This window comes from Notechis scutatus, chromosome 15 (genome assembly GCF_049901735.1).
Source record: "Notechis scutatus isolate UNSWTSFEM ecotype Mainland chromosome 15, rNotScu1.2, whole genome shotgun sequence".
NCBI classification, from domain to species: domain Eukaryota; kingdom Metazoa; phylum Chordata; class Lepidosauria; order Squamata; family Elapidae; genus Notechis; species Notechis scutatus.
In genome coordinates, this window is record NC_142023.1 from 9148592 (window position 1) to 9286448 (window position 137857).

The window sequence follows — 137857 nt, forward strand, 5'->3', positions numbered from 1 at the left end:
CTAAGGAGTTCTACTCCCCCTCCCCAACGGAAAAGAAATCTCTTCCAAATGCAAAACCACAAGCAGAGGAGTTTCATTTTCACAGCAGCACCAAGCAGCTTTAGTACAGAACAGTTGAGCTAAGCCAGGCTCCTTGCTCACACAGCAAATAGTTTCAGTTTCCAAACAGCCCTCCACTCTCACGCACTGACAGGACACTAGCCAGAGGAATACCGATGGACGCTGGTAGGCAGAGGCAGAATTTCCCCCCTTATTTTCCTCCCCAAAAACCAGCCCGGCCATGTAGTGAAGCACAGCTATGGAGCTAGTTGGGTAATGAAACATCTGCAGGAAAACCACCGGGCTCAAAAGAGCACCAACCCTGAGCTGCAAATACCCTTGTTTATTGGAACCCATTTATTCCCTAGAGCCTTGCTGGGTCCAGGTTGAGACTACAAATATTTGCAACATTTCTGATTTTTTTATTTTTATTTTTTAAATGGTGGGAGAGTTAAATACGAGGGGTAACTAATGCAGCTGGAGATCCAAGCCACGGGCACCCCCACATCAGACCGCGAGTCTTGCCGCTTTCCCCAGCTTAACTTCCTTCTTCTAGCGCGCTGACGATACAGTCGTCGTAGATCTCCCCTTTCATGTTCATGCCCCCAAATACCAAGCAGAGGTGGTGGGTGTCTCCGCCGGACGTTTCCCAAGGAATCACGCACATTGAGTGGTCCAGCCGTCCAGAAGGGACCGGAGCGTTGAACTCCAACTGCGTCCAATGCCTTTTCTCTGCGGCGGTTTCGTGTTTCCAGGAAGAAAACAAAATGGGTTATTTTATTTTAGAAATAAGGCAGCGAGGAATATCTTAATATTCCTATTTTCCCCACAACAACGTTTTGAGGTGGTCTGGCTTAGAGAGAGAGGAGGAGGGAGGGAGGGAGAGAGAGATTCGTTTAACCGGGGTAAGGAAGGTCCCAAAACGAGGCAAGACGTCCTTCACAATTTTGCGCAGCGCTGGTGCTCAATTGGGGTTGCAATGAACTGTACCCCACTATGACAATTGGATGTAGGAGATCATTAACCACTTTCCTCCCTCCTGGTCTTAATGTCTTAACATTTTATCACTGAAATTGGCCCTTCAGCTGCCAAATCCATCAATAAAACAGATCTCTGAAGGCTTAAAAAAAATGCCACTAAAAGATCGAAGCCATTCACCCCCAGGGACTCCCCAAAAACACGTATACAACACACCCCAAAGAATGTCATCCCTGCTTATTTTCTAGAGCAGTGTCCCAAAAGTGCTTTTTTAATTTCTTTTTTCCCCCAAGGGGCAACAGGACTTTCTGCTTTTTCTTTGAAGATGTTTTTCTTCTCGGACGAGAAGCTTCTCTGTCTCTTCAACCAGAGCCGAAGAAGCTTCCCGGAGGAGGAGCGAAAGGTCTTCAAAGGAAAAGCAGCAACGGTGACCTGATGGATGACCAAGAAATCTCCATGAACCATTCTCCACTCCCAGAAGGGCCAACAATATCACAGGGGCCTTCGAAGAAACGTCACGGTTTAAATCTTGGAGCTACGTCTTGGGGTTCGGTGGCCACCAAGGGGTCCCTGGTGGAGAAAAGACTGAGAATCGCTGCTCTAGGGAAGACTTGGAGAGGTGAACGTCGTCCTGGAAAAGCCATCCCGCCTAAGACGAGAATTCCAATAATCGCCAAGAATACCTAGGTGGTATCTGTACATGGTGCTGAGTTCCCCCGTGGGGTCCATTCCTCCGAAGACGTAAATGTGACTTTGGAAAGCAACGGCTGAGTGGGCTGCTCGGCCTCCAGGAATCGACCCCGAGGCGGCCAACTTCTCCCATTTGAGGTCCTCTGTGGAGACAACAGGATAAAACCCCTCGGGGCTTGTTCTCTGGGTGCAAAGTGCCACTAAATCATGGCTTGCTTTGGTCTAGATGACCTCCCCCTTAAAAGGGGGGCATTTCAGGGTTAGGAATAGCCATCTTCTCCACAGGAGGAGGAGGAGGAGGATCTCACCACAAAGCTGGGTGTTTCTGGTTTTTCTCTTCTGACCGACACTAAATCCCACAGATCAGTCTGAGCCAGGGAGAACCAGAAAGATCTTGGCGAAAGGAGGATTTGAAATCAAAGCTATCTACCCTTGGATCATCCATGGCTGATCACCCAAAATGGAGCTCAACTCTCTTTGGCCTCAGACGGAATAACAAAGAGTTGGAAAGGGACCTTGGAGGTCTTCTAGTCCAACCCCCCCCCCCCCCGCTCAAACTGGAGACGTTATATTATTCCAAACAAATGGAAGTGATGGGAGCACCCACAAGCCATTTCAACTGGTGAATTGTTTTCATGGTCAAGAAATTTCTCCTTAATTCTAGGTTGGTTCTCTTAGTTCTAAGTTAGATCTCTCTTAGAGATGCCCAAGTTCTTCCATTGTTCTCCCCTCAACTCCTTTAAAAGATTTTTTTTTTAAATTAAAAACAACAGGAGAGTTTCAGACAGCAAAATGAAATAGTGGGAAAGGACAGCCCCAAAGTTTCATTTGGAAGAATTTGTGGGATAGGTCCTTATAGCAGCCATTTTGGTGTCGGTGATTACAAAATGCTGGAGGTAGCTTGGAAAGATCAGATCTGCTTTTTTTGAGAGAGAGAGGAAAGGAGAGGAGAGGAGAGGAGAGGAGAGGAGAAGAGACTCACACACAACTTCGTTGCTAATTTTAACACCACAGGGTATACGTACTTATGTCAATGGAGAACAGGTCATCGTAAAACGTGTCCCCTGCCAAGCCGCCATGTACAAACAGTTGATTCTCAACGGCTACCACCACGTGACCATGCCGAGGAGCAGGAGGCTGACCATGCACCTCTGGCTGCAACCACGTCAACGTGGCTGGAAAGGGAAACAAAATTAAGCTTGCTTCTCCTCAAACTAGCAGTAGCACTCAGCCCTTGGGCTTATATACTGCTTCACAGGGCTTTTACAGCCCTCTCTAAGCAGTTTAGAGTCAGCCTCTTGCCCCCAACAATTTTGGGTCCCCATGTTACCCACCTCGGAAGGATAGAAGGCTGAGTCAACCTTGAGCCAGGTGGGATTTGAACTTGCCAAATTGCAAGCAGCTGGCAGTCGGCAGAAGGAGCCTGCAGTACTGCCCTCTAACCACTGCGTGGCTCTTGTTAGAACGAAGATGTTTTTCTAACGTGCCCATTTTCCGGAGAAGCAAAGGATGGTTTAGTAGGATGGGTGAAACAACCCCAGCCCAAAATAACAAATGTTGCATGGAAGGCTGGGATTTGCAGTTCACCTACTTCTTTCAGGCCTTGCAACTGTGTGCAACTTAAAGCCTTAAGTTTGTTCATTTACCTGAGTCAAATACGTGAAGTTGCTGGTCTTGGACAGGATCGACCCCTTTATCTCCTCCTCCAAACACATATAACCGATCCCCAATGGCTGCCGTGGAGGTGTGGAACGTGCGGGGGCTGGGTGGGTTGCCCATCACCTCGGGTTTCTCCCACAACTCGGATTCTAGGAAGAGAAAGCCATGAGTAGACACCGACAATGAGTCTTACGGAATTCTGTACAGAGGCCAGAATCAGGTTCGTCCCAATTGAGTTGGGGAAGAAATCTTGAAACGCTGGGAATCCGGTGCTCACCGTGGCTAAGAATTCAGAGGAGAGGATATCCCCAAATAATTAAGAGTGCCCCGTTTTGAGAAAAGCTGGCTTTGGCACTAGAAGATGATTCCAATTGGACTGTGTAAGTTTATGTAGCAGGGCGGTTCCTGAACACTACCCTAAACTCACCCCCCAAGCAAGTTATGACAATTATGTAGTGTTTAGTTTTATTTACCTCTATCCATGAATTTGGTTTGTGAATGGCTATTTTGACGTTATTCAACTGTATTATTGAACTGGCCAAGTTGGGGCATTAAAGGACATTTATTTACCTTTTGGATTTTGTGACGTTTGTGTTACACTCTGGGCCATCACAGGTTGGTAAGGCAGGGGCCAGCGGTCAGCCCCCGATTTGGCTCAGCTAAGAGCAACGGACCGAGCAGAGGGAATACTTACCAAGATCCAACACTTGTACACAGTTCCTGTTGCCAGTTTCGCTAGCCCCTCCGTACACCCAGACGGTGTTGGGACGGCTGGTGGGGACAAACGCAGCGTGTTCGTACCGTGGCAAGAGATTCACCCAGCCTGGCATCGTCCAGCAATTAGCATCTACAGCAGAAGGACAGAAGCTCTGAATTTGTTAAGATTTCCCATTGGGAAACTCTTCACGTGTGAGAAATCTTCAAGCCTTCAAACGCCATACCAGTGTCTTTCTTTACGCACAGCTTGATCTACGCTCTGGGTATTTTAACTGGTTTAAAAGCAACCAGCCTGCCTTCCATGGAGGACCTGTATCCTGCACGAACCAGAAAGAGGGCCAAGAAAGTATCTACAGACCCCTCACACCTTGGACATAAACTGTTTTAATTTCTTCCCCTTAGGATGCCGCTATAGGGCACTGCATGCCAAAACAACCAGATATATAGTTCTTTGCTCCCCCATGGCATCACTCTGCTGAATACTTAATTCCCACTGCGCTGTCTTATTTCTCATCTTCACTCATCTTTCCTATTATCTTCTTCTATTGGTTTCTTATGGTTTATCACTTGTTGTTTGTAACTTAGGATTAATGATGGTAACTATGATTTATGACCTATGACTTGCTCTTTACTGTAAACTTATGCACCGGAGACCAATTCCTTCTTGGGTGTCCGACCACCATTGGCCAATAAAGAAATTTTACTTTATTCTATGCTATGCTATGCCTTGCATCCATAAGGACTAGAAACATGGTCATTTTTAATGCACACATATATTTTATTACAGTATGGAAACGAGACACACACACACACACACACACCCAAAGGAAATTCAATTCAGCAATGCCCATTTCCCACGCTTTCTCCCTCCTAGCCTAACTTACCAAGATCAATAAAATAGGAGTCAGCGAAACTTCCACTCGGATTTGCTCCGGCGACAATAACCACTTTCCCATTTTTGCTGCCTGGCTCCAGAGGAGGCAGATATAAGGAGTTTTGGCCCACGCGAGCACAGGGGCTCTTCCCACATAAGGCAAGGGAATACCTGGCAGGCACAGGGAGAGAGAAAAGCAGAGGAAACATTCATCCAGCTGCTGATAGAATATGTGTAACTCGCGGTTCAACTCTGATGATCTCTGAGCTGGGTGGTTTCCTTGCAGACGTTTCATGACCCAACCAGGTAACATTGTCAGGGCTAGAAGAGAGTGAGGTTTGCAGAGAGGAGGAGGAGGAGGACGAAGAGGATTGTGGTGCTCTCTGAGCTTGGCGGTTTTCTTGAAGATGTTTCATGACCCAAGTAGGTAACATTGTCAGTGCTACGGAGTATGTGGTGTTGCTCTCTGTTTAGTTTCACTCTGCAACCAGCATCTAGTATCCAGATAAGTAGGGATTCAGACAAACTATCAAGGGGAAAACAATACCCTACTGAAGGATCCACCAAGGAGAAAACCACACTCCACCAAGACTGAAAAGAAAAGCTACCGTATATAAACAGGGAGCAAACACTCATTAGCACAGATGAGGTTAGCACGTTGGGACATGAAAGGTCTGCAAGAAAACCGCCAAGCTCAGAGGACCCCACAGTCCTCTTCTTCACTCCACAAACCCCCCACTCCCTCCATTACTGATGATGTTATCTAGTTGGGTCATGAAAGGTCTGCAAGAAAACCGCCAAGTCTCAGGGAGCATTAAGGGCCCCATTTATGCAGGTGATTTCCCCCTGCCCCAAATACAGACAACACCAGGCCCATGAAGTTGTCCAGCGGGGTACATTTTCTAGGGGGTAATATCCCCCCTTCTTTCCCAAGCCAGTGCTATTGATTATTAGGAATTCTGCAAAAGGGGAAGGAGGCCCCTGGAATTTTGCACACACCCTGGATATCTTCACGTGGCGAAGACGACCTGCCTAAAACTGAACCCGGAAGGGGGCACCAAGGAGAAAGGGAGGCGACGCCTATCTCAGGGTGCTCCGCTCTCTTTCCATTTTTTTGGGCAAGGCTCTTTTGCAAAAGTCCGGCTCTTCTGCGCGTGCAGACGTGCCAAGCCTCCCTTGCCCTTGCTGTGTACATGCATGCAAGGTTGCAAACGGGGGAGGTGGGGGGGGCTTTTGCGATCTCCCCTCCTTCCCTCCCCGCTACACCCTCGCCCGACCCCTGCCTTCAGCATCCCTAGCCCCCTTTTGGCGCTGATCCTAGCAAGCGCATGCACACGTGCATGGAGACATGTACCAGGTGGCCGCCTGCGGTTTCTGCCGGGGCTTCAGCTTCGGCAGCGCCTTCTCCATTGAGGCAAACACGGGGGAAGCCGGGGGAGGTGGGAGGAAAGAGGCGTGGGTTTTGCATACAGACCCCACCCCCTCCCCGGGCCGTTGCTAGGCGATTGGCACCTCCCCCAACCATAGGAGGGGCTTGTTTGCATTTATTTGTTTTATCGTTTCTTTATTGCAATTTATTGGGCGCCCACGAGCGGGCCAAGGTGCAAATCTCCCTTTTGCGTTTGCACAAAATATTAAAATAATAATAATAATTGTGGGTTGAAAACTGTGGCTTGTTTCAAAGTCTTCTGCCTCCGTTGCACCTTCTTCCCCATTCCAAGGCTTTGCAACGCTTGCTTGGACACCAATGCCCCTAATCCCCGGCCAAGCGCCCGCCCGCTGGACATTGCAACAGCCTCTCTTAAAGAAACCGCCAGCAAAAGCGTGGACTCCAAATCCCAGCGTGCCTCGGGGCAGGGCGGCCGTTTCGACGCCATAATGGACTCCCGAGGGGCGGGGGAAGAGGGGGGAGAGAGAGAGAGAGAGAGAGAGTTTGGGAGAGAAGCCGGAAGCAGGCCACCGGAAGCGGTTCTGAGGCGGACCCGAAAGAAGCACGTATCCGATTTTTTTCAAAAAACCGGAAGTTGCCTTTCTTACTTCCGGTGTGACCGGGACCGGAGAGAAGAAGGTGGGGAAAAAAAGCGGCGTCCTTCTCACCGGCTGAACCCTCCGCGAGCCGGTTTTGCGTCGCCTGACGGTGCCCGGCCCGGGTTTCCTTCCCACCCCCGCCTCTCCGACCATAGGCCCCAAACCCGGAAGTGCAGCGGCTCGCAGCTTCCGGTCCGGTCCTCTCTCGCTGTTCTCTCTTCTTTCCGCCTCCTCCTTCCCCTCCCCCTTCCCTCCTCCCCCCTCCCCCGGAGCGCCTCTCCCAAAATGGCGCCGCTGGACCTGGATAAGTACGTCGAGATAGCGAGGCTCTGCAAGTACCTGCCCGAGAACGACCTCAAGGTGAGGGGGGGTGGGGGGCTCGGGAGGGGGGGCTTCCCTGGGGGGCCCTCTAGGAAAGGGATCCTGGGAAGAGGGCAAAGCAAGGGGTCCCCCTATAGACCAATAGCCCCTATTCTTCCTCTCCCCCCCCGCCCCAATTGGGCTCCCTCGAGTCCCACCTTGACAGGATGCCTGGGAGCCTCCTTCCTTTTACTTTATTTTCCTCCTCCCTCTCCTTCCGGGTTCAGCCTCCCCCCCCACTCCCTTTGCCTGGGGTTTCCTCGTGGCCCCCTTTCCAGGTTGAATCTGAACCTGCCCGATTGAGTTTTGGGTGGGGGTGATGGGAAGGATCAGCCTTTGGAAGAAGGGGGTGGATTCAATTCAAACCTCTATTGCCACACACAACACGCGTACAGTGAGATAGGCTGAGCCTCCCTTTGTGCAACCCCCACCCCAAAAACACAATCTAATCAACCTTTATTGTCAGAGTGCAACACGTACAGTGAATGTACAACTCACAGTGAAGACAACAACAACAACAAAAACCCCTAACTCAATGAATCCTGCTTACAAATGCACAATCCTATTGCACCACGTGAACTTTTTGCACGTCGCCCATATTGAGATGCCAATGAAGGAGGGTATTTGTAGCTCGGGGTTGAAAGGAGGGGTGCTGAGGGACTCTCTTGACCCAACTAAGTGATAGCATCAGTGCTAAAAGGGAGATGGTGGATTTGTGGGGAAGAGGAGAAGGATTGCGTGGGGTCCTGGGTGCTCTCTGAGCTTTGGGGCTTTTCTTGTAGACGTTTCATGACCCAACTAGGTAACATCATCAGTGCTAAAGGGCAGTGGGGTTTGCATAGAGGAGGAGGAGAAGGAGGAGGGCTGTGGGATCCTTGGTGCTGTCTGGCAGGCGTTTCGGCACCCAAACTAGGTAACAAGGGCTAGATTAAGTGCTGATGTTGTGACGTAGTTTGGGGTCGGCAAGAAAACCACAAAAGTTCAGAGAGTACCGAGGACCCTTCAAATAATGGAATGGACACCCATGAAAGAAGTGATGGATGCCTTTCTTGGGCTTTGACGGCCATTCAGAAATGAAATAAATAATATATTTTGGGACCATAAGGGGGGATTTGATTGTCATGTCAGCAACCTAGGTGAACCATGCTCTGACCTGTTCTGTCTTTCCAGCGGTTGTGCGACTATGTCTGTGACCTGCTCCTAGAAGAATCGAACGTGCAGCCGGTGTCTACCCCTGTTACCGTCTGCGGTGACATTCATGGACAGGTGGAATAATTTCCTACGGACCCTGCCTTTGACACTGCTGTAAAGAGTGTGAAACCATTAGCTTAGGGGAAACAGGAATGACTGCTGGGTGCAGAAGTCAGACTTGCGGGGAAGAAAGAGCAGGCTTTGAGTAGGAGAAGGGGAATGGCCTCTCTGAGTTGCCGTAGTGACGAAAGAAATATCATTTTTCCTGACACAGCGTTGCAAATGTAAAGCAGAAATGTTCATATTAAGTAATTTTTGGAAGGTTGTCAAGGCCCGTAGCTCAAATGGGGTGCTAGAAGAGTACATCAGACCAGTGAGACTTCTAGCTCATTCTAGAGAATTTCTTCCCAGAATTCAATCTGTTTTCTTCTTCCATCTAATTCTACTTTTTCCCCCTAATGATCATTCTGTCCTCTTTTAACATATATCTAATTAGCAGTCGGGTTCATTTTTTCCTTAAGATTTTCATAGTTTTTGATTTTACGCAAACCTCAACTCGTATCTCACTTTTGCTTAGCAGCGGTGCCATCTTGGGTACCTAAACAATGCCAGCATTAGTGAAAAAGAGATAATTGTAGCGTTTCCCTTGGATCAACAGCTATCAGATTTGCCCTAAGATCTGTTTTTTAAGCTTTTTATCAGTCCTTGCTGTTGTAATGTCTTACAATCTGTCAACTGCATGCACGTTATTATTTTGGTCAGGTTTTTGGGACCATCTTTAGTATTTGTAAAAGGCCACAATTCCATCCAAGTTCAAAATAATTTCAATGGATACTTGTTTGTTTTTGCTTTTCAGTTTTATGATCTATGTGAATTATTCAGAACTGGAGGTCAGGTTCCTGACACAAACTACATATTTATGGTATGAACAATATATTTTGTGATATGTCAGGAGAAGATAGCTGTTGTGGTTTTGTGTTCTGCTCTGAGAATAGCATTCCTGTTCTTTTGCTGAGGGCATATAGTTTGAAAAAGGGAGTGCTAGCTAATAGTAAAGGCAGGTTAAAAAAATAACACACTTTGGGCTGCCAGGGTGATTATCTAGGCACTTATTTCCCCCCACTCCCTTTTTCTGGCAGCCAAAAAGACCAAAGGAGTCTCTTTTTAGTTGACATAGAGAACTACAGCACAATGTTTTCTGCCTGTTTAGTGTAATAAAAACCCTGCTAATGTTGATTACCCATTCATAAAATTGCAGTCTGAGCACAATGTTGCCAATTAAATAGATGGTAAAGCATTGTTTTGACTTCCAGGGTGATTTTGTAGACCGAGGCTATTACAGTCTAGAGACATTTACTTATCTTCTTGCCCTGAAAGCAAAGTGGCCGGATCGAATCACACTCTTACGTGGGAATCACGAAAGCAGACAGATAACCCAAGTCTACGGATTTTATGGTGAGTTCCTTGAAGCTGACACAGCTCCTTGCAGCTCCTTGCAATTTCGGGTGGCTTTTTAAAAAGGGCTATAGAAACATTTGTCACTGACAGCTAAAAGCAAGCATAAATCTCATAGGTTGTGGGATTCAACCTGGTACTCAGGGATGGGGAAACCGTAGGTCTCATGGTTAAGGCACTAGGCTAGAAACCAGGAGACGGTGAGTTCTAGTCCCGTTTTAGCCACATTACCCAGCTGGGTGGACCAATCACCAGAAAATGGTGAATTTTAGCCCCATCTTAGGCATGAAAGCCAACTGGGTGACTTTGGGCCAGTCTCCCTCTCTCAGCCCAGTCTACCTCACAGCGTGGTGGTTGTGGGGGAAAAAAATAGGAGGTGGAAGGAATATTTACATACATTTACCATCTTGAGCTGTTTATTTTAAAATAAAGGTAGGATATAAATGAAAATAAATACTAGAACATGGCATCCTTTATTTTCTCTCCTCCCAAACAGATGAATGCCAAACAAAATACGGCAATGCCAATGCCTGGAGATACTGCACTAAAGTCTTCGACATGCTCACGGTAGCAGCGGTAAGTGTCTCCCCCCTTGGCCCCCCCCCCAAAAAAAATAGGATTTATGTGTTCTCTCCTCTTAACCCCAGGTAGCTTTTGACTTTTCGAGGGCGAATAAAACCCCTGTTCTGTTTCCCTCAAGTTGATAGATGAACAGATCCTCTGCGTGCACGGAGGCCTTTCTCCCGACATCAAAACACTGGACCAGATCCGAACCATCGAGCGGAACCAAGAGATCCCTCACAAAGGGGCTTTCTGTGATCTCGTCTGGTCCGACCCAGAGGACGTGGACACCTGGGCCATCAGTCCTCGGGGCGCCGGGTGGCTTTTTGGTGCTAAAGTGACCAATGAGGTAAAACTCCGGACAAAATTCGCCCCGGCGTTATTTTGCCCGGTTTCTCGTTTTCCGAGCCTTGCAGTAGCTGGTCTGATTTCTATTCAGAATATTATCTGAGCTAGGAAGCAAAGAACTTAATTCACCTTTATTAAAAGAATAGCAGTTGAACAGTTGAACAGCGCTTGCTGTTCAGGTTTCTAAAAAATATGCAGACTTTTGCCGTATCCCGTCTCTGCTTTTATTTTTGACCTAACCCTCATATAAACTTAACTGGACGGTCACAGTGTCCCGTCCCCTTTGGACAAGCCAACTCGATGGGGATGCTGGATTCACACTTATGACCATTGTTCACACTTAAAACTGTCGTAACCTCGTGATCACATGACCCTAATCGGGCTCTATTTATTCAACTAAACTGCTGTGATTCACTTAACAACCGTGGGCATCCAAAGGTGGTTAAAATGGGGCCAAAACTCACCCAACCAATGTTTCGCTTAGCGACGGAAATTTTGGGCTCGATGGTGGCCGCAAATCAAGGGACTGCCTGTGTATAAAAACCCCCAGCCTGAGTTTGTGCTGTCAATTGTCTCCTCCTTCTCTTTATCGACAGTTTGTCCACATCAACAACTTGAAACTGATCTGCCGGGCCCACCAGCTGGTCCACGAAGGGTATAAATTTATGTTTGACGAGAAGCTGGTGACGGTCTGGTCCGCTCCAAACTACTGCTACCGCTGTGGGAATATCGCCTCAATCATGGTCTTTAAGGACGTGAACACGAGAGAACCAAAGCTCTTCCGGGCCGTGCCAGATTCCGAACGCATCATCCCTCCGAGAACCACCACGCCGTATTTCCTCTGAAGTAACCTCCTCCGGCCCTCCCTCCTCTCTTTGTGACGTACATCCTATGGAGCACTTTGCTGCTGAAATGCTTTTTTTTTATTATTATTTTTAAATTATCTAAAAAAAAATTGTATATGGTCTGTAGCGTTGCGTTTCTTAAATCTGCCTTTTCCCGTGCGCCTCCTCCCTTTTCTAGGACTTAAAACGATTGCTTTTGAAATGTCCCACAAGCACTTGACACACAGACACACATTATTTAGTGCTTTTGATTTCCTGTTTTTGTTTTAGGGGAAACTTTCCCTTCGATATATAAAAAAAAAATCAAATAAAAACAGAGCAAGACGTCAGAACTAGCCTGATTCTCCTTTATTTCGTTCAGGAGTTGGCTTGGGATTTTTTTTTCTTCTTTTTTGTTTTGGATAAGGTTTTTCAGAAATTTCAGCAGCAAAGTTGAATTAATATGCCTGTTGGAACTTACTTAGTCCAATTTCAGGGCATATCCTTAGGCTGTAAAAGGTGGGCTGGCCTTGTTTATATTTTAAATCCTACATACGTGATTTACAAAACTGCCCCTTATCTATATATATATTTCCTTTCAGCTTTGTGTTTTTTTTTTAGGAAGTGAAACAGGAAACCCATTACAGGTATTTGAATTTGTACATTAAAATAACTGTTCTGATTTTTCTCAGATACCTTGTATTTTTTAATAAAAGTGATAATCTTGAACCCCTGCCTCTAGGTGAAACTTGAAAATAAAACCGTATGTTGTTGTGAATGAGTGCCTTCATGTGCCCACCTTGACTAAAACACACTGTTGGCTTTTTCAGGGGATATTTTGTAAATACATTTGGGCTTTTAGAAGTGCTGATCTAAGGAAGATTTTTGGACCAGGGATATTTTGCCCTCAACAATTATTTTGGGAGATATTTTAAGATCTCATATGGAAAATGTGTTTGTTAAAATTGTTAAACCAGTCCAGCACACAGCATGAGTAAAGACATTTGGTGTTTTATCTCTTCAGCACCTTGAAATGTTTATACAATTTTTATTTTATTTCAAACTCCTAGTTGTAGCAATGTAGAAATTGTTAACAAACATTATTTATATGTATTTATAATCCTTTTATATACCCAGTATATATTACTATCTTGTGGAAGAAATATTACCTTAGGCAGTTTTACTACCCACCTTTCAAAATTCAGGATTAGCTGCAAGATTCTGAAATAACCTTGAAATGCAGCAGTTTTTCTCCCCTGTATATAAATCAGGGCCACAATATTCCAAGATAAATATTTTAAAAAAAACTTTTGCCCAAAATAAGGCCTTTAAAGGCAGTTATTTAAAACACCTTTCAGTGGATAAATTCTATACAAAAAATTACACTGGTCTCAGCAACCTGGTTTGCTTTTGAGAAGTTTCTCCCCCAAAGTTTTTTATTTTAATCAGACCTCATTTATTCTACTCACAAAAGTTAAGTCACCCCAGATTCTTGGCTTTATTTTCCTGCATCACCCCCCTCAGCATCTTCCAGAAGGAAATTCTTGGGTTCTCAGGAACATGAAGACTAGAAAACTAGTTTCAGCTTTGTTTTGCCTTTAAAAAGGCTTAGCAGGCAGACCTCAGTGACTTCTTGCAGTGATGCTGCTTCAGCTCCTTTCTTTAATATCTTGTTTTCCTCAGAAATTTCTTCTATCTTCCCTCTTTTATCTTCTGCCTTCTTTCTACAGCATCTTCTGCTTCTATGTTCAGCCTTCTATCTTCCTTTTGTTTCTTCTACCTTCTATCCTCTTGTGCCTTCTACCCACAATATCTTCCTCTTCCCACTGCTGGTCTGACTGCCCCTCTGCTCACAGCCTCCTTTTATACCCTTTTTGCCCCAAACCCGCTCTCTGCTGATTGGTGGCCCCAACCTGGCCCTCCCTATTTTTATTGGCCCTTAGCCGGGTCATCCCATTGGCCCCTCAACCTGCGCACCAGCCAATGTCCTGCTCTTTCTCAGGCCTCTTCCCATTGGCTGAAAATGAGAGGTGTTTGAACCCCACATTTTGCCCTTAAGCTGAGCCAAATTGGTGCCTTAATTGACATTGGGCTCTAATCCCATTTTTAAACAGAAAGCCAGCTGGGTGACTTTGAGCCTATCCCTCCCTCCCTCCTTCTCTCTGCCTGATCCACCTCACAGGGTTGTTGTGAGGAACATACAAAATGGAAGGAGTGTTAGATCTGTTCACCGCCTGGAGTTGTTTATAAAAATAATAAAAGGATAAAAGGATAAGGATGATGGTGTTGGGTCGGGTTGGTGTACTCTATGCTCCCAGGTAGATCCCAGGATCAACTGATCTCAGGATCAATGGGGGGAGTGTGTCTGTCTGTCCATCTATCTATCCACTCAACTTTCAAAGATAAAGATGGATGAACATAGAGATGGATGACTGCATGGACATGATAGAGATAGATAGGAAGGTAGGTGATAGAATAGAAAGATAGGATAGAAATGATAAGATATGATAGACAGGTATAAGACCAACAGAGATATAGTTAAAATAGATGGATAAAATGGAGACTAGATTAGATGATGGATGGATGGATGAATGGATAGATAAGATAGTATTATCTATCTATCTATCTATCTATCTATCTATCTATCTATCATCTATCTATCTATGGGGCGTGCATAGGTGCACCAACTTGCCTACCATCCCTGTCCTATTGTTTCTTTTATTTTTCTTATATGTATACATGTATTCATAACTATCTTTATACTTATACCTATTATCTTGTAAGCAATTGACAAATCAAAATAAATAAATAAAAATTAAAATATGAATAGATATAGAGATATATACTTAGAGATGGATGGATAGATATAGATTAGGGAGAGAGATATGGATATAGATAGATGGATAGAGAGAGTTAGATTAGATAGAGATGGATAGATAGATGGATGGATACATATAGATTAGAGAGAGAGAGAAAGAGAGAGAGATGGATATAGATAGATGGATAGATAAGGAGGTTGGGAGGGAGGGAGAGATGATAGAGAGGAGAGATGATAGAGAGGAGAGAGAGAGAGAAAAGCAACGGGAAAGAACGAACAGAAGCGAAACCGAATCCCATAAAGAAGTGGGGGGGGAGCAGGAAGGAAGAAAGAAGGGTCACGTGACCTTCCACCCCTCCGAGGCGCCGCTAGAACTCCTCCCCAGCGGGACACGCCCCAGGCGAAGCCCCTCCCCCTGGCCGAACGTCCGTCCCGGGCCACGCCCCCGCCGAGGCCCCCCCTCCTCCGGGCGGGCGGGGTTTCCGCTTCCGCGGCGGTTCGGCGTGCGAGCGGAGCTGTTTGGCGCCCGCCCGGCGCGGCCATGGCGCGGAGCTCCCACTCGTCGCGCTTCCGCCGCCTGGACATCGACCAGTTCGACGAGAACCGCTTCGTGGAGGAGCCCGACGCCGCCGAGGCCGGGAGCGGAGCCGGCGCGGCCGAGGGCAACGGAGGGCCCGGCCCGGAGGTGGAGGCGGCGCTGCGGCAATATCCTTTCCGGGGGGGCTCCTCTCGGTTGGGGGAGGAGGAGGAGGAGGCCTTGCCGGGACTCCAAGACCCATACGCCGCCCCCGATCTCTCCTCCCTTCCTTCCCTGCCTGGAAGGAGGTTTCCCCCCCTTTCATCGCCATCCCGGGATCAACTGGGCCAGGCTCTCTCCCTGCCCGCCTGCCCATCGGCTGTCTGTATTGATCTATCCATCCTGCCTTTCCATCTATCCATTTCTATCTATTTCCCTTCCAGCTCTCCATCCCGTCTCATCCCGCCAGCCTGTCTCAATTTATCTATCTCTATCATCTATCTAGTATCCATTTATCTAATTTATCCACTCAATGTATTTATCTCCCCATCTATCCATGCACCCATCATCCATCCATCCATGCTATCTTATGTGTCAATATACCTTTCTACCCATCTATCCATTCATTGTCCGTCATCATGTCTCTCCACCCATCCGTCCCAATCTATCTACTCTCTCTCAGTATCTATCATCTATCATCTATCTATCTATCTATCTATCTATCTATCTATCTATCTATATCTATCTCCAACATCTATTTATCTATCTCTGTCATTTATCTAATCTATCCATCTCTGTCTATATTTATCATCTGTATCACATCCATCCATCCATTTGTCTGTGTCTATATCTATCATCTTTCCATCCATTTTATGTATCTGTTGTCAGTCTTATATCCATCTATATATCTGTCTAGTAACGTTTATTTATCAACATCTTTCTATGTGTTCGGTCTGTATCTATCCATACTGTCATCTGTCTTATCTCTAATATTTATCTCTGTCTATCCATATACCCCTATCTAGGTATAAAACTATCCTATCTATCCATCCCCCTCTCTCCATTCTATCCACCCACTACATCTGCCAGTAATTTCTGTATCTCCATCCTTGAATCCATGTCTTCTGTCTCTATTCTAGCTATCCACCTACCATATATGTCTATGTGTTTTATCCATCATATATACCTATCTCACCCATCTTCCTGTCTCGTCTCTCTTATCCATCCATTTCTCGTATCTCCCCCACCCCAACCTGAGTTGATATGCGGTTCCACCGGGCAAGTGACTAGACATTCATGTTGAGCAAGATTGCTGCTTGTTCAGGGTTTTGCCAAGTTTTCTTTTTTAATCTGGGTGGGTCGCCTGGAGGTGATTTGTGTGTGTGTGCTTCCTGCTTGGAAATAGAGGAACCCCCACGGGGAATAATTTTTTTACAAACTCCCTGGCTAACCTCATCCTCACATTTCCCCTGCAGTAAACGTCCTGCCCCTTAAGCTGTTTTGGCCGCTGGTGGTGCCCGCAGCCTCGTTTCAGATCTCTTGGCAGTTTTTTATGGCACTTCTGGCAACAGTCGTGTCTATTTCTATCCGGGCTTGATCGCTGCTTCGGGGTTTGCTTTTGGCATTTATACGCCCACCGGTTCATTCCTAGCCTGCCAGGGTCTTGCGTTAGAACTCCCTTTCTGGCTTGTCTGTCTGGATTCGCTTCTCTTTCTCTGCATTTGCAGGGTATCTAAAAGGTAGGTAGGTAGGTAGATAAGAGAGAGAGATAGGTAGGTAGAAGACAGAGAAAACAGATTGAGATAGGTAGGTAGAGAGAAGAGAGAGGTAGGTAGGTAGAGATATGCTGCAAATGCAGAGAAAGAGAAGCAAATTGTGTGTGTGTATGTCTTTATATGCCTTTTTCTTTTCCCGGGGCTGCAGGTTGAGGCCTGTCCTTGAGTGAGATGTGAATTTCACAGCCACACACGCCTCCCTCCCTCCCTCCCCACCCTGGCTTGAGCATCTAACGGGAATTGCTTGTTGTTTAAGGCAACAGAAGGAGGAGGCAGTCGTAAAAGACATGTTGAGACAATGCTGGGCGCTGTGTGGGCATTTGTTCCCTGTGGTTGCCAGGTGGCAGCATCTGTGCAGCCTTGCGACTTTGATCTGCCAATTTGTTTCCTTTTTTGTAACTTCCGGAGAGCTGCTGAGACACCTTCAAAAAAGAGAAGAAAGAAAGAAAGAGAGAGCGAGAGAGAGAGAGAGGAAGGAAGGAAGAAAGAAAGACAGAAAGAGAAAGAAAGAAAGACTCTTTGAAATGAAGGTGTGCAGCTTAGCCTGTGACCGAAAAACCTGGCAAGCCCCGCAGAAGTGAAATAATGTTACAGGAAGGGTGGGTGGAATTTTTTTTAAAAAAAACCCCACCCCGGGGCGTTCTCAGTGCACCAGGAATGACAAAGGCCTGTCCGGGCCGTGATGCCATGCAGTTATCGTCATGTGCAGAATCTGCTTGGGCAGGAAGGGACCAGTCTGGCTGGCTCTCAAGACACAGGAATGTGTGTGTGTGTGCGTGCTTGTTTCCGCCAGCCGGGATCCATGAATGTCGCTCGGCCTGTTCCTGCTTAAGCCACGACAGAGTTGTAGGAAGGTGGGGCTACCAGAGCAGTCTCGAGGCTGGCAGGGCGCACCTTCTGCTGATTCTGCCCTTTTTTTCAGCAACGCAGGAGGGGGGAAATGGACATTTACCCAGAGCGGAATTTAGAAAAATATCACGGTGTAGGGGAGGAAAAAAAAACTCCAAACCAACCAGGTTCTTTAGGCTGCGTTTGCGTCCACTCCTTGGCCAAGTTTAACCTTGGCTGGCTTTGCCGCGGCTTCGCTCGTGCGATTGGTTTATTAGGATTGTTGTGCCACCCAGCATACGGGGGGTCCATTTCGTTACCGAAGCTACATTATCCAGACCCGTCGCAAATCTTTTCCCCTCGCTGCTCTCCTAGGAGGCGAGAGAGACGATGTTGAAAACACATTTATTTATTATTTTGAGATCCAGTGTTTACTAAAACATAATAAGGACGACTTGGTTCTCCTAGGCGAAGATTTCTCTTCAATGTTGTAGCCTAGTTGTGTTGTACCTAGCCCACTGCCAGCCTCATTGGAAAGAACACTCCTTCCATCGCTGGCCTTGTTAGGGATTGTTAATATAGATTGTTTTTGGGAGGGGAGGGGGGAGTTTTATGACTGCACAACACAGCCACAAATTCCTTAGTTTCATTTATCCCACGGGAGATTTGCTTCGGGCTTTCCATGCAGCTTTACGAAACTCACCTGTGAACACCAAGAACCCAGTTGCAAAGGTAAAAGAGAGATTTGTTTTTTTTTAAAAAATTTATTTTTTCCTCGTGTCTCGACGTAATTACCTGGCCTCAAATCCCATCCCCTAGTTCAGGGGTCCCCAAACTTGGCAACTTTCAAGGGTTGTGAAACTTCAACTCCCAGAATTCCTCAGCCAGCTATGCGTTGGAGTTGGAAGTCCACAAGTCTTTAAAGTTGCCAAGTTTGGAGACCTCTGCCCTCGTTGGTGAGAATTCTGGAGGGCAGGAAAGTCGGCAAAGATAGATAAAGAGAAATAGATAAGGAGATTAGAGATGATGGAGGGAGGGAGGGATAAGATAAATGGATGGATAGAGATCATAGATGGATAGATAAGATGGATAGATGGATTGAATGGATGGAGATGATGGATGGATGGGTGAATAAGATGGATGGGTAGATGGATAGATAAGATAGTTTTCACGTGAACCCAGCCACTTGGAGGTTACTTAGGGGATTGGAGACAGCCATGCCTGAGCTCATTCTTCAAAGGAATGGCATGCCTTAGGTGTACAGGTGCTTGTTTAGTGGCCATTCGAAGTTACAACGGCGTTGGGGCTGATGACTGTTTTTCGCACTTGCGACCGTTCGTCTCTTAAGAGAGCGGATTCAGAGAATCCTTCTGGAGTTGGGACGACGCTGGTGGCTTCACCCGGCTTCCGTTGCCTTTCCCCCTCAGGAGCAGGCCCAGGAAGTGGTGCTGAAAGTCCTCACGTCCTTCAAAAGCAGCGAGATCGAGCAGGCGGTCAACTCCTTAGACAGCAGCGGCATCGACTTGCTCATGAAGTATATTTACAAAGGGTTCGAAAAGCCGACGGAGAACAGCAGCGCTATACTCCTCCAGTGGCATGAAAAGGTACGCGGGGTTCCCACCTTGGAAGCTAAATTCCTCGTTCAGGGCCTTCAACCAGGGCTGAAGAAGCTTCTTGACAGTGAGAGGGACGATATATATCATTTCGTGAAATTAAGCCCATATCGCTGCCTCAACCTTGTCTCAGCACGACGTCCTATGAAAAGGTAGCTGTGCAGAAAGTCTAAAAGTACTTTTAGACTTTTGCTATTAAAAAAAAAAAAAGCCTCTTCTGACCCAGCTCCTCAAACACAACAAACCCTCTGAAGTTACCTCAAAGATTCCTTTATTAGGCGTTTCTCTCTCACGGCAGGCTAACAAGTCCGTCCGGCAGGGAGATGAATAGTTCTCTACCACACCTGCCTTTGATCCCCAGAGCTAAGGTGGAGCTTCGCTAACAGTGGTGGCTCTTCCGTCCCAAGGACCGGCCCATAGATTTCCGCTGCTCTCCTCTCCTCTGCCTTCTGTGTCAAGCACTGGACCCAGTTGTTCCTCCTCTTCCTTATCAGCCACCTCCAGACCTGGGGGGGGGGGCTGTTTGACTCTCCATCTGAGGGCTGACGGACAGCCCAGGCTCCGCCCCTCTCTCTTATTCCCTCTTCCCCCTCGGAGCTCTCCTGTCGCCCTAATGCTGACCCCTGACTCCCACACTCCTCCTGATTCGGCTGCTGGAGGGCCTGGCCAAAAACTTCCGCCTCGGTGGATGAACAATGGGTTTCGTTTGGTGAGTCCAGCTGACGTGCCGCAGCTGCTAATTTCCCTTTTCTCTTCTCAGGCATTAGCGATAGGCGGACTTGGCTCCATCGTCCGGGTCCTCACCGCACGGAAAACGGTTTAAAAAGTCCCTCGACCCGAGACACCAAGAACATTTTTGGGGGGAGCCGGGAAAAGAACCCCCCCCCCTCCCCCCACGTTTTGGCTACTTCTCCGGGACCGGCAGCCTCCCACCCGAAACACAGTTGGGAGAAGGAAGGAAGGAAGGAAAGCTGGTGCCTTCGTTTGCTGGAATCAAGAGCCGGGAAGAGGGGGAGGCAGCCTGCAATTTTGTGCGGCAGTGAAAGGGGGAAACGGGGGTGTGAGTTGCGTTGGCAACCAGATGCCCGTTCCCTGAAGGGCAGCGTTGCTGATGCTGCTGGGGCCCAGTGAATGTTGCGTGTGTGGGTGTGAAACTTTTAATTTAAAGAGTAACACATGTCTGCAGTGGGCGGGGGGGATGGGGAGGGGGTGGTGGCTGCGGTGTGAGAGGCGGAGAGGTTTGGGGGCGTTATGGGAAGGCAGGTGTTCTCACCGCGAGGGGGCTTTGGGGGGTGGGTTTTTGTACATAATTAAAAAAATGGCCGGGCTCAGCGCGGACGTCGGTTTCATGTAAAGTGCCTGCTGCTCTGTAATTAAAAATAAAAGTTCTTGGAGAGTTACTTTAAACCAGCTCTGGCTGATTGCTTTGTCTTCCAGAGAGAGAGAGACCTAACGGTTCCTTAAACGGAATCAGATTAACAGAATCGAAAGGGACCTTGTAGGTCATCTAGTCCAACCCAATATAGAATACCAGAGGCGAAAGGGATCTTGTAGGTCATCTAGTCCAACCCCCCCACCCACCCAAGCAGGAGACCCTGGGATTCCAATTTTTTTTTTTACGACTGGTTCTGTGGGCTGGGTGGGTGTGGCAGGGGATGGATAGGCGATCACCGAACCAGTTGTTACACCCACCCCTCCATCCCACCAAAGGAAGAATTTAAAAAAAACAAAACGGTCAAGAATCACACCTCCAGGGTTAATAATCCAAAAAAAAGAAAACCTGTATTGCACCACGAATGAGGTCTCACTTAAGCCATCGCGCATCCATCGTTAAAAGAGTCCATCCATTATGTACACAGAATTGAGTGGCCTCCCCAGAGAAGCCACCTAAGGGCTTTTCCTATAGACACCCAACCCCCGGGGTCAGTTTAGGGTCTCTCTGTACAAGGAAGGAAAAGTGCATTCGTTTGCTACAACCCGTTGCCGCCTTGCTCGGCCCGCTTCACCGCTCAAAAGGAAGGCGGGTGAAGGCGGCCAGCTTTTCTTTTAGAGGGTTTACCTGAAGACCCCTGGCCTCAAAGGGAATCTCTGGCCAGCCGTTTCCAAAAGCCGGTGGGAAAAAAAAAAGAGAGACTAGCTACATAGCAATGCGCAGGAAAACAGTGGTGCGGGACTGCCAAAATGTCCTTTTTCCCCCCCCAAAGAAAGGCCCACTGCAACCTTATCAGCCGGTCTCTAAATAGTTAAAAACACTGCAGTTTTATTTGCTCAAAAGTAGGGTGGTTTTAAGTGGGTTGGGGGGGAAAACACGGCTGCTTTTAAGTTCGAACCGGCTTTGGGCGCTCCAGGGTATGAATGGACCCATTGGAAAAAAGAAAATTAAAAAAAATAAAGCAGCCACACGGGTTTTATGAATGTCCACGCTTCTTTACGGCTAAGGAAGAGCGTGGCTGCAATTAGCCTGGCTCTGCCACTCATCGCTGGGATGGCTGTCGAGGGGGGAGTTGGGTGGTTTTTCGGCTGCCACGCCCATCCAATTTCCGTTTCCTTCCCCACCTGGCCACTGATACATCCGTTTATTAGTTTAAAAAAAGCTAGAGCGCCACAAAGGCCTGCTTAAAAACCGTTTTTCTTTGAAGAAGAGAGAGAGAGAGAGAAAAAAATAAAATAAAACTTTAGAACTCCTTCCCTCCTCCAAACCCTTGGCAGCCTCAACTGTTAGTAACCTTTTCCCGGAGTGTGTAGTGTTGATAAGTTGAGCGTGGTGGGCAGAATTGCTTCTCCATCCTCCCTAAGGACTGCAATGCCTCCAGAAAGAAAATGGGAAAGACTTTCTCTATCCCTGCTGTACGTCGCTGGAGAGGTTGGTGGCTTGCAAAAACCCCAAAAGGCACCTTTAAGATCCTGCCTGTAGTAAAACTCGTCCCACAAAAGCAATGTGGGGGAGAGAGGCCCTCCTTTCACAGGTCAGCTTTGTGTAAACTTCTTCCTCTACCTCCCCAAGTTCGTGGCGTGACGTCACCGCCATCAAAAAAAACCACCGTAGTCGGGTGCATCTTTTCATAGGGGAAAGAACAACCACCAATACCACCACCCCCCTCCCACCAAACCCAACAAATCGGGAGCCAGAACCGTCTTCAGGACCACATCATCTTTGGGTTGGAGACGGAAGGCCGGACGCTGCCCCTGGGAAGCGGCTTGGAACCGAACCAGGACATCTGAAAGACGGAAAGGTCAATAATTGGGAGGAGTGGTCACGATTCTCGGGAAACGTCCAGGGGTGGGATTTACAGGTTTGCACCTATTTGCTAGCTTCAGTTGTTAACATCCTAAGCAGTTCGGAGAACCGGTTGTTAGAAGAAATTACAGGGCTAATCCTGTAAGGAAGGCAGGAAGGAAACATTCTGGTGTTGCTGACAGAAACTGCCTCTCCGTTAACCCTTATTAACATTCTTGGCAGGACTAGACTTCCTGTCTCAGGAACTTCTCTGGAGTTTTTTCCCCCTCCTTTGCTGGTACTTTGCTTGTGTGGAGGGACCATTCAAAGTTACAATGGCACTGAAAAAAAGTGACTTATGACCCTTTTTCACACAACTGTTGCAGCATCCCCACAGTCACAAGAGGCCAGGCGAGGAGATGCGTCCCTCTATGTGAGTGATGTTGAGTTGGCCACGCCCAGCCAGTCACATGCCCACCAAGCCACGCCCACCAACTAAGCCACGCCCACAGAACCAGTTGTTTAAAAAATTTGAATCCCACCCCCGGAAACGCCCCTCCTACCTGCTTAAGGGGTGGCGAAGAGGAGAATCCCCCCACCCTTTGTTGGCTTTGGAGCTATCTTTGGGCCGTTCCTATTAGGCACGACGGTTCAGGATCAGATCTCAGTTCAGATTTATCGGTGGCCCCCTCACCTTGTACTCCAAGGTTTCCTTGACCATGTTTTCTTCCTCTGGGGAGAAGTTGAGCAACACGGACAAAGCCTTGATCAGATGAAGTGCCTGGAACACCACCAGAGAGACCACCAGGTTACCAAAAGCGGATCGTTTTTTTTTAGACAAGGTAAATTGGATCGCTGAAGGACAGCGAGGGACAGCTGACCAGAAACCAAAGCTCTTAGCCTTAAAAAAATAAATAAATCAATTTCTCTTCTGAATTCCCAGCAGTGGCTTGCGGGTCATTTTTCATGGACCTAAATTATAAATGTGCCAAAATTTAAAAGTGCAATGTCCTTCACTCTAAACCTTTACTGCAAATGTTCCAGCTTTGAGACGTGGCCGTACAATTTATAAACAGAGGTTCCTTTGTCAAGGTAAATAGCCCATTTTCTTCTCAGTATTGGTCTTTTCTCACTTTCCTTTTATAAGACCCTGCAAAAGGTAGAAATCCTTACCCTGAAGAGGATCCCCCTGCACAAAAGCCATGAAGATAAAACTAAGGTTCTCTCTCTCTCTCTCTCTTTCTCTCTCTCTCTCTCTCTCTCTCTCTCTACCTACCTACCTACCTACCTACCTACCTATCTTTTTCCCCCTTTTACCTCTGATTCCCGGCAGGACATAAATTTTAGCACCACGTGCTTCAAATACTCGAAGTTGATCTCTCGGGAATCGCTCAGATCCGAGTTGTTTGTTACCGTCAAACCCGCCGTGGGCACTTCAGGGAGTTCCCCATCAGGTCTAATTTTCTGAAAGGAGAAAAAAACGTAAGTGCTGGACTGAAGAGCAAGAGGGAGCCGTGCAGTTGTGCAGAGTGCAAAGGCTCTAAGTCGAGTATCTGTACTGCGGTCTTATGTCACTTATGTGGGGCTCCAGGACCGGATAATAAAATAACAGCCCAAACCCCCCCCCACAAGGATCAGACCAAAAGAAGGGCTGCATCGAATTATAGTCATCAACGTGTCTGCTTTAAAGTCATCTCTATCTCTTTAAAATCATAGAGAGGAACCCCTGTGGAATCCCTGCCCAACTGTGATTGACAGGCCGGTGGATCAGAATGGAGAGCATCTTCTCAAGGTGTCCGTGGAGATTCCCAGTCATCCATCAAGTCATGGTTCTCCCAAAGGTGATCTTTTCAAGAGGCAACTGGACTTACTGGTCCATTTTTTTCCTGAAAAAAGCACCTTTGGGGCATCTTCTCAATCCAAACGGGCTAATGGGGAACATCACGGCCTGTCAGATGAGCAATTTGATTGCTTGGACCTTTGGAATCACAACCTGGAGCAAACTCTTGAGATGGTGCTGGAGCAACAACAAGGGCTAAGCATACAGCAACCAACCTTGTTTGGGTGGCCCCTGTCTTCTGTGTGTCCCCACCAAAAAGCAAAGAGAACTGACAGGTATTCCTTCAGGCCACGGTGCGTGGCTGTTGAACAGAAGCACATGTGTGGAGTGTTGAAGCATGGAAGCCAGGCTTAGTGAGGATAGCAACAGCCCTTGGACTTATATACCGCTTCGCAGTGCTTTCCGGCCCTCTCTAAGCGGTTGACAGAGTCAGCCTCTTGCCCCCCAACAATCTGGGTCCTCGTTTGACCCACCTCGGAAGGAGGGAAGGATGAGTCAACCTGGAGCCTGGTGGGATTCAAACTGCCAAATTGCAGTCAGTCAGCAGAAGCAGCCTGCCGTACTTCCCTCCAACCACTGCGCCGCCGCGGATAAATTTTATCTGGAAAGGTTGATACTCACGAGCTCTTTCTGCAATGTTTTTTTCAGCTCTGCCATTCTCTGCTGCAGCTGCTTTATCATCTAGCAGGAGGGAGGAAAGCAAAGAGATCCTGAGTCCCCCAAACTTCCAATGATAACCTTCCCCCCCCCAAAAAAAATAGAAGTCACTGAGCACTCCTGAGCACCTCGAGAGAGGAGGGGGGAAAAAAGACCGAGCAAAATTCACAGTCCAAGCTGCTATTTTTACCTTTGGGAAGGAAAGGGTCAATTTCCCTCCAGTTTTCTATTATTATTTTTTTAAAGTTGGCCCTCAACTTACAAGAGTTTGTTTAGCGACCATTCAAAATTACAACGGCACTGAAAATCGGGCCTTGTGACCATTTTTCATATGACAACCGTTGTGGCACGTGATCAAAATTCAGATGCATTCCGTTTTTAATCTTGCAAAGATTGTAACTAAGCTACTGGAATTTCTGCCCTGAAAATCCCTAATTGGAGAACATGATTGAGGACCCTCAGCTATGAACGTGTTTTGTTGGAGAATATAAATTATGACACACCCAGAAGGGGGGAAACCAGGGTCATAGGTGATAGTGAACTACGTGTCTCAGAATCGGCTTCATGCAGGCCATGCCGGCATGTTTGCTCCGATTAAATCCTTTGAAGTTTTTGAGCTCGAAGCTCATGATTTAATTAGGGCAACCGCCTGGAATCCTGACAGCCCACCTGAATTAACCTTGGGATAAGAACAACTCCTGAGAAAAAGATCAGCGGAGAAGACAACGGACCGGGATAAATAAATAAAAAAGAGGTACCCAAAACCAACCCAGTCTTCACCTTGTTTTTTTCCACTATCTGCTGTTCCAGGTCTTGGTTCTCCTTCTGGAGTTGGACTGCATCTGAGGAAAGCAGTTCTCCGTTGGCTTCCGGCTCTCCATCTTCCGAAAGGTGTAGCTGGTCTTCCAAAGCCATAGAGGCTAATTCTAACACCGCAGCCTGTACAGCAAGAAGGAATTCAGTTATCCTGGATATATATATATTTTGTGTGTAAAGCAACGTAGGAGCTCCTCTAACCCACCAGGGTAAGGTTCAGCGGACCGTCTGCATTTGAAAGGTAAGGGTTGCTCTTTTCAAGGCAGGCCAATCCACCATTTTGGATGGAGGGCACCATTGATTTGGAAGAGTCCATTGTGAGAAACGGAAATATAGCCTTATTGGACTACCAGAGTCCATAGGACTCAGAAGGATAGCAGGCCCCCCACCCAAAAAAAAGGCTACACGAACCAAAGTTTAAGACAGAAAGATTTCAACGTGTATCAGAACTATTTGTGATCCTGCTAAGCGGCTGCTGCGAAATGTGATTTTGCAAAAGTACGTGGTTTTGAAAGCCGCGAGAAATCAGGAACTCAAAGCAGCCGATGGAGAGAGGTTTGAGATGTACGCGGGGTATATGTGGAGACGGTCTGTCAGTAAGGAAGGACAAGGAAGTAAGTTGTGAAATGTGTGCAGAAAACTATGAAAAGAATGTCTTGGGATGAGTTCAGGGCCGCTGGCCAGAGCTACTCCTTGCTGGACTCAGCTCTGTCGGTGGACCTCATGGCAATGGGTCATTGATAGAAGTTATGAGGTCCATGTTCCAAGTTGCTCATGAAATAAACCTCTGAATCTTAACGTAAGAATTGGTTTTTTGCATTGCTCTCTCCTGTTTCTTTTATTGGGATATTTTTTATGACCCCATCTATGTTAGACACGCTTCTCTCAACAGGAAGGTAGAAATTTGACACCTCCTACTCCCAATTTACAATGCAGTCCTTTTGGCTGTTCCAAGAAGATGCCACACCTCAGAGGTCACAAATAAACACCCCCAGTAACCACGGATGGTTCTCAGAGAGGTTAAGACAAGGGCAGCTTCCAACAAACTTAGCACAACCTTTGGGAAGTCCACGGGAAGGACTTCTTCTTTTTTAAATTCACTCACTTGCTTCTCCCTGGCTAGCAGGCATTCTTGCTGTTCCTGGAGCTGCGCCTGGAGAGCCCACAGCTGCTTCTGCAAGGCGGCCTCCTTCTCGGCCGCCTGGCCCTGGCACGTCTCGAGGCTGGATTGCAGCTGATGCGTCTGCAGCAAAAGCAGGTCATGACCTGGAGAAAAAGAGACAGAGGTGAACACTGGAGTTGTGTGGAAAGAAGGCGAGGGTCTCTGCTCCGGGTGTTGAATTTTGAGGCGGGATGGACAGGTTGCGGCCACCCTGTGCTTTCCCTCCCAAACGTCGTTGGAATCCTCCCTTTTCTGAAAGGTTTCCGTGCGGAAAAACATGGGGTGTGGTAAGTGGAACACTCTTTTGTTTGGACATGTTAAGGATAACGGTTAAATGGTTACCTTAATAAGAAGTGGTTTTTGGTGCAAATTTGCCATTAAGGAACACTACAAATTGCTGGTGTTTTAAAGTTATTTGTTAAAGGGAAAAAAAACAAGTAAGTTGTAGGTTTTTTTTTTGGCAAAAAGGGAAGGGGTGCCGCGTTTTCTTTGTTAAGAAAGACAAAAAGGAAAAAGGGTTCTTAAACCTGTCTGCTTCGGCCCCAAGGTGGGGCCGTGGAAGTGAGAAGGCAGACACATCCAATGAGAGATTTTGAGAGAAGCCCCAAAAAATAAAAATAAATGCTGGCAAATAGTCTCACCTTGCCTTAACGATTTTGCCTCTTCCTCCCATTTCAGGAAATTCTCTGTTTTGGCTGCAATCTGTTGCTCCTTTTCCTGTAACAACGAGGTCAGATCTGCCAGCTGACCAGAAGAAAGAGAGAGAAAAAAAATGTGTCACTTGTTGTCAGAACGGGATGCCACTCTAAGCGTTGTCGCTATGATGTCTGGTTAAAACCCACCCTTCAGTTTCCTTAGAAGCCTGGTCTTGTCTCATCACTTGCACCTTCTTCCTTGTTCAAATTTCATACACCCTTTCAGGTGTTTACCAGGGTCAAACCTTCGCCTGAGGCTAACGAAGGCTGCATTTTTAGTTCTGCCCCCCCACCCAACCTGGCCGTGGTGCAGGAGGCCAACTAGGCCACACCCAACCAGCAACCGGGCAGAAAACCCCTTGCTAAAATTTTTGAAGCTGCCTCGAGCCACCGGCTGTGCGTTGCAAAGTCGGTTAGCCGAAAGGTTCCACCTCCTGCCTGCCAAAGGCCACCGATCTGGGCTGCATGGCTCATACCTCCAAGCCACGATGCGCTGCCTACCTGTTGCTGCAGCGCCTTGCCCTGTTTCTGGGCCTCCTCCAAGGCTTCGGTGCTGCTGCTTAGTTGTGCCTGCCAAGCGAGGAAGAATTCTGGGGTCAGAAGGCAGATCGTTCCCAGTTAGGTGCAAGCAGGAGGGGGATGAGATCCCCTCCCCCCCCCCCCAGAAATGAACCCCGACTCCAAACCAGGGGAGACGTTTCCCTCGTGCCACGGGTCAGAACGGTAGTCCTCGACTTACAACAGTTCCCCTTAAGAACCAGGTTACTAACTTGACAACTACAGGGATTCAGTGGTTAGCCCCCGGGGCAAGAAAGGTCGCGAAATGGGCCAAAATTCACTCAACGACTTAGCTCACTTAGCGACAGAAATGTTGGGCTCAATGGTGGTCACGAGTCGAGAACTACCTGCATTGGGGGTTGGGCCACCAGCAATTTTTCTTCCCCCAACTCAAATTAAGTAGATATCTAGAAAGACATAGGTGGGTGGATTGATAAGTGAAAAGAAACAGAAAGACACAGAGAGAGAGAGAGAAAGAGAGAGAGGAGAGGGAAAGAAAAGGAGAAAGGGAGAGAGAAAAAGAAAAGGAGAGGGAGGAGAGAGAGAGAGAGAGAGAAAGAGAGAGAGAGAGAAAGAAAGGAGATAGAAAGGAGAGAGAGAGAAAGAAAAGGAGAGGGAGGGAGAGAGAGAGAGAGAGAGAGAAAGAAAAGGAGATAGAAAGGAGAGAGAGAGAGAAAGAAAAGGAGAGAGAAAGAGAGAGAGAGAGAAAGAAAGGAGAGAGAAAGAGAAAGAGAGAGAGTGACAGAGAAAAAGAGGGGGGAGAGAGAGGGGGGAGAGAGAGGGAGAAAGAGAGAGAGAAGGGGAGAGACAAAGAAAAAGGGGGGAGAGAGAGAAAGAGAGGGAGAGACAGGTGGGGAGAGAAAGAGAGACGGGGGAAGAGAGGCAAGGGGAAGAAAAGGTGGGATAAATGGCCGAGTGAATGGAGCTGGTATTCTCATCCAGTGACAGAGGTGGACAATGAAAGTAGCCCCTGAAGGGCTTGGGGGTCAATGACCCCCAAAGGGCACAATCCCTGCTGGCACGCTGGACGGAGGCCCCCCCAACCAGGACTAAAAATCTTGGCTCCCACCTTGACTCTTTCCAGTTCAGCCTCTCGGCGTCTTAAGGAACCTTCCAAATCTCCGCTCCTGCCCTTCAGTTTGGCGTTTTCTTTCTCCAGCCGGTCCTGCGAAGGGAGAGGAAGGCAAACGCCAACGCCTGGAGAACGGGACGGGGAACCCTCCTTATCGCCCCCAAGCTCACCAAGAGCTAAAAAGCACGAGGTGCCAGTGCCAGGGGTGGGATTCAAGGTGTTTTTTTTTTAAAAAAAACTACCGGTTCTGTGGGCCTGGCTTGGTGGGCGTGACAGGGGAAGGAAATACTGCAAAAAAAAAAAACCTTTCCCTCTCCACCCCACTAGCCTGCTTTCCAGCTCCGTTCTCCTGGGCAGGGCAACCCAAGGAGACCCAGCCGATCATCTGGGGCTCAACGGGTGGCAGAGAAGAGTTGGGGTTGGCGGGGCCGGTCAGAAGTGGTTCTTTTGCTGGCTCTCTGAACCACTCCAAGTTTCCGCTCCTGGTTGTCCAGGACCGGTCAGAACCGGCTGAATACCCACCTCTACTCCAGACCACCACAGTCATGAGGGGAGGTTGGGGGTCACAGAGAGCTCTGAAAGGGAAATCAGCCAAATAGAGCAAGGAGAAAGGCGCACTACTCACGGACTTCTGCCGGGCAGACTCCCTTTCCAAAGTCCGGGCAGCTTCGAGGTCACAAGCCTCCTTTTCCAGCTGCTTCACTTGGTCCATCCACTGAGACTGCATGGAAGAGAGGCCTTCCTGGGACCGGACCCGCTCCGACTCCAGATCCACTTGCTAATGGGAGGGGAGGAAGAGGAGGCAGAAAGGTGTTAAATGGGGGAAGAGGAAGGGGAAAGGGGAGGGAAAAGAAGAGAGAAAGGAGGGAGGAAAGAAGGAAAGGAAAGATGAAAAGGAGAGGGGAGGAGAGGAGAGGAGGAAGGGAGAGGAAAGAAGAGGAGAGGAAAGGAGAGAAGAAAGAAGGAAAGGAAAGTTGAGAAAGGGAAGGGGAGGAGGAAGGGGAGGAAAAGAAGAGAGAAAGGAGGGAGGAAAAAGAAAAGGAAAAGAAAGAATAGAGGAAAGAAGGAAAGGGTAGGGAAGGGAAGGGAAGGGAAGGGAAGGAGGAAGGGAAGGAGAAAGAAAGAACGAGAAGAGAAGAGAGAGAGAGAGAGAGAGAAAGAAAGAAAGAAAGAAAGAAAGAAAGAAAGAAAGAAAGAAAGAAAGAAAGAAAGAAAGAAAGAAAAAGAAAGAAAGAAAGAAAGAAAGAAAGAAAGAAAGAAAGAAAGAAAGAAAGAAAGAAAGAAAGAAAGAAAGAAAGAAAGAAAGAAAGAAAGAAAGAAAGAAAGAAAGAAAGAAAGAAAGAAAGAAAGAAAGAAAGAAAGAAAGAAAGAGGTAATTCTAACACTCCAGGGCATAACTGCTTAGAAGAAGAATCTGAAACTAAGCTTCATGGAAGACTTGAAACAAAACGGGATTCCTGAGGATTATTCAACTCCCGGCTGAGGCAAACGGTCCCCACCTTCGGAAACGGAGCCTCCCCGGCGCTTACCAGCTTCTGGATCTGCAACTCTTTCTCCCTGAGCCCGTCTTGGCTCCGGGTCAGGGCCTCCTGGGCGAGCCGAAGGGCTTGTTCCAAATCCTGCAGCTGCAAAGGAAGGAGAGGCTGTTCTCTCCCTTGGGGGCTCCTGCCGCCCTTCGCTTCCTCCCTCCTGCCCTGCAAAGGGTCCCCGGGAAGCCATCGGTTTACCTGCTGCGACCTGCTCGCCTGGAGGCTCCGGTGGGATTCTTCCTCCTCCCTCCGGCCGGCTTCTTCCGTGGCCAACCTGCACTTCAGCTGGTCAATCTGGAGAGAGTAACACACACCTCTTGCAGGGGGAGCCTTCCCCCCAGGAAGAGGGAAGGGACGACCCCACACGCAACCTGGGACGGTGGCCTTGCTTCAGGGAATAGGGGCAATGCAAGCAGTTGGCACTCAAGGCAGATTTAAAAGGTATCTCTCCCACCTTTACCAAGCCAAGAATCCCCCAAAAAAAAAATATATATATAAGCCATGGAATCTGTTCCTTTTCGGCCCAATGAGACTCTGATCGGCCCAACGAGATCGATTCTGCATGGTTCTACCTGAGTTTCGAGGAGATTTAGGGTCTCCTTGTGACCAGTTTGGGCTGCCAGGAGCTCTTGTCGAGTGTCTTCCAGGCTCTGCTCTAGAGCACTTTTCTAGAAGGGGAAGAAAGGAAGGGAGGAAGGGAGGGAGGAAGGGAGGGGGGAGGGAGGAAGGAAGGAAAGGAAGGAAAGGAAAGGAAAGGAAAGGAAAGAAGGAAAGGAAAGGAAAGGAAAGGAAAGGAAAGGAAAGGAAAGGAAAGGAAAGGAAAGGAAAGGAAAGGAAAGGAGGAAGGAAGGAAGGAGGGAAGGAAGGAAGGAAGGAAGGAAGGAAGGAAGGAAGGAAGGAAGGAAGGAAGGAAGGAGATGGGAGATGGGAAGAGGGAGGGAGGGAAGGAAAGGAAAGAAGGAGATGGGAAGAGGGAGGGAGGGAGGGAAGGAAGGAAGGAAGGAAGGAAGGGAAGGAAGGAGATGGGAGATGGGAAGAGGGAGGGAGGGAAGAAAGGAAAGGAAATGAAAGAAGATGGGAAGAGGGAGGGAGGGAGGGAGGGAAGGAAGATATATTACCCCCTCAGAAACTGATGGTGAGCCAACCAACAACACAAACCAATTAACATTAAAGAACACCCATAACCAATTAGAGATTGTGCAGATTAAATCAGGAGCACTTTATGCCTTTTCCGTCTTGTTCATTCTATCCAAATAACGACAAGATCAGCAAGTTCACCCTTATCAGAGGCACTGGGTTTCAACTGCTATAATTTGGCAAAGGAATGAGAGAGATCCCGACCTCTGGAAAGCCACGTGTCGAAGGGAACTGGCCTAACCAAATGAAATTTGCCCAAAGGGGATGAGTGGAACATTCAAACCAAGTTTGCCCATTTCTGAGACCCGTTACAAGTTCAAGCAAATGGAACTTCCTGCTCAATCCTTAAAAAAAAAAAAAAACCACCACTATCTTCTGTATTTCAGAGCGGATGGAGCCCAGAACAGATTCCCAACAGGAAAACAGATTAGCCAACGTGTCCCTCTGCCAAATTTGTGGGGGACTCTTCAACTGTGTCCACTTGAGGTCTCCGCCTCAAGGTGGACTTGAGTTCACTTCTCTTGAGGTCCAAGCCTTGAGTTTCTGCCTAACCTGGATCTCACACACCAGTGGGACGTAAACCCTGTGAAGTCTGAAGACCCATAAGACTCTCTCAGGCGGTGGCCCGTCTCAGCTGACCCCTCTTCCCGCCATCCAAACCCATCTCCACTCACCTCCCTGAACAGCTCCTGGAAATGTTCATCCCCCGAGAGGCTGCCTTCCAATCGCTTCTCCAAGACGGCCACCTTCTCCTGCAGTTGGTCCACCAGCTGCGTCTTCTCCTCCACTTGGACAGCCATCTGTTGGAGGACACACAGAGGAGGTGCTTGGCGAGCCCGTTGGCTAGAGAGGCTGTTGGGCAAAGTCTGCCTTGGGAGGAGGGGGAAATTCCGCCTTCTCCGGCCTGAAAGACGTTTTGGTGGTCACATCAGACCTTCTTCCTTAAATTGAAATAGGAGCCAGCCGTGTGCAGCAGCTGCCAAAAAAGCCAACACACTTCTAGGCTGCGTAAACAAAGGGACGGAATCAAGACCAAGGGAAGTGTTAATACCACTTGGTAAGGCCACACGTGGAAGACGGCATCCACTTTTAGTCGCCAGGATGTAAAAAAGATGTTGAGGCTCTAGAAAGAGCGCAGAGAAGAGTAACAAAGATGATTAGGGGACTGGAGGATGAAACAGTTGCCGGAACTGGGTATGTCTAGTCTGATGAAAAAAAGAACTAGGGGAGACATGATAGTACTGTTCCAGTATCTCAGGGGCTGCCCCAAAGAAGAGGGAGTCAAGCTATTCTCCAAAGCACCTGAAGGCAGGACAAGAAGCAACGGGTGGAAACTAACCAAGGAGTAGAAGCAACTCTCTTAGAACAATCACCCGGTCAAAATTCAGATACTTGGCAACTGATTTGTGCAATAAACACAAATCCATGGGGCGAGCCAGGTTCACTTAATGACTTAAAGAAACAGCAGGGGTTTGCTTAATGGCTGTGGTTGTGCCGTAACGCGGGCAAAGCTCCCTTTAACAACGATGCTCGCCTAGCGACATCAACGTGAGGCTTGCTTGTATCTGCTTTTTCTTTGTTTGTTTGTCCGGTTCGTGGCCTGGCCGTTCCTCGGAGCCCAAAGCTAAGCAGGGGAATCCAAAGGAAGGGAAATCCTTACGTCAAAAACTCCACCTGCCCGCCGCCACGTTTTAAGGCCACGAGCCGGAGAGGCTCTACCTTTTGCCTTTGCTCTTGAAATTCCACCTTCAGGGATTGGTGTTCTTCCTGCAGCACCTCCAGGTTCTTCTCCGCACTAGAGGCAGCCAGCTGAGCCTAGGAGATTCGAGGGGGAAAAAAGGTCCTGAAATCTTCTCCAGGACATCTGGCATGCCAAGGTGGGGTATTCAGCCGGTTCGGACCGGTTCTGGAGACCCGGTAGTGGAAATTTAGAGCGGTTTGGAGAAACGGCCAATCCCACCTCTGACTGGGCCCGCCAACCCCATCTCTTCTTCTCTGCCTCATAAAATTTGTACGTTTATATTGAAAATAATAATAAAAAAAACTTATTTGGGGGAAGAAAAGAAAAAAGAAAAAAAGAGTGAAGAAGCAGGACGCTGGATTTCACACAGCTGACCTTCTGCAGATCTACCGACACGCACTGGACGTAGGATTGCAGCTCTTGGCTCCGTTCTTCCAGGCTGCTGATCTTGTTTTCGGCGCTCTCTCTGGCATCTTTGAGCTCATCCCTGCGATGGGAAGGCAGGAAGAGAAACTTTTGAGCTACAGGTCGAATTCAGAAGCTCGAGTCCAGCTCTGCTTCTGCTCCCCACCCCATCCAGCTCACCCCATCTCCTCCTACCTTTCCGTTGTAAGGTCTCCCCGCTGTTGTTGCAACTCCTGGACCTCTCTGGCCAAGCGTGAGGACGAGTCCTGAGCGGCTTGCAGCTCGTCTCGTGTTTGTAGCAGCTCCTGGGTGGAAGATCTCAGCTCTCCCTCCATCTGGGCCAAGGACTCCTCCTTTTTCAGAAGCTGGGTGTTTAACAAGGAACTCTTTTATTGTTTAAAAAAATAATAGTTTATTCTAAGAAAGGTTTTGGGGTTGTTGTTTTTTTTAGAATAGAATTCTTTTATTGGCCAAGTGTGATTGGACACACAAGGAATTTGTCTTCGCTGCGTAAGTTCTCAGTGCACATAAAAGATATACATGATAAACCGTGATCACCGTCGTCATAAATCCATTCATCGCATTAAAGTTAAAAGACAAACTCCAATTTAAAACAAAAACAAAAAGAAAACAATTAAAAAGGGTCTTAGGAGAAAGAATAACACCCATACACATGGTCCCAAAGGTGCTTTTTTCCCCCCTTTCTTTCTTCCCCAGAGGCAACTGGACTTTCTGGTTTTTTCTTTGAAGACATTTTGCTCCTCATCCAAGGAGCTTCCTCGGCTCAGAGCTAATTCTTGGATGCCGATTATGATGATGTATGTAAATGACATTTAGAAGGAACTCTTTCAAATGTGAGATGCTTAACACAGGGGGGGTTAGCCCAGCAAACACTGCCAACTTGGATAAATTGTGGCAGGGAAAATGATAAAAGATATTGCAGGTTGACACAGACTTCAGATAACCGAGTTTGGGTCATGAAACGTCTGTAAGGAAACAACTCAACTCAGGGAGCACCAAGGATCCCACAGTCCTCCTCCTCCTCCTCCTCCTCCTCCCCAAATCCCATTCTCTTCTAGAGCTGATGATGTTACCTAGTTGGGTCATGAAACGTCTGCAAGGCAGCAACCAAGCTCAGGGAGCGCCCAGGACTCCTAAAATCATGTTGAGCTAGAATTTTTTTCCCAAATAGTTCACCCCGAGTCTTTTGAAAAATGCTCAAGCTGGCCATTGGTCAATGTCCAAAGGAGACTGTTGACATGGCGATTACAGAGTGGGTTGTGTTGTTTCCCCCCCCCACACCTGTAAACATCTAGAGATGGGATATTTCACAGTCAAGACCGAGCGTGTCCAATCCGTGGCCCTGGGCAGCTAGTAACGCAGCCCCACAAGATGGTAAAACCACAAAGTGTGTTACAAAGTGTGTCAAACGGAGCCTTCACGGTGACTTGCATTCAAAACAGGATGGAATGAAAGGGTTTGCCCACCGATTTGGGGGAAGAAAGGAAGGCACGATTCAAAGTAGAAAAAAACAAAACAATAATATTAAAGAGTGAGCGTGGCGCATTGGGGGCCAGAAGCCAGAGCTCCATCAAACCGCATCCCGGAAGAAAACGTGGAAACTCAGCCCAAGGTGCCCCCAACCTGAAGGAAATCCTCTCACCATGTGCTTGATTTTGGCCAGCTCCTGTTGTTGGAAGCCTTCCAGCTCATCCATCTCATCCCTCTTCTGGAACAGATTCAAACTCTGCTCTCTCATTTCTTGCAACTGGGATGAAAGGAGCCTCCTCTCCTGTTTTAGCAGCCAAGGCACAACAAGGATTTTTTGGGGGGTGGGAGAGAAAATAAAGAAAAATAAGGAAGGAAAGTCTCGCGTTCAGGGCCAAACCTAAGGAAGTTTGAAAAGAGAGGTAAGGAGGGGCAACTCCTGCAGATGTTTAGGATCTGGAAATCCAGTCTTAGGAGATGCAACATTTCTAAAGGGCCCACAAAGATTTGGGGATAGTCCCAAGGCTGGATCACTTGGAAACAGTGCTCTGTGGGCTTTCACATCCACCCTAAAATCATTGTTTCCTTCCTGCAGCACCTCTTAGAGACCCAAATGTCCGTAATCTGAGCCCCCACGCCCCTCTCCTTCCTCCCCGGTGTGGATGAGTCTCCCAAGGCCTGGATTCTGGAGGTTCCCATGTTTGCCCATCCTTGGGTTTCAAAGCCAGCTCCTCACCTTTTCCAGATGGGATAGTTTTTCCCGCCACTCCTGAGAAAAAAGAAAGGGACAACTCAACATCAGCATGGCTACTCGGAGCGCCAGCACGAAAGAGGCACTCAAAGACCGGAAGAACTCAATGAAAGAAAAAGCAAGAAATGGGGTAGAGACCAGCAAGGCCCACAGGAAAGAACCTCAATGCTCTGACATCATGAGAGAGAGAGAAAGAAAAAGATGCTTATGTTACATCACAGAGAGGACCTCCCTTCCTTAAAGGCACAGTCATTATTTATATTAGAGGTGGAGACCCTTTGACAGCTGTATACAACATAATTTCATTTTCATGTATGTCGATTAGCGTGCAATCAAAGTGACAGGGAAGTCATTCTAACTTCTACTGTTTCCCCGAAAATACGACCTACCCTGAAAGTTAAGCCCTACTTTTTTTACATGTACGCCCAATATAAGCCCTACTCCCAAAATAGGCCCTAATTAAGATCCCGCCCACTCCAGAGTAGAAGGGTAAAAACTAAGCTAGGGTGGGGAGTGTGGGGGTGGTGGAGCTGCCCTACTACTTACCTTTGGACAGGTGTAGCCAGGGCCTCTCACACCCCGACACCTGCCTTGCCGGCCCATTTCTTCTGCAGCTGGCCAGGCTTTCCTGAAGGCCTCTGGAGCTGAGAACAAAACTCTGGATTGATCCAGGGCTCCGTTATCGGCTGCAGAGGCCTTCAGGAAAGCCTTGCTGGCTGCAGAGGAAGAAGCTCCTGGAGGCCTCGGAGAACAAAAAGGAGGCCAGGGGGGCGATGCATGCAGGTGAGGTTGGTTAGTGGGTGAACATCCCCCGAGAATAAGACCTGGTGCCTTTTTTGTTGGCAAAAAAATATATAAGACAGAGTCTTATTTTCGGGGAAACACAGTAGAGGTGGAGACCCTTTGAGAGCTGTATACAACGTAACTTCATTTTAAAGTATGCTGATTGGTGTACAATCGAAGTGACAATGAAGTCATTCTCAGTCTTGAGTTCTGTGCATATTTCACATTTCTTAATCGCCCATCGTCCTCACAGAGAGAGGCTCTTTCAGAGGAGGGGAAGCATTCCCACAAGGAATTCTTAAAAGGACGGGAAAGGGGAGGTTTTTCTCCCCTGCACAACAACAGAAATGTTGGGCTCCATTGTGGTTGCGCTGAGTCAAGAACTACCTGCGTGAAGCTACTTCCAAGTGCACATGGAATAATAGCTGCAGCAAAGAGAGGTGAAGCAGAGGGCAGAGCTCCCTACTTTTGGGCTGGATACGCGACAAAGTCCAAGGGACGTGATGTGCAAGCATTTCCTTTGGCCACCCCTGGAAATGGAGGTGGAGGAGAGAGGGAAACGGCCAGGGAAAACAGACCTCAGCCAGGATATGGGGGGCAAAGTTGGAGATAACAAAGGGACTCTTATTATTTGACTGTGTTGCCTTTGTGCCACTCCCCGAGTCATCACACATGGTTAGATCGCTTTGTAAAGTTATTTTTTCCCTGGGGAAAAAAACGGAATCCAGGAGAAATCCGTCTCTCTCCCCCGAATGGTTTTGCACCACCTTCAAGGCAGAATTTCTGCTGACATTTCACAGACAAAAACTACCTGGTCTTTCTTCTCCGATGCCAGGTGCATCTCTTCCGTCATCTTGCCTAGGCTGGCCTGGTGTGTTTCGTTCTGCTCTTGGAGTTTCTTCACAAAGGCTGGGTGGGCGACAACAGAAGGCATGAACTGTCGTGTAAACCGGGTCCGCGACGGGTCACAAGCCAGCGTACACGGAGTCTTTGACTTACGACCGCAACTGAACCCGAAACCCTTGGTTGCTAAGTGAGACAGGTGTTAAGTGAGTTTCGTTTTACAACCTTTTTTTACCCGGGGCTGTTAAACAACTCTGGCTTCCCCGTGGACAAAGGGATTCGTGGGAACCCCGGCACACTGCAGCAGTCATAAATATGAATCAGTGGCCAAGGGTCTGAATCGTGATCACGTGGCCGTGGGGATGCTGCAACGGGCGTGTGAAAACTGGTCATAAGTCGTCGCTTTTTTCAGTGCCATTGTAACTTTGAAGGGTCACAAAATGAATGATAAGTCAAAGACTACCTGTAGTTTATGAAACTGAAATAAGGCAGCAGGCCAGCAAATAAGCAGCCTCCATATTATCCTAAGAACAATTGCTGCCCCGTGCTAGATTATAATTTTAACATTGTTCTTCTGAGGTTTCTAATGCTTTTATCAAATGGGAAATAACAGGCAACGTACAATCTTGATGTGTCTCTAACGCGTTTTCAAGCTTCTCCTTGATCTTCTGCAGGTTTCGGACCTGTTCAGCGTAATCTTAGTGGAAGGACGAGGTGGCACCAACCAGTTACGGACAGACAAAAGGGAAAAAGAAGACGGGAATTCGATATTTTAAAATACAAATGGAAAGGAAGAATGCTTTTTATCGTCTTGGAATCATAGCCTCCTCCAATGCCAATAGCAAGGGTATCACCATCTTTACAAATACGAAGGCAGACGAGACAGAACGGAACGTAAAATAAAATTGCCAATAAAAGGAATATTTTACCCACGGTGCAAGGGAAGGGGCAGGTTTTTTTTTTGAAAGCCTCTATTCCCCACCAATGTCAAGCCCGAGTGTCAGATCCGGAATTACCACGGACTTTGCCAATTTGATGCTTTCCTAAATAAAAGAAACTGTTTTGGGAGATGGACTTTGCTCTTTTCTTTTTAAATGGATTTCATCATCACCTGACATTATTCTGGATCGATATAGCTTCTGGCCCATTGGGGTAAATTGCAAATAGCCCTTTTGGATACTTCAACGGGAGGAATCTCCCAGAGATCCCCCACCATTCCATCGTGCAATAGGAAAGCCGCAGCTACGTCGGCCAAAAGTGTGGATTTTGAAACAAGAGCTCAAGTAGAAGAGTAAACGAGGTTGCTGGAGTAGAACTGAGGCCACGGAAACTCATGGAAGGACTATGGGCCGTTCACACCCTTTGGCTAGCCTCGTGAGGCTGCTACAGGGAGCAAAGTGGAGGTAGGAGGCCTACTGAAGCAGTATTGAGCTTTGGAAGGAAGCTCTGGCATATATGCAGGGGTGGGATTCAGCCAGTACAGACCGGTTCAGATGAACCAGTAATTCGCAAAGCGCGTCCATATATCAAGACTATTGGACCTTTGAGATCAGAGAAATGGAGGAGAGCATCTATGTTTTTTTAAAACTAGTCCTAGCCCTCTTCGCACGACAAAAAAACATACCGGATAGCTTAACTTCTAGTTTCCGTATTTGTTCATTTCTTCGGTACAGTTGGGATGACAGGTCTTCTCTGGAACTGCTTCCATCAGATGGCTTGGTAGGAAGACGACAAAACAGAGACACGTTCAGGTTAATTTCGGGAATGAGCCAACCCAGGACAATGTGATAAACAGGTTTGGATCCTATCTCCCTTTCCTTTATTTCTTTTTATCTCAGCTTTACTATTTTTATCAATAACCTAAAACGATTTGAAATGATTCCCCCCACAAAAAAACAACCCTGTGAGGTGCGTTGGGTTGAGAGTGAATCATCCATCCGGCTTTCGTGCCTAAGATGGAACTAGAACTCATAATCTCCTGGTGATTGGCCCAAAGTCACTCAGCCAAATTTGATGTCTAAGGTGGGACTAGAACTCACTGTCTCCTGGTGATTGGTCCTAAGTCAGGACTAGAACTCACCATCCCCTTGTTATAATAGATTTGAAAGGACAATGAAACCAACTCCTCATGGACTAATCCAGAAGTAAATAAAAAGGAACGCGCTGACTCATTTCATGTTTTTTATAAACTTCCTCAACAGATTGGTTGAATCCTTTGCCAATGTTAAACATTAGTCACGCTAAGTAATATGAGCTATTTTCCAAGTGTCTTTAAAAAAAAAAAAAATTATCTGGGCTTTACCCAAACAAGACGTTGTCTTTTTTTAAAAATAAGTGATTTTGGGTCACTGAAAAGGTGTGTTTTTGAACGCCGTCTCTGACACTTACAAAATCGTCCCCCGACTCTGCTCCTGCTGACGTGACGGATTCTTTGCTGACCGATCTGGGCATCCTGGCCAGCCCTCCAGGCCGTGGGGCAGTTGCAGCCTCATCGGCGATCTTCTTTTTCAGTTTGGCAAACATCTTCTTCCAGCTAGGATGCCCGCCCGGCGTTCAGAAACCCAAAGCGCTTCCCTCCCCCCCTCAACTCAAATGGCCCCCAGTAAGGAATGGCAGAGATCTTCCATTCAGTCAGTTCTGTTCCCTCAAGGGGCTCATGATCCAATTGTGCTGGGACATTAAAAACAAACAGAAGACATTTTTGGAAACTGGACAAAACACATGCGTAGATCAAGGTATTTACAGAAATCAGTTTAAGGCTCTATGTACAGAATAATCAACATCTGTTTGACTGTAGTCCTTATCCTAACAGAATTTTATGGACTGCAAGCAGTTTAACCAATGAGGACGCAGGCTGGATCCAATTCTTTGCTGTTCCTTTGATCATCTATTTGGTCCTAATCAAGTATTTCAATCAGCTAGGTGGGGAAAAATATTAAGAAGGATCTCATATTAAATGAACATAATACACATTCAGCAAGGATAGCTTAAAATGAATTCGTCTATTAATTTAGGGCAAGGAAATATTCCATAATTGCCTTTATTAGTTTTACAAATAATTCGTGGCAGCGAACATATCCAACGCATCTTCCTCCTACAATAGCAACCCTGTTAGGTGAGTTGGGCTAAAAGGGAAGGATTGCCCCAAAGTCACCCAGCTGGCTTTCACAGCTTGGATTCATAATCTCCCTCTTTCTAGCCTGGAGCCTTAAACCACTAGACCAAACTAGCTCCAATCAAAACTTGTCAACTGAATCAAAGTTATACGTTCCTTGTCCATTTCCAGTTGGTTGCTTCTTTCTGTACAGTTAACACCAAAAAGAAAGGATGTTCCTTCACGACCCGAAGAAAAAAAATCCAGTTTTACAACAACAAAACAAGGTTTGTTAAAATGAAAGGAGCGACTGAGACCAAAAAATAAAAATAAAAATCACAAAAGGCATTAGAATATATGGAAGATATTACTGTATGGCTCCTTCTCAACACCTTTGGTTTTGCTGGTTGGAGATATCAGAGGGATTCTGCTATTGAGGTGCACCAGGGTTTAAATAGCAAAAATAAACCTACCAATGCAGGATATATCAGTTTAAGGAGAGCCTTTTCACCAAGCATATATAGACAATAAACTTCTCGTGAGCTCAGGATACCTACCTACCTACCTGACACCAATATAAACCACTATGAATAATTCACTGTGTTCCTGGCAACTCTGCAAAAGCTGTCTGACACTAAATACTGCTGCACTGAAACACTGAGCTCTTATCAGAGACCAGAGAAATTTCGACCAAAGAGTCCTTTTGCCATACTATGCTAAATATTACTATATCAAGACATTTAGTGGCGTTTGTAAGGTACAGAAACCAAACACTGAACACTTGGGAAAGAATAACCATCAGGAATGAAGCATCCCTTGGAGATTACAGTTCCACATTTGGCACTCTTATCTCATTCTGAAAGCAGCAGAACTAATGGCAGTGAGAAGCTTCATTTCCAAGGCCTAAAAATGCACTCCTCAGTTATAATGGCAGTGCTGAAGGAAAGCAGGAACGGTAAAGCAAGATGACAATCGGGAAGAGGAGGAGTTCAAATGGGCTCCTGATGGACTTAAGGTTAAGAAGGTTGTGTGGGGTGGTAGCTTATTTTCCAGAAGACTTTACAACCTCATCACCCGATTCTTCGAGTATGCAAGTTTGGGAAATGGTTATATCTGAACTTAGCTTTGGAATGCCAGGAGGACTCTATGACTCCAAAAGGAAAAAAAAAGAAACAGCCTGGTCCAGAAAGCAGAGAACTTGAGTAAGGTGCTCAAAAACCAAATTGGGTGTGAACTTTTGCACCAGTACTATTCCTTAGCTTACCTGACCTCAACAGGTTATTGCATTGGTGGGAGGGAAGTTAAGTTAAGGAGAGGGAGACAACTAAATACAAATACAATTAAAACACTGCTTGAAGTTCATGTATTGATATGGCCCTCCCAAATTAATGAAACCTACAGTGAAAGAGGATGGGGTGGGGGGAAAGTGGAATAACCAGGGCACAATAACCCTTTGCGTTTTCTTCCGGTGTCCAGAATATGTCCAGAATGTGCTCCTTTGCTCTCCTTTCAGCACATATTTTTGCTGTACCAGTCAACATCAAGAAAAGTCACAACAGCAAGAGAAATAAGCTAACTTTTAAGCCAACATAGCACCACCTATTTCTCTCTCTCCCCTCCCCTCTCTCTATATGCACTCACATGCACACATATTTATGCATGTGTATCTCACACACAATTTAACTCTCTTCTCTCAATAGATGACAAATAGATATAGATAGATGAATGATATAGGTAGATGATAGACATAGACAGACATATAGCCTACAGTAACTCACAAACACATAGCAATCCTCATATACGTGTGTATACACATATACATGCCTGTGTGTGTGTATGTGTATATATATATATATATATGTATGTGTATGTGTGCGTATGTATGTGGCTGCCAAGCCTGCTGCCAAGCCTGACACACACGATTAAGAACCCAATGCACGAGCCTGAGGATGGCAGATGAGATTCTGCCGAGGTGTCGCTATAACTTTAAAACCACAACTATTAGTACGTGGGAAAATACCCGAAGAAACCTAAATACCATACATACATGCATACATATATACATGCACACACAGAAACTCTTATATTTATATAAACACACACACAAAACATATAAACAGCTATACATATTATATGTATATATGTGTGTGTGTGTGTGTGTTGTGTATATATATATATAAATAAACCTATGTGTGTATATGTGGTTTCTTTGTTACCGTATTTACCCTAAAATGAGGGGGGGCAAAAAAGGAGAGGTGCGCCCTAACAGAGAAACCTGACTACCGTAATCCCTGGACAATCCGCGCACAGGCTTACCGAACACTCCCCCCCCCCCTTTCAAAAGGGAGAAAGCCAAGCTGGCTTAACCTTTAGTTTTTAACCGGCGACCGGATAGCCCGAAGCGGCCTACCGGGCCTCAGTCCCCCGAAAGGAAAACAAAAAACAAAAAAGAAAGGGAAAATAGGTCACGAACGACGCCGAAGGAAGGGACTCACCAGCTGATGGTGACAGAAGGGACAACTCGACCAAGAGCGGAAGCGGAAACGCCGTCTGGGTCTGATTAACCGCCGGCGGAAGTGACGCAGAGGGAAGGAGGAAAAAAAAACAAAACGGGAGCGCTGGTTCCAAGGGGGAGTGGCCCGGGAGGCCGCGCCCCCTCGCGTGATAGGGAGGCGGAACGGTCAAGGGGGAGGCGGGGGCGTGACGTCACCCTCTCGCCATCCAAGGAGGCCGGGGCGCCCGCAGCGCATAGAACGCGCTGAGGGCGGGCGCCAGGTTGCAGAAGGTCTGGCTTTAAGCATCCTTTCCCAGGTCTTGGGACCATGGTTTGCAGGGAATGTCAGGGCTGAATCGTGGACACTCATCTGCAAGCCACGATGGGTGGTGGAGTCATGCTTCCCACTCAGCCACGCCACCCCCCCCACAAAAAAACCTTACCATTTAAGGCATCGGATCTTTAGCAACATTTCAGAATTGGCATTTATGCATCTTAAAAGGCGACTGGCGAGGGGGATTCTGGGAATTGGACTTCATGCATCTTAAAGCACGCTGGGGGTTTCTGGGAGTTGGGAGTCCAAACATCTAAAGAAATCAGTGGACCCTTGGGGCACCTTAAAAGTGTTGCCAGCTTAGAGTACAGTAGAATATTGGAATGGAATGGAGTAGAATGGAATGGAATAGAATAGAAATGGAATGGAATGGAATAGAATATTGGAATGGAATAGAATATTGGAATATAATAGAACAGGAATAGGAAGAATGGAATATTGGAATGGAATGGAATGGAGTGGAATGGGAGCTTCATCACTTGTGTGTCCAATCATACTTGGCCATTCATTCATTCATTCTCTCTCTCTCTCATCTATCTATCTATCTATCTATCTATCTATCTATCTATCTATCTATCTATCTATCTATCATCATCTGGAAGTTTTCAAGAAGAGAACGGACTGACATCTGTCAGAAATGGTGTAGGGTCTCCTGCTTGGGCAGTGGGTTGCACTAGATGACCTACAAGGGACACACAAGAATTTAGAAGAGTTCATTTTAGTGACCATTCGAAGTTACGACGGCACTGAAAAAACAGTGACCGTTTTTCACCCTTATGACTATTGTAGCATTCCCGGGGCTGCATGATTTACATTTGATGACGGGCTCCTATTTATGACAGTTTAAGAGCACCCTGGGGGGAGGGGGTGTGTGTCATGCAATCATCTTTTGACAGAACCAGATTCACTTAAAACCGTGTTAACTAATTTAAACTGCTGCAGCGATCTGGTTCACGAACGAGACAAGAAAAAGTCGCCAAAGTCACTCAACCAATTTCTCACTTAGCGACATACATTTCGGGCTCCGTTGTGGCCATATTATATTGTGGGTTGGCTAATCTGAGTTGCGAGGATCTCACCCACTTCCCCCCCCTGCCAGGAGCCACTGAAAGACCAAGACAGCCTAGGAGAAAGAGGGCTTAGGAGGGGGGGGTTCCCCTCCCCCCCCCATGGACCCTATTTGACCGGTTACCCCAAGAAGGGAAGGACAAGAAGCAACGGGTGGAAACTGATGAAGGAGAGAAACAACCGAGAACTAAGGAGGAATTCCCTGGCAGTAGAACAAGTTGCTCCAGCACTGGAAGTTTTTAAGAAGAGATTGGACAGCCATTTGTCTGAAATGTATTATACCTAAGCAAGGGGCTGGACTAGAAGACCTCCACGGTCCCTTCCAATTCTGTTGATCTATTCTATTCTAAACACGTGTTGGACTGATTCGTAAAAATAACAAAGGTGGAATATAATAACTGAGAAAAAGAGGGGGGAAAGGTTTTCTCTCATCAGTAGCACTGCTCTAAAGATCGCAGGGCAACCGTGAAGTCGACTGAAATGATTTGAACTCAAACGTGCGGATCCTCCAATTTGAAGAGGCTGAAAGACACAGCATTAAGCAAATATGTTTATTGTATATTGGTTATACATTTAATCCGAGTGGGGCTCGATACAAAAACCCATTTATACACAACCAACGAATGTATTCACATTCTAAGTGAACGTAACCGACATGGGGGAAAAAATCTTCAATACACCAAGAGCAAAACCCCAGATATGTCGTATTTCTTCTCGGGCGACATCGAAGCAGATATGTGGGTTGGTTGCTGACAAGTGTTTCTTGTTCCCTTGGACACCTGGGTCAGGTCTCTATAGAGGATCACCTTGTTAGGTTGAAAAATTCAGTCATGCTGGTACTGTCTTCCCGTAAGTCGTCAAATTGAAAGAAGTCGACAGAAGTAGGAATGGGGCAACTCGCTCCAGCCAACTCGCCATGGCCAAGTCAACTCAACATGGCTAACTCGCCACGGGCCAATTCAACACTTATGTGAAGTAAATTTAATTTCTTTTTAAAATTTTGGTCATTCACATTTCATTTTCGTTCCTTCTTTTGCATCCTTTCTTTAAATGATTCTTTCCTCTTCATTTAAGTGACAACTCTTGTCTTGTAGCAAGTCGGCCATGGGGAATTGTCCTAGATCCTACAGAAGTTGCCCCATATCATGCTCAAAAAAAAAAAAAAAGAGAGAGAGTTGAACTCTTTAGGAACCAAAAAAATAAAAAATAAAAGACACCTCCACAAACCACAGTGTGAATGATCAACGATCGGCCATCCGGTGGGGAGAGAAAATTAGAAAGAAAAAAGAAATAAAAGGAAAGATGGATGAACCGCTATATGGCTTACATAATTCTGATGTGTTAAAGAGACAGACGCGTGTACAAGGGTTTTACAGGAAACAGATTTCCACATCAACTAGACTTTATGGTGCAGGTGCCATTAATTCCTGGCAGGTCGAGGAGGGGTGTGCGGGGAGCCATTTACAAGGATTTAAACCAAAATACCCCCGTCCTTCCCGCCTGAAAAATTCTCAGCATTGAAGGGAAGAGGAAAAATAATAAGAAGAGTGTCAGATCAGGAATGTCGTAGAAATCTCAAGTCATTGCATGGATAGGTTGGCACCAATACGTAGACAGGTATCAGAGGTGGCATGGTGTACAGGAGCGATGTATGTACAGCGTCACGACATGCACTACAGAATAGCAGCACCGCGAACAAATTTAGGCCAAATGTAAAACGGTTGTGCTTCCATCCCTTTAGAGGAGATGCTAAGAGAAAAACAGTTGTGTATGTGCCCTACCACTTGCGTCACTCTTCAAAAACAAGTCGGTTACAGACTAGCGTTGCCTAGATAATTTTTTTAAAAAAACAAACCACTCAGAAGGCAAAAGGTTTTTATCACGACTTCCAAATACGGGGTTGCATTTTTAGGAACAAAACCCAGACATGTTGTTTTTTTAAAAAGTCTTTCTTTTTTTTTTAAAGGGGAAGAAAAAAACCCCCAAAGAAACCAAACCCAAGAAAAAACGTTGCTAATATAAGCACGAGGCAATAGAGTGCCTTAGCCAGATTCAAATTGAGAAATGCATGCTAGCGTTTTAGTTCCTGCAAGTTGGTTGGAATTATAGTGCAAATCCTATCCTACTGGAACAAAAATTAGTGTCTGAAAAAGATAGCCTTCCTATACTCATCTTTCTCTCTCTCTCGAAGCTTTTAGCACTGCATTGGGTCCATATTAAGTCATCCACAAACTGAAGGATGAAATCCAGAAAGTCCCTTACTAAGATTTCAATTAATCTGTTCTAAATCTGACTCAACTCATCGTATTACTCAGCAAACATTGACCAGTGGAAACAACAGGTTGTGGTAGTTGTGTTTTTTTTTAATGTGTGCAGCAGGGTTCAGTGCTCAATTCCTGTAAAGTTTTGGATGCATTCTTCAAACGTTCCCACGCAAGCAAAGGACTTAAAGACGATCGCGACAGCTGAGACCATACCACATTTTTTTAAAAAAAAATACAATGAAGTCCAAACATGGGCCAATCAAGAGAATTATAGAAACAAACTAAATTACACATATCCATGCAAAAGTGTTTTTTAAAAAGCCCAAGATCTTGAATTGACCCCCAATAAAAGTCAAGCTGAAAATGACATGTCAAAAATCGGAAGGGAAGGAGGAAGGAAGGAGAAAAGATGGATAGAAAACATTTTAGAGGAATGAATGGAAAGAAGGGAAGAAAGAAGGGAAGAAGTAAAGATAAAAGACGGATAGAAAAATATAAGGAAGGAAGGAAGGAAGGAAGGAAGGAAGGAAGGAAGGAAGGAAGGAAGGAAGGAACTATAACACATCATGTTAAATTTGACTAGAAAGATACCTCCTTCAAAGTAGTAAGTTAGTCCTGGCTTTGTTGTTGTTTTTATTCTCCCTTTATACCTGCACATGTCTATTTAGCTGCCTTGACAGGACAAAGAAAGAAAAGCTGGCTTGTTGTGCTTAAGCTCTAGTAGATGTGTACATTCTATTTAAACAAGGCTTTGGTCCCATCTTGGTTAGGATGTCTATCTTTGTTTTCAAGCTATTTCCTATCTTCATTGAAAGGCCTGGTGAAAGACAGACAGCATGGAGTTGAGATCTGGAGACTGACACCAGAGAAAACACAAATTTCAGCAGTTAAAGCAATTCAGGTGTCAGTGCAATCACCTTCGCAAGAATGCAGTAGCGGGAAAGAGACTTCTCCAAACGCGACCTCTTCCTTCACACAAACCCTACGAGAACAGGATAAGCAGACCCTGATCTGATTCCCAAAACATTTCTTCCTAACAAATCCTTCATAATCTCTCGGAGGAGGAGGAGGAGGAGGAGATGGTTCCAAGTAAAACTGAAAAGAACATAAACTGCTCGAATGCCGTCTAATCAGAATACCCATCTTTCAAGCTCTTTCCTTCTTATTTAGCTTTTTTTCGGTGTCAAACTTGGTTAGTTTTTATAACAAGGGTCTTCAAACTTGCAAGTTTAAGGCTTGTGGACTTCAACTCCCCGAATTCCTGAGCTAACATGACTAGAGGAGGAATTCTGGGAGTTGGAAGTCCACAAGTCTTAAACTTGCAAGTTTGAAGGCCCCTGTTTTATGAGGACCATGTCTGAAATCTACGCCCTTTGGGAAGACCCCTCAGAAAGACAAGACAAATAACTAAAACACACACAAGGGGTTGCCAGGAGCTCAAAACGAGGTCCTTTCCTTGAAATCTGTTTTTCTAGAGCACCCAATGCTGATGGCGAAGCAGAAGTGACAATCTTCAGAGAAGCAGGCACTTAAATTCCTCTCGTCCCCCAGAAAGGGGATGTCAAACCAGAGTCAAAAGCAGAGACATTCTGTGGTTAAAGGGAATGTCTTCTCTCTCCAGGCCTTATGCTTGCAACCTACGTGTAACTGGCAGATACAATAAGATAGCCCTCCTTGACTGGTGTGGATTTCAAGTTGCCCAGCCTTTGGCGATATCTGGAGGACATTAGGTCAGCAGAAGGTACACTAGTAAAGCTTCACCCCCCTGCAAGCGTACGCAGAGGAAATCCAGGTACTAAGGCAAGATGGAGCAAGACCACAGCACAATCCTACTATCACCCTCATCCAGGGATGGGATTCTACCGGTTTGGACCGGTGATCAATTTGGTCGCGACCACCTGTCCTGGCTCTAGTCTGTCCTTTATTTCTGTGTATTGCAGCTCAGCTGTTTTACTCACCGGGGCTGCAGTAGGAGGTAAGTATCAGAGCTGAAAATGGGCGGTGTTCAAACACTGGCCGCGCACTCCCCAAACCAGCTGCTGCTACACCGGTTGAATCTCACCCCTGCCCTCATCATGTAACTAGAGACACCAGCGAAACACTGAACTCCAACAAAGATGTTTCCCAGAATGTGGTGACAGAAAGGGTCTTTAAGTCAACTTCGTCCAGAATGACCTCATTGGAAGTCAACTTGGGAAGACGCCCAAGGAACTCAGCAATGAGGGGGTTGAAGCCTCCGGCTGGAACAGCCCACCACCTGTCTGCTGACTCATGACAACCTGAAGGGCATTTCTTAACTATGTCACCTGGAGGGCGTGACTTCGGTTCAGAACCTACATAAACCTCTTCTTCTTCTTCTTCTTCTTCTTTCTTTAAAAAAATTGTACAACAATGGTTCCGAGGGATCCTTATATTTATAAATATATCTACATATTTACATGCACACATACACATTTACAACTCGGCAGGCGGAGCACAGGTAGGCAGATGCGTGACGAGACACTGCTGCACCCAGACTTGTCTTTGACGAACCATAACTGGGCGGACATGACAAAGCACCACAGAAGGAAACCGCGCTGCGCCTAGACCAAACCGAACGCCATTAAAAACACAAGTTTGCTATGAAGCTGCTTATTTTGATTGCCAAGTCAACAATGAAGGCATTTCAGAACCAGAACTACCTCCTTCGTTCCCTTCTTCCTCCTTTCTTTTCTTTTTTCTTCCTCAAAAAGGAAAAAGTAAAACACAACACCTATAGTATCTTCATTGCACTTTAGGCCCGACCCTAAGGCACCTTCTTGCTCTCTCCCCCAAGGTTGCCTTTCTTCATTACGGCAACCGCTTCCCAACCTTGCTACTTCTTAAAAGGGCCAGGTGCCGTGTCCTTGCTTGCGAAGCGGCTTGTAGGACCCCTGGAAGAAGCAGATGTTGAGATTAAAAACTGTATTTCCTTGGGCATCTGGACCAAGAGGAGGGACTCCTCCTTCCTCGGTCCTCCTCCTTCCAGCCTCGTTCCACCCTAGCTACCGCAAGGATCCCATTTGCTCAAGGTGAGCTTCTCAACTTTTCAAAAGCAACCTCTTAATATATTGGGGAATACGCTTCCTCGGAGATTCCCTACCACCCTTTAAAAAAAAAAAAAAAGAGCAGTGGACTTGTGCGCTCACTCTAGCTTAGTCCAAATACATTGGATTTCATCCATGTACTCCTTTGGCAGGGGGAGGGGGAAAAAAAGCATAGGATGGGGGTCTTTGAAAACAGCAGCACATGCACACCAAGCCCACATCATGATTTCCTCAGATCTCCTCCTCAATCTTGATGTCTGAAGATGCTTGTCCCATTTTCCCATCTACAGGACTTCTTCGCTGGGCTCCAAGCATTAAACATTATCCTTCAGGACCACTGTTGTTCTAGCTACGTCAAGCCCAAATCACTGGGAGGCCGATTGTAGGCCAAGAAATGCAAACTTGAGGTCCTTCCATGAAAGCTTTGGAGATAGGTCTTGCTTCTTGAGTTGTTTGCCCCCTTAAAAAACCAGATGGTAAAGACCATTGTCTTCTCCACCTCTTCCCAAGAGAAACTCTTCCTCGCCTTTTCCCAAAAGTTCATCACACCAAAGTTTCCTCTTGAGATCTTATTCGTCTTTCTCTTTGTCTAGCAACAGCTCTGGAAGGTAGACATTTCTCACTGCCAGTTAAGAAGGTGAGATGAGGAGCCTTCTCTTAATTTTTCCCCCCTCTTTTGAGCAGCTTGAACACAGAGGCGAGGCAGTGATTGTTCTCTCTTTTCTTCACCGGGTGAACTTCTGCCCTCAAAGTACGAACGGGATGAAAGCCGCTCTTTCAGAAGTTGAGGTGGAGGGATTGGGGAAGAATCATCATCAAGAGAATCTTCCATATTGCAGTGAGAATTGACCATGGTTTGCGTGCAGAGAAAGGGATGGAATTTTGTTTTTTGTTTTTTCCTTGTGACTTAAAAGCCCAAACTGAAGGGATGCACAGAGGGTGGTTCATAATCTTTGGATGTGATAATGGGCCGAAATTCTAGGTTTTGAGGGATAAAGTCCAGCTACCTTAGCCAATGTGCGATATAGGCTGATTTCTCAAAAAAAAAAAGAAAAAAAGAAATACCCCACAAAACTTATGGACAGCGCTGTATGTTCTTAAGTGTACACAACCATCTCTTCAACTGAGCCGGATTCTTTTTTTTTTTGAGGGGGGAAGGTATTAATGAAGCCTATTGACTTCAACTCACGCTTATTGCTGTCCGCTTTGTACCATTTGAAGTCCTGCCGTTCAGGATTTAAATCTTTGGGGAAATAGAAGATTAATATATATTTTTTCCTGGGTTTTTTTTTTTTTTTTGGTTCCCTCCTCTGTTCTTTTTTTTTTTTTTCCTCTTTTTTTTTTTTTTCCTTTTTGCTTTTGGATTTTTAAAAACAGTACAAAAATAAAGGATTTGCACAACGAGGGCTTAAAAGTGACTGGCTGCATTTCATTCTCGAGGGAAGAATGGATGGGTGGTGTTGTTGTTGTGTGGCCAGTGACGTCTTCCAACTCAAAACAAACAAACAAACAAAAAAAAAGCTTCAAAACCCACCAGATTGTTTCAGTCTAAAATTGTAAAACTTTCGTGTGTGCGCTGGGGGGGTTGTTTTCTTTCTTCTTCTTTTTTTATCAAAATCGAATCCATGCAGAATAGAACAGCTGGGCAAGTGCCCCCCTCCTTTCTTTCCATTTTACTTTTTTTTTAAAAAGAAAATATATATATATAACACCGTCAAGTTCCAAAATAAAACTCAAGTAAATTCCTTTGTCTCTCTGTGTGTGTATGTGTGTGTGCGTGGATGTTCACGTTTAGAAAACTGCACCATTTCCAAAAAAAAAAAAAAAACTTGTTGTTTTTTTTTGCAGTGAGGGTTTAAAAGACCTCCAGACGATGATGTGTTTCTCCGCACTTAATAATCGTCGAGGGTGGTCTCCAAAAATACGTTTCGGACATCCAATATTGAAGCCAATTCCAAAATGTGCTTTTGGAGGTGTGGGTTTTCCACGGTTTCATCCCTGGGCAGCTGCGGGTACGATTCGGGATAATTCCTCGTTTCCTGCTGGAGGAAGGAAAAGGAAGGGAAAATAAGAAAACAGCCACAAAAGGCAACAGAGCGGCTTCTGAAAAGGACATTGGAAACGCAGAATACCAAATTACAGCTGGAACAAAACGGCAATACGAAAGTCGTGGTACAAAGGATAGTGGTATCGCCGTGGCTTTGAAACGCTTCGAATTTGGTACTTCATACATTTTGACGTGAACGTTTTGTCCCGATACGCATCATTTTTGGGGTACTTAATGCAGAAGTGTGTTACATTATTCCTAATAGGAAAAAAATTGTCTGGTATTCATCATTTTTAGTACTCATTGTGCCCCCTGCCCAATTAGGATCAATTAACAATGAGTATTGAGGTACAATGAAACATTTTAAGTCTCCAATAAAATTGAGCTGAAACTCAGGGGAAAGTATTTGAAATAGGGAAACTCTGCAAACCCTTCAGCCCTTGCCCAATTTGACAGGAAGAAAGGGAGGAAGGGAGGAGAAAAGGAAGGAAGGAGAGAAGGAAGAAAGGAGGGAGGGAGGGAAGGAAGGAAGGAAGATTGATTGATTGATTGCCATACCCGGAAGATTTTGTGCATTCTCATGGTGGCTGAGCAGAAAATAAACCTTGTTAGAAGCAAGCGCAGGAATTCATCTCCAAAAAACTGGAGGAAGGCCTGGTCTATAATGAGGGGGGAAAGAAACAGAGAAAACTGAAATTAGAACACAGGTCGTCCTTAATTTTTGACCATTCATTTAGATAGAACCATTTGAAGTTACAATGGTGCTGAAAAAAAAGTCAACATACAATGTCCTTCAACTTATACTTGACTCCATCTAGCTCAACTTACTTCAACCTGTATCTGCGTCATATACCTAACACGATGTACTCCAGCTTATAGCCAACACAATGTACTTCTACCTAACATAATCTATGTCAATTTATCAACTGATACGTTACCTTCACAATGACTCCACCGATCTACCATGAGCAATATATGGTAGCTGCTTTGAGTTTCTTTTGGTTTTTATTTTACCAGGATTCGGAAAGATTTCCCACCCTCTCTACGTTCTCTTGACAGTTCTAGCACACAACATCCCCTCACTTCTTCATCCAAGTCATTCATGGGAACATGGGAGATGAAAATCGGAATTCTAAGGCACCGGAGTATGAGTAACCACGTGGCGGTCAAATCAGCTCTTGGCCTATCAAACGAACAAACTATCTGGTTTATACACGAGCTGCCAGTCTTTACACACGAGTTGCTAGTATATTGACACACGAGTTGCTAGTGGTTCAGGTGTTTGCCTCTTTCTTTCCTTCCCAAGCATACCTATGGAGCGGGAATGAGTCAAGAGTTGTGCAATATCCCGGTTGATTTTACGAAGGTAATCGTGACATTTGTCCCAGAGTCCTTTGCGCATGCTGGATAATCCGGAGACAAACAGGAATGCCATCAGAGGGTTGTTCAGGAAGAAAGTGAAGAGGCTTCCTCGTTGTGACTGATCTATAAGACAATAAAAACGAATGACTGCATCACACTGCGTTCAGCAGAAACAAGGCATGAGCGAGAGAGACAGAGACAGAGAGAGACAGAGAGAGAGACAGAGAGAGAGAGAGACAGAGACAGAGACAGAGAGACAGAGAGAGACAGACAGAGAGAGAGAGAGAGAGAGAGAGACAGAGACAGAGACAGAGACAAAGAAGTGACTCACAATGACAATTCTGAATTCTCCACCGTTTTTGAGAAGTTTTGAGCAGATATTTTATCCCTTGTGGTTAGGATAATTTATAATAAAGAGTTTGGTAGCTTTAATAATGATCCTTTTATATTACTGTCCCCCTATTTGGGGGTGAATTACACAACCACACGAGTCCCTTTGCAAATTGGTAGCATAGAAACAAAATTGAATGAATTAATCCGTAAGAGTCTTTGGGAATGCTAGGGGGTGGGGTTGCTTTCTCTCTCTCTCTCTCTCTCTCTCTCTCTCTCTCTCTTTTTCTTTTTCTCTTTTCCTTCTTTTCTTTCTCCTTCTCTCTTTCTTGCCCTTTCTTTGTCTCTCTCTGTCTTTGTTTTACTGTCTCTCTCTCTCCTCTCTTTGTCTCTTCCCTTTCTCTTTTCTCTCTTTCCTCTCTCTCTTTTCTCTCTTTCCTTTCTTTCTCTCTCTCTCTCTCTCTCTCTCTCTCTCTCCTCTCTCTGTGCTGGAGACATTCACCGTTTGGTTTGGTACTGTGGCTGTCGTTGTTGTTTTTAAAGGGGAATATCCTGTTTCCGGCCTTACTCCGGACCAGTTCTTCTCAACCTTGGTGGGACCAAGATTGTGGGGAGGGAGGGAGGATGTCAACTCCCCAGAATTCCCAAGCCAGGGAATTCTGGGAGTTGGAAGTCCAGCCATTTTAGAGTCGCCAACTTTGAGAAAACATGGCTCCGTTCTCGACTTAATGAGCACAACCAAGCCCTCCAAATTTCTGTGGCTAAGCGAGGCAGTCGTTCAGTGCGTTTCGCCACTGCTGTTAAGTGAACCCCTACAGTTGTTACGTCAGCAACGTGGTCATTCCGTGAATGTAACTTTGCTTGTAATGGCAAGTCATGTAATATATCTATCTATATATATAGTGTTTTTTTTCCAGCATTCTCCCAGGAGCACCAGAGAGATTTTCCCCCTTCGTGACGGAGGAGAACTTACCTCTAAAAGCCAGACGGTGAAGTCTCCGGCTCCTCTCATGCCTTCACAGCTGACCACCAGTTTCCCTGGGTCACAAATTATGTCACCAGACTGGACTTCATGCTGGGAAGGAGGTGGGGAAGGGGCGTCTCTCTCTCTCTCTTTTTCTCTGAGAGTGACACACCTCTCCACCCGTTACAGTTTATGGGGACTGGAAAAACGGGTGGGAAAATTAATTGGTATCGAGCGCCTTTCCAAACCAGTCCATTTAGTTAGCTCCCAACCAAGATGTGCTAAGGAGGTCCCACAGGGGCCTGTTTTCCAGAAGCAAGTGGACTTCCTTGTTTGCCTTTGAAGAGGTTTCGCTTCTCATCCAAGAAGCTTCTTCCGCTCTGGCTGGAAGGTGGGGAAGGGAAGGATTGATACTCCTTGCAGACGGCTGGTCATTTGCATCCTTTTGAGAGAGGCATTGAGGCCCCTTGGAGGTTTGCCTGGATCCTCAGGGTCACCCAAGTGGTGCAAATGGATGTGGAACCTTCTACAAACACAGTTTCTATTGGCACCACTCAGGTGAGCCTGAGGACACAGGCAAACTTCCAAGAGGCCTCAACAACACACTAAAAGGATGCAAATGATCAGCTGTCTGCAAGGAGTATCAATCCTTCCGTTTCCCCACCACCACCATCCAGTCAGAGCTTCTTCAAAGAAAAAACAAAGAAGTCCAGTTGCCTCTTGGGAAAAAAGCACCTCTGGGACAACCATGATTCTGGATGATGGAGAATCTCCACAGACACTTGCTAAGAAGCCAGAAATGTTGCCGCTAAGTCAATCCCAACCGACCAAGTCAGCTAAAGCTTGGCTTGAAAGAAAACAGCTGTGAAAATCCACACCCAGTGCAACCCTCTGCACGAGTAATCTTTGTTTCAATGACGTCGTAACTTTGCACGGTCGCTAAATGAACCGTTGTAAGTCAAGGACTACCTTTAATGAGGACTTTGCTTCCCCCCCCCCCAGGAAGTTTTGATAAGAGGACCTCTGCAGTTTAAATTCCAGCCTGTCTCCAATAAAAACTCAACTGGAGAGGCCTGGAAACTCCGCTCTACATTCCAACGAAAAATTCAAGGACTCCCGATTCCAAGATAAGCTACATTCCTGGGCTCCGTCCCAGTTTTCTTTCCTTCGTTTTCTCTCCTCCTGCCTCACTAAAAGCCTCCAAGAATTGTGCAATGGGCAAAAGACTTTGGCTGGCCCTTTATGATGTTGGTTGGGCAGGTGTGAAATTCTTATTTTTAAGCCTACCAACTGGACGGACATTATCAGAAGCGGCTGGCTTCCTGGCTTCGTTGCCTGACTCAGTAACATCATCAGTGCGCTTATAGGCAGTCCATGACTTACAACCGTCACTGAGCCCATGCCTGATTTTTACGACCCTTTTTAATAGCGGTCGGTAAGCAAACACGGCGGCTGTTAAGCAAATTCGTTGTCCACGACGGATTTCTTCTCTTTTTTTTTTGCCAGAAACTGGAAGTACAGGTAGCCCTCGGCTTACGACTACAATGGAGCCAACAACGGTTGCTAAGCAAAACAGTTATTCAGGGAATTTTCTCCCATTTTACAACAATCTACAGTCGTTAAGCGAATCCCGGCAGCTGTTAGGTTAATAACCCGGTTGTTCAACGAATCTGACTTAGCTCGTCAGAAGGTCGCAAAAGGGGAAAATCATGTAATCCCCGGGACACTGCGGACTCGTCGTAAATACAAGTCTGCGGCCAAGCGTCTGAATTTGGAATCCCGTGACAGGGGCAGCTGCAACGGCCGTTAAGTCTGAAAAGTCCCCCCCCATTTTTCCAGTGCCGTCGTAACTTCGAACAGCCGCTAAATGAACTGTCGTAAGTCGAGGACTACCTGCCAACCATCTCGCCATCCCATGACTGCCTACCTTGCAACGCTTTCGGATACGTGGTGGGAGAAAGCAAGCAGACCAGCGGCTGCCCGAACAAATTGGTGAAATTCTAGAAGGGAAGCAGGAAAAGGCATCTCAGAGACAGTTTTGCTCAATAATAATAATAATAATAATAATAATAATAATAATAATAATAATAATAACAACAATAATAACAACACCCAGGACTTAATATTCAGACCCTTGGGAAGGACTCAATAGGTAAGACAAAAACCCTAAACCCAGTCTGAACGCAAGAAGCATCTGTTTACATTTGTGCATCAGGAAAACATATGGACGACACAACGGGATATTTTCCCCGGCGTGGAAGGCCCTGCTGGGAAGCAAAACTGCTTTTTCTTGCCAAGGAATGTTATTTTTTCTTCTCTTCTTCTTCTTCTTAGCATATTCCTCACGGCGGGAACGATAAGAGGTGGACGCTGTGAATATTGAGCAGGTGGTAAACCCCCGGAATAGGGGGAGGGGAGAGAGGAAGTCCCCGACTTACGACCCCAATGGAGCCCAGAATTTATGTCGCTCAGCAAAGAGAGAGTTGTTTGGGCTGGTTGTGCCCCCATTTTACGACCTTTCTGGCCACGGTTGTCTGCAGTTGTTAAGTGAGTCGCGCGGTTGTTAAAACCGAATCGGACTTGGCTGGTCAGAAGGTCACAAAGGGGGAGACACACACACACACAGACAGAGGGACACTGCAACCATCGTAAGTACATGTCAGTTGCCCAGTGTCACAGTGGCCGAACTTTGATCACGAGGGGTCAGACCAATACGTTTCCTTAAACTAATCCCTCCTAAAATGATATATTGAAAACCAGCAAGGATAATCTGGATAATATTCATCTCCCCGGCCTGGCTCCTCTTTCTTCCTCTCTTTCTCTTTTTTCTCTTTCTCTCTCTCTTCTCTTTCTTTCTTCTCTTTCTCTCTTCTCTTTCTCTCTTTTCTTTCTCTCTCTTATTCTTTTCTCTCTCTTCTTTCTTTTTCTCTCTTTTCTTTTTCTTTTATTCTTTCTTTTTCTCTTTCTCTCGCCCTTTTTCTTATTCTTTCTTTCTCTATCTCTTTTCTTTCTCCCTCTTTTCTTTCTCTCTTCTCTCTCTCCCTTTCTTTCTTTCTCTTTTCTTTCTCTCTCTCCCTTTCTTATTCTTCTCTTTCTTTCTTTTTTCTTTCTCTCTCTTCCGTCCTTCCTTTCTGCCTTTCTTCCTTATTCTTCTCTTTTTTCTTCCTTTCTCTCTTTCTCTCTCTCTCCTCTCTCTCCCTTTCCTCCCAGTCTTTTAGCAATGTGCCGATTAAGCAAAGCGCTCCTGACCAAGACGGAAGGAGCTCAAGCAGATTTATGAGCTGAAGGGGGGGAGGGGGGGAGTGGAGGGAATTCCTGTCTGCAGGTCTGTGCAAAATAGCAGCCAGGGCAGAGTTGCTGGCCTTAGCAAAAAGGGAGAAAATACGAATGGAGTGGCGGAAATAAATAAACAACGCCTGCCAGAAAGTGCTCTGCAGAGCTGGCCAGCTCAGTGGGCCAGGTTCTGTGATTCCGCAACGGCCCATCCCTCAAAGCAAGCCTTGTGAATCACAAGAGGTGGGTTCCCACGACCAAACAAACTCCCAAAGGAAGGGTAGCTGCAGGGCAGACTCCCCTGCGGTCCTCGATGCTTTGATCCATAAGGAACGTTGGAAAACCAAGAACAGCCTTTTGTTTATATTCCACCTTTATCGTTTCTTTATAAATAAAGCAGTGGATGTAGCTGAGGCTCCTTCCGCCTCTTATTTTCCCCACAACAGCCCTGTGAAGTGGGCTGGACTGAGAGAAAGAGGAATTGGCCCAAACTCGCCCAGCTGGCTTTCATGCCTAAGGCAGGACTAGAACTCATGCCATCCAGGTCTCTTTTTTCTGGATTATTGCTCCAAAAGAGATGCTTTGTGCAGAACCCAAACTCAAGTTCAGGTTTTCTCATCTACAACCCTTTAGATTTGGGGAGGGAAATAGATTTACAGTTTACTCTTCATTTGCAAGTTAAGGGCTAGATCCAAGAAAGAAAATATTCCTCAAATGTTAAGCTAATTTCCTTGTCTTGGCCTCCTCATGCCATTCCGTACGTAAGCCCAGGATTATCCCTGGTTGATATGCTCAAGAGGACTAGTAACTCTTAAACAGGCTTACCTTGTAGGCAACGCTGTTCGAGGAATCCACTATGACGAACAGAGGTTTCCTGGTGAAAGGGTAGAGATCACCAGGGTGCAAGCTGGAAAAAAAGGGGGTGGGGGTGGAATCCAGAATGTGTAATATATATATATAATTTTTCAAAGGAGAGAAAGAGAGGAAGGGAGGAGGGAGGGAGGAAAAGGGGAAGGAAGGAGGAAGGAAGTAGTTAAGGGGAAGGAAGAAGAGAGGAAGAGGAAGGAAGGAAGGAAGGAAGGAAGGAAGGAAGGAAGGAAGGAAGGAAGGAAGGAAGGAAGGAAGGAAGGAAGGAAGGAAGGAAAAAGGAGGAAGTAGCAAGGGGAAGGAGAGAAAGAGGAAGGGAGGGAGGGAGGGAGGGAGGGAGGGAGGGAGGGGAGGGAGGAGGGAAGGAAGGAAGGAAGGAAGGAAGGAAGGAGGAGGGAGGAAGGAAGCCATTGGAGGAAAGTCAAATTCCAGTGTCCGCCCTGAAGCTGGCCTGACCAAGGGCCCTTTGAGACTTCAGAGCTAACGCAATGGAGCTGAGGGATGGGGAGGGGGAAATAGGAGATAGTTGGGGGTGTTGTAGCCAAAACAAAATATTTTCTCTTGGGAACCAAGGACATTCCTGCAGGTGCTCAGAAGGAGGGGTTTGATGTCACCTAGCAACTGGACTGTATCCCGATTGGGCCACGTGACTGGTTGTTTTGGGGAAATGACACACTTTTACTTTTAATCGGGTGAAAAAACTGCGGGAATATTCAGAGTCGGTTTTCCACCAGCCTGTGCCAACAGGGGGTATCCAATAGACCTATTCTCTGACGAAATGGCCTGCCTCAGAGTTTTGTTTGTTTCGGGGGTGTTGGAACCCTGACATCCGGTCCTAAGTGCAGGACTGCCTATATATGATTTTTTTTGTCTACACCCATCGGTCTCGTAGAGGGCCGAGAAACAAACAACTCACCAATGCATTTCCTTGTACAACTGGTTCCGTTTGTGGATTCCGTCCCCGTTTATGATATCCCGGTTGCTATTTGTCAGGACGCCCCCAAAATCGTAGGGACCTGCAGGGAGCAAGTGGGAAGTAAGGACAGCAGCTGGCTTGGCAATGAGATAAACACAGAACACAGGGACCCCCAAAAATCCCAGGAGGAAGAATTCCGACAGTAGTTGAAAGTAGCATACAGATGACTAGCTGGACAATAAACCTTGGCTTGAAACCATCCATCTTAAGGCTGCCAAGTTTGAGAAGCACCGAGCTGTTTGGAAGTTAAGAGGTTGAAAGAAGGAATATGTGGGTTGCGGTGAGTCCTCAACTTACAGCAGTTCATTTAGTGGCCATCCAAAGTTACAACGGCACTGCAAAAATGTGACCTACAACTGTTTTTCACAGCGGCTACCCTGTGATCCTGGGATCAAAATTCGGACACGTGGCAACTGGCATGTACTCAATGTCGGTTGCAATGTCCCGGGGGGTGTCATGGGATCCCCTTTTGTGACCTCCATGGGGAAGCCAGTTTCGTTTAACGACTGGTGACTTAGCATATCACCTGCAGTAGTTCACTTAAGCAACCGTGGCAAGAAAAGTCGTAAACATGGCAAAATTCACTTAAGAAATGTCTCGCTTAGCAGCAGAGATTTGGGGCTCTGCTGTAGCCGTAAGTTGAGGACTGTCTCTTAAGGTAATGAAGATTTAAGAGCTGAGCAACTGCTGTAAATGCTGATGCAATGAGGATGAGCCAGCAGGGCTACTGCCACTTTAAGAAGCTGTCTATATAAAGGAGGCCATGAGAGGGCGTCTTCTCTCTCCTCGTGTTCTCTCTCCATTGTAGTTCTCCGTGTAGAGTTGAAGATTGATTGATTGCCAGGTATTTGCCTAACACGTGTATGTATGTATACAGCTGTCTTGCATAGAAACCACTGTTAAAAGCTGACACTGCCTCTATGTTTCGAATAACCCAAATGGAGACAAACCTTGTTCACGCCCAACCGAGTTGGGTGGGAAAGACGATTGTATAAATCAGTGTTAGATGCTGCACTATATGCCCCATTCTCCATTGGAGGGTCTGATTGGGAACTCTTAACACAGAGAGAGCAAGGCGATTGCAAAGAATTGGCATTGGCTTGAAGGCATCTCATCAGTCACTCAATGCACCCTTTTAAATTGAGAGCCAAAGCCACGTTATCCGTAACGGCTCTTGGTCGTCCAGAAGTCCAAGAATTACTCTGGTCAGATGGACCTCCTGCGTTGGATATGTTCCTTCATGCATCTCAAACCAGGGCATAGTTCATTGGAGTTTTTCTACAGACCAAGGCTTGCTGTGACGTGCCGTCTTAATCACGGTCTACAGAGACCAAAGTGAGCAGAAACTTCTGCAATACTTGGGTTTTATGAGATGGCGCCGAAAGCTTTGGATGGCCTTGAGCTGCAGTTCCCATTCTACTTAAAAGCATCCGTAAGGTAGACATCTCAAGGGCTTTCCCAAAGTTAGAGGTAGAGGTTGGTCTGTCAACTACCAGAGACAATGAGATCACAAAACACAGACCACAAAAGAACAGAATAACGGAGTTGGAAGCAACGTTAAAGGTCTTCTAGCCCAACCCCTTGCTCTAACAAGAGATAGAAGAGACCCAGCACCAAAACACACTCCGCAAACCCCGTAAACAACTTTTCCAAAGCTATTTCGGGGCGGGCGGGACCCGCAACCTTTACCTCTATTGTTTTGTAGGGTTTTGTTGGGGAAAATGAGTGAGAAAGACTCTGGAAAAGTTTTATGATTCATGCAAGGCAGATGTAATAAGCATGCGTTTTATAAAGGAATGCAAGTCTCAAAACGGATGGGATGAAGTGTGGGTGCAACGTCAATGCCAAGGGAGCCCTTGGTTGGGGACAGATCCGGTCCCACCAGATCCTTAATTTTTCTCCAAGGATTTAGCAGCAAATTTTTTAAAAGTGGGAGGAAGAGGAGGAGGAGGAGGAGGAGCTGGGAGGGGGAGGGGGCAAGCAACAGATAGTCCTTTGACCAAGGAAGGACACAGAAGTGAGGACCGGAGGACGGAAACTATCACGGTCGTGAGAAAGGCTTGAACTGTCATGACCAACAAGGAAAACAGCCACCATGTCACCCCAAGGCCAGGTTGGAAAGCTCCTAAAGGCCAGGTGTTCCCCAGGCCAGGTAAAGCAAAAAAAAACATCAGGATTTCTGATAGGTTAGGTGGTATGACCCACAACAGTCCATAAGAACGTCTCTGCTTCATCACACTCTACCAGATGTTCTCCATAAGGAGCCCCAAAGCATCGTCGACCCTTCTTCTCCAGAGGGACACGTCCCTGAATGACATGTCCCATTGGCGGTAGGGCGGGAAGGGTTCCAGCTGAGGTCTCCACCCCACGAAAGGGGGTGGTGGTGGAGAAAGGACCAGACTTGGGGTCACAATCTTCTGGGCCCAAAGAGTGGAAGACCCCCCCCCCCCACAAGACCCAATGAAGGGAAACATCCACTTCTCCGGAGAGAAGGCTTAGGGTTAAGCATGGAGGCCGCCTTGCTGTCCTTAAACTGGAAAGAGAATTCAAGCCCTGTTCACGACAGGAAGCATTCCTTTATTTGTACCTTCACTATCCGAACGACCTGAAGGGAAGACGCCGGTGGCTGACAAGTAGATCAACAGCACGCTGTTGGCAGGCAGCTCCTGAAAAAGGGGACCAGGAGAGAGAGAGGAGGGAGGCAAGGAGAAAAGATGGATAGAGAATATTTTGAGGAAGGAAGGAAGGAAGGAAGGAAGGAAGGAAGGAAGGAAGGAAGGAAGGAAGGAAGGAAGGAAGGAAGGAAGGAAGGAAGGAAGGAAGGAAGGAAGAAGAAAAGATGGATAGAAAAATATTTGAGAGGAAGGAAGGGACGGATGGGAGGAGGGAGGGAAGAAAGAGAGGCGGAAGAAAGGAAGGAACAAAGGAACGGACGAAGGGAGGGAGGAAAGAGGCAAAAGGGAGGGAGGGAGGAAAGGAGAAAAGATGGATAGAAAATATTTTGAGAGGGAGGAAGGAAGGAAAGAAAGAGAAAAGAAGATGGATAGAAAAATATTTGAAGAAAGAAGGGAGGGAGGAAGGGGAGGGAAGTCAAGAAGATGTATTTGGGAAAAGAGACATGTTTGAAGATCTTTTGTCACAGGTTCACCCAAAACCCAAACAGATAAATCTAGGGGAGAACAAGCTACATCAACCCCCCCCCCCCAAGCTAATTCTCTTAAGTCAAGCAAATTCCTTCTGGAAAACAAGGTGAAACCCTCATAGAGTTTTATTCATATTCACAGAGAAAAATATCTGCGGCTCGGGGTTGAACTGTGGGGTCCCTGGTGCTCTCTTGAGCCTGGTTGTTTTCTAGCAGACGTTTCATGACCCAAGTAGGTAACCTCATCAGTCTGCCTTGTTTCCTATGCAGGGTCACCATCACCTTCTCTGGACAACATCTTGACCTCACTGAGCTTATTACTGCCTCCAGGGAGGGACAGGTGAGATTGAACCTCCTATCAGAGGATGGGACCAGCCTCACCTCTGCTTCACAAACCTTAAATGACGCTGCAAGGAAAGTGTAGAGCTGGCTGAAAGTTGGCTTGTACAACAAGTATTTGTGAGGGTTTTCTCTTCTGGCTGGTTTTTCGGTGCTTTCCTGCGGAAGAAAAAAACACACCTCCTTAAAGAAGTTCCGTGTGTGTGTGTTTGTGTATGTGTTTATTTGTTTGTGTGTTTGCTTGCTTATATAATATATATTATGCAATATATATATATACATATGTTTATAGTATATATATATATATATATATATATATATATATATATATATATATATATATATATATATATATATATATTTTACATGTGTGTGTGTGTGAGTATACAGTGTGTGTGTGTGTGTGTATATATATAATTTTCAAAGGAGAAAAGAAGAAAGGAAGGAAGGAAGGAAAAAGAGGGAGGGAGGAAGAAATAGTAAGGGGAAAAAGAGGAAGGAAGGAAGGCAGGGAAGAAGGAAGGAAGGAAGGAAGGAAGGAAGGAAGGAAGGAAGGAAGGAAGGAAGGAAGGAAGGAAGGAAGGAAGGAAGGAAGGAAGGAAGGAAGGAAAAAGAAGGAGGCAGGAGGAAAGAAGAAGTAAAGGGAAGGAGAGAAAGAGAGGGAGGGAGGGAGGTTGAACCCATTTTGGGGTCATTTTTATTGTGTTAACCTCAACAGAGCAAAACCTAATGGCTCCAGGGAGCTCCAGCCAGCATTCGGAAGACCTAAATTCAAATGTTGCCCCCAAGTTAAGGAATCTCTCTGAGTAATTCTGGGCTGGCAACGCTCTCTTTCTCCTCCCCCCACCTGCCGTAACCTTGGAGCATCCCCAGGGGAAGGGCAGGAGGCGTACGTCAGACTGAAGGCCGGATCTTGGGAGAGGAATACCTACAAGCTTCGGGATGAGCGCTCTGAAGCGCCTGCCACAACGGCTGACCCACACTTCCAAGGAAAACCAGGAGAAGCGTGACCCTATTACGCAGGACAGACTTGCCTGTAGCCCTGGCTTGTTCATCTGTGTCGCAAGGTTCATGGGCTCCCTCTCCAGCGCCTGAAGCATGCGGAACATGTCGATGGTCAGCTCACTGAACTTCACCTGCCAAAGAACCAGGGGGGCATTTTAAACCAGGTTGGAGATGGCCAGGAGAAAGATTCAAAACAAGGCAGGCTCTCATCCCACCAATGCAGCTGACAGGGAGTGGGAGTGTGGCTCCATTGGCTGTGGAGGAAACTGGGGAAGGGCAAAGTCCGGCTGGGCAGAGCAGGAGAGAGGTAGAACAAAGGGGAGAGAGTTCAGAGGAAGACCCAGGCCCACTCCCTCATCATCCTAGGGCACGCAGGGAGGAACGGAGAAGGGAGCAACGTGGGTTGCATGGCTTATGGGGGAGGAAAGGGCCCTGATTCCCTTCATTAGCCACACCTGGGAAGAGAGTTTAAAAGAGAGGCATGCTGAGTGCGGCGTCTGCTGGGAGCAAACGTGAGTTTATCTTGTGTTGACTTTGGTTATCTGCGTTCCGGGCATCCTCCCAACCATGTGGAGTTATTGCCGTTCCTTTTTGTGGACCACTTTTTGGACTTGATTCTCTGCAGCCGAAGGCTGTTCCTGGGAGAGTTTTGTCCCTTTGTTTCAACTTCAAAAGGTCACTAAATGGAACGGTTGTAAGTCAAGGACCACCTATATACCAGCCAATGTCCACTCTGTCAGGGCGACGTGCGGTGACATACGCAAGCATCAAGGCAGGGGGGGAGGGGGAGGGAGAGACCCACCTGATTGTTGCAATTGCCAATAATGAGGGCGTCGGCCAGCGTTAACTGCCCCACAATCATGCCTTGTTCCAGCAAAGGGGCTCCTGTTTCCGACAGGCGGTTGGACAAGATGACCAGAGTGTTGTCATCGTTCAAGACCATGACTGGGTCTGCCTAGAGAGAAGATCGAGATGATGAAGAGTCTGGAGAACCAACCCCAGCAGATGAAGCTTAAGAGATAACATGTGATAACGGCATAAAAATCAGCACGGCCAATGGTTCTTTCCATATAAGTAGTCCTCGCCTTACAACCACAATTGAGCCCCTGTCGACCGCCAGCCCCCTCCGGCAGAGGTGGTGGAGGCGTGGGAGTCAGGGTCAGCATCAAGGCAACTTGGCAGCTCCGAGGGGGAAGAGGGAATGGAGCTGTCAGAGAGGGGGGGAGGGGCGGAGCCTGGGCTACCCGTCAGCCCTCAGATGAAGAGTCAACAGCCCCCAGATCTGGAGGTGGCTGATGAGGAAGAGGAGGAACAGCCGGGTCCAGTGCCTGACATGCAGATGCACAGAAGGCAGAGGAGAGGAGAGCAGTGGAATTCTATGAGCCGGTCCTTGGGACAGAAGAGCCACCGCTGCTAGCGAGGCCCCACCCTTTTTGCAAGATCCACCCAAGCAAGCCAGGTTTTCATTTACCCCACCGAGAAAAAAAAAAATGCTCGAGAAACACATCCGAAAAAGATCCTTCCCTTTTCTTTTCTTTGCTTAAAAGATGGAATGATCTGATGGGAGGGAAATAGCCTCTTTGGGGTGTGGATGAGCAGGAATTTTTGTTAGATCTCCGCAGATCTTACCTCAATGAAAGCGGCCACTTCTTGCAGGACAAGATTCCACTCGACTTGATCCTCGGTGTTGAAACGGTGGGTGTAATCTTCGATCTCATCCGAGAGTTCCTGGGGGGGGGAAAACCAAGACATTCCTTGCAAAGGTCTTCTCTTAAGACCACCACTGGCTACAACCTTGAGTGTCACACCAAGGGGAGACTTGCCTTGACAAGATCCTTGACTACAACCATTTTGTTGAGTAAGAGACAAACCACGATGAACCGGGCGTAATAACGTAGTTTCTTAACCACCAGCTCAGGCCTGCGAAAAGAGGAAAAGCCGACGGGAGGACAACTATGCAGCAAAAAAGAAAATATCTTGCTTCTTGGGAGAGGAAGGTTGAGGGACACCATATTTAGGCTGACTTTCTTCTTCTCAAAAGTCCTAACTGATGATCTATCTTTCTCCTTCTTTCTCCTTTCTCTTTCATTTTGAGTAGCGATGGATGGATGGATGGATGGATGGATGGATGGATGGATGAGGCAAAGCAAATCCCGTGGGGAGAAGGAACTTTCGCTAAGTCCCAGAGATCCAGCCTCAACTGTTGATGGACTTTCCAAAGCCCATGCCCAGAAGAACTTGTCACACCATCCTGTCCCCCCACCAACAGGAGCCACACAACGACAACGCAACATTTCTGGCTTTTTGAAGAATTAAAGAAAACTCACAAGCCTGACCTGTCTTCCTTATTGACTTGGGAGTAGTAAGATCTCTGCCGTATCGCAGAATAGAAGGAGAAAGCTTCGTTCAGATAGCTGGTTTCAGAGGTGCGAAGGCTGTGGAGAAAAGAGGCGCGAGATAAGAAGCGCTCTGCTTCGACTTCAAACGATTTTTTCCCTCCGGCACAATCCTGAGTCTTATTCCTTTCTATTCTGATCAGGTAATAGAGTTGGAAGGGACCTTGGAGGTCTTCTAGTCCAACCCCCTATTCAAGCTATACCACCCTGGACAAATGGCTGTCCAGTCTCTTCTTAAAAACCTCCAGTGTTGGAGCACCCACAATTTCAAGAGACAAGCAATTCCGCTGCTTAATTATCCTCCCTGTCAGGGAATTCCTCCTTCGTTCTAGGTTGCTTCTCTCCTCAGTTAGCTTCCTTCTTACTCTGCCTTCATGTTCTTTGGAGAAGACGTACCAGGTGGTCTACTAAATATCCAAGGTGTCCACCAGAAAGGTGAAGGGGCTAAAAACGAACCACTACAAGAGACCCCGCTAAGCCATGCGGCTTCCAGGGCAACATCAGGGGAAGACCTCCATAGGCATCTTCCGACTGGACATTCTTCTCAGTTGGACTCCAACCTTTAACATGTCCAGCCCAGAAGGCAGGTTTTGGAGAAGTCCAACACTTCCAGAAACGCTCATGTCGAGGAGGACTATTCCAAAAGAAACTACATCACTAGAGTCTTGTTTTTTTTTTTAATCTTATCTGACGAAAGAAGCTTAACTCACTGTAGAAAAGTCATGTATATCATGAAGTGGTGGAATGAAGAACCTCCAACAAATAATGAGACTCCTAGATTTTAATCTGTTTGAAAGCATGCTCGCAAAATGTGGGGATTCAACTACAGGTAGTCCTTGACTTACAGCAGTTTGTTTAACGACCGTTCAAAGTTACTGTTGTGGCCCGCCAGTGGCCAGCAGAGCTGGCGGAAGACTCGGACAGTGAGGAGGTTGGGGAGGAACATGGGTCAGTCCTGGAGTCTGGGGAAGGCTCGGACGAGGGCTCTGCGTCGGAGGCAGAGATGGGGCCAGGGCCACCCGACAATTATCAGCTGCCCTTGGAGTTGGAGATCAGTGGGGAAGAAGAACAGCTGGAGCCTGTTCCAGATATGTGCATGAGCAGAGCTGCCAGGAGAAGGGAACAGTTAAGGAACAAGGGTCGACTTGGGAGTAAGGGCTCAGTTGGACGGTGAATGGCCCCTCCCAGAGGGAATAAAGAGAAGCGAAAGGGGAGTGGGGTTTTGCAGGAGACAATTAGTTAATTCATGAGGGTGAAGATCTGTTCCTGACTTTTTGTCAAATATTGTTTGCCACGGCGTGACGTCTGGAAGATATCGGCCTGGCAACTCTCCAAACCTGATAACGGTCTGTAGTGGTGAAATCTCTTGACAGGCTGTTTGCCGGAACTTTGCTGGAGAGGAATTCACTTTAACCTATATAAATAAAAGGGGTTTGATTGGGACGAGGAGTCGGCTTCGTGGTTTTGGGAAGCCTGGGTCAGAATAGTTACAAGGGCATTGGAAAAAAAGAGACTGATGACCGTTTCCCACACTTATGAACCCGTGGTCACATGATCAAAAACCAGATGTAAGTCGAGAACCACTTGTAACCTGATCGCCCATGCAAGAAAGTTCTGCCTTTGGAGATGCCATCGCAGCTCTTGAGCACATTTTCAGAATCGTTCTGCAAAACGGGTTCAGAACATTTGCAGAAAGGGAATCCCTGCTTTTTGTTAGCTTTGACCCTTCCCGCCCAACCTTCCCTTTCACACATGCAGTTACTTACTAGTAGTGGTAATAAAGCTGCCCAATCTTGGAGGCAATCTCTCCGATCTGCCAGCGCTTCAGGCCGTACCGATTGTCCAGAACTTGTCTTCATTAGTGACCCCACCACCCCAAGAAAAGGAAACCGCAGGTCAGACACTTCAATACACAACCTCTGTACTTTATAGTCTTTCAGGTTTTACTTCCAAAAGTAACAGAATATCAAAGTGACAGAGCTGGAAGGAACCTTGGAGGTCTTCTAGTCCAACCTTCTTCTCAGGCAGGCAGCCCTACATCGTTTCAGACAAATGGTTGTCCCATCTCGTCTTAAAACCTTCCAGTGTTGGAGCATCCACAACTTCTGGAGGCAAGTGGTTCCACAGATGGAATTGGTGCACTTGCACCAAGGCAAATTCTTTGTGTGTCCAATCACACTTGGCCAATAAAGAATTTCTATTCTCGCTGTCAGGAAATTCCTCCTTAGCTCTAGGTTGCTTCTCTCCTTGATGAGTTTCCATCTGTTGCTTCTTGTCCTGCCTTCTGGGGCTTTGCAGAATTGGGGCAGCCCCTCAAAATATTGGAACTCTGCTATCATGTCACCCCTGGTCCTTCTTTTCCTCAAACTAGAGCTATTCAATTCCTTCAACTGTTCTTATGGGTCGTAGCCTCCATTCCCCAGTAAAGTATCACTAAAGGTGTCACCTAGTTTGGACAATGTTTGCAAGAAAACCGCCAAGCTCAGAGAGCACCAAAGATGATGACCTCCTCCTCCTCTTCCTCCCCCTCCTCCTTCTCCTCCTCCTCCTTCCCCTTCCCCTCGAAACTGGGAACAGTTCTCTTACCGATGCTGCTGTTGGAACTTCCAGAGCTTGGTGTAAACATCAAAGGTCCTGCCGAAATAAGATTGCCACTGCTTCTGCCCATATTGGGGCAAATCTCTGTAAGATAACAATTTAAAAAAACAAACAAACAAACAAACCTCAGTTTATCCCCCAGGAAGAAGAGGAGAAGTGACAGTTGGAGGGACATCCTCCGGGAGGCTTCCATTATATTCATCTTTCCATGCCTTAAAGAACCTGGCACAACAGGGGCTACCTAGAGAAGTGGGCAGCCAGGCCCTGCAATTTTGCATCCCCAAGGGAGGCCAGCGGGAGCCAACGCAGCTCCCTCCACGGGTGTGCAAGGAGACCCAAAGTCAAAAAACGACTCACCTTAAGCCGTTGAAAAGCTGTTTCGATTTATCCAGCAGGTAACAGAAATCGGTGACCGTTTTCCTCTCGCCCTGAGGAATGTCCTCATCTATCCCACACATGGACATGGTTTCCATTCGAGATAGACTCTGTCCTTGGGGGTGTGGGGGGGGAGAATGCGGAGGGGAGGGAAATAAAATAAAAGAGATTTAGAGACAGAGATAGAATGTTCTTTATTGGCCACGTGTAGATTGGACACCCCAGGAATTTGTCTCTAATGCAAAGGCTCTCGGTGTACATAAAAAAATAAAATGCATTCATCAAGAATCGTAAGAGACAACGCTTAGTGGTAGTCACAGGTTATTCATAAGCAATCAAATCATACCAGGGAACTCAATAAAAACAATATAAATTGCAATCTACAGGTCGAACCTGCGACCCCAGTGGAGCCCCAAATTTAAGCGAGACGTTTGTTAAGTGTTAAAAGTCTTTTAGTCCAACCTTATACAGGGTAGTCCTGGACTTACAGCACTTCGTTTAGTGACCTTAGAGAAGTGATAATGGCAGTGGGGGGAAAAAATGTGAGTTATGATCGTTTTTCACACTTACAAAGGGTTGCAGTATCTTCGTGGTCAGGCGATCACGAATACGATCACGATCAGCAAATACCTCACGGCCCACGTATTTTCGAAAGGCACCACGTTTTAAATCTGGAGGGTTAACGTAGATGGCCCTGCAATTTCCATGACCCTCAACCCAACCCCCGATCTCTTAAAGCATTCGTTAAAAAGACCTCCGTGTCTCCAAGCGAATTTTAGTTTTTAATTTTAGCAAAACTCTTTGACCTCCCTCCCTGGAAAAGCCTCCCAGCTGTACGTTCACATTTTTGCCCCATAAACATGTCACCCGGGATATATTCTGGTGATTGTGATGGATTCCTTTGGGCCAAACAATCTCCTGGGTGCAGAGCTTTTGCCCAATCTTAGCTGAGATGAGAAATCACTTCATAATTCCAGAGAGAGCAGGGATCAGGCAAGGAATGAAGCCAAAATCACCTTGCTTGCTTGTAATTCTGGGGCTTTCTGAATCGTTGGGAGCACCAGGAAAGCAGGCAGGTGTACCTGTCTACACAGAATTAGGATCTGCAGAGACCAGCTGGCAGTTTTTAGAGCTTAAACTTTAGCCACCTAAATGTTGGGCTCAAAGGTGGTCCTACCTCAAGGGCCACCTGTACACCTTCCCATCGCCCCTGCATTTAGCTCTACTTGGAAGAAGTAGTTCTCAATCAGCCTCCTGAATCCTCCTGGTCTTATGCACAGAAAGGTGAAGACAAGGTAAAAAACCCCACAGGATTGAGCAAGCAAGTAAACAAGGTGGTATGAACGAGGTATGGAAGAGGAAACAGATGGAGAGAGAGAGAGAGAAAGGCAGAATACACAGAACTGAAAAATGAGCAAGCTGAGAAAATGCCAGTCTGGCTTCAAATGGATAAAAACAAATTTGAGGAGTGGGAAGGAGAGGATAGAGAGAAGCAGACAGGCTAAAAATACCCCAGATGCAGCCAAGGAAGTGGGAGAATGATGGAAAAAAAAAAGGTAGAAAGTGGGTTTTTCTTTTTTTCCTCCCCTTCACAGAGGAACGATTTTGCAGAGCGATGGTTAAAGATGCAGAACTGCATTTAAGACCCATTAGCGGCAAACATTTTGATCTACAGTTGGAAGCTGGCTTATATACAAGGGATCGCGGAGCTGATCAAAAATATATTTTTAAAAAAGGCAAGGGATTCATCAAAAGGCATTTCTGCCCGTGTTTACATCGTCAAACTTTAAAAACTGACTTTTTTTTTTTTTTTTTTTTAAAGAAGAGATTGGACAGCCATTTGTCTGGAATGGAGGGAGGAGGAAAGAAAGGAGGAGGAAGAGAAGGGGAAGGGCAGGGTGGGAGGGAGGGAGGACTTGGGAAAAGGGAGGGAGGAAAGGAAGGAAGGAAAGGAGGAGGAGGAAGAAGAGGAGGGGGAAGGGCCCTTATTTTTCAAAAGCCTTCCCTAAATCCAAACAATAACCTTCTCCCACGTGGGTTCTCCCCAGATCAGCAGATACACGGATCAGCTGCGTCCCTCCGGGGACCCAGTTCTCAAATTGCTATTAACAAGCAATTAGGGCTGGAAAGGCAAGGGAGTGCCACATGGGTTGATTGGAGGCCAGGTTTTGCCCGCTGCGCCAAGGGGCCGCAACTTCGACACCGGAGCCGGGAACGCAAGATTTGAACCCCTCCTGCCTTGACGGCAAGGGCGGCTCAGTCCAGAAAGGACCGATCTCAAATCAGCTATAAGAGGCGGGTGGATGGATGGATGGATTTGAGACGGCTTTGCCAGCAATGAAACATCTTTTGTGACTTATACAGGCGGCCACATGGCTGTGGAAAGGCAGCACTTGAGCATCAACAGGAAGCTCTCCAGAGCACAGGTCGTCCTTGACTTACGACCATAATCCCACCCCCAAATTCCTTCTACTAAGCGAGACAGTTGGTAAGCGAGTTTTGCTTTCTGCTCCCAATTCTGGTCCTAAGTCAAAAACCTACCTTCTGTCAGTGGGTTAACAGCCCGGATGGGGTGCTGACGCCTTCATCGCCACCCGGATTTCATAGTTGACCCATCTTTTTTTTTTTTTTTAATCCAGTTTATAACCACAAAAAAGGAGGAAAGAAAATTGGGGGAGAAGGGATCATAAAGGGACCAAAAGGAACTGACTTCCAACTTTTCTTCGGTATAGATACAGATAAATCATAAAGTAACTACTGAGTTACTTTTTGTTCTCTTAAGCAACAACACAGGAACTTAATTTTAAATATATATGAATTAAAAGAATCAAAACAACACTCGAATCATGTAACAAAATAACCTCTTCCTCCAAGTTGAAACAAACATTTTAAAAGTTCTCTTCTCTCTCTCCTCCCTTCTTTTCTTGTCTATTTGTGTCTTCTCCCTCTCTTCTCTCTCCTTTCTTCTCTTCTGCCTCTTCTCTCTCCCTTCTTCTCTTCTCTCCTTTTCTCTTCTCTTTTCCCTTTTATTCCATTCAATTCTCCAGGTAGCCAAGGAGGAATAAATGAATCCATTAGGAGAGATTAATACCCTCCTAATCCAAGGAATAAATTCCATGGGCAGGTTAACTGACAGACGAAAAGGACCTTATGGCCCACCTGCTTTGATGGCCCCCAAAATAAACAGGAATCTCACTGAACAATGGTGCCTCTGCCTATGACAGGAACAAAAAGCCCTTTTTCACTGATCTTTTTCTGGTTTAATTAGCAGGCAAATTACTTCCCCGAGTTCCAGCCAAGATTTGGACAGTGATAAGGTTTCTTATATAGAAAAATATATATATATATCAGGTTTTGATCCAGTGAAGCTCCTTGGCTAAAATTAGAAAAGGTCTAATTAAAAGTATAATTTTAAGGTCTAAATAAAAGTATAATTAAAACATTCTCTCTCTCTCTCTCTCTCTCTCCCCCGTCTTCTCCAGCAGTTTTAATTGCTTCATTTCTCGGCTTACCTTTTCATAAACTGCTGGAACACTTTGCCAGAGAGAACCACCACCTGGCAATTCTGAAGAGAGTTGATGGATGCTTATTTACCCTTTGTAAACTCAAGAAACTGTCCCAGAGGACCAGGAAGAGTTTCCAGGATGGTCAGGTTCCATCCTTCACAGTTCTGGTTAAGAAGAGCCCTGGCCAAACCAGTAGGCTAGGAGAAGACTTCTATCTGAGCCACCAGTCCTGCGTGGAGAGGAGGAGGAGGAGGAGGAGGAGGAGGAGGAGGAGGAGGAGGAGGAGGAGGAGGAGGAGGAGGAGGAGGAGGAGGAGGAGGAGGAGGAGGAGGAGGAGGAGGAGGAGGAGGAGGAGGAGGAAGGATGGATTGTGGGCTCTTTGGTGCTCTCTGAGCTTTCTTGCAGATATTTCATTACCCCACTAGGTGACATCATCAGTGCTACAAGGGAATGGGATTTATGGAGGAGGTGGAAGAGGACAAGGAGGACTGGGATCCTTGGTGTTCTCTGAGCTTGGTAGTTTTATTGCAGACGTTTCATTGCCCAACTAGGTAATGTCAATCAATGCGAGAAGGGAGTGGGGTGTGTGGATTGGAGGAAAAGGAGGAGGGAGAGGGAGAGGAGGACCTTGGGGTCCTTGGTCCCCTCCGAGCTCGGTGGTTTCCTTCATTTGGGGTATGCTGCCTGGGGAATTCTGGGAGTTGGAAGTCCACCCATCTTAAAAGTTGCGACAGGTGAAAACACACACCGGTCTCTGTTGCCTGGCATGTGAGGCAAACGAGGACAGCGAAGGCTGTCACACCAAAATACTCTCCCAGGTGAAAGGAAAGCAAACCATCAACCTGCCTGGGAGCTTTGCTGGTGGCCCCACGGGAGCTTCTGAAAATCCCAGCCCAGAAGGGACTTCCCGAGAGGATGCACGACGCCAAGAAGAGAAAGGGGAAAATCTGCCAGGCGGCCATCCCAGAAGGGTTGGGATGGAGACACAAAAGGGGAGAGAAATTAAAGAGAGCCAAGGCTTGGGGCGCGCGGGGAAGAAGGAGCAAAATAAAATCCTTGTTATTTTTAGCCTTTCAAAAGCAGCACAACGATGGGCGGAAAGAGCAGAAGCCAATTAAGATGGCAAGGACAATGCGAGCTTTAGGCCAACTCTTAGAAACAGCTGATAGGCCTACCTTGAGATGAAGTGGGGGAGGAAATATTTTAATTCTATTTATTTTCCACTGGTTTTTTTTTTTTTTTTTTTTGCCCCCTGGCCTTTCTGATTTGTTTGTGTGTAGTGGGAGGATCAGAAAGCGATTCTAATCCTAGGCTCCAAATATACAAAGTAGTTTGGCCAGGCGCACACGCAGGCGGTGCTTACCCCCAAATAGCCACCTCTTTGACACGATTCTACCTTGAAATATAACAGGGGAGGCAGAAAAGTTGGGGGTGGGCTTGTTTTGGTCAATCTGCAGCAGAAGCTGGCTGGAAACCCCCCCCCCTCTGCAACCGAGGGGACTGGCAAAACTAAAAACCACTGGCTGGATTACCCAGGACTAGGGGTGACTTGATAGCAGTCTTCCAATATTTGAGGGGGCTGTCCCCAAAGAAGAGGGAGTCAAGCTATTCTCCAAAGCCCCTGAGAGGCAGGACAAGAAGCAACGGATGGAAACTAATCAAGGAGAGAAGCAACCTAGAACGAAGGAGGAATTCCCCGACAGGGAGGATAATTAAGCAGTGGAATTGCTTGTCTCTTGAAATTGTGGGTGCTCCAACACTGGAAGTTTTTAAGAAGAGACTGGACGGGCCATTTTGTCCAGGGTGGTATAGCTTGAACAGGGGGTTGGACTAGAAGACCTCCAAGGTCCCTTCTGACTTTGGTCTTCTGTTCTTCGGCTGCTTTGTCTGCAAAGATCTTTGGATTCAGCTGCCAGCCCAGATTTTCAGGAAGGCCATTTAAGTGGCCTCAGATTTACACTTCTCTGAACAAATAACATCCGTGCTTCCTTTGGAAAGGCCAGTGTCTGAAGGTGTGAATTTGATCGTGCCTCTGGGAAGGTTTTGAAAATAACAAAGAGCAGAGGAGGTGTGTGTGTGTGTGTGTGTGTGTGTGTGTGTGTGTGTGTGGTTTTTCTTCTTTTGTCTTGCCAAATAGACCAGCTGCAGATCCCTTCAAATGTGCAGTATTGTGCAACATTTTTTATTTTTTTTTTGGTCTTTTGCGGTGGGTTAATTGATGTACAGATGAATTACTTGATACTTGCCAAAGATGGGCCTCGGTTGCTTTCGGGGCTTTCTTCCCTTCATTTTTAAACAGTGCTTGTTTTTTACTGCAAGAAAAATTAGTTGCCTTCTGGAGGGGGAAAAAAGCACCTCTGGAATAAGCAATAGAAATTACGTGACGGAGAACTTCCACCAGACACAATCCCCAAACTGTGTTAAACCTTGCAAGTTCCTTTTTTTTTTTTTTTTTTTGGAAAAGAGGTGGGTTTTCCCCTCCTCCAAAGACACCTGAACCTCACAGCTTTCTTTGCACTTCCAAGTGGCCAACAGCAAAATCTCCATACATACTACAGTTGCCAACTTTTTAATATTTAGGAGTACCCAAGAAAAGCAGCTGGCCGGAAAGATACAATTACAAAAACGCCATTCCTTTTATTCTGCCTGCGTGATGATATACGATCTGCCCTTAAGCTGGCTCTCTCCTTCCACGCCAAGCTCAGACATTCCTCCAGCTTGGGTCAATATAATTTAGACCCAGGACCGTTCTTCAGACAAGGAAAACCACTCCAGGATATAGACTAATCTAATCCTATGGAAGGCCTTCGAGTGAGCTCTTGAGGTTTTTACAGCAAGGGGAAAGGAGAAGGCACTGCAAGAGGTTTATGATTTGCCCTGTTTTACTGGGCTTCAGCTCCAGTAAATTTACTCTTGGAGTAGATCCATCCCATAAAAAAAAAAACCCAATAATCACCAGCTCACAATTCTCCCCTTGATTGAACATACATCAATGCAAAACTTAGGAGTCCTCATTTCAAAAGATCTAAGCCGTAGAGCTCACTATAACAGCATTGCCAAAAAAGCATTAAGAGTTGTTAAGCTAATTTTGCGAAGCTCCTTCTCTGCTAACATTGAACTGCAAACCAGGGCATACAAAACCTTTGCCAGACCAATGCTTGAATACAGCTTATCTGCCTGGAATCCACACTATATAACGGACATTAATACGATTGAGCGACTCCAGAGGTATTTCACGAGAAGAGTGTTGGACCTTATGATTCTTGACTCTTGACAGATGTTATCTTTTCTTTTATGTCCACTGAGACCATTTGAACCAAGACAAATTCCTTGTGTGTCCAATCACACTTGGTCAACAAAAGAATTCTACTACTAATACTAACCAAATTCAGGCGTGACAGTGGTCGCTCCGTCACTGGAGGTTTCCAAGAAGAGACGGGACTTGCCCCTTGTCTGAAATGGTCCAGGGTCTCCTGCTTGAGCAGGGGGTTGGACTAGAAGACCTCCGAGGTCCCTTCCAGTTCTATTCTAATGGATCGAAGGGCTTAGCACTGTTGGCGCCTAGGAGCCTTAAGCTCGCCCTTCCAATCCAGAACTTTAAAAAGAGGAGAAACGTCTCCATTTGGGTCCCTCCGACACACTGTCTATGCCACCTCCTCGCCAAGACATGCTCCGGCGCCAGGCTGGGATCCCTGGCAGGGCAAGAGCTGTGTCAGTTTGTTCGGCCCCCAATCAGCACCCCTTTTCCTGCCTCGCTCCTGGGGAAGCTGGAAGTTTGCAACCGCCACACGGTGCGAGGGCGACAGAGACTTTGTTGTTCTAATTACCAAGAGCCAACAGGCTAATCATTATTTTCCTCTCGTCACCCACGTGGAAAATTGTTAGAAAGCCTTTTTTAAAATTAGCTAGGCGCCCACAGTTCAACGAAAGGGGGGTGAGGAGGATACAGGAAGGCAGGGAAAGAGGCCTTGGTCGGGCGGAGGAGCCTTGTCAGAAGACCTACCTTAGCTCAGGAAAGCCGCTTCCCCGACCGGAGACCCATCAACTCTTAGAGAGACCCATCTGGCGTGCCCGGTTTGTGACGGAGACACACCGGTGTTACCTGGAAGGGACACAAAGGATGGGCAGATTGTAAAGACTGGCGAGAAATGCTGTGACGACTTTATTCACCATCATTGGGTGAATATATACCACCGCTCAGGAGTAGAGAAGCTAAAGGTAAAAGGTTCCCCTCCTTGCACATCCGTGCTAGTCGTTTCCGGCTCTAGGGGGCGCTGCTCATCTCCATGACAAAGCCGAAGAAGAGCCAGCGCTGTCCGAAGACGTCTCCGTGGGTCAAGTGGCCGGCAGGACTAAACGCCTTCGAAGGCGCACGGAGGAACGCTGTGGCCTTCCCACCAAAGGGGTCCCTATTTTCCTACTTGCATTGTTTACGTGCTTTCAAACCACTAGATTGGCAGAAGCTGCTGGGACAAGGAACGGGAGCTCACTCCGTGACGCGGCGCTAAGGGTTCGAACCGCCGAACTGCTGACCTTTCTGATCAACAAGCTCAGCGTCTTTAGCCCCTCAGCCACCGCGCTCCCTTCTAGAGAAGGAAGAAGGGACAGAAAAATCTCTCTCTCAAAAAAAAGAAGAAGAAGAAAGAAAGAAAAAAGTGCCAAAGAGAAAAGAAGAAGAAAAAAAGTAACGACTTCCAATTTTGGGGGGGTTAAAATCAATAACAAAAATAATACAATCTCAACCTTAGCCTGTAGGTTTCAAGATGGACAAAATGGATGGAAACTAATCCAGGAGAGAAGCAACCTAGAACTTAAGGACAAAAATTCCTAATAGGGAGAACAATGAATCAGCGGAACAACTTGACTCCGGAAGTTGTAAACCCTGGAAGTTTTTAAGGTTTTAAGAAGAGATTGGACAACCATTTGTCTGAAGTGGGGTAGGGTTTCCTACCTACGCAGGAGGTTGGACTAGAACAGGGGTCGCCAACCTTTTGGATCGGGATTTTTTTTTATTTTTATCAAATTTATTTTAATAAACTGCTTTTGGAGTAAAAAAAAAAAATCTAAAGGTAAGTTTTCTGTTTAAGAGACGTGAATAATTTAATTTATTCAGCAATAAACGGAGCTTAGTTATGGAGCATGAGGCTGTATGTTCTGCAACATTGGGACTGTCAGTGAGTCAGCGGCAGGTCAGACAGAGATGACAGTTCCTGTCAGTGCGAACAATTAATCGGGGGAACAACTTGCCTCCGGAAGTTGTAAATGCTCCAACACTGGAAGTTTTTAAAAAGATGTTGGATAACCATTTGTCTGCAGCGGTGTAGGGTTTCCTGCCTAGGCAGGGGGTTGGACTAGAAGACCTCCAAGGTCCCTTCCAACCCTGTTATTCTATTCTATTCTAATTTTAAAATCATTCGAAACCTCCAAACCTAAAATCAAAGTTTCATTTTTCTCTCGCCCACACCTAGAGGTCCGGGCAAAGAGTGTAGAAGCGGAAACAAAACTAGGATAAATCTATTAATAAAATGGTCCATTTCACCATCTCTGTTCAAAGTTTAGCACCGAAGGGAGTTAACCAAGCCAGGATCCCTGTCCTACCAGGGCTGTCAAACTAACCCTTGAAGAGGTTGAGGGGATAGTCGCAGAGGAACCAACTGCCAGCAGCAACAGGCTCCGATAGTTAAGGAGGCAGGTTGTCACATCCTGTCACATCCCCCAGACAGGCAGAGGAACACCTGGGAACAGGAAACCTGAGAATTACCTTTCTCCCGCAAGCAACCCTGGGGGAAGTGGGGGCTGTAGGAAGCTGCAGGACAAAGAAAAGGTGGCCCCATCCGTGATGCAAAGCCAGGGAAAGGAGCCAGTTCTCTCTCTTCTGCACATCGGGTGGCGGCGCGCCAATTTTGCTCCGATACCCAGCCAAGTCCTGCCCCGTTACCTCAAGGAGTCAGGAAATGCATTTCTACTACTGCAGCCAAGTTCCTGGAGAGCATCTACGTCTAGCATGTACAGACAGAAAAAGAGACAGAGAAAAAAACTCTTCTGGGAGTAATAGAACCTCTTAGGGAAAACAACTAGACCTGTTTTGTGACGGAAAGGGCCCAGTTGCAACCAAGTTGGGCCCCTTTCCTTCTAGGCAGGACGATCGAGCAAGGTTATGGCTTGAGTAGAGTCAGAGTAAGAGAGGAGGGGAAATGGCAAATCTAGACAGCGTACCAAAAAGCAGAGGCATCCCGCTGTCAACAAAAGGGCGTAGAGCCAAGGCTTTCCCGGTTGCAATGCGTGGCTGGGAAAGTTGGACCATAAGGAAGGCTGAGCGCCAAAGAATGGAGGCCTTTGAACTCTGGGGTTGGAGAAGAGTCCTTGGACTGCAAGGCCATCCTACCGGTCAGTCCTAGAGGAGGTCCACCCTGGCTGCTCTTTAGAAGGCCAGGTCCTGAAGAGGAATCTCAAAGACTTTGGCCAACACATGAGAAGGAAGGACTCGCTGGAGAAGAGCCGAATGCTGGGAACGATGGAGGACCAAAGAAGAAGAAGGGGATGGCAGAGAAGGAGGGTGGCTGGATGGAGTCCCTGAAGCAGTCGGCATGAGCTTCAATGGACTCCAGAAGATGGCAGAGGACAGGAAGGCCTGGAGGAACGTTGTCCATTTGGTCGCGATGGGTCGGACGCAACTTCACAACAACAAGAAAGGTGGGGGAGGACAGAGAAATGCCTTTCAAATACCCCAAAGCCAGCTCTGGGTTTGCATTCTCCACCCCAAGCAGGAACTAGGACGACACTTTGTGGAGATCCACCCAAAAAGAAAGACATCATAAAGTCCAACAGCTTCAATCAAGCTCTGGCATCTAATCGGAAGCCCTTAAAACCCCCATAAAAACTCAACGAGCGCATTCAGAGTCTTGATGGGTAAATTCACTCCGGAATTATCTGACTTCAACTTTAGCCTGTTATGCCTCTCAGTCTCTTCTTAGATGTCTTAAGCAACTTGATTCTCAATCATTTATGTCACCATGGGAGGGACAGATAGATAGGCAGATGCAGATATACAGATAGATGAGAGAGAGAGAGAGAGAGAGAGAGAGAGAGAGAGAGAGAGAGAGAGAGAGAGAGAGAATTTGTACACACATATACATACAAACATAGAGAACATAGAACCATACTGGAGGAAAAAAATCCTATAAATAGAGTGACGCCATTAGTTTATGGGAGATCTTGCTTGTTCTAATCCTCTGGAAACATACATATATTCATGTGTATATCTATATATATATATATATATATAAAAGCAAAAGACCCCTCATGCATCATCACAAAATCTCCATAACCGTAAAGCCTACAAACTTGAAATTTGGCCCGTAGGTTCCTCTTGGCTTCTAGGGGCTCACTAAGAAAGGATTTTTCGAAATGACCCTCAGAGCATTTAGAGTATTTCCTATATTATTATTAACACGCTCTGATGCTAAGGAGTTCTACTCCCCCTCCCCGCCTGAGAAGAAAACTCTTCCAAATGCAAAACACAAGCAGAGGAGGGGAACTCCCACTTGAACAAAGGGTGGGACTAGAAAACCTTCAAGGCCCCTTCCCAGACTTCTCCTGTAACAAACGAAGGCTTCACCAGTCCCAGACCACAAATCAGATGAAAACTGAGTTTCATCAAGGTCACCTTTACCATAACTGCCTCTTTCTGTGGAAAAGCACCTCTTAAATAACGAAGCGTTGCCTCCGTGAAGGACTAACCAGACAGGAAAAAACATTTAAGAAAAAGTACCTGGTATCTAGCAGCATCTCTGATCAACTGAAGACCATTCCTAGGAAATACAGGTAGTCCTCGAGTTACAACAAGTGGGCCCCCAAACGGTCACTGAACGAACTGTTGTAAGTTGAGGGCTACCTGTACAGACAGGCAATTCTACTCTAGGGCAGGAACAGGACGGGGGGGGGAAAGAGGAAAGTCCCAAGCTATAAATATCCTTTGGGAATAAGCTGGTAGTAACAAGAATTCAAAGGGAAAAATGAAAACAGAAACCTGAAGTCTACTGTCTTCAGAGGAACTTCGACACCTTGGCGAGATCCGCTTGTTAAAAGCAAGAAGGGGTGTTAGGTGTGTTTTTGCTTTGATTGCTTTGATTCTCACACTTGGGAGAAATTAAAAGGCTGCAGGGAAAAAAAAATATCTGTCTCTCCCACTTCTCCCCCAAGCAAACCTCATACAACTCCCAGGTATGTGTGTATGAATCACACACATCCACCGAACTGCTGCAACATTAATGGGGAGACAACATTTGTGTAGTGGGAAAGAACCAATAACCAATTGATCGTTATTTAACTGGGAAGAAGATCTGCAGATTGTGATTCTGGAATTGGGGGGGGGGGGGGGAGAAGAGAGAAGCCAGCAACAGGGCAGAGGGAGAAGCCAGCACACAGATGTACTACTAGACAAACAGAATCCATAAAATGCTTCAACTGTACATCACCCAAAAGCTCAAAGGCGCTCTGCAGAACAAGAAACTCAAAACCCCCCACAATTTTAGGACTCCAGAATGCTGAGGGGGTTTCTCTCTGGGGGGGGCTTCCCCCATTCACACACACACACACACACAAATGCAAAATAAAAAATAAATAAAATGAAAGTCCAGGAGAGGGAAGGGTTCGTTGAACATCACCGTTTCTGGTGCCATCTATTGTCTGATAGACCCTTGTGGAACATCTTCAAGCCATCCTTGGGGAGCCCCAACAACACCCCAAATTTCCCAGAATGCTCTGTTTTGCAGACCTTTCTCCCCCTCCACATACACACACACACACCATTGTCCACAACCGTTGCTCTGAATAACACAAGCTCCCTTCCCTTCCCAGCCCCAAATCACAACAACAACAACGGGCTTAGTTCTTGACACCTTTCCCAATCTCACCTGCGTGCTACAACCTTCCCGGTTGCCCTCCAACTCACTCCTGGAGACCTCCCCTCACCCTACATCCCCCCCTCCATAATTTCAACAAACACACACACACACACACACACACACCAGTTTCTCCTCTGCCCCTCATCTTGGCAACCCCCCACCCACCCAAATCCTCTCCTTGGGTTCTTCCCTTCTTGTCGGGAGATCCGTGTCCCCAATCTGCTCCCTTGTCCTTTCAGGGTCACCTCTCTCCACCCACCCACCCATTTCTACTCTGCGTAGACCTCCCGGCGTCTCCAAGGCCAGCCTTCCTCCACGGTGGTGGACCTTCCCATCGGCATGGAGGGTGGGGGGCTCGGCTGACACCCAACAGGGATGCAAGCAGAGGATGGAGGAGACAGGAGGCTGTCCTTCCAGATCTTCTCAGGAGACCCTTCTGCCCCGAATCTCCTTCTCCGACCCCCCCACCCTCAAGCCTTCATCGTGCATCAACGAGGCTACTTCTCTCTCTGCCTCTCCCCCTCATTTAACATCTCCCCCTCCCTATTGTCCCCCACCCGAATGGCAAACTCAACCTCCCAACCACCCCTCTGCACCTTCCCTAAAAACTCTCTCAATCCCCCCACCCACAATTGAGATCTTGCAGCAGCACCCTCATTCTGCTTGGAGCCCCCTCCCAGAAGCCCCTCACCCCTTAAATGGCACCTCCAGCCCCCTCCCCAATGGCAGACTGAACCTCCCCTCTCAATTTTGCCCAAAACTCTCTCGATCCCCCTCCACCCAGAATTGGGATCCTGCAACAACAGCAACCCCCCTCATTCAGCTTGGAGCCCCCCACACCCTGGAAGCCTTCCCCACACCCTCTACATGGCCCCTCCAGCCCCTCCCCAAATGGCAGACTCCTCTCCCCAAACCCTCTCAATCCCCCAGATCTTGCAACAGCACCCCTCATTCAGTTTGGAGCCCCCCACCCACAAAAAGCCCCTAAATGGCAGCTCCAGCCCCTCCCCAAACGGCAGGCTCAGCCTCCCAAGCCCCCCCTCTCAATTTTGCCCCAAACTCTCTTGATCCCCCCCACACCCGGAATTGGGATCCTGCAGCAGCACCCCTCGTTCTGCTTGGAGCCCCCTCCCCAGAAGCCCCGCCACCCCTTCAATGGCCCCTCCAGCCCCCTCCCCAAATGGCAGGCTCAGCCTCTGCGCCCCAGACCCTCCCGCGCCCAGACCCCCAGATCCCTCGACAACCCCCTCCCCAAATCCCTGCCCCCGACCCCTCCCTCGTTCTTTCCCTCCCCCCGCGACCCTCCCCTGCCCCCATCTTAGGCTGGCAGCAGCCCTTACCGAGAGGCCGGGCCGGTTGAGGGCAAGCGCGGGCGGGCGGGCCGGCCCTCTCGGCATCGGCGCTGCCCAGCCGGAGCTGAGGGGGACTCGGCGTTGGCTCGCTGGCTCGCCCCAGGTGAGGGAAGGATGGAGCGGCGCCTCCCCTCAGCCTAACCTGGGCACGGCCTCGCCCGCTCCGCCTCCTCGCCCAGGAGGGCCCGCCATTGGCCGCACGCCCTCAGCGGCGATCCCCGATTGGCCGAGGAGGCTGCCACTCGCGCGGCTCCTGGCTCTCGCCCTCAGCAAGTCCCGGGCGGCCGTCGGGAGAGGGGGCAGAGAGGGGAGGGGGGAAAGAGAGCCCGAGCGACCCCTGCCGGTCAGAGCGCGGCGTTGCCCCCGCGGGAGGCGCTTCCTGCTTTACCTGCCGGCTGGCAGGCACCGAAAGGGGGGCGCGCGTGGCGGACACACGCTGGATGCTCGCCCGGCCTTTCGGGGGTCCAAGCGCTCTCTAAGTGACAGCAGAAAGCCTTACCCCCCTCCTCCTCCTGTCGCGCGCGTGCATAGGTGCGCGTGCACACACACGCTCGTACAACACACGCATACCTACCTTGTGCATGCCCATCACAGCACGAATGCACACCTCACCCTCAGGAGAGCCATTTTCTGTGGAGTGCAAAGATGTGCAATCCCGTGTTTGTGGGTGGTGTGTATATATCTGTTTGTCTGTCTATCTACATACCTACGCACAAACACACACACATATATACCTACCTATCATATCATCTCTCTTACCTACCTATCTATATTTCTGTCTGTCTGTCTGTCTGTCTACTTTTATCTGCCTGCCTGCCTGCTTTATCTACCGGTATCTATTACCTATCTATATATCTACCTACCTACACACAAACCCACACATACATATATACATATATCTATCTACCTATCATTTCTCTACCTATCTACCTATATCTATCCACACACACACATACATGCATATATACCTACCTACCTATATCTCTAACCTACCTACCTACCTATATCTCTACCTACCTACCTACTTATATCTCTATCTACTTTCTATTTACCTACCTACCTATCACTATATATAGCCATAAAATACAAATGCACACCTCACAGCAAACTCAAATTCTGTATGTATATATATATATATATACCTGTACATAGACAAAGTTGTACAAACCTAACCTGCAAACGTTATTTATATTAAAAACAAACTCAATCCTCTGAATTGAACTGACCATGCACAAACACACACACACACATACACACAAACAATATACAAAAACAGACGGAGCTGTGGGCAAACGGGTAACATCCGCATCTACCAAACAATGCAGTACAACAGGCTCAAGTAGCAAGCAGGCAGGCTTAGGAAACTCATTACATCCTAACAAACGCACTGACAACAAACGCGCGAGTTGTGATTGTTTTGCACGCTAATTTTACTTGGGCAAAAATGGCATGGTTTGCAATAAATCATCAATGCATCATCTATGCGTTATTAAGAGAGGCTCCTATCCCCTCCTTTAAAAAAATTTTTTAATTAGCCGGCTGATCATTATAATTGCTCCCTAATTCGATCCCGGAATTGATCAAAGCGCCTAACGATCCGTTGCCAAACGCGGATTGAAAACTTCACTCTCCCAAGGACTAAACCATTCCAACAAGGGGGAGGAGAGAGAAGAACTCAACTCTTCTCCCCCCCCCTTAGCTTTGCTTTCATGGTTTGATCCGCACCGCGGGCTTCCTGTCCCTTCCCGGCTTCCGTCCTTTCCTTTCTCGTCGGCGGTAGCAGGTCCCAGTTTGCAGTCATGGTAAGAAATTGCCGGGGCGAGGGGATCGGTCCGAATCCGGTTCCATCGGTTCCGAGAAGGGGGTTTGGGGCCGGGGTTTACGTGGGGTTGGCGGGGGAAAGGCTGCTTGAGCTGGGCCGCCCCATATGAGGAATGGGAGGGCGGCGGGAGGGCAGCTATGGGGCGGAGAGTTGAATAGGCCGCGCTGGGGCATAGAAGAAGCGAGGGCTTTGCAAGGACGGGATGGGGGGCGGGGGGGGGGGGGACACAAAGTGGGAAGAGAAAGAAATGCTTCCGGGTTGTGAGCCCTTCGCTCAGGTGGGCTTTGTAGTCCCCTTCGTTGCCTTGGATTAGAAGCGGGTCCCAGGAAGAGCAAATGCTTTATGGGCAGGACCCAACCTTTTAGGCAACATGGTGTTTCCGTAGAGTATACCTTAACCAGGCAAGGTTTGGGGAATTCTGGGAGCTGAAGTCCATAAGGTCTCCAAGTTGCTATGGGAGATTCTGGCCATAAAACCACTGGAGGCACAGTTTGCACTTTTTTGGGGGGGGGTCTGGAGCATCACGTGAGAACCGGCTGCCCCCCTCCCAAAAAGAAGTGGGGGGAGGGTGTTTGGGGCTTTCTAGGAATGCCAATTTTAAAAGGTGTTTGTCCCAGTGTGGCTTTTCACAAGTGGAGAAATGGGGACAACCGACGTGGTTGGTGCTTGATGGCACCAGGATGGAATGTGGGCGTGCAAACACGGGCGTGCAAACAGCGGCCGATGTTGGTCCAGATGTACCTGTGGCCTGATCCATCACAATCTCCATTCGTTTGATGTTTGCAATACTGGGAATAAATTTGGGGTTTTCCATATTTGTTACTGTGTGTTGTGCACCAAAATAACATGCTCCTTTTTGTAACTTTAAATTGCTTAAATAAAGTGACTTGAATCCCACATAATAACCAAAGTTGGTCAGATAACGCACTTGTTTCTCCCTTTTTAAAAATTATTCCTAGTGTGGGAAGTTGCTTTTTTTTTTGTTTATTGCAAAAACAGTGTTTATAAAGCTGTCCACCTTTTGCTCTGTGATGCTAGATGTCCTTCTGCTCCTAGGCCAAGATCAAAGCCCGTGACTTGCGAGGGAAGAAGAAGGAAGAGCTGTTGAAACAGCTAGATGACCTCAAGGTGGAATTGTCTCAGCTCCGCGTTGCCAAGGTGACTGGTGGAGCAGCTTCCAAACTCTCCAAAATGTGAGTTTTTTCCCCCTGTGCTTCTCCGGACTCTCTATTGGGGTTGAAAATGAAGACCCCCCAAACTGTGATGGAATAAACCAGGATTGTTTGTTGCTTCTCTGATCTGATCCTGAATTCCCTCCTGTGATTTATTCATATATATTCTTTTTTTTTAAATTTCCAGCCGGGTGGTTCGCAAATCCATTGCCAGAGTGCTGACCGTCATTAACCAGACCCAGAAAGAAAACCTCAGAAAATTCTACAAAGTGAGTCAGAAGCATTAATTCCTTCCTCTTTTTGTTGAGATTCCTTTGGGTGGGAAGCCTTGTGCCCCGAGAATGACCAGTTGGGGTTACTTTGCGGACTGTGATATAAATACGAGGCTGGTTTAGCCACGGAGAGGGGGAGGTTTAATGGCTCAGTGGTTAAAGACACACAGCTGGTCAGCTGGAAATCTTGACAGCTCGGGTTCGAGACCTGAGTGTTGCGTGATGGGAGTGAGTTCCCGTTCTTTGCTCCAGCTCCTGCCCACTCAGCAGTTCGAAAGCATGCAAATGCGAGGAGATAAATAAGGTGCCACTTTGGTGGGAATGCGACTGCATTCCATGCGCCTCGGTGTATCTTCATGCCAGCTACATGACCATGGAAAATGATGGCTCCCTCGGCGATGAAATGAGATGAGCACCCCTCCCTAGAGTTGGAAACGATTGGGCAGGACAAACCTTTAAAATATTTTAGACACCTGAGGGCCGACTCTAGTGGCTTGCAAGGCTATCACCCAGCACTGCTTACCATTCCGTGGATGCAGTGTGAATCCGCTCTTGCAAAAGCAGGTTTCCTGCTGGGTAGCTTTTGGCAAGCCAGTTTGGTCAGGCCTCTATCCACCCAGGTACATTACGCTCTCAGGGTGCTCCGTTGTTTCATTTGCATCACGCTCAAAATTGACAATCGGAAGCCAATTTCTTCTGATCTTAGAGGTGTCAGGTGCAATATTGGTGTAATGTTGCAGCGTAGATGATTGATTGGTCAAGAATCTGATCAGGTAACCTAAATTGGCACTCAGATAAGGGTCAGTGGAATTTAGAAGGGGTGGTGCTCTTGTGGAAACACAACGATTCTAAATGGATGGCGCCCTTAATTCCCCCCTCCTAGCTCTGCCTGCTCTTCTACAAAAGGTGGCATACAATATCAAGGGTAGCCATTGATAACCTCTGAGAAGTTCCTCCCAGACGTTGCCATACTCAGCCCCACACACTGTATTCTGAGCATCCAGCATTTAACAGGCTGTGTTGAACTTCTCTTTTTTTTTCCTCCTTGGCCACAGGGCAAGAAGTACAAACCGTTGGACCTGCGTCCGAAGAAGACACGAGCCATGCGGAGGCGGCTCAATAAGCACGAAGAAGGCTTGAAAACCAAAAAGCAGCAACGGAAAGAGCGACTTTATCCTCCTCGCAAATACGCCGTGAAGGCCTGAGCCGGTCACTTCGCTATATTGACTTGTCGAAGAAGAACTGGCCCATTAAAAAAAAAGTGTTGTTTTTTTCAACAAAAAGATGAGACTGGTGGTGGTGTCTTTTGGGGAGCCCCCGTTGGGCTTGGGGATCAGTAGGGGTCCCTAGCTTTGACGGGTTACTTACCTGCGTGGCTAAGATGGGTAGGAAGAATTTCTCCCTTCTCCCGTCACGTTATTAAAAGTCACGGTCCCCCACTGAAAAATAAGCAGAGGGGGTCTTTGACGTAATGGCCACAGTTGCAGGGGCATTGAAAAAGGGATGACCCTTTTCGCACAACTTCCCTGTGGTCACATGATTGAAATTCAGACCTCAATGTCAGGATTCCGGCAGTTGCCCCAATTAAATCCTGAGTCTCGAGCCAAACTTCCAAAACTTCAAAGGGGTTTATTGGGAGTTAATATGTCCGGCACCGCCTGGGTGTAGCCGACTCTTGAGACACATTGTCACCCTTGACCCTGGTTTTCCCCCCACCCCCTGGCTGTATCCTAATTCATATTCTCCAATGGGACACCTCCATAGCCCAGAGTCATCAATCAGGCTCTCCAGTTAGATATTTGCACAGCAGAAACTTCAGTCACCTAGTTACTATCTTTGAAAAACTATGGAATGCACTTTCTATTTCCAAGCTGCCTCACTGCTCTTTTAAACCCCTTTCCCCCCACCTCCCTTTCTGCTGGCAGCTCTAAAAAGGCCATAGGGATATTTTATGAGTCGACACTCGGCAAGAGGTTCAGAATTCATAAGGTTTGCAGAGCCCTGGGGTCGTGCGTTCACATTTTGCAACTTCCCTACAGACAAAACGGGGAAGCCAGATCCGTTCAACAAACACTTTTTTAACAACTGCAAGGGATCGCTTTTAAACCACTGGCACGAAACGTACAATGGGGCAAATCTCGCTTAACAGGGCTCCACTAGTAGGTTGAGGACTACCTGTATAGCAAGATTCAGGGTTGAGGGAAAGCCTCCCCCCCCCCCCCAAAAAAAAATACAGAACCTGGTTATAATTTGTTTCCCACCTTTAGGGGTATGGATGAGTTCGGTAGTCAAGGAGAACCCAATAATGGTTAAAGTCTTGAGATCTTGGCCTCTTCTGGCAGATGCGTTGAAGGGAAGGATGGCAGGCGCATTTCATTCTCATTATAGGTTTTATGGGGGGGGAAAACTCTGCCTTGTGAAGCATCTTGACAAGACAACATTCCATCTGTGGAACTTCAAAGTTAATATTCAACATCCTCAGAGTGAACTCTCCGTCCCAGTTCCTAGCTCGGCTCTTTCAACCTGTAGACCAAACTGGAAATATCGCCATTCTCCCAGTTCTTCGTTGCCCCTCATGGTTTCCTCCTCTTTCTTCTCTTCCAACTTGACTTCCTATTTGCTGACCACCAGCATGAAGTTCCAACCTGCAGCCGTTGGCCAGTTCCTCCTTCCTGGTTCCTCTTAAGGACAGCATGAAGTGTTTTTCAACCAGTCCCCTTGTTGGTTAGTTAAAAGTAGCCTCAAGGGTGGCGTCATATCAAAAAGGAAGTTGTGTTGCTAATGTCCCAGCTTTATTAATTAATTATACCTGCCCAAATTTTGCATACAATAGCAAACCAAAGAGGAGAAAAACATGCAAGAAAAGAGGGAAAAAAACCAGAGTTAAGCATACAGGTGATTTCTAGCTTCTTTTCAAAGGATCATTAGATTCTCCTTGTCCCTTATTGGGGTTTATATATCTCTCTCTACCAACCATATTTATTGTACTTGCTGCCCAATTATGCATGCATTGTCAATCTATTCTGCCTTTATTGCATCCTGCCTTCCTTGTTTTTACAAGGCAAGGAGCCTATCCAACACACACTCCTTATTTTCCTTACAACAGCAACCCTCGTGAGATAGGTTGCTCTGAGAATGCCTGGCCCAAAGTCACCCAGCCAGCTTTCATGCCTAAGGCAGGACTAGAACTCACAAGTCTGCTCTTTAGCCTGGGGCCTTAACCACTAGACGATCAGTATTAAAATAATTAAAAGATGCTGACCGGTTTCGAGTGCTTATGTTTTAAACGTTATCCCAGGACATGACATTTCCTTTCCCTTTGCAAATCTTTCGCAAATTTCCGTTTCCTTTTCAGAGAAGGCAGTCAGGCTGGAGCCCTTTCTGGCTGGCCCCAAAATTTATTGCTGATCTCAACAGGCTAAATGCAGTAGCAGCAGCAGTAAACATAAATGTGAGCCGTACCGTTGATTTCATGTTGCTTTTAAGCTCAAAGTCTCCCCCAAGTCGTGCTGGGCCATGACCATGTCTGTTGAGTTTTGACTAGAACCTTCTAGATATTTTTTTTTTCTGCCTGGATTTCAAGTGGAGGGGAGAATTTAAGAATTTAATTTCAGAATTTGGGGGTTTTTTTTCTCTTTCTTTGCAGCAATTATATTCCCAAGTTAGCTTCGTAATTCTGAAAGTCGAGGGACTCCTAATCATGCACTTTTTTTTCCCCCAAGCTCAACTGAATTTATGCTGAGCCCTCACCTTAAATTCCTCCTCCAAGAAAACCCAGAAGGTCCCACCTCTTTTGGGGCAGCATCTCGGTCATTGCCCCATCTCAAAATGATGTCATTGCCTAAACATGACCTTCCTGTAGTTTTTAAAACTCAACAGACATGGTCATTTTCTTTGTGCAATCAAGTTGCAGGAACTGGGCCTGGCTAGTCTAGGACCAGGGGAGGCAGGAGAGCAGCCTTCCAATATTTGAGGGGCTGCCACAGAAAGGAGGAAGGGCCCCCAGCTATTCTCCAAAGCACCCAAAGGCCAGACAAGGAACAATGGATGGAAACTGATCCAGGAGAGATTCAACCTGGAAACAGAAGGAAGTTTCTGACAGAACAATCAACCCATGGAACAGAAGTTGTGGGAGCTTCATCCCTGGAAGCTTTCAAGAAGAAACTGAACTGCCATCTGTCAGAAGTGGCGTAGGGTCTCCTGCATGGGTGGGAGGAGGAGGAAAGAAGAAGAAGAAAGAAGAAGAAAGAAGGAGGAGGAGGAGAAGGAGAAGAAGAAGAAGAAAGAAGAAGAAGAAGAAGAGAAGAAGAAGAAGAAGAAGAAGAAGAAGAAGAAGAAGAAGAAGAAGAAGAAGAAGAAGAAGAAGAAGAAGAAGAAGAAAGAAGAAGAAGAAGAAGAAGAAGAAGAAGAAGAAGAAGAAGAAGAAGAAGAAGAAGAAGAAGAAGAAGAAGAAGAAGAAGAAGATCATCCTAGATTTCTTGCCTTCCCGGGTTGCAAATGCAGCTGGACATCAGGCTAAGATGACCTCAGGCCATCCATCCATGATTCGATCTGACGTGGGCAACCCTGTTTGGCAGGTTCTGGATAACCATGCATGCAAAGCAGTTTCTGCCAGCGAGCTCAGGGAAAGCCCCTCCCATTGGATGCTTGCTGCTAAATATTTCTCCAGGGTTAGGCACAAACAGCCGTCCCAAAAATGGGATACAAATGATTGTAGGGAGAGAGCCTGGAGAGGCAGACCGTTGCAAAAGTAAGAATATCAGCACAAGGAAGATATTTCCTTTCTGTCCTCCTTCCTCCTTTCTGCTTCTTCCTCTTTCCCTCCCTCCCTCCTCTCCTCCTTCTCTTTCTACTCCTCCACCTCCTTCTCATCTATGCAGATTCTCAATCATCCAGGTCATGATTTGTCCCATAAGTGCTTATTTCCCCCCCACACACCCAAGAGGCAACTGGGCTTTATGGTTTTTCTTTGAAGACATTTCACTCCTCATCCACCCAGAAGATAGAATATCGGGAGTTGGAAGGGGCCTTAGAGATCTTCTAGTCCAACCCTTGCTCGAGCAGGAGGAGACCCAATACCATTCCAGACAAATGGTTGTCCAGTCCCCTTTTTAAAGCCTCCAGAGATGGAGCACCCACAATTTCTGAAGGCAAGTCCTTCCACTGACTGATTGTTCTTCCCTTGTCAGGAAAATGTCTCCCTAGTTCTAAGTTGCTTCTCTCCTTGAGTCTCCATCCTTCTAGTTTCCATGCTTCTAGTCCTGCCTTCAGGGGCTTTGCAGAAAAGGCTGAGCCCACACCCCCTCTTCTTTGGGGCAGCCCCTTAAATATTGGAAGACCGCTTTCATGTCACCCTTGGTCCTTCCTGTTTCACTAGACGAGAGACTACAGTTCCTGCAACTGTATTTCAGCTTGCAATAGACTCTTATCTCTAAAACTGTATTTGCCTCTTGCTTCATCCTTTTGTCATTCTCTTTGCTTTTCCCTCTGGGCTTTTACCTTTAGGACAGGTATGCAAAAGAGGGAAGGTAATCTGTCCATTGTTGAAACTCATTTCACATTTGCATGTAGCTGTCTCTCAGGCTAAGAGAGCAAGGGAGCAGAAACAGTCCCGGGGAAAAAACATCAAGCCAACATCAAGGGAAACTGAGGAATGTCATAGATGGAGCTGCCCAGCCTGGCTAGAGAAAAACTTCGTGCTGGTGAGTGAGCAGGGCCTCTTCAGGCAGGTTCCTCTTCCAAGAGTGATGGGAGGAGAACCTCAACCTCCTTTTGTTGGCGAGATCGGTTCTCTCTCTTCTCTTATCAGGAAACCAGGTTATAGGATCTCTGACTTTGGAACTTGCATGCAGGGAGATCTGGGTTGTCAACGCTAAGAACTATGGCTCCAAGAAGATCCATTCTTCTTACCAAGTTTAGCTTTGATGTTGAGAACCCGACAGTTGGTCTCCCATCCCTGGGCTAAGCTAGAAAATGTGGATTGGCTTCACCCTCCCGCTGGATTAAAAGCAGCTTTGGGGTCCCTTTCCAAAGAAGAACAGAAATCGAAATAACAGGCTCCCAAGGCTGCCCGTTTACAGAGGAGGAAAAAGGAACAATTAAATAACAATTTGCCCAGTTAGGGAAGCCTGGGATCCGATAAAAGGTAGTCCTTGAATTACAGCCATTTTGAATGCAAAATTTCCATCGCTAAGCTAAGTATTTTGATCACGTGACCATGGGGAACGCTGCAACGGTCATAAGTGTGAAAAATGACCGTGTCACTTGGTTTTCAGTGCCGTTGTAATTTGGTAAATGGTCACCAAATGAACTGTTGTAAGTCAAGGACTACTTGTAGGCCTACAAGTGTGCCTGCCATCCACCTGTCTTCAGAGGTCTTGTCTGAAAGGATGAGCCAGAGAGAGGATGGAATGGTCCTTGGGATGTGGCCATCTATGCTTCCTAGTTTCCCCCTAACTGTTGGCTATGTTGGCCAGAAGAGTTGGTCAGTTTTAGTTTGGTAAGATTTGGAAATGGGCCACCTGTCTGTGGAGGTTCTCCAAGTCATGGTTGTCCCCAAGGTGATTTTTTTTTCTTCTGGAGGCAACTGGACTTTCTGGGGTTTTGTTTTCGTTTGAAGACGTTTCACTTCTCATCCAAGAAGCTTCTTCAGCTCTGACTGGATGGTGGGGAACAGAAGGATTGATACTCCTTGCAGACAGCTGGTCATTTGCATCCTTTCTGGAGGTTCGTTGAGGCCGCTTGGAGGTTTATCTGTGTCCTCAGGGTCACCGAAGTGATGCAAATGGTTCCTGTAGACTGCAATTTTCTCTTTCTAAATCCATTGCTACTCCCACACCATTCGAAAGGTGTTCACCCCAAATTGTATAGGTAAAAGTCTACAGGCAACTGGACTTTCTGGTTCTTGAAGCTGTTTCACTTCTCATCCAAGTCCTCACTGTGAGTGTGTGTGTGTGTGTGTGTGTGTGCACGAAGGGAAGCTCAGCCAATCTCGTTGTACACATGTTGTACTCTGACAATAAAGGTAATAATATACTGTGACATATACTGTGGGGAATGGAACTGACCTGAATGATGGAGAATCCCGACAGACTTTTAGCCATGCAATTTGGGATGGACACCCTTTGAATGGTGTGGGAGTAAGGATGGATTTCCAGAGGGGGGAAAAATTGCAGACTACGGGAACCAGCTGACCCCGAGGACACAGACAAACCTCCAAGTGGCCTCAATGACCCTCTAAAAGGATGCAAACGACCAGCTGTCTGCAAGGAGTATAAACCTTTCTGTTCCCCACCATCCAGTCAGAGCTGAGGAAGCTTTTGGGATGAGAAGTGAAACATCTTCAAAAGGAGAGAAAAGCACTTTTGCGTAGGTGGGGATGTGAAACAGGCCAGGCCTGGTTAGTACATGGATGAGACAACTAGATCACCCTACATTGAGGAAGTCGACATGACTTCAGGAAGGTCAACAAAGCCCCAAATTAAAAATTACAACATTTTTGCACGCACGGGTTCCAAATTCCCAGGAACTAAACGGGAAAGGAAGTTGACCATCCTTTCTGAGTTTTCAGAATATTTTCGCTTCTTCCTCCCTCCGGCTTCTACTGGCTGGCTGAGACCATCGCTCTCGCGCTGCTGCCATGGAAAACAGACCATGCTCAATCCCACCTCCTGACTTTGAAGATTTCAGGGGTGTGTGTGTGTGTGTGTGTGTGAAAAAAAAGGTGGGGGGTGTTTCTGCCTGCTGTGGGAATGTCTTCATTGTCCTGTTTGGGCCACACTACAATCCTTGGCTCTCTTCCTAAACACCCTTTTCGCCTCTCTGGCTGACCTGAGCTTGGTTGGTCAGTCAGTCAGCCTCGCAAGCACGTCCAACCCACCCGGTTCCTGTGCAGCCGGGAGGCAGCCAATGGAGAGAGCTGTTGGCCAAGGAGATGTGTGTGTGTGTGAGAGTGTGTGAGTGTGTGGAAGTAGAGCCTCTCTTGCAACACACAAGAGCTGTGAGCCAGCCCGCAGGCCGCTGGCCAAAGCTTAGCAGCAGAGCGCAACTGAGATAAGAGCTCCAGCGGGCGGGTGCGGATGGAGAAGGAAGCATGAGGAAGGAGAGAAGCAGTCTCCTCCCCAGTGGGCTGTTTCCCTTCTTCCTTCCTTTCTCTCTCTTGCACCCGCACCAAAAGCAGGTGACGGGGCTTTCCCGAGCTGCTGGGGAACCCAAGCCCTGAGCGATGGGACGGGAGATGCTCCTGGGCAGAAGGATGGTGAAGTTCTCCAACTCAGACGCTTGGTACAGTAAATGTCCCGTTTTCTGGGATGGGGGGGGGAGGGTCAGGGAGTGGGAGGGGAGGGGAAGCTTCGAGGTGCAAAGGCTGCAGGTCACGTTGGAGGTGGGGTGGCACTTTGGGGAATGGACCCTTTGTGTGTGTGTGTGGGTGTCTTTGGTTCTTTGCTTGCAGGCGTCTCCTCGCCCAGCTAGGTAGAAGCATCAGTGCTGGTAAGGGGTGGCTTTGCTCTCTGGTTAGATACAGGGTTCAGTCAGCTTGGTGGTTTGCTTGCAGATGTTTCCAGACCCAACTAGCCTCAACGGTGCTAGAAAGGAATGGTGTGTGTGTGAGGAGGAGGAGGAGGAGGAGGAGGGAGGGATTGTGGGGTCCTTAGCACTCTATGAGCCTGGTTGGTTTCTTGCAGACGTTTCATGACCCAGCTAGGTAACATCATCAGTGCTAGAAGGGAATGGAAGGAGGAGGAGGAGGAGGAGGACGACGACGACTGTGGGATCCTTGGCGGTCTCTGCGCTTGAATGGTTTCCTTGCAGATGTTTCATGCTCCAATTAGGGAACATCACCAGTGGTAATTAGTGGTGGCATCAGCACTGATGATGTTGCTTAGTTGGGTAATGAAACACCTGCAAGGAAACCGCCAACCTCAGAGAGCACCAAGGACCCCACAGTCCTCCTCCTCCTCCTCCTCCTCCTCCCTGCAAATCCCACTCCCTTCTAGTACTGATGATGTTACCTAGTTGGGTAATGAAACATTTGCAAAGAAACCAAACCACCAAACTCAGAGAGCACCAAGGATCCCACAGTCATTGTCCTCCTCCTCTTCCTCCTCCCTGCAAACCCCACTTCTTCTAGTACTGATGATGTACCCTAGTGGGGTAATGAAACATCTGCAAGGAAACCCCACCAAGCCCAGACAGCACCAAGAGCGCCCACAGTTCAGCCCTGAGCGACAAATATTCTGCTGGTTATCATTCACATGTGGCAGGCATTTTTTGACCAAGAAATATCTTCACCTAGCTATAGATGCGCCTGTAGCCAAAGGCATCAGAACTCCAAATGTTGACACCCTTTGGAGCTGTGTAATTTCACAATAAGCTGGAAAATAAATAACGCATGAAGCTTTTCGATGCCCCCTCAGTTATGGGGAGAGGCAGGTGTTGTCATCCCATTAGTTGATATAACCACTGCCGAAAATGGATCCTTCAGCCTCTTTGCAACTGGCTGAAATGGGTTTTTCAGAACATGGCATGCTGCTGATAACAAATGCTGAACTTTGCACACACACACCCACACACACACGCTTCTTTGCTTTGCAAATGAATTTCCCCAGAGAAACTGATGCTTTAGAATCACAAGAGGCCGAGAACATTTTTCACATACTGAAAAGAAGGACCAAGGGTGACAGGATACCAGGGTTCCAATGTTGGAGGGGCTGCCCCCAAAGAAGAGGGAGTCTATTTTCCAAAGCATTTGAGGACAGGACAAGGAGCAATGAATGGAAACTGATCAAGGAGAGAAGCAACCTGGGACTAAGCAGAAACTTCCTGTCAGTGGGAACCATTAGCCAGTGGAACAACTTGCCTTCAGATGTTGTGGATGCCCCATCCCTTGGAGGTTTTCAAGAAGACATTGGACAGCCGTTTGCCCAGGATGGATCTCGGGTCTCCTTCTTCAGCTGGGGCTTGGACTAGAAGGTCCAAGTTCCCTTCCAACTTTGTTATTCTGAGAAAGTTCTAACCCGTATTCCAATTAGGAATATTCCTGGGCATGTAAGAGCGTTCCGGAGTAAGCTTGTCAAATCTTTTGCCTTGTGCTTTTTTTCCCTCCCTTTTGCTAGGCATGCAAATAAATAAATAAATCGGCTTAAAATGGACCTCATCCCTTGTGCCTGGAAAAAACAAAAAACAACCCTCACTGCTTTACCGAGCCTGTTCAAAGCAGAAGGACAGAGCCAGGAAAGATCAGTTGGCAATCCAGCTTTTCAGATAGTTTCTTTTTTTTTTTTCTTTCCCCCTGCTTCTTCATGGCAATGACTCATTTCCGATTCCAACTCGAGCCACATGCAGCCGAAGAAACGGAGGGGAAGATTTGCTAGGAAGTGAGTTTAGGAAAACAGACATCGAACTTGGAACTCGTCTGCAAATCATGCTGGAAATGTTCACCTCTTGCAACACCTACTGGCCCTCATTTTAGGAAAGGGGCTCCCTACTTAAGAACCCAAAACCCAGCAGCATTGCAAAACTTGCCCCCTGCAAAGCAGGTGAAAGGAAAAGAAGTCAGAAGCCGTGGGAGATGAAAATGAGGAGGAATATATATATATATATATCACTGCAACGGTCATAAGTGTGGATCAGTTGCCAAGCCTCTGAATGTTGTTCACAGGGACGCGGGGCAAGCTGCAAAGGATGCAACAGCCCGTGGGAAACGGCCATCGGTTGTGTTGGGCAGGGCCGTCGCAACTTTGAACTGTCGTAAGTCGAGGACAAACCTGTAACCTCCTTTTTTGTTGTTGTTGTCGTTTGGCAAATTTAAAGAGCCGAAATTCGAACTGATTCCTAGTTCCTTTCCTCCTCCTGTACTAAACAGGCAGCTCTGGGACGTTGGCAAGCCTGGAATGAGATCCAACTGGTTTGCTGAGTTGTTCAACCCCCAACCCAACAACCCCACCCCAGGAATGAAAGTTAATAATTATTGGGAGGGGGCAGAGCATTCTCCAGCAGAGATAATTGCCAGATGCAACCTGTGCCGTCTGAGATTGACGTGGGTGCTTTCACAAGCCTTACTAGTGTGACCCAGGTCTGGAGCCAGGTTGCTGTTGTTTGTACAAGTCCGCGAAGTTCCCGAGAAATTCATTTTTTTTTACCAGGCTTACAGACCGGGATGAGCAGGGGACAAAAAGGGAACAATTTAAAAGGACACAATCTTGCAGGTTGGGGCTTGCTGAAATGGCCAAAACTGGCTTCTCGGATGAAAGAAAAGAACATCCACGCTTTTGTTTCCACGCTTCTGGATTTCGTGCCCGAGGTGGAAAAGAACTTTGACTTTTGGATTTTAAGAGATTAGACTAGCTGATAACCTGGCGTTGCCCGGGTATTTATTTATTCTAATCCTGTATTAGACAGAAAAAGCCCTGGTTTCGGCGACAATTAACCGGAACAAATGTCATTTCTAATGTTGGATTTTCCCCCTTACCAGAGAGACAACCTCACTTTGTGGAGTACTGTGAAGCCGTTACCATGGCAACTCCACAGTGCTGTGCAGTAGAATCCATTTTATGGCTGTATGGTAGAAGCCATCTGAAGGCACAACAGGCTGTATCTTAACAAAGCACATCATCCCAAGGGGTGTTAGGGATGTCTTACACACACACACACACACACACACAGACACAGTATTTGTTTCTACCAAGTTTGTATCTGTGTACCAAGTTTGTATCTGTGTACCAAGTTTGGTTGATATTGCTCAAGGCGTTCAAGAGTTATGCTGGAACACACACACACACACACAACCTTTTATATATATTGATGATTGATCTCGATAGAAATGACTTGTTCCTATTATTATGGAAAAGCAAAAAGCTGCGATTTGATGCGAATGCCTTATTCCACTGCAACAGAGAGAGTTGGAAGTCAACGCCTCTTTTTTTTCTTTTCTTTTCCCTACCTTTCTTCACCTCTCTTTCCCCCCCGCCCTCCTCACCACTCTCTTATTTGCTTTTGCATTTTGAAAGTTTATAACTTAATTTTTAAAAAATGTTTAAAATAAAATAAAGGGCACACAATCTTGCTGAGGTTGTCGTGAGTTGGCACATACGACAAAGCCTGGCTTGTGAGAAGCTGCTGCCCATGGACACAGACACACACACACACGACAAAACGTGGCTCAGTAACTCATGCAGAGGTATAATGGAAGCTCTAGAGGTCGAACACGTCCAGAATACAGGCAGCGGTCCTGGATTTACAGCAGAGTGCTTAAGCAACTGTTCGAAGTTACGATGCCACTGAAAAAAAAAAAGCAACGTTTTTCACACTTAGGACCATTGCGGCTTTCCCATGGTCCCGTGATCGAAATTCAGAGGCTTGGCAACTGGCATGTACTCACGACGGTTGCAATGTCCCGGGAAGGGTACCTGTGTGTGCTCACAGAGCTACCGTGGGCTGCAGAAATACAGATGGCCAGCAGAGGGCTGGGAAGACCACAGAATGGCCCTCCAGATGTTCACAGCCTAGCTAGCAAGCCTTTTCTTTCCATAGACAGAGAGAGAAAGTGTACCCGTAGTGGCTGGCCTTCAAGAGGTGCTGCTCTACCACGAGGTACGGCGTGGTGCCAGGCCCTGATTCGTTTGTTTGTCAAACATGTACAAGATAACAAGTATAACATCCACAAGTTTTATATACAAGGGAGTTAAATCACAATGTTTATAAATGGGACAGTGGGACAGGGACAATTTTAGAAGCACACTGGTATATAAATCATAATGCACGTCCACCTTTAAGGACTCACTTCAACCATAGGAACCAAGGGGTAGGCCATAGATACCAAGTAAACCGCAATGCGGACGATAGAATAGAGTGGTCTGTCTGAATCTTGTAAGGTCTCTTCTTATTCAACACCCCAAAACTTTAACTTAGACTCTTAGGGACCTTTCCTAAGGGTAGGGGCGGTGAGTTTCTCTATTTTTTTTTTTTTTTTTTTTTTTTTTTTTTTTATGTTTTTTTTTTTTTTCTCACATCTCTTTAAGTTTTTTTTTATGAAAAATAAATATAAAGACAAAGGGTAAATACAGAATGGGGCAGTGGGACAGGGGTAGAGGCCACGGTGCCGCCCCTTAAGGTCCCTTAGGAAGGGGGGGTAGACAGTTTGAGCTACGAGGGGTTGTTGAGGCTGTAAAAACGGAGTCAGGTAGGGCATTTCAGGCGTTGACCACTCTGTTGGGAGCATCATCACTTGAGACTTTCAAGAAGAGACTGGACTGCCATCTGTCAGAAATGGTGTAGGGTCTCCTTCTTGGGTAGGGGGTTGGACTAGATGACCTACAAGGTCCCTTCCAACTCTGATTGTTATCTGTTTATCCGTTGCCGAAGTCGTATTTTCTGCCATCGAGTTTGGAGCGGTTCACCTTGAGTTTGCGTCGGTTGTTTGACCCTGTATTATTGCAGCTGAGGCTGAAGAAGTCATTGACGGGCAAGACGTCACAGCGGACAATTTTGTGAACTATTCTTAGGTTAACTTTACTTCATTCTATTTTGTTTTATTTAAAGTCAAATAGACATCTTATTTTATTTTCCTTATATGTCCTTTGCTCTCTCTCTCTCCAGACAAGTCTCACCAGCAGGAAGAAGTCAAGATGGAAAGCCGAAAGAGTCCTGTGAAAAACCTGCAGAAACTTTCTTGGCTTTCGTCTCCCGTACGAGCTGTGGTTCGTCTTCGGAGGACGGCCCACGCCTTTAAAAAGGGCTATTTGCCTGGAGACAAACTTCTCCAGAGGCAGATTTCCTTGGGGAAAGGCAAATTAACAAGCCTCTCCAACCAAGCCTCTTTTAACAGTTCCCAATATTTCACTTTTGATCCCGCTGACCCGCTCCTGGTGACCAAACCCAAACGGCGTAAGAAGAAATCGAGGAACCCCCGAGTGCTGTACCCCGAAAGCTCCAAGAAATACCTGCCCGCCGAACACGGGAGCAAAGCCACGAGGTTTCTCCTCTTGTTTGTGGCCATCATTTGCTTCCAGATCCTCAACGCCATTGAGAACCTGGATGATAACCTCCTGAAGTACGACCTGGATGGCTTGGAGAAGACCATGGCTCGGGAGGTTTTCGGGCAGCCCTTGGTCATTGAAAGGGTCATGGGGTTGCTGAAGGATTACCTGGCCACCCACGTCCATAACAAACCTTTGGTTGTCTCTTTCAACGGTCCAAGCGGTGTTGGGAAGAGCCACCTTGGTTGGCTTCTGGCGAAGCACTTCCGCTCGGTCATGGGAGCCCATTCAGTGCTCCATTATTTCACGGTGCACCACTGCCCCGTCAAAACCCCCACCAACACCTGCCAGTCGGAGTTATCGGACACCATCAGAGACATGGTGGCTCAAGCCGAAGTGGAAGAGTTCATCCCCATTTTTATTCTGGATGAGGTGGAATTCATGCCCGAAACTCTGTTGGAGACCTTGGGCAGGTTCTTTCAGAAGAACCAAACCAACGAATACCTCAATGCCGTCTACATTCTCATCAGCAACCTGGGAGGAGAAGAAATCACCCACCATTTCCTCCAGAACGTGTCCAACGACTCGTCGCGGCCTCAGAAGGACCTGGAAGAGCTTCAGTCCACTCTTCGGCCCATCCTGAGCCACATCCACCCTTTCTGGACAGGGGTGGAGATTGTCCCCTTCGGGTTGTTGGAGAAAGCCCACATCTTGAACTGCTTCTACGAGGAGATGATGAGCGAAGGGATTTACCCAAACGCCAGCCACATCCAAAGCTTGGCTGGCCAGCTCAGCTATTACAAAAAGGCAGGGAAGGAATTTGGAAGAACTGGTTGCAAACCGGTAGTAGCCAAAGTCAATCTCCTCTAAGGACGGGGGGCAGGAAGTCCTTGACTTACAACTTAGTGGCCATTTGAGGTTAGAACAGCGCTGAAAAAAGTGACTTGTGACCCTCTGGGTCACATGACTGTGGTGGTGTCTCTGTGGTCACGTGATCAAAATTCAGACTCCTATTTTATGATGGGCGCAGCGTCCCCGGGGTTGCGTCATCCCCTTTGGCAACCTTCTGACGAGACAACTGTTTTCTTAAAGAGTTTGATATCCAGTTGGGGATAATTGGACATTGGGACCAAGTTAGAGGCATTAAAGGGACTTTTTCTATTTTTGTGTCAATGCCCCGGGTCCCTACAGGTATCAGGGAACAGCCCACGAGGTTTTTGTGCTGTGCTCACCACCCTCTGTAGTGTCTTTCTATCCGCGGCTGTCAAGCCAGCATACCGCACCGTCATGCAATATGTGAGGACGCTTTCTGCTGTGGATGTGGGCCTGGTTAAATCGGGATGGGTGGGGCTTCGAGAGTGAGGGGAATAAATCCTCCATCAAACCCTGTCGCTTGTACAAGCCACATTGCCGAGAGCCACAATAAACAGAATGTGATACATGTCAGAGGTTGTCTATTCCTTCTGGAGCTGCCTCTCCGGGTGTGACCAGTGAAAATGGCGGCAAATCCTCCCAGGCACATTCTTCCACCCTTTCTTTGGCCTTTGGGGGTTTGTTTACCAACTGGGAGACTCCAGTTTGGTATTCCAGCAGAGAAGAGCAACTGGGATGATCAGGGGACCGGAGGCTTAAACATACGAAGAACGGTTGCAGGAATTTGGGTCCGTGTAGTTTAATGAATAGAAAGACCAGAGGGGGACATGATAGCAGCCTTCCAGTATCTGAGGGGCTGCCCCAAAGAAGAGGGAGTCAAGCTATTCTTCAGAAGGCAGGACAAGAAGCCATGGGTGGAAACTAACCAAGGAGTAGAAGCAACTTAGAAATCAGGAGAAATGTCCTGAGAGGGAGAATGATTAATCAGGGGAATTCCGGCTTCCCTCCAGAAGTTGTGGGGGCTCCATCACTGGAGGCTTTGAAGAAGGGACTGGACAGCCGTTTGTCTGAAATGGGGTAGACTTTCCTGCTTGAGCAAGGGTTGGACTAGAAGACCTCCAAGGTCCCTTCCAATTCTGTTATTCTGTTATTTTCTGTTACCTGGGATGAGGTGAGTGAAAAGCTAAGACTCATGGCACCTGTTGGTATTAATCACCCCTGGGAAATCACCCATCTTTTCCCTTGGGAAAAAAATCTGGCATTCAAAGAAAGGAAAATGAGATTCAGATGGAGAAGGCAACCAAACCCCGCTAAATTAAATTTCTCCTTTGAAAGTTGATGTGAGAAGGCGGGGATCCTAAGGAAGCCCTCCGGCTTGCAGAAGTCATCCCTAGCGCTCCTCTCTGTCTTACCCTCCCGGCCAAGCTTTGCACTGTCAGCAGGAACATCTGGCTCCTGTTCCAGGTCTGTGTCTCTCTGGGAAGAGAGAGGTTGGGCTTTGCATATGCAAAGAAAGAAGGAAAGAAAGAAAGAAGGAAGGAAAGAAAAGTGGAAGAAAGGAAGAGAAGGAAGGAAGGAAGGAAGGAAGGAAGGAAGGAAGGAAGGAAGGAAGGAAGGAAGGAAGGAAGGAAGGAAGAAAGAAAGAAAGAAAGAAAGAAAGAAAGAAAGAAAGAAAAAAGAAAGAAAGAAAGAAAGAAAGAAAGAAAGAAAGAAAGAAAGAAAGAAAGAAAGAAAAAAGAAAGAAAGAAAGAAAGAGAAAGAAAGAAAGAAAGAAAGAAAAGAAAAGAAAGAGGGAGGGAGGGAAGGGAGGAAGGAAGGAAAGAAAGAAAAAGAAAAAAGAAAAGAGAAAGAAAGAGGAAGGAAGGAGGGGAGGGAGGAAGGAAGGAAAGAGAAGGAAGGAAAAATGGAAGAAAGAAAGAAAAAGGGAAGGAGGGAAAGAGGGATGGAAGAGAGGAAGGAAGGAAAGAAAAAAAAGAAAGAGAAAGAAAGAGAAAGAAAGAAAGAAAGAGGAAGGAAGGAGGGGAGAGAGGAAGGAAGGGAAGGGAAGGAAGGAAAAATGGAAGGAAGAAAGAAAAAGAAAGGGAAGGAGGGAAAGAGGGATGGAAGAGAGGAAGGAAGGAAGGAAAGAAAGAAAAAGAAATCTTTATCAGGGACACCTTAAAGGCTTCTACAGAGATTGTCCAAGAGGGAGAAAAGTTATGTTGGGTTTCCCAACACCCCCAAAATACACCTCTTTCTTTAAACCCAGGCAGTCCAATCCTGCACTCGGGAGTTAAAGAGAAAAAAAATAACCATCTTTTTCCAGATTCCATCTTCATCCCTTCCAAGTCTGTGATAAACTACAGAGCAGGCAGAATTACATCACCCCCTAGTTCCTCCACCCTAATGAATAATTTCAGGAATGTTTAAAAATTTCCTTTCCCCCCTGAGAGTGTCACTGACCCCAAAGTAGCCATTCCCTAACTCTGAATATTGCATTTGATTTTATTTCTTTTTCCCCCCCTCCTTTGGCGAAAACATTCACGCCTTCCTTACGGGCCGTTCTTTGGGGATAAACAACAGTTTGAGAGTGGGTGGATGATTTTAATTGGAAAAACAGAACTGGGGTGGTGGGGAGGGTTGGGGAAAGGTTTGTCAGGTGCCTTCAAGGCAGTCTGTGATTATTATGATTATTTTCCAATTGCAAAGGACTTCAAAAATTCAAAAAAGATGTTGAGACTCTAGAAAGAGTGCGGAGAAGAGCAACAAAGATGATTAAAAGTCTGAAAGCTAAACTCTATGAGGAACGATTGAGGAACTGGGTATGTCTACTCTAATGAAGAGAAGGACTAGAGTTGACTTGGTAGCAGTCTTCCAATATTTGAGGGGCTGGCACAGAAAAGAGTGGGTTAATTTACTCTCCAATTTACTCTCCAGTAGTCAGGACAAGAAGCAACAGGTAGAAACCTATCAAAGACAGATCCAATCTGGAACTAAGGAGAAATCTGATCATTAGGCCGCTGGAAGTTAAAACATATGAAGAACGGTTGCAGGAAATTGGGTATTAGTCGTAGAAGAGAAGGACTAGGGGTGACATGATAGCAGTGTTCCCATATCTCAGGGGCTGCCCCAAAGAAGAGGGAGTCAAGCTATTCTCCAAAGCCCCTGAGAGGCAGGACCAGAAGCAATGGATGGAAACTAATTCAAAGAGAGATCCAACCTAGAACTAAGGAGGAATTTCCTGACAATGAGAATAATTAACTCCAGATATTACGGTGTTCCATCACTGGAGGTTTTCAAGAAGACGTTGGCCAACTATTTGTCTGGAAGTGTGTAGGGTTGGACTAGAAGATTTCCAAGGTCCTTCCGACTCATCTGTGATTCTTTTGACCACATGACCATATAAGGATGCTACTTTGGCCATGTGAAGAATGGTCATAAGTCACTGTTTTTTCAGTGACCCTGGAACTTTAAACAGTTGCATCAGCGAAGAGTTGTAAGTCAAGGAGTACCAGATAAAAGAAATATCCAGCAAGGAACATAACGTATAATAATAACAACAACAACAATAATAACAACAACAACAACAACAAAGACATTGCTGCCTTCAGTGTTGTGGCCATTGATAGTTCGCATCTGGCCCAAATGGAGCAAGAGTAAAAATGTAATTATGCCGAGAAAGGTCATTGACTAAATTAAGGCGCATAAGCAAGTTACGTAAATGTTGATTTACCAGCAAACTCAATTTCTCTGCAGCCTGCATGGATCGTAAATCAATTTGGCTTTCCGAGGCTCTCTCTTTTTTTTTTTCTCATCTTGTCCCTCCCTGCACATCCTCCTGGGATTTGGATTCAAGCATTTTCCCCTTACTTAGGTCATCATGTTTCACTTCTGCTGGCTAGAAGAAGCCCATCAGGGATCTGGAGGCTAAACCTTACGATGAATGGTTAAGAGAACTAGGCAGGTCCAACCTAATGAAGAGAAGGACTAGGGGAGACAGAGCAACCGTCGTCCAGTACTTGAGGGGGCTGTCCCAGGGAAGAGGGGGGTCAACTTATTCTCTAAAGCAGGGGTCTCCAATGTTGGCCACTTTAAGCCTGGAGGACTTCAACTCCCAGAATTCCCCAGCCAGCTTTGTTCTAAAGCACCCAAAGGTAGGACTAGAAGTAACAGGTGGAAGCTGATCAAGGAGAGCCGCAACCTGGACATAAGGAGAGCTTTCCAGACAGTGAGAACAATGAATCCGTGGAACTGCTTCCCTCCAGAAGTTGTGGATGCTGCAACACTCAAAGTTTTTAAGAAGAGACTGGACAGCCATTTCTACGGAATGGTATACTGTAGGCTCTCCTGTGGGACAGGGGGTTGGGCTAGAAGATCTCCAAGACCCCTTCCAGCCCAAGTCATTAGCCTTTCTTCCAAACCATCATCATTCTTCTCCATATCTAGGGGACCTCCTAGCTTTGGAGAAAGTAGTCACCGGATGTCGCCACCACAATGTGTATGACACTGCCTGCTCCTTCCCTTTTGTAGACCCCACCTCAATTTGCTTCCTTGCTTCTCCCGCACATTCATCTGAAGAGAAAAAAGGCTGATGTTATGATGGGTGTAGACAGGTGAGCGATGTACACAGTCACCTGTGAGTCAGAACACCTCCCTCCTCAACCAACATTAATGGGCATGAAAAGTATTTATAGCTTGCAAAGTGAAATAAACTGATCGCCACACCTTTCAAGAAGGATGAAACCGTGGCCAGCAGCTCTCTCTTCATAACTCTACCTTCCCCGTTGCAAAAAAACCACAGAAAGGGGTGAGCTAAAGATTTGCTGCCTGTCAAGATCAGCTCCTGGGTTTCTTCTGGGACAAACGTCTCCTCCTATTGAAGATGTCCAGCTTGGTACAAACTGCACCTGTTTTGGGAGGTTCGTCAGCAAGGTGTCCCTTGAGGAAGTCTTCTGCACCCACCTCCGAAAGGTATTCGGCATACCCAACGTGGAAAGGCAGGAAGCCAAGCCGGATCCTGTATCCCCCACTGGTGAGGAAGTGTCAACAGCGGAAGAAATCTGATGCCACCAAGAAATGGCTTTTCTTCTTGACAGGAGTGGTTCTTCTGCAGATCTTGATGGAGAAACCTGAAGAAGGCCTGGAAGGCTGTGGAGAGGACCAGTGGCTTGCTGAATCATCCTGTTTCAAGAGCTTCAGGCCTTCCCATAATTCCTCAAGTGACGAAGAAGCACCGGTTGAAGAAACTCCACGTTGGACTTTGGAGAAGACCCGTTTTTGCAAGATACCACCAACAGAATTTCTCCAACCATGATAAAAAAGGTCCAAAAACAATCCATCACCCATCAAAATGCTTTGGCGCTGGTCAAGAAAGAGGAGAAGTTTGCTCAAAGACCTGGGAGAAATATTTGGTAACGTTTCAAGAGGAAAAGGAATTGCTTTTCTGTCTGAAACAGAGGTGGTCTCCAAGATCTAAAGGAGAACATCCAACAGATACTAAGTCACAGAGTCCTGTATTATCCTGCCATTTTGAGGTCTGGATCTTAATGGTTCTGCTTGGTGCTGCTAACTTGTTTCTACCCTGTGGTACCCCAGTAGTGGACAACATCTCTTTCCCAGGTTCCTGAAATTGTGTTTCTGTTTTTCATGTTGCCCTTTTGGCGTTGTTTGAGATGTTATTGTGAATTGCTAGCACTCGTCAGTCTTTGGATCCATCGTCAGCATCTTGAGGAACTGAATGTCTGAACTGGGTTGGGTTTCATGCCTCTGAACCAGGACGTAGCTGTGCCTGCTAAGAATGAAAAGCATTTGGTTATAAATCAGCTTTCTTTTTTCTTTCTTTCTTTCTTTCTTTCTTTCTTTCTTTCTTTCTTTCTTTCTTTCTTTTCTTTCTTTCTTTCTTTCTTTCTTTTCTTTTCTTTTCTTTTCTTTTCTTTTCTTTTCTTTATCTTTCTCCCTCTTCCCCCACTCTTCTCCCTCTTCTTGCTTCCCATTCACTCTCAGAATGTCTTCCTCCCTTGCTTGCTTCCTTTCTCCCTCCCTCCCCCCTCCCTCTTTCCCATTCACTCTCAGTGCCTTTTCTTTCTTTCTTTCCCCCTCTCTCTTTCTTCCTCTCCCTCTCCTTTCCCATGCACTCTTAGAATGTCTGTCTGTCTTTATCTATTTTTCTTTCTTTCTTTCTCTCTCCCTCCCTCCCTCTCCCTCTTTCCCATTCACTCTCAGTGTCCTTCCTTCCTTCCTTCCTTCCTTCCTTCCTTCCTTCCTTCCTTCCTTCCTTCCTTCCTTCCTTCCTTCCTTCCTTCCTTTCTTTCCCCCCTCTTTCTTCCTCTCCCTCTCCTTTCCCATTCACTCTCAGAATCTTTCTTTGTCCCCCTCCCTCCCTCTCTCCCTCCCTCTCTCTCTCTCCTTTCTTGCTTTCTTTTCTATAGCTTTAGCAACCCATATCATTATGTTTGGCTTTCAAAACAGGGCAAGATAAATCCCAGCAAAGTTCAGCCAAGTTCTGTTCCAGATCTGTATTTGTCAATATTGACCCTGGGTGGCTTTGGAAGATTTCAGACTGGCATTTTCCCAGCCCTGTTTGAAAATGGCAAGAATCTGCCTCCACGTTTTGCCTGCTAGCAGATGTTCAGTCCTTAGGCCGGAGCCCATGAAAAAACAGAGCTTGTCTTTTAGTGCTCCCAGCTAATTAAGCCAGTGGAAGATTTGTAGAGAATCCGAAGAATGTAGCAAGGGAATTTGAAGGATAAAACTTTGGACAGAACGTGTCATTCATCCTTTGTTCTGATGAGGGTAACATCAGAGTATTTTGTTAATGGGTTGGGGCTCGGTGTGCGATCCAAGCGATGTCCTTGCTGAACCAATCAATCAGAACGGACTCGGAAGGGACCTTGGAGGTCTTCTAGTCCAACCCCTGCTCAAGCAGGAGACACTACACCATTCTCTTCCCAGTCTCTTCTTAAAAACCTCCAGTGATGATGCATCCACACCTTCTGAAGTCAAGCTGTTGCACTGGTTGATTGTTCTCCCTCTTTAGGCAGCTTCTGCTTAATTTCAGATTCTCACCGTGATTAGTTCCCATTCATGGTTTCTTTTTTTGGAAAATAAGTTGACCCCCTTCTTCTTTGTGGCAGCCCCTCAAAATGCTGGAATACCAGAAAACCAAAACAAACAGAACAAAGGAAGTTCCGGAGAAGGTCGCGAAGATGCTCCTTTGGACTTTCAGGAGTGGATTCTTTGATGACTAACGAAGAGCAACATGATCGCAGGACTGGAAATTAATGGGATGGCTAGAGACCATCCCAAGACCACACGCGTCTGTTCCCCAGATTATCATGCATGGATCTAGTTCTTATGTTCTGCAACTTTGAAGCAGTTGACCTCTATGGGTCCTTCAATCTCTCTTCCGTAGCAGGATGTCTGGGGTATGGAGGGACATGAAAACAGTGGGCCTTTAGGTCAGCTTCCCCTGGTCAATTTTATTTCAAGCATTTTGATTTTTCAACCGTTGCTTCTTGCAGTCTTCTAATCACCGGGGGGATTTTTCAACGTTTCTGCTTTCTTAGAAGAAAACGGACAAGATACCCAACTTTTGACCCAAGCAAATAAATACTTTCTTTTTTCTATATTACTTGCTTCCTGAGTTACTGAATGTCTCCCTTGAGCTTATTTTCCTTCCCTTTCAGTGGTTTTTCTTTCTTTTTTTTTTTTTTAAAAAGCCATATTCTAATTTATTGGGAGAGTAATCCTCCAGTTTCCCAGCCGGCGAGGTCAAAATTTGAAATGAAGTCTAAGGGTGGCCAAGATTGAGTTGTGGGCTGAATTAATGCCAAGCTTGTGGGTTGCTGACCTCTTGATCTCCATTGCTGTCTTGGCTCATTTTCGACCCGTTCCATTTTGGCTGCCATCTGATGCTGGTTACTAAAATAACCACCTCCTCAATGGGTTGGACTGACCCCAAAAGCCAGTCCATGAAACAAAACCAATAAGCAAAGGCAAGGTTGATGAGACCATATTGTTATACTTATACATGACTTATACCCTAACCCTAGAGAATGCAGTAACTATTTTTTTGGCTATCATATTAACTGGGATAGACTTTGATATGGTGGAAAAGATGGTGGCAAGGGAACAACCCAATGGAAGTGATCTGAAGGACCATTTTTTCCCAGTCCTATCTACTTGACCCACCAGAGCAGTGAATGTTAAGGGACTTCTCTCCGAAGAAGGTCCATCTAGTGAGATCAAGAAGAAGGACGAAGGATCTTCTCCATGGTGGTTCCCTCCCTGTGGAAGATCATCTTTGAAGAGATAAGAATGCCCCCAACTTTGATTGTCTTTTTTTAAAAAAAACACCCTAAAAACATGGTTTTTCCAATGGACTTGGGGACCCCAGATTAATGTATGGGGTCCATCAAATGGTTGATTCGATTGTTATCAGCAAAGGGTGGGGTGTTTATTGATATATATATATATTTTACATTGGCATTTTAGCACTTTAATCTGCCCCAGAGTCACCTTGAGTGAGTTGGATGGCCATATCAATTTTCTAAAGGGATAAAAAGTGCAGCGTGGGCAAGCACATTGGGACAAAACGTCGCAAGTACACACTCTATTTTCATCCGGGCCATGCTAAAATGAGCATGAGTGTGTGCCTCATAATACCCCGGGCACATGGCTCAACTTCTCACAAACTTGCAGCCCTGCCAGGGGAGAAAATTAGGCGAGATCTTTGCACGCAACCCTCCTTCTCCGTTCCCAGGTGTTCTCTCTAAATAGCTAGAGCTATTTCTGCCTCCCACTTCACCGCATAATAATCCTAATTGGAGGCCCGCCGATAAAATTCTCCCCCTTAATGCCCACAGAACAAACACTGTGAGCTCCATAACTCCTAGACGGTCTGCCTCACACTTGTAAGGGCACGGGAGATAAGAGATTTGCATGGGAGAAAAGCACAGTCTGTGGGTTTGGCCCGTTCAACACAGGGTTTTTTTTCTTTCTTTCTTAGCTTGTCTGTGGTTTCTAAGGTCAAGGACTGGTTTGAGGGACACCATAAGCGCCAGAGTCAGCAAAATCCTCCCCTTCTGCTACCCCTCCTAAGAATGTTCTTGGTTAATGGAGTAAGAGTTGCGCCCTTAGCTGAAGATCTCTGCTGTTGGCCTCCTTGCCTTGTTTCTTGAAGTTTTTTTAGGAGAACTGGCATCTTCAGCTTAGCTGCTAGCCAGATTGTGGATTAGAAAGAAAGAAAGAAAAAAACGGGAGGAGGAGTAAGAGAAGGTCAATGGAATGCAATCAAATTGTCATCTCCAAGGCTTTGGAGAGTGTGAAGATAACCTCCTGGAGGCAGATGGTTCTTCTTTGTTTTCCCTTGCTTGTTCAAAGGAAGGGAATTTAAAAAAAAAATCCACTCTACAATCCCATCCAGTTTTGAAGACATAAATAAGAGTTTTGCGAAGGGAAAGCAAAATTTTATCAGCGACTTTGTTCCCACTCATGCTGTCCTTTCGTTGACCCACTCATAACTCGTTCCCTGAAGATTTCATGGCTGGGATTCTTCTTGTATTTCTTCCGTTCAGCGAACAATTGTTGCAGGGTAGATGAGCACTGGGGTCCTCCAGGCATAGAGGAGGAGATTTCCCCCCTTCTCAATCTCCCTGAATGTGGAAGATAGGCATTGTAGTCTGAAAGAATCATTCCAACCCCATGAGAGTTTTGGGATGGGATCGTTTGCTAACAAAGGAAATGAGTGGTAGGTGGTCCACAGAGAAATGTCCCCCCCAAAGCAATTAATCCAGGCTGCACGGGAACACAAGGCTACGCGGCCCACACGGCCCGGGGGAACACAAGGCTTGCGTCGCTTGCATTGCAAACAACATGAGGTAGTGAGGGGAGGGGGGAAAGGGTGGAGGGGGGGAACCTGCCCCACACACCCCAAGCACCTGGCCTGGCCACTGGGCTGCTTCTGTCCGCTTCTTTCTGCTTCTGCTTTTGGCTGCACACAAGGAAAGCAGCAGAAGTCTTTCTTTCTCTCCCCCAAACTCCGCCAGAAATGAGTCTTTGGGACCCTGCAAGGCCTCCTGCTCCAAGAGGCTGCGCCAGCAAAGACTCACTTCTGGCAGAGTTTGGGGCAGAGAAAGAAAGACTTCTGCTGCTTCTGCTGCTTTCCTTGCATGAAGCCAAAAGTCTCTCTCTCTCTCTCTCTCTCTCTCTCCCCCCCCGAGAACGGAGCTGGAGATGGTATCCTGCAATCCCAAATAAAGAATGATCGATCGGTAGGAAATCGGGGTGGGGAATTTTCCTGCAGACTTTGGGGGGGGGGGATTTTCCCAGGATCTCTGTCCCATGGGATTTAAAATAATGAGTCTGGTGGTCCCTGAGGTCCAAAAGGTCGGCGACCCCTGGACTACAGGACCTCCAAACTCCCTTCCAACTCTTGTTATTCTGATTTTTCTGATGTCATTAGCAGCAGCTTCCCCTAATTTCGCTCCCTAAAACACCGTGGGAAACCCGGAAGGAACACCCTCAGCAAATGACTCAGAATCAGTTCACTAGTTCTCACTGATGTGTGGGCAGCCAACCAAGCCAGCCAAGCCAACATATTTTGCTCATGTCATTATTTCAGCCCTGGGGGGTTTTTTGAAATAAAATAGCACACGTGCTAAACTTTTGGGGAGGGTTAAAAATCACGCTGGGTGGGTGGGATTCCATGACACATGTTGTGCATTGACCATAAACGTTTGATTGATTGATTGATTGACTGTGTGATGGTAATCCATGGGAATGCCGCGACAGTCGTAAGTGTGAAAAACGGTCATGCAAGTAAGTCATTTCTTTCCCCAGCCCCGTTTAACTTTGAACAGTTACTAAATGAAACGTTTAGAGCACTGCCTGTTTGATTCTCTTCTGTAGAGATGCAATAATTCCTTCCATTCAAAGCAACCTCCTCCCTCTGTTTTGTTTTGTTTGGTCTGTTCAACTGTTCAAAAGAACCATACACTTAATTTGTATTATAGTTCATAAATAATTTCTGGTTTAATCTGTACTGAGATGCATTTTCATGTTCCTTTTGAACAGTTTATAGCCTCTAGTTGTGTGTTCTGGTCACAGTTTCTATCCCATCTAGTACCAGTTATAGCTACAATACCCTACTTGCCCTCATACATTAGAATGTGAAGCTCTTGATGTAAGTTGCTCGTACTATGAACGTTGGCATACATCATTTGAGTATTGAGTATGGGGTCTTCTTCTTGAGCAAGGGTTGGACTAGAAGACCTCCAAGGTCCCTTCCAACTCAGTTATTAGGGGTCCTTGGTGCTCTCTGAGCTGGGTTGTTTTCTTGCAGACGTTTCATGACCCAACTAGGTGATATCATCAGTGCTAGTGCATCATTACTAGCACTGATGATGTTACCTAGGTGGGTCATGAAACGTCTGCAAGTAAACCACCCAGTTCAGAGCTATTCTATGTAAACAAGGGAGCAAGTCACACATGCTAACAGCAAAACGGATGGTGTTACGTAGTTGGGTCATGAAACGTCTGCAAGGAAACCACCAAGCTCAGCAAGCACCAAGGACGCCACAGTTCAACACCGAGCTACAGATATTCTCCTTTATGAGTAACTCTGTTGTTCTGTTTATGGCTTATAGTAAAGGATGAGAGAACCAGCATTCATTCTTAAAAAAAAATTAAAAAAACCTTCAAAAAAAAAAGTATTTTCAAGATAACTGTAGCTATTACTGATCCTTGGTGGGATGGAAACGGGCTACTAAATTGACTACTAAGCAGTCAATGACTACTTCAGCTTCAACCACAACAACACACGAGCACACAATAGATACAGACTCAAAGTAAACCGCTCCAAACTCGATTGCAGGAAATACGACTTCAGCAATAGAGTGGTCAATGTCTGGAACTCACTCCCTGACTCCGTTGTTACATCCTCAAACCCCCAAAACTTTAACCTTAGACTGTCTACTATGGACCTCACCCCATACCTAACGGGTTTTTAAGGGGTGTGCATAAGAGCACCAACGTGTCTACTGTCCCGCTCTATCCTTTTGATTCGCATCCATTTCATGTATTCATAACCATGTTTATACTTATACATGTTATCTAATACATGCTCGACAAAGAAAGAGAAAGGAAGAAAGGAAGAAAAGAAAGGAAGAAAGAAAGGAAGAAAGAAAGAAAGAAAGAAGGAAGGAAGGAAGGAAGGAAGGAAGGAAGGAAGGAAGGAAGGAAGGAAGAAAGAAAGAAAGAAAGAAAGAAAGAAAGAAAGAAAGAAAGAAAGAAAGAAAGAAAGAAAGAAAGAAAGAAAGAAAGAAAAAGAAAGGGACTTTTCAAGGACTGGGCTCTCCCCAAAGTTGGATTTGCAAGATGCACCTTTTGATGGATCACCTCCCCTGTCCCAGAGTGGCGGTTGCCCCACACATCCCTGCCCCACACTTCTAGGAACCGCTCCGCCTTCTAGCAGGAGGCCGAAAGTTCAGTTTCCTTGCAAGAGAGCTGCACTCGCTGTGTGGCGCCTGTGGTGCCGCTTCCCATTTCTGTAGGGTCAGCAGGCTGGGAAGGGGGGGGGAAGGGTGCAAGGGGGGGTGGGATTGCATCTCTCTCTCTCCGCCCCCCACCCTCCGCCCCCACGGGTCTGGCTGGGCCGGGCCGGCCTCCTCCTCGGCTCCCCCTTGTTTTCTTGGCATTGTGGATGTGCCTGCAAAGTTTGGACAGCGTCCAGCCAAGTGGGCTGAACAAGAGTGGAAACAGCTTGAAGGAGGAGGGGATGAGAGAGAGAGAGAGAGAGAGACACGAAGGCAGCCTCTGGCTTTGCACACCAGCACACACACACACACACACACACTCATGCACATCTGCTCTTTCCCGTAGTAGCCTCCGTCAAGGGTTGCCATAGAAACCGGAGTGACATAGAAGAAGGAGAAAAAGAAGGAGAAAGAAAGAGTCTCCGGGGCCCAAGGCGGAGGGACAGAGCAGCCGGGAGGAAGAACTTTCAGCCCTGCTGGCAGAGTTGCTCAGGCCCGGAGGACGGGATGGTGGGAAGGGGAGCCCGGCTGGATCCGTGGCGCTCAAGCGCCTAGGCTCCCTCCCTCCCTCTCTCTCTCTCCCCCCACCATGGCGGGGGTGGCAGGACGGCTAAGGCAGCCCGGGAGGTAAGGCCTGTTGCGCGGGGTGTGTGAGTTTCTCTCCTCTTTCTTTCTTTCTTTCTTTCTTTCTTCTTTCTTTCTTTCTTTCTTTCTTTCTTTCTTTCTTTTCCTTTCTTTCTTTCTTTTCCTTTCTTTCTTTCTTTCTTTCTTTTCCTTTCTTTCTTTTCCTTTCTTTCTTTCTTTCTTCCTTTCTTTTCCTTTCTTTCTTTCTTTCTTTCTTCCTTCCTTTCTTTCTTTTTCTTTCTTTCTTTCTTTCTTTCTTTCTTTCTTTCTTTCTTTCTTTCTTTCTTTCTTTCTTTCTTTCTTTCTTTCTTTCTTTCTTTCTTTCTTTCTTTCTTTCTTTCCTTTCCTTTCTTCTTTCTTTCCTTTCTCTTCTTTCTTTCCTTCCTTCCTTCCTTCCTTCCTTCCTTCCTTCCTTCCTTCCTTCCTTCCTTCCTTCCTTTCTTTCTTTCCTTCCTTTCTATTCCTTTCCTTTCTTCCTTTCTTTTTCTGCCATTCTTCCTTCCTTCCTTTTTTCTTTCCTTTCCTTTTTTCTCTTTCCTTTCCTTTCTTCCCTCCCTCCCTCTTTCTCTGTCTTATTTTCCTTCTCTTTCTCATCTTCCTCCTCCCTCCCTCCCTCCATCTCTTCTCTTCTCTCTCCCCTCCCCTCTCCTCTTTCTCTTCACTCTCCAACTCCCTAGCAGACTTTCCCCTTGGCTTTGTCCAATTCAACAACTCACTCCTCTTCCGGGGACTTGAGGCCTGCCCACCCACTCCCTCCCCTCCAAAGGGAAAGGAAGGCAAAGCTAAAAAAGGGGTGGTGGTGGTGGAAACCATGTTTTTGACATCTTTGCCATGAGGCATCATAGGGGAAGGCAGAGGGCATGGCCCAGGGAAGCCGGAAGGGTCGCACAGCCGCCTCTCTTTTGTTTTCTGGCTTAGAGGAAGGAAGAGCGGCTGTTTTTCTCTTGGCCCAGTTCTGTCCTGGAAGAGGAACAGAGTATCTGGCGTTTTGTTTTGTTTTAAGTTTGAAAGACCAAACAGTGCCCTTCCTTCGGCAGTAGGCAGAAATGCCTGACAATTCATAGAAAGATGGAAAGATGAAGAAAGAGAGAGAGAGAGACAGAGAGAGAGAGAGAGAGAGAGGCGCAGAATGGATAGAAATGATACATGGATGGATTGATGGATGGATAGATAGATTGTTTGTTGTTGTTAGTTGCAAAGTCATGAAGTCCGACCCATCATGACCCCACGGACAACATTCCTCCAGGCCTTCCTGTCCTCCACCATCTTCTGGAGTCCATTGAAGCTCACGCCGACTGCTTCAGGGACTCCATCCAGCCACCTCCTTCTCTGCCATCTCCTCCTCCTCCTCCTCCTCCTCCTCCTCCTCCTCCTCCTCCTCCTCCTCCTCCTCCTCCTCCTCCTCCTCCTCCTCCTCCTCCTCCTCCTCCTCCTCCTCCTTCTTCTTCTTCCCTCCATCATTCGTAGCATTAGGCTCTTCTCCAGCTCCTTCCTTCTCATGTGTTGGCCAAACTCTTTGAGTTTCCTCTTCAGGACCTGGCCTTCTAAAGAGCAGCCAGGGTGGATCTCCTCTAGGACCGACCAGTTGGATGGCCTTGCAGTCCAAGGACTCTTCTCCAGCCCCAGAGTTCAAAGGCCTCCATTCTTTGACGCTCAGCCTTCCTTATGGTCCAACTTTCCCAGCCATGCATTGCCACTGGGAAAACCACAGCCTTGGCTCTACGCTCTTTTGTTGGCAGGGGATGCCTCTGCTTTTTGGAATGTTGTCTAGTGATCGTCATCACCATTATCACACACACACACACACACACACAAAACCCATTTTGCTTCCTTGACCCAGTAAGGGGTCACCCAAGGTCACAGGATGAGAAGCTGTCACGATTTTAGGCACGGAAGGGGAACATATATGTCCCCATATATATATATAGAGAGAGAGAGAGTGCAGCCATAGAAGAGCAACCAAGGTGATGAGGAGACTGGAAGCTAAACAACGGTGGCAGGAACTGGATATGCCCAGTTTAATTAAAAGAAGGACTTGCGTTGTGGCGACACGATAGCAGTCTTCCAATTATCTATGGGGCTTCCCCAAAGGAGAGGGAGTCAAACTATTTTCCCTGAGGGCAGGACAAGAAGCAATGGGTGGAAACTAAGGATGGAGAGAAGCAACCCAGAACTAAGGATAAACTTCTTGACAGTGGGAACAATTCATCAGTGGAACAACTGGCCTCCAGGAGTTGTGGATACTCCAACACTGGAGGATTTTAAGAAGAGGATTGGACCGCCATTTGTCCAGAATGGTTTAAGAAGGTTGGACTAGAAGACCTTCAAGGCCCCTTCCAACTCGACTGTTCTTCTAAGACAGAGCCAGTGGAAAAGTTCCTCTGGGGGAGAAGCTGATCTTTTAGAAGAGAAAGAAGCCAGGCCAATCCAGGGGGTGGGGAAGGAGACCCCACGCCAAACCTCCAAACCCTTTCCTCAAAGTTTGGGGGAGAGGAGCCCAGATGGGCGATGGATCTCGTTAGCCCACCGAGGCCTGAAGAGGGAAGCAGAAGGCAGGCAGATGGTGGGATCTTGCTTCCTTCCAAAGATACTCCTCGGAGCAGGACTTGAGCTGGTTGGGGGGGGCGGGGGAGGCAGGAAGGCGCAGAGATGCGAGCAAGACCAAGACGGGTGCGTGTGCAAAGCAGGCGAGGGAACATTGTGGCCCGCGAGGCAGATCAGAGCTGGAAACCTGTGCCAGGGAGAGAGAGAGGGGGCAACCTCGAAAGCAGAGGGACAGGAGAAGGTGAGGAGAACAGGTGGGCCTTTCTCTCCCCTTGCAAAGGAAGAGGGTTGCGGGTTTTCTCCAGCTCAGAGCACATTTGTGTGTGTGTGTGTGTATGTGACCTTGGCCAAACCTTCCTAGTTTTGCCTTTCTTGCTATCATCGCCCGTTCTTCTGTAATATAGTTTGTAAAATATACAGTTCTCGCAGCTGTTAGCAATTAGCAGCAGAAAACCGCCCCTGGGCCCCCAGCGGCAAAGGAGAAATTTTAACGCTTTTCTGCTTGGCTATCAGAAAAGCCAGAGAGGACATTGGACTCTCTTCTCGCTTGCACCTTGCAAACTCGGTTGGGATGGAAGTTTGGAGCAAGGCCTTGCACGCCCAGGGGACAACCTAAGAGCAAAGGAATGCCATTGTGTTTAGAGGGGAAAGACACGGAAAGTTAATTTCCTCCAGGATATGATTCGTAGGAGGGGCAGAGTGGGTGTCTTTCTTTAGGGCTTTCCTTCTTCCTTCTCGGTGATCAAAGAAGGCCGTTGGGCAGTTTATCTAAAGCTTATTGAAGTGTGCGGAAAGATCACATGTTTCTGTGTAAAAGAAAGTAGTTAAGGTGGATCGTCATTCGTGCTTCTTCAAAAGGCAACTGGGCTTCCTTCGATTTTTCCTTGGAAATGTTTCGCTTCTCCTCCAAGAAGCTTTTTCAGTTCTGATTCAAGAGCTGTACTGACTCTACGGAAGAAGAACAGTTGGTAGTTCAGATTCATACAGAGAGCCTAAGCTTACAATAAATCTTTATACCCATTTGAACTGCCTATGAATCCATTTGTACCCTCAAGAGGCCTAAGTCCAGCCCACCGTGAATTCCTTATCTACCGCCCACTTGCTTTAACAGTTAGTAGTTGAGATTCATGCAGAGAGCCTAGGCTTACAATAAATATTTATACCCATTTGAACTGCCTGATTCTCCTGGCGCTTGACGGCTGATCTAGAACCTGACCATCTAGTTCTAATGAAGTCTCTTCTCTCTTCCCTCAGAGTCATGAATGGCAGTGACTGAGGACCCGTCAAACTGACCAACGGAGGGTACTCAGTCCAAGGTTACCTTCACTAAGGATGTTCTGCTTAGCTCTTCTGCTCTTGGCTGGATTTTCAACCTGTTCAGGATCTGAAGTCAATCCAGGTATGAACCACATAACTAAACGGGAATTGTCCCTTGCTTCCCCAGCCTTAAATATTTCCCGTTCCATTTCCATCCAGTCCAGTAACACTTTTAGTAAAGGTAATAGTTCCGTTCACACATCCATGCTAGTTGTTTCTGGCTCTAGGGGTTGGCGCTCACCTCTGTTACAGCGCTGTCTGAAGATGTCTCCGTGGTCATGTGGCCGGCATGACTAAATGCCTTCGGAGACGCACAAAATGCTGTTCTCTTCCCACCAAAGGGGTCCCTATTTTTCTACTTGCATTTTTTTTTTTACGTGCTTTCGAACCGCTAGGTTGGCAGAAACTGGGACAAGGAACGGGAGCTCGCTCCATGACGCGGCGCTAGGGATTCGAACCGCCGAACTGCCGACCTTTTCTGATCGACAAGCTCAGCGTCTTAGCCCCTAAGCCACCACGTCCCTCAGTAACACTTTTAAGTCTCCACAAAAATGGGCATATCTTTTATGGGCCGTTATTTCAAGATGCCATTTCTGCAAACTGGATGATGCAAGGCTAAGGCACTCATCCCATAAATTTAGGAAATGTAGAAGAGACAGTAGAATTCGGGGATTAATACCCAGCCAATCGTCATGTGTGTTTATTGACTCTGATTTCTTGTCTCCAGATGGGAATAGATAAATATTTTTTTTTCCTTCCTTCTGGTTAGGGAATGTAAATACAGAAAAAGAATAACAACAGCCATACTTTGTTGTCCATTAAAAGCCAAGATAGAAAATAGCTCCTAAAGAATTCTTTAATTCTTAAAGAATCCAAATAGGTTAATTTCAAGAGATGTTATTTCTTAGTAGGTAATTCTTAATTCTTAGTAGATAAAGAGAGTCAGTTTTACCAAAGCTTATCCGGTCAGTTTCAAACACCAAGAGAAAGCTTCTAGATTTATCTTCCTCTGCTTTTTCTAGATAATGCAGATTATCCCCAAATAGCCTCCTGCTTCTTGGCAAGACAGGATTACATATTGATATATTGTACTTGGCCAAAGCCCCAATCCTGGAATGTCCTGAAATGGCATTAAAAGGATGTGTGAGAACTTGTGTTATCTGAGGCAGTCCTCATGCGATAAGACGGGATGAGCATATGTCTTGACGGAATATCCAACTACGTTGTTAGTTTGATCCTGTAAGGAAATATCTTTTCAAAACACTGTAGTCCTTCAGTACATTTTTATTTACAAAAAAAATAAAAGTTTTGTTAGTGTTAGGGTTGGATAACACATTTGAACAACCTAACTCCCACATTAATATAGGTAAGTCATTGATTTACAACAGTTCATTTAGTGACCGTTCCCCCCACAATGACCTATTACTGTTTTTCACACTTATGACCATTGCAGTCATGGAATCAGGGGCGGTGTCAAGATTGGAATTAGCCTGGAATCCTCAATGTTGCCACAAATGGTTTCAATCCGACCTCTCCTGAATTCAGTTAACTCTTATATAGCGCCGATTTAGTCCTGACCGTGAGTTGACTAGACTTATTTATCAGCTTAACTGGAATTTAATCTGTGGACCTGATTCTCTGTGCCTGAAACTCCAGCCTCTCAAACAAGCTGAAAAAAATAAGCACTGAGCTTTAAGAGTGAAGTATCTTTCGTGGGGCTTTGATGAAGGGGGTCTCCACCTTTTGTTTTTCACTGCAAACCTTGTGTCCTTCCCTCCTCTCCCCTTTCTCAGCAATATGCCGGTATCCTTTGGGGATGTATGAAGGGACCATCCGAGATGAGGACATTACTGCTTCCAGCCAGTGGTATGATTCAACTGGACCACAGTATGCCCGGTGAGTGGAATTTATTCCAAAGTTGGCCGCACGAATTAGCTGAGCCAAAAAAAGACGGAAATATAGGACAGAATAGGGCAGGGATGGATGTTGTGGTTCGCCAGCAGCCTGTGCAGATGGCAGCGGAATTGGACAGTGGGGAAGAACGGGGACCAGTCTGGGAATCTGGGGAGGACTTAAACGAGGGTCCTGCGTCCAATGCAGAGATGGGGCCAGGACCATCTGGAAATGGGGTGCTGACTCCGGAGCCTCCAAAATTTGACAGCAGCAAGGCAGAGGAACAAGGGGAGCCTGTTCCCAGTGCTCGTGTGCGCAGAGCTGCCAGAAGGCAAGAGCAGCTGAAACAAAAGGGGTGACTCGGGAGTAAGGCTGGGAGGTGTTGCCCCTCCCCTAAAGGTATAAAAGAAATGCAAAGGTAGAGAAATCTTTGCAGGAAGCAACATTGTTGGATCTGTTCGGATTAAACCTTGAAGCTCTTTGTGGACTTTGTACTTCGGTTGTTTTTTGACAGTTAATTTGTCACTTTAGTTGTTGGCAGCAATTCAAAAGAGAGAAAGGTGGGTGCTTATCTTGAGGAACTGTTTGGAACTCATTACCGGCTGGGAATGAACATAATTCCCAGTGTTGAAATAAAACAAGAGTTGTTTGAACTAAGGATGTGATTAATTATGGTCTCAGGAAGCCTCGGCCAGAACAATGGATGGGCGGGGGCCAGCTGATGGTTGGAACTACCGGTTCATTAGAACCGGTCCAACCCGGCAGCATCCCACCGCTGCTACTGTTCCACCTCCATCTCTTTCTGCCCCGTGCATGTTCAGGTTGCTGAGAGAAGAAGGCGACGGAGCATGGTGTCCAGCAGGACTCCTGCAACCGGAAGACGTGCAGTTTCTTCAGATTGACCTCCACAAACTCTACTTCATCACCCTGGTGGGGACACAAGGGCGCCACGCCCGGGCCACCGGGAAGGAGTTCGCCCGGGCCTATCGGATCAATTACAGTCGTAACGGCGAGCGGTGGATCTCTTGGAAAGATCGTCAGAACAGGCAGGTAAGTGAGCTACGGAGCAGCTGCGAAGAGAAATTGAGCCCTGAAGATACGTTTTACTAAAAGCTGTTAGACCTCATTTAAAAAAATAAAAAAGAGGGTATGTGTGGAATAAATCTTAATTTATTACTCATCCAGATGTTCCATGCTTGCTTAACTCCTGCCCACAAATCCTTTGCTGCTTTCCTTTTATGTTATTCTCTACAGTTTGTAAAGGTGCAGACCTAGTAGTTGTTATGAATGTCTGTTGCATAAGACATAGGAAAACAGAAGCAAGAATAAGTTAATTCATTTGAGGAAAGGAATGAGTAAAAATTTTTCCTGCCACTGCTCTGAGCTACAGTGTAGTTTGTTTAATTTTCAAGAATGTTCTAAGTGTTTCTACGCCTATTTTCTGGGATAGTGAAGTGGTCGTTTCAAGTGGATTAATGGACAAACCAATATTGCAAGAATTCAACCGTGGCAACTTGTAAAACCAGGGTTTTACGGCTTAGTTCATTGTGTAATTGGCATCAGGAACTGACAAAATCATGGGAGGGTGATAGGAAGGTCATCAAACTTCTAAGGTAGACTCCAAAAGAATCTCTTGCATCTTAAAATGTGCTTAAGGAACTCCCTCCCCAATTCATTCATGATCAAGTTCTCAGGTGGCTCAATCCATGCTTGAGGTCTTCACAGTAGCCTTCTCCAACCTTCCCAGATGTTTCCAGCTAGGCTGCCCCAACCAGGTAGACTCAAAGCTACCCATATGGGCTTCTCCTTCTCAAGACTCACAATTCTCCAGGTCCAGTGCCACTAAGATGGCCAAATCCCTTCCAGGTGATCCAAGGCAACACAGACACCTACGAGGTTGTGTTGAAAGACCTCCGCCCACCTGTCATCGCTCGCTACATCCGTGTGATTCCAGTGACCGAGCAGCCCATGACTGTCTGCATGAGAGTAGAACTCTATGGTTGTGTCTGGTCTGGTAAGGACTTATACGTTGGTGGAGATTCTCAATCACCCAGGTCCTGGTTGTCCCAAAAGTGCTTTTCCAAAAAGGCAACAGGACTTTTTTTTTGGGAGGGGGGGGGAGTTTCCGCCCTTGAAAACATTATTCAGAACTGAAGAAGCTGCTTGGAAGAGAAGCAAAACATCTTCAAGCAAAAAAAAGTCCAGTTGTTTTTGGAAAAGCGCCTTTAGGATGACTTTCTATGTTGATTCTAGAAGCTTTCCATGGCAGGCGAATCCCTAGCTTGGACTAGAGTGCCAACAGATATCTTCTTTTATGCCTACCTACCGTTGGGTTACAAATAATTCTTTTAATTTCGGAAATTTTGAACTAGCTTCATCTCAGTTTTCAAGAAGACACCCGGGACTTCTTCTAGCCAGCCCTTGTTGATCGTTCGTTTCCATCTAGGTCATTCCTGCATGGTACCATTTTGTGACAACGCCCACTACACCCTCCCAAGATTCCAAATGTGATCAGTTGCCGAAAAAAGTCGCCTCCCACCATTCTAAAAGATGTTTTCTTGACGGTGGAAGAGAGAACGGCTACCTGACGCTCCATTATACTATTGGCCAGTAAATAGTAGGGTGCCATTTCTCGATGGAAGTTAAGCAGACTTCAGTGGATTCCGTAAATCTGCTACTCTATACCTATTGTTTCCTCAACGGAGGTCTAGACTGACAAACTGTCAAGCTCCATTGAAGTTTGAAAGTCTCAGATGAGATTTTGGGGGGACAGAATGGGAGGAAAGGAAAGAGGATTTCTGTTCAAACACGTAGCTGTTAGGATTGTGTCTTTCTCCTGATGCTCAACCGCCTCCTTTCCTAGATGGCCTGGAGTCCTACAGCATGCCCGAGGGAGAAACCATGGTGTCCCCTGGCAATCCTATCGTTTACCTAAATGACTCAATCTACGACGGTCACCAGGAACGAAAGTAAGAGGGAGCCAAGTGCAACATCTTCCTTGCCTCACCAATTTATTACTCTCATGAAGGGTTGCAAGACAGTTCTCCAGTGTCCATTTCCAACAGCTATCTTGGTTTGTTTGTAGGGAAAAACAAACCAATCTCTTGCGACAGATGCTTTTGTGAACCCACGAAACTGCCGCTTTAAGGGACACTATTGTCCTTTCCCATCCACTTAGTTTTCAGTAAGATCATGAAGCCACCTTACAGGACGACCTCAAGGCCCGTTCTTAACAATGGAGGAGAATATTGGTAGCTCGGGGTTGAATTATGGAGTCCCTTGGTGTTCTCTGAGCTTGGGGGTTCTCACTGTCAGTTCATTTCTCCTTAGTTCTTGGTTGGATCTCTCCTTGATGGGTTCCCATCCATGGCTTCTTGTCCTGCCTTCAGGTACTTTGAAGAATAAGTTGACTGCCCTCCTCTTGGTGGCAGAATAACTTGACTGCCCTCCTCTAGATCTGAATGGGGACTAAAAGGGAATGGGACTACATTTTACAAGTAGATTAGTATGGGTTATCCATTTCTGAGTTCATGGTGGTGGCCTAGACGTGGTGCTCTCACCTCACAACCAGGAGGCTGTGAGTTTGATCCTAGGTAAAGGCAGATATTTCTCTCTCTGGGCACGACGAGAATATATCTGATGAAATATAAAAGTCCGCATTAGTGACAGGAAGAGCATCCGGCCAGTAAACACTCAGCTCCATTCAGTTGCCCAGACTGAAGGGATTATGGGGTCATTAAAAGAAGATGATGGTCCATTTCTGAGCTCATAGCTACCTTTGAGGGTAGGACTATCATGAGAAGGGTATGGAGAAAACCATAAAGTCCCCACCTAGCATATCTATCACCTAGATAGTCTTCTGACTGAGAAATCCTCTCGTGGCAGGCTCCTCCATGGTGGGCTGGGCCAGCTTACAGACGGTGTTCTGGGACTGGATGATTTCACCAAGAGCCACCAATACCGTGTGTGGCCTGGCTACGATTACATCGGCTGGAGGAACGACAGCTTCCGGAACGGCGCCGTGGAGATGGAATTCCAGTTTGATCACCAGAGGAACTTCACCTCCATGAAGGTAGAATCTTCTCCCCGGTGAACATTTTGCAAAGCCAGGTTGAGTAAACGACCTCCCCAGGTTAACGCTTAGCCCGTCGATATTACAGAAGGACGTTACCGCTTCCTGCAACGGAAAGCCAACCTGGTTATCTGACGGCTGCCATTTTTCTTTCCCCGCCGCCGCGCAATTGCAGGTTCACTGCAACAACATGTTTTCCAAAGGGGTGAAGATCTTCGAGAGGGTGGAATGCCTCTTCAAACCACAGTTGATCGCCGACTGGGACCTGCAACCGGTGGGCTTGGACACCGTTCTGGATGACAAGAATCCCAGTGCACGATTCGTGACCGTCCCCTTCAACCACCATATTGGCAAAGCCATTCTTTGCCGTTTCTACTTCGCCGATACCTGGATGATGATCAGCGAGGTCTCTTTTCAATCAGGTGAGCGCCCAATTGGTCAACCAATACCCTTGGTTTGCAGGGTGGCCCAATGCCTCAGCGGTTAAGACGCTGGGGTTGTCGCTGGAAAGCCGGCTGGCAGCCCAGGTTTGAGACCCAAGCACCATACGATGGATTGAGTTCCCGTTCCTTGCTCCAGCTCCTGCCAGCCTAGCAGTTCGAAAGCATGCAAATGCGAATAGATAAATAGGTACCACTTTGGTGGGAAGGGAACAGCACTCTGTGAGAAGTTCCTTCTGTTTTCAGCCGTGACGGCCTCCTGCAACCCTCTGCCTGTGAAAACGGAGCTTGAGGAGGAGGTGCGTGTCCCTCCTGAGCTCCATGTTCGCTGGCCGAGGCACCGCAGGCTGGTCCTTTGCTGTTTCCAGGGTGGGCCCACAGGCCAGATCGAAGCACCCAGTGAGTTTGACACCCCTGCTCTCGTCCTTCAAGAGTTAGTTTTAGATCCCCTCACTTCAGCGTCATAATTTTCCATTTTTCTCTTGCTGAAAACCATGCATGTGAGACAATGTGTCCCTGTGTCTACACGCCACATTATTTTTTTCAATGCACCCAGTTCCTCCAAAGTGTTATCTGCCTACTTTTGCATATTATGGAAAATAAATTTCCATAATTTGTTTTATCCACCTTCAGGTTGACTGTCAGTTGTCCCAATTTGCTAATAATTGGATTATTTATTATTATTTATTTTATGTTCCTCTCTGGAGCTCAGAACCTCCATGCATCCAGTTCTCCCAAGTCTTCCCTCCACAAAGTGATTTTTAAAAAAAAATTTGACTGGTATATATATATATATATATGAAATATATGATATATATAAATGAATATATATATATATTCGTTGAGCTATCTAGAACTTTCTCAAGCTGCAGAGAAAGAGCAGTTCCCAGTGTGGTTCTCTGTTGTTTACAAGATCTCTCAAATGATTTCCGTAGGCTCCCCGGCGCAATACACGGACTCCTCAAGCTAGAACTGTTATATTGAGATAATGCCTGTTCCCCCTCTTTCAATTCTTTAGTCAACATGGATACTCCTAATCCAATCCTGATTACTTCCACATGGAGTCCCACCACAGAGTTATATCCCTCATCAGAGAGACCAAATACTACCCAGGGGACTTTGGGTAAGAAGCCAGAGAGGCAAATGATCTCCTCTGAGAAGAGGGAGTGGTGGATGGGGAAACCTCCAGAGCTATTTTCCACCCTTGTATTCCAGATGGATTTGGACTGATCAATTGTGAACGTTCTTTGCAGGGAACACCGTCCTAGCTTCCATCAGTCCCAGGGTTGAGCAGAAAGCAGAGGCCTCCAACTCTTCTCGTCTGATCAGCTGTCTTGTGGCCATCATTCTTCTCCTTTTGGTGGTTATCATCGCCATCCTGTGGAGACAGTACGCTCAGAAGCATCTGGAGACGGTACCATGCACCCTTCGTTGAGCTACCTAGAACTTTCTCAAGCTGCGGAGAAAGAACAGTTCCCAGTGTGGTTCTCTGTTGTTTACAAGATCTCTCAAATGATTTCCGTAGGCTCCCCGGCGAATCCTGGAAGAAGATGCCACGGTGCGTCTCTCCTTCTACAGCTCCAGAATTGTCAATAGTCAGACTCAGATCCACCAGACCAATCCCACCTATGAGAGAGTCTTCCCTTTGGATCTGGAATACCACCAGCCTCTCACTCTCCTCCAGAAATTGCCAGAGTTATCTCAAAGCGCCGAAGACTCGGGTAGGGAAGCTTCTACCCTGTGGTTGTCTTCACACAACACATCCCACTTGAGTTGAGGTTTACGTGAAGAGTATCTCCGTGACTTGGTGATGATTGTGGGTTCCAGAGCCTGGTTCTACTTGCTTGGGCCCTTGGCATCCATCACAAGAGTGAACTAAGAGTGGATGGGATGAGGAAAATACTCACTCCCTGCAAGATCTTGTTCTAATTGAAAGCTGCACCATGGAGAATGGTTTTTCCTACAAGCTTTTCCTTGAGTAATTTGCACAGGGTGAGGCCACAGTCACCACTAATGAATAGGTCCAGAGAGGGTAATGGATGGGATCCCACTTCCACACACTTCCTTCTCTCCTGCTCCTCCTTTTTTTTTCTTCTTTTCCATTCACTGCTGCTTTTCTTTTCCAATTCTCTCCTTTCTTTTTTCCACTTTCGAAGCCGCACGGTTTCCCTTTGGTTAGTTGGTTACCTGATCAATTTGCAACCTGGGTGATCAGTTGAGGTTGTTCTCTGGGTGGGTTTTGCAGTGGAGTGAATCTAGATATATCCTTTTTTTTTCCTTTTTCTTTTGTTTCCTCAAAGATTAGTCCCACCAGATAGATCAGGGGTCCCCAAACTTGGCAACTTTAAGACTTGTGGACTTCAACTCCCAGCATAGCTGGCTGGAGAATTCTGGGAGTTGAAGTCCACAAGTCTTAAAGTTGCCAAGTTTAGAGACCTCTGAGATAGACCAAACCACAAAATCAATCCCTCAGGAAGACTGGAATTACTTTTATTGGCATGGGCTGTAATAAGAGAATCTTGCAATTCCTATAAAACAACTATTAGCCTCTTTTCCTAGACAATGGAGTTTGCAAATCTCTGGCGGTCATCTTCCTTGATAGATTAGAAGCTTTCATTCCCAGGAAGTTGTGGTTTTTTGGTTTTTGGTTTTGCTGAAATCTGCCTGCTACAAAACTGAAACCAACCAACCAACCGGCTGACTCGTGCCATTTGTCCACAATGGTATAGGGTCTCCTGATTGGGCAAGAGTTGGACTAGATGCTCTCCTGGGTCCCTCCCAACCTATTATTCTATGTTCTATGCCAGTTTATTCCCTACTAAAGGCAAGGGAATGGCTTTATCAACTTCAAACATTTATCTATTGTTGATAAAAGCCTGAGCTACTCTGAATGGCCAGGAAGGATCAACAGGGAACAGATCTGCAGTCAAAACTTCTAAATAATATCATTTTATAGCAGACTCAGAAAGTTTCATTTTTCAAACATCCAGAAAGTTTGAGATTTTTGAGAAAACAACATCAGATTAGAAGTGCCTTCAGAATCTTTTTTCTAAACTCTCTTTGCTTTGCCCAACAGTAGAAGATGAACATCCCAAATACATCGTATGGGATTCTGAGCATGATGTTGGTCCAAACCCATGTCTCCCTTGGTCTTTCAGCCTGCAGTGGTGATTATGCAGAACCCGACCTCACCAAGTGCACCCCTCACCAGGGATTCCAGAATAATGTTCCCCATTATGCCGAGACGGACATAGTCAACTTGCAAGGGGTGACAGGAAACAATACATATGCCGTGCCAGCCATCACCGTTGACTCGTTGACCAAGAAGGACATCTCCATTGCTGAATTTCCCCGGCACCAGCTGCAGCTCAAGGAGAAGTTGGGAGAAGGACAATTTGGGGAGGTGAGTACATCAAGAAGGACAGAGTGGGGAAATCATATTTCCCAGTCAGAGATCAGTAGCCTAAGGAGATGTAGACACTTCATTGGCTGCCCACTATTGGGTTAGATTGAACTCTGCAGATATTTTGTAGCTGAGCCTAATTGTTGCTTTCATGGGTTGGCCCTTCACATGGACAGGTCCACCTTTGTGAAGCTGTTGGTCTTCTGGAATTCTTGGGCCGCGCTTCTCCAGAAAGTTCCAGCCGGGCAATTTTGGTGGCTGTGAAGATGTTGAGAGCTGATGTCACCAAGACAGCCAGGTGAGTTTCAGTGACATCATCAGTAAAGGTGAACCTGCTTACTCTATCAAAAGTTCTCAAAGATCTGAGGAGGTGTCATTTTAGTCTTGTGAGCATTGTTGTCTATCATCCTAGGGTATGGACATGTAGGGATGGTCCTAAGTCTTAAGAAGGAAGGTTCTGGTTTCATCCTAAGATAAACTTCCTCTGCAGTTGGACAAAGAAACCAACAATCAACAGGAATGACAGCTCCTCCTCACTGGAGCCCAGAAAGTCCTCTGTTTGTGATTGCATTAATTGTGATAGTTTGATTAGACTAATTAATTACCTGCATGAAACAGGAGGGCTGAAGTCCCATAACATGTGGCATCAATCTTTGACCGTTGATCGGAAATATGCTTCTTTCCCCATAAAGTTGGAAGCAATAATGATGTCTATTAGCTTTTCTCCACAGAACGTTTGGCCACCTACCCTTCTTCTTCTACCCTTCCTAGGAACGATTTCCTAAAAGAGATCAAGATCATGTCCCGGTTGAATGACCCAAACATCATCCGTCTGTTGGGTGTGTGCGTGAAGGACGATCCTCTCTGCATGATCACCGAATACATGGAAAACGGGGACCTTCACCAGTTCCTCCTGCAAAGGCAGAGTAGAAGCACCTTCACACGTTCCAGCAACGTTCCTTGTGTCAGGTAATGGAGGGGAAAGGAAGGAGTTGGCTAGAATTGAAAACCATAAAGGTGAAATAAATAAGTAAATGCATGAATAGGCATTAAAAGGCATGCTCTCTATTGTACCCTTCTGAAAAATCGATTGGGCTTCACAGCAAATTGCAGTTGACTTGTAGACTTCCTTTATTCATTGCCACCAAAATTTCCAAGGTCCATTAAGGACTTCAGAGTTGGTTTCTACTGGAAGAATCTATAGCATTGATGACAGTGAGAGCTTTGATATTCCTTGCTTGATTCTTTGCGTTGAACTCTTCTCTCCTCAGCAATCTCCACCTCTTGCTCATGGCAACTCAGATTGCTTCTGGCATGAAATACTTGGCGTCCCTCAACTTTGTCCACCGGGATTTGGCCACACGCAATTGCTTGGTTGGAAATAACTACACCATCAAGATTGCCGATTTTGGCATGAGCAGGAATCTGTACAGTGGTGATTATTACCGGATACAGGGCAGGGCTGTGTTACCAATCCGTTGGATGGCCTGGGAGAGTATTCTGTTGGTAAGAAGATGGAATAGTAGACCAACTAAAATTGTGTTCTTCTCCTTCTCCTTTCTTTTCCTTCTTCATCAGTCATTGTCATCTCATCTCAATCTCCTTCTCTACCTTCTTCTTCCCCTTCTCCTTCTTCTCCTTCTCCTCATCCTTCTCTTTCTCAGTTTTCTTCTCAATCATCTCCATCAATCATCATCATTCTGATTCTATCTCCTTCTCTTTCTTCTTCCCATCCTCATTCTCTTCATTTTTCTTCTCAAATCATCCATCAATCCTCCTCCTCCTGTCTCTAGCTCCTCTCCTCCTTCCCCTCATCCTTCTTCCCCTACTCATCTTTCTCATTCTTTTCCTTCTCTTTCTTGCTTTTTCTTCTCCATCAAACATCATCATCCTGTCTCCATCACTTTCTCCTCCTTTCTCCTTCTCCTCTTTTCTTTTCCTCTTCCATCATCGTCACCAACAACAACCATCTCCTCCTTCTTCCTTTTTCCTTCATCATCGTCATCTCTTCTACTCTCTTTTCTTTGTTTAGAAAATTAGCAGCAATACTTGACTTTGAAAATTCTAATATCCAAAGAAGTCGCTATTAAGAAGTTCTAATTCACCTCCTAGATGATCCAGAAACAAAGATGGAGAGGGAACTAATAGTCCTGCCTGCTTAAAAATGTTTCAGGGTTTTAGTGAGTGCTCTCCAGAATCTGGGAAATGTACCTGCCCAAAAATGTCCTCCAGAGATGAGTAACCCACCTTCCTTGAGTGATAATTTCCAGGATTTTTCAAGAAAGGGAGAATTACTGATCAATCTGAACGTGCATTAAATGGGCCGATTAATACCCAACTGATGCAAAATCAACAGGCAGAAGAACAAACATTATTTCCTTTCTTGTCACTGTGATGTGATCTCCAGAGCAAACAGTCTTTTCTGCATGTATGAACACCACTTCTTAGAATTCCTAGCAAGAATCACATTGAATTAGATACCTGAAGTCCGTGTTCTGATCTAGGCCCCTTTTATTGAGGTTGAAGTGAATTCCTCTCCAGCAAAGTCCCGGCAAACGGACTTTCATGAGATTTCACAACTACAGACCTTGATCAGGCTTGGAGAGTTGCCAGGCCGATATCTTCCAAACGCCACCCTGTAGCAGCAATTACTTGGCAAGAAGTCAGGAACAGATCTTCACTCTAATGAACTGAACTAATTGTCTCCTGCAAACCCCACTCCCCTTTTGTTCCTCTTTATTCCCTATGGGAGGGGCCATTCACCATCTACCTGAGCCTTTACTCCCAAGTCGACCCTTGTTCTTTAACTGTTCCCTTCATCTGGCAGCTCTGTGCATCCGCACACTGGGAACAGGCTCCAGCAGTTCTTCTTCCCCACTGATCTCCGACTCCGATGGCAGCTGATAACTGTCGGATGGCCCTGGCCCCATCTCTGCCTCCAACGCAGGGCCCTCGCCAGAGCCTCCCCCAGACTCCAGGACTGGCCCATGTTCCTCCCCAACCTCCTCATTGTCTGAATCTTCCGCCAGTTCTGCTGGTGGGCCACAATAGTCCATCTCAGTGGAGAACATTCAGGGCGGTGAAGATTAGTAGAGGATTTAGCAGCTCCTCAAACAGGAACGGACATGATCCTGAACTGGGAGAGACCTTCAATCACCTGCAGCTGTATTTTTTTTCTTTCTTTAGGGCAAGTTCACCACCGCCAGTGACGTGTGGGCCTTTGGCGTGACGTTATGGGAGATGTACACCTTATGCAAAGAGCAGCCGTACAGTTGGCTTTCTGATGAACAGGTCATCGAGAACACAGGGGAATTCTTCCGAGATCAAGGCCGACAGGTAAGATACCTCAAATCAATGAATTATGTTGGCTCCTCTTCCTGGTTTGTTGAAAAGGACAAAGAGCTGACTGTTGCATTCTCTCATCTCCTAACCAGACCTGCGCCCTATGTCCTCACAGCAATTTCCAAGCTTTTTTGTGTGTGTGAGCCCTGGTGGTGCAGTGATTAGAATGCAGTATCGCAGGCAAACTCTGACCACAGCCTGGAGTTCAATTCTGACCCGTTCAAGGTTGACTCAGCCTTCCAAGATTCCAAGATTGGTAAAATGAGTCTGTAAACTGCACAGAATGCTGTAAAACACTATGGAATAGTATATAGGTCCAAGGGCTATGGCTATTTTTTAACCGGTCCGTTAATGCATGCACTGTATATCCCTTGTCCCATGGGATTGTTGAAGATTTGTTGAGAGATTTTTTGGGGGGGAAGCTTGATCATTGGCATTAGATTCCCCAGCTTTTGAGGTCCATTAAAATGGTTAAGAATGGCCTTTCATGAAAGAAATTAAAAGTTGGCCGTGAGAATAGTTAATTGGTGGAATGACTTATCTCTCTGGGTGTGCCATCCTTGGAAGTTTTCAAGAATAGACTGGATGGTTATATGTCCAGAATGTTATAGGCTCTCCTGCTGAAACAAGTGGTTAGACAAGAAGACCTCCAAGGTATCTTTCAACCTTATATTTCTATGTTCTGTGAAAAATAATTGGACGTCAAATGACTCCCAAATCCCACGGTGACATCCTTGTGCTCTTCCGCTCCACAGGCCTACTTGTCCCAGCCACATCTGTGTTCAAACCCTGTGTTTTCCTTGATGATGAAATGCTGGAGCCGAGATATCAAAGATCGCCCCACCTTTGAAGCAATCCACCTGTTTCTCATCGAACAAATGGATGGAAGTATTGGACCTATATGAGAACATGAAACTGTTGAAAGACCACTGTCATTGGGCCAAAGGTGCTCAGGTGTCTGTCTGACTCCCTCTTTCCTGTGGACAAGACCAGGTGAAGTCAGATGCACCACCAAAGTAACCGTTGAAGGTGTTATTCTCGAGATCTCTTCAAGGGGTGGCCTGATGGGGCCTCTTTATCATGTGGCTGGTGGCCATCATGAGAAGAAGCAGGGCCCAAAGTTGAGGGGACTCCATCGCCTTGTTGAGAGGAATCCATGTTCTGTATTGTCCTCTCCGTGGGGGCATCTTGGAAGCTGCTGCTTTTCTCAGCCACCATTCAGAGTTCCAGAGGGCTGAGAAACTAACATCTCATGGAATATTTTTGTCTTCTTTCCTTGAAATATGGAGAGGATCTTTTGTCTTTGCTTTGTCCCTCCTTCCTAGCTCTCAGCAGAATTCACTGTCTCCAAAATGAAAGATAATGTTCCACCTTTTTGGAAGATCAGCTTCTTGGGATATCTGTCCACCTTTCCTGAAGACCATGTTTGGTGCATCCTGTGGGACCTCCAGCTCCTCCTTTTCTGTCGTACCTGTTCTTTCTATCTTTCAATCATACTTGGGGAGCTGATGGATACTTGTGACTGCCGATTCTCCAAAAGGAGAGACACGTCAAGTTTCCCACACTGGATTTAACTACCTTGATGAAGAGCAAAACAAAAATGAATGTCAAGGTTGATAGGAAGGCCTTCTAGATATCAACAAATGGGAAGGATTTACTTTGGGGGAATGGCATTATCGTAGGAAGGATTAAACGACACTGTGACTAATATCAAGATGAAATGGATCTTTGGCAGCCCGAAAGGACTGATTTTCAAATCGTGCTGTATTGAAAGTTGTCAAGATGCCAAAGAAGTCATAGCCCACCTTAGAACATCTCAATTTCATTTTTCATCCAGCCTTTCTTTCCTTCTTTAGTTTAAACCCCTTAAACATCTGCTGCTTTAGTTTCTAGGTTTTAAAAAAGTTTGAAAATTAGCCAAGTGGGTTTCTAGCCCATGAGGATTTAAGCCCTAAAATTTGGAGTTTTGTGGGTAGGATCTTGAGAAAGACTAGGAGAAGACAGATTTGGCTGAAGAAAAAGACAACTCCTCATGCCCTGAATGTTTCCTTCTGCATCCCCCCTGAAAGGGTCCAAATTTGTAAAAAAAGAAAATCACATTTGGCCCAGTTTGGGAGTGGGGTCCATCATGCAAACTGTCCACTTTTTAACCAGCCTGTGATTTCAAATGAATGTGCAGCAAGTTTGATCATTGTTACAACCTGATTTGTTTTTTTTTTAAATATGGTGCTTAAGGTTATTGTTAATTGCACAAAATAATATGTGAGGAATCAGATGCAAAGCAGTTTGGTAAATATCTCCATTTTCCCATGCCAGGAGAATTCTTGGCTGGAGACAGATCAAAAGTTATTTTTGAAAAGGCAACTGGACTGATATTGGAGGAGGAGGAGGAGGAGGAGGAAGAAGAAGAAGGAGGAAGAGGTCTTTGCTGGAGACCTTTTGTAAACATTCTCTTCCAGGATTACAATTTTCAGTTCAGGGAAGGAAAATGATGCTTTGAACAGTTTAACCATCAACCCTTTTCATCCTGGCTGACCTGGAAAAAGGTAAACATGGTTGGGAAACCACCTGGTGTACTTGGAATGAAACAAACTACCTGGATATGAAACGAATAGCAAACTTGACTTAAAATATTTACTGAAGCGCCAAGCCTTATTCAAATAGTTAGGTGGTTCTACTTCTCTCTCTCTCTCTCTTTTTTTTCTTAAATTAATATCAAGAAAATGCAAATCAGTTTGAGGAACTTGATACTGGAGAAGAAGACCTTAATCTTCTCTCTCCTGTAGCCCCAACAGCCTCTTCTTGTACCCCATTTTTTCCTGAACACCCCCCCAAATGGTAGGTATGGCCTGCAGGTATCGTGGACTGGCATCTGTCAGTGAAGAAGTCACACAGCAACTTCCTCCTTGCACCATAGAAGGAAGGAACATCTCCATGGCATCCATTGTGTCAACCAAGAAGAACGTCTGGTCTTGCTATATTTTGCTAGGGATTGAAAGAGATGGAGCTCAGAAACAGTGGCCTTTATACAGAGACCACCACTCCTTCTTTGTGAGGGTGGGTGTTGGTGACAACACCAACTCATATGATATATTCAGGGAGCCGGGAATTTGGAGATAACTGGAATTCAGAGCAGTGGGGGGGGAGTTCAAGATTTTTTTTTACTACCAGTTTGGTGGACGTGGATTGCTGGGCGTGGCAAGGAAGGATACTGTAAAATCTCCATTCCCTCCGCATCCCACTAACCTGCTTCCCAGCTCCGTTCTCCTGTGCAGGGCAACCAAAGAAGACCCAGCTGATCAGCTGGGACTCGGGCGGAGAAGAGATGAGGTTGGCGGGGCCAGTCAGAGGTGGGATTGGCCAGTTCTCCTAATAACTACTCAAAATGTCTGCTACCGGGTTTCCAGAACGGGTCAGAACCGGCTGAAGACCACCTCTGATTCAGAGACTCCAGAAAGGGATGCCCAAGCTAGTTGAGAATTTCAGATGGGCTCACTAGAGGCCAATCCTTGATAGCTTCAAGCTACCTATGGAAACGGGGTCACCAGAGCACAATTGTAGGGTCCTCCTACCAAGCTCTGCCTGAATGAACCCTTCAAACCATCTGTCCAAACTCATGCATTGGCCATCAGAGTTGGTTCCAGCAAGAAGGGAGGGCTTCCTTCCCCATATATACATACATACATACACACACACACACACACACACACATACAAAGATACAGGATCAAACCAGCCTTTAAAAAAATTGGCCACTTCTAAAACCTTTGTGGTGCATCTCTTCACAACAACCAATCAATCAAAATGTCTAAAAAAATAAATAATTAAAAGCAATAATGATGCCCCCCTACTTCTCCTTTGGCTATTTCCTCTTCCTTTTGAGAGCGGGAGATTGTCTTTCCATGTTACTTGAAGTTTGAAACTGTGGATAGATGCACAGCACATAGGATTCCCTGAAAAAAAATAGTAAACTGGTTCCCACCCCGCTCTTCCTTTCCTATTCTAGTTTTGCTAACCCTCCTCTTTTTTTTTTATCTATTTTGGCTCTTTAGCCCTGTATATTTTGTATTTAGAAATGGCATTCAGATGTGTACATAGTATAATATATGAATTTAACCAGGAATTCCTCTGTAACCACACAGTCGCTTTATTCTGATGACCATTTTTATACGTTGACAAATGACCAATAAAGTCGGTTGGGTTTTTCTCACCCCTGCCTGTTCCTTCTATCTTTTTTCTGCTTTTGCACGCAATTCCTTTAGTTGCATCAGCGTTGGAGTCAATGCTTGGCGATTGCTCACCAATATATCCATTTTTTTTCATCAGTGTGTATGTATAAATGTTCACTAGAATGATTGGGGGGCATGGCCTGGTGAATTGCACTGACTTTCCAATAGATTTGCAAATTGTAATGCGTGAACCGGTTAAATTAACGGATTTGACATGCGTCCACACCTGCACAGACCCCCCCCTCCCTGCAAACACAGGAGAGCACGAATTCAAGTCCCGCTTTAGCTTTGAAAGCCAGCTGGGTGACTTTGGACCTGTCCCGCTCTCTCGGCCCACCGCACAGGGTGGTTGTTGTGGAGAAAGAGGCTGAGGCAAGCGTGTTGGATAGGTTCCCTGCTTTGAGTTATTTGTAAAAAATAATAATAATAATAATAATAATAATAAAGGTGAGATAGAAATAAAAATAACTACAGTAGCTGAGAGTGGGACTTATTGAACTTAATGAAGTTTATTTGGGAATTTAACTCCACACACCCAAGTTTACCCAAACTGGCTGCAAAACCTCATGATGGTCACTAGATGGTGACAGAGGTTTCTGTCTCTCTCTGATGCCACCTAGTGCCTATCTGGATAATAGGAGTCCTTGATAGATTATCTTATCAAGATATTTATTTTTATTTGTTTTTTTGTCAAACATGGACAAGATAGCAGGTATAAGTATGAACATAAACATGAACGAAGGAACTAAATACAACTAAATGGGAACAGCAAGACAGGGCACGTATGCACGCCCCTCTTAGGAATGGGGTGAGGTCCACGGTAGACAGTTTAAGGTTGAAGCTATGAGGGTTTGAGGATGTAACAATGGAGTCAGGTAGGGCGTTCCAGGCGTTGACCACTCTGTTGCTCTAGTTGTGTTTCCTGCCATCGAGTTTGAAGCTTGTTTGTATCAGTTGTTTTCGCGTGTATTATTGTGGTTGAAGCCGAAGAAGTCGTTGACCGGTAAGACATTGCAGCAGACCATTTTGTATATTATGCTTAGATCAGACGCATAAGGTGGCGCATCATCATAATAATATTATTATCTTGGAGGACTCTCCTTCCTCCACCAACTGCACTTCTTTCCGTGAACAAAAAAGATACTCAACTTCCTGGTTTACGTCATTCTAAAAGCCAAACCCAGCAGAACAAAGAGTGGATATCAACTCTTCCAACAGCCAAAGCAAGATTGTTGTCAGATCATCGGCTCTTAGAAACCAGGACGGATGGCTTATCAACAGCTGCTAAGAGACTGGAACAGAGGTGTGCTAGCCCTTGAGAAAGGCAATCTTGACGCTGCCTTGGACATCTTTCGTAGCATCAAGAATCCTCCTTCCAAAATAGATTTCAACATTGGCTGTCTGTATCTCCAGCAAGGAAATCTGGATCAAGCTCTGGAGGTAAGAGAAACAACCTTCTCAACCACTGTAGGATCCAACCACACTATTAAAAAAGAGGTGGAGACTCTAGAAAAAGTGCAGACAAGAACAACCAGGATGATTAGGGGACTGGAGGCTAAAACACACAATGAACAGTTGCAGGAACTGGGCCAGGATAGTCTAGGGAAGAGAAGGACCAGGGGAGACAGGAGAGCAGTCTTC

General features: G+C 46.5%; 9 protein-coding genes across 12 annotated transcripts in view; 6 read left to right on the forward strand and 3 right to left on the reverse strand.

Annotated features, from left to right (window-relative positions):
- Positions 1 to 345: 345 nt before the first annotated feature.
- On the reverse strand, positions 346 to 6422 carry RABEPK (Rab9 effector protein with kelch motifs). The gene is made up of 7 exons (XM_026686698.2): positions 6312 to 6422; positions 4968 to 5128; positions 4061 to 4213; positions 3354 to 3515; positions 2733 to 2882; positions 1701 to 1850; positions 346 to 771 (listed from the first exon to the last, which is right to left on the reverse strand). The coding sequence occupies exons 1-7, from the start codon at positions 6365 to 6367 to the stop codon at positions 578 to 580; spliced, it is 1026 nt and encodes a 341-aa protein (XP_026542483.2). The 5' UTR covers positions 6368 to 6422; the 3' UTR covers positions 346 to 577.
- A 576-nt stretch (positions 6423 to 6998) lies between these two features.
- PPP6C (protein phosphatase 6 catalytic subunit) lies at positions 6999 to 12453 on the forward strand. Its single transcript, XM_026686700.2, has 7 exons — positions 6999 to 7345; positions 8516 to 8611; positions 9393 to 9458; positions 9850 to 9991; positions 10488 to 10567; positions 10692 to 10901; positions 11497 to 12453. The coding sequence occupies exons 1-7, from the start codon at positions 7271 to 7273 to the stop codon at positions 11743 to 11745; spliced, it is 918 nt and encodes a 305-aa protein (XP_026542485.1). The 5' UTR covers positions 6999 to 7270; the 3' UTR covers positions 11746 to 12453.
- A 2561-nt stretch (positions 12454 to 15014) lies between these two features.
- On the forward strand, positions 15015 to 20682 carry ARPC5L (actin related protein 2/3 complex subunit 5 like). The gene is made up of 4 exons (XM_026686716.2): positions 15015 to 15247; positions 18322 to 18394; positions 19090 to 19266; positions 20036 to 20682. The coding sequence occupies exons 1-4, from the start codon at positions 15084 to 15086 to the stop codon at positions 20096 to 20098; spliced, it is 477 nt and encodes a 158-aa protein (XP_026542501.1). The 5' UTR covers positions 15015 to 15083; the 3' UTR covers positions 20099 to 20682.
- A 352-nt stretch (positions 20683 to 21034) lies between these two features.
- Positions 21035 to 43596, reverse strand: GOLGA1 (golgin A1). Its single transcript, XM_087943846.1, has 24 exons — positions 43559 to 43596; positions 40358 to 40639; positions 39594 to 39684; positions 38592 to 38666; positions 37938 to 38035; positions 36329 to 36361; positions 35768 to 35896; positions 34300 to 34469; positions 34075 to 34186; positions 33678 to 33773; positions 32633 to 32758; positions 31394 to 31489; positions 31020 to 31115; positions 30822 to 30917; positions 29918 to 30070; positions 29290 to 29385; positions 28164 to 28232; positions 27609 to 27711; positions 26911 to 27071; positions 25770 to 25928; positions 24954 to 25013; positions 23810 to 23956; positions 23187 to 23273; positions 21035 to 22493 (listed from the first exon to the last, which is right to left on the reverse strand). Exons 2-24 carry the CDS (start codon positions 40490 to 40492, stop codon positions 22413 to 22415), a joined length of 2469 nt encoding a protein of 822 aa, XP_087799972.1. The 5' UTR covers positions 40493 to 40639; positions 43559 to 43596; the 3' UTR covers positions 21035 to 22412.
- An 8001-nt stretch (positions 43597 to 51597) lies between these two features.
- SCAI (suppressor of cancer cell invasion) lies at positions 51598 to 83906 on the reverse strand. Of its 3 annotated transcripts, XM_087944173.1 has the most exons (19): positions 83715 to 83894; positions 77472 to 77570; positions 73475 to 73697; positions 69945 to 70077; positions 69576 to 69671; positions 68756 to 68842; positions 66921 to 67028; positions 66417 to 66513; positions 66223 to 66321; positions 65396 to 65548; positions 64623 to 64724; positions 63646 to 63747; positions 62695 to 62773; positions 60048 to 60147; positions 59090 to 59171; positions 56919 to 56991; positions 53647 to 53820; positions 52894 to 52994; positions 51598 to 52330 (listed from the first exon to the last, which is right to left on the reverse strand). In XM_087944173.1, exons 4-19 carry the CDS (start codon positions 70058 to 70060, stop codon positions 52181 to 52183), a joined length of 1719 nt encoding a protein of 572 aa, XP_087800299.1. In that variant the 5' UTR covers positions 70061 to 70077; positions 73475 to 73697; positions 77472 to 77570; positions 83715 to 83894; the 3' UTR covers positions 51598 to 52180. The 3 variants fall into 3 exon arrangements, with proteins under 3 accessions (XP_087800299.1, XP_087800301.1, XP_087800300.1); XM_087944175.1 differs by lacking the exon at positions 73475 to 73697 and having other exon boundaries at positions 66930 to 67028; positions 83715 to 83906; XM_087944174.1 differs by lacking the exon at positions 73475 to 73697.
- Positions 83907 to 85427: 1521 nt separating this feature from the next.
- On the forward strand, positions 85428 to 88275 carry RPL35 (ribosomal protein L35). Its single transcript, XM_026686720.2, has 4 exons — positions 85428 to 85528; positions 86605 to 86741; positions 86908 to 86989; positions 88048 to 88275. Exons 1-4 carry the CDS (start codon positions 85526 to 85528, stop codon positions 88195 to 88197), a joined length of 372 nt encoding a protein of 123 aa, XP_026542505.1. The 5' UTR covers positions 85428 to 85525; the 3' UTR covers positions 88198 to 88275.
- Positions 88276 to 94949: 6674 nt separating this feature from the next.
- Positions 94950 to 102414, forward strand: TOR4A (torsin family 4 member A). Of its 2 annotated transcripts, XM_087944277.1 has the most exons (3): positions 94981 to 95275; positions 97653 to 97741; positions 100589 to 102414. In XM_087944277.1, the coding sequence occupies exons 1-3, from the start codon at positions 95217 to 95219 to the stop codon at positions 101836 to 101838; spliced, it is 1398 nt and encodes a 465-aa protein (XP_087800403.1). In that variant the 5' UTR covers positions 94981 to 95216; the 3' UTR covers positions 101839 to 102414. The 2 variants fall into 2 exon arrangements, with proteins under 2 accessions (XP_026542507.2, XP_087800403.1); XM_026686722.2 differs by lacking the exon at positions 97653 to 97741 and having other exon boundaries at positions 94950 to 95275.
- A 12168-nt stretch (positions 102415 to 114582) lies between these two features.
- On the forward strand, positions 114583 to 134082 carry LOC113424818 (discoidin domain-containing receptor 2-like). Its single transcript, XM_087944186.1, has 17 exons — positions 114583 to 114980; positions 118776 to 118920; positions 120632 to 120734; positions 121553 to 121781; positions 122598 to 122745; positions 123595 to 123700; positions 124617 to 124803; positions 124979 to 125225; positions 126262 to 126366; positions 126497 to 126657; positions 126769 to 126964; positions 128402 to 128646; positions 128823 to 128944; positions 129418 to 129615; positions 129918 to 130152; positions 131833 to 131982; positions 132744 to 134082. The coding sequence occupies exons 2-17, from the start codon at positions 118854 to 118856 to the stop codon at positions 132891 to 132893; spliced, it is 2649 nt and encodes an 882-aa protein (XP_087800312.1). The 5' UTR covers positions 114583 to 114980; positions 118776 to 118853; the 3' UTR covers positions 132894 to 134082.
- A 3325-nt stretch (positions 134083 to 137407) lies between these two features.
- Positions 137408 to 137857, forward strand: part of NOXA1 (NADPH oxidase activator 1) — a 7712-nt gene continuing 7262 nt past the window's right edge. The window contains exon 1 of the mRNA XM_087944106.1: positions 137408 to 137656. Within this exon, the coding sequence (XP_087800232.1) occupies positions 137483 to 137656 (174 nt within the window). The 5' untranslated portion in view covers positions 137408 to 137482. The remainder of the gene's footprint in view (positions 137657 to 137857) is intronic.

Excerpts from the sequence above, each read along its gene's own strand:
- RABEPK (XM_026686698.2), bottom strand. The coding sequence starts at position 6,367 with ATGGAGAAGGCGCTGCCGAAGCTGAAGCCCCGGCAGAAACCGCAGGCG. Across the intron at positions 4,214-4,967 it reads CTCCTATTTTATTGATCTTG|ATGCTAATTGCTGGACGATG; the intron begins GTAAGTTAGGCT and ends CTTCTGCTGTAG. Across the intron at positions 1,851-2,732 it reads CCTGTTCTCCATTGACATAA|AGGACCTCAAATGGGAGAAG; the intron begins GTACGTATACCC and ends TTGTCTCCACAG.
- PPP6C (XM_026686700.2), top strand. The coding sequence starts at position 7,271 with ATGGCGCCGCTGGACCTGGATAAGTACGTCGAGATAGCGAGGCTCTGC. Across the intron at positions 7,346-8,515 it reads TGCCCGAGAACGACCTCAAG|CGGTTGTGCGACTATGTCTG; the intron begins GTGAGGGGGGGT and ends CTGTCTTTCCAG. Across the intron at positions 9,459-9,849 it reads ACACAAACTACATATTTATG|GGTGATTTTGTAGACCGAGG; the intron begins GTATGAACAATA and ends TTTGACTTCCAG.
- ARPC5L (XM_026686716.2), top strand. The coding sequence starts at position 15,084 with ATGGCGCGGAGCTCCCACTCGTCGCGCTTCCGCCGCCTGGACATCGAC. Across the intron at positions 18,395-19,089 it reads CCAAGAACCCAGTTGCAAAG|GAGCAGGCCCAGGAAGTGGT; the intron begins GTAAAAGAGAGA and ends TTTCCCCCTCAG. Across the intron at positions 19,267-20,035 it reads TCCTCCAGTGGCATGAAAAG|GCATTAGCGATAGGCGGACT; the intron begins GTACGCGGGGTT and ends TTCTCTTCTCAG.
- GOLGA1 (XM_087943846.1), bottom strand. The coding sequence starts at position 40,492 with ATGTTTGCCAAACTGAAAAAGAAGATCGCCGATGAGGCTGCAACTGCC. Across the intron at positions 25,929-26,910 it reads TGCTAGCCAGGGAGAAGCAA|GCTGCGGTGTTAGAATTAGC; the intron begins GTGAGTGAATTT and ends CTTGCTGTACAG. Across the intron at positions 23,957-24,953 it reads AAACATTGCAGAAAGAGCTC|AAAATTAGACCTGATGGGGA; the intron begins GTGAGTATCAAC and ends TTCTCCTTTCAG.
- SCAI (XM_087944174.1), bottom strand. The coding sequence starts at position 70,060 with ATGGAAACCATGTCCATGTGTGGGATAGATGAGGACATTCCTCAGGGC. Across the intron at positions 66,514-66,920 it reads AAGGAAGACAGGTCAGGCTT|GCCTGAGCTGGTGGTTAAGA; the intron begins GTGAGTTTTCTT and ends CTCTTTTCGCAG. Across the intron at positions 52,331-52,893 it reads GAATGCACAAAATCTTCCGG|CAGGAAACGAGGAATTATCC; the intron begins GTATGGCAATCA and ends TCCTTCCTCCAG.
- RPL35 (XM_026686720.2), top strand. Across the intron at positions 86,742-86,907 it reads GCTTCCAAACTCTCCAAAAT|CCGGGTGGTTCGCAAATCCA; the intron begins GTGAGTTTTTTC and ends TTAAATTTCCAG. Across the intron at positions 86,990-88,047 it reads ACCTCAGAAAATTCTACAAA|GGCAAGAAGTACAAACCGTT; the intron begins GTGAGTCAGAAG and ends CCTTGGCCACAG.
- TOR4A (XM_087944277.1), top strand. The coding sequence starts at position 95,217 with ATGGGACGGGAGATGCTCCTGGGCAGAAGGATGGTGAAGTTCTCCAAC. Across the intron at positions 95,276-97,652 it reads TTCTCCAACTCAGACGCTTG|GGACGCGGGGCAAGCTGCAA; the intron begins GTACAGTAAATG and ends TGTTGTTCACAG. Across the intron at positions 97,742-100,588 it reads CGTCGCAACTTTGAACTGTC|ACAAGTCTCACCAGCAGGAA; the intron begins GTAAGTCGAGGA and ends CTCTCTCTCCAG.
- LOC113424818 (XM_087944186.1), top strand. The coding sequence starts at position 118,854 with ATGTTCTGCTTAGCTCTTCTGCTCTTGGCTGGATTTTCAACCTGTTCA. Across the intron at positions 124,804-124,978 it reads GGAACTTCACCTCCATGAAG|GTTCACTGCAACAACATGTT; the intron begins GTAGAATCTTCT and ends GCGCAATTGCAG. Across the intron at positions 126,965-128,401 it reads TCAAAGCGCCGAAGACTCGG|CCTGCAGTGGTGATTATGCA; the intron begins GTAGGGAAGCTT and ends TTGGTCTTTCAG.